The 144,179-nt window shown below is 37.2% G+C and overlaps 6 protein-coding genes and 1 long non-coding RNA gene across 9 annotated transcripts; 2 read left to right on the top strand and 5 right to left on the bottom strand.

Moving 5' to 3' along the window:
* Positions 1 to 5,406: 5,406 nt before the first annotated feature.
* On the bottom strand, positions 5,407 to 21,518 carry pix (ATP-binding cassette sub-family E member 1 pix). 2 transcript variants are annotated; one of them, XM_071587891.1, is made up of 12 exons: positions 21,395 to 21,518; positions 20,737 to 20,981; positions 20,443 to 20,658; positions 20,110 to 20,317; positions 19,206 to 19,392; positions 17,952 to 18,073; positions 12,916 to 13,048; positions 12,369 to 12,520; positions 10,106 to 10,221; positions 7,997 to 8,193; positions 6,249 to 6,483; positions 5,407 to 5,897 (listed from the first exon to the last, which is right to left on the bottom strand). In XM_071587891.1, exons 2-12 carry the CDS (start codon positions 20,950 to 20,952, stop codon positions 5,850 to 5,852), a joined length of 1,830 nt encoding a protein of 609 aa, XP_071443992.1. In that variant the 5' UTR covers positions 20,953 to 20,981; positions 21,395 to 21,518; the 3' UTR covers positions 5,407 to 5,849. The 2 variants fall into 2 exon arrangements, with proteins under 2 accessions (XP_071443992.1, XP_071443993.1); XM_071587892.1 differs by lacking the exon at positions 21,395 to 21,518 and adding an exon at positions 21,108 to 21,213.
* A 419-nt stretch (positions 21,519 to 21,937) lies between these two features.
* Positions 21,938 to 22,569, top strand: LOC139690498 (large ribosomal subunit protein eL34-like). The gene is made up of 2 exons (XM_071587956.1): positions 21,938 to 22,264; positions 22,495 to 22,569. The coding sequence occupies exons 1-2, from the start codon at positions 21,938 to 21,940 to the stop codon at positions 22,567 to 22,569; spliced, it is 402 nt and encodes a 133-aa protein (XP_071444057.1).
* Positions 22,570 to 27,814: 5,245 nt separating this feature from the next.
* Positions 27,815 to 36,297, bottom strand: LOC139690180 (uncharacterized). Its single transcript, XR_011701460.1, has 4 exons — positions 35,951 to 36,297; positions 33,868 to 34,048; positions 30,216 to 30,311; positions 27,815 to 29,222 (listed from the first exon to the last, which is right to left on the bottom strand). It is a non-coding gene; the product is annotated as an uncharacterized lncRNA (long non-coding RNA).
* A 33-nt stretch (positions 36,298 to 36,330) lies between these two features.
* On the top strand, positions 36,331 to 36,986 carry LOC139690179 (large ribosomal subunit protein eL34-like). The gene is made up of 2 exons (XM_071587454.1): positions 36,331 to 36,444; positions 36,560 to 36,986. Exon 2 carries the CDS (start codon positions 36,568 to 36,570, stop codon positions 36,916 to 36,918), a length of 351 nt encoding a protein of 116 aa, XP_071443555.1. The 5' UTR covers positions 36,331 to 36,444; positions 36,560 to 36,567; the 3' UTR covers positions 36,919 to 36,986.
* A 540-nt stretch (positions 36,987 to 37,526) lies between these two features.
* Positions 37,527 to 63,684, bottom strand: beag (IC cytokine homolog beag). Its single transcript, XM_071588352.1, has 14 exons — positions 63,667 to 63,684; positions 63,440 to 63,527; positions 63,300 to 63,345; positions 62,950 to 63,201; positions 60,642 to 60,809; positions 58,541 to 58,655; positions 56,821 to 56,957; positions 55,799 to 56,004; positions 51,425 to 51,552; positions 49,063 to 49,142; positions 48,673 to 48,804; positions 45,345 to 45,585; positions 38,453 to 38,742; positions 37,527 to 37,626 (listed from the first exon to the last, which is right to left on the bottom strand). Exons 2-14 carry the CDS (start codon positions 63,447 to 63,449, stop codon positions 37,596 to 37,598), a joined length of 1,836 nt encoding a protein of 611 aa, XP_071444453.1. The 5' UTR covers positions 63,450 to 63,527; positions 63,667 to 63,684; the 3' UTR covers positions 37,527 to 37,595.
* Positions 63,685 to 65,463: 1,779 nt separating this feature from the next.
* Positions 65,464 to 109,437, bottom strand: Msh6 (DNA mismatch repair protein Msh6). The gene is made up of 22 exons (XM_071587442.1): positions 109,236 to 109,437; positions 109,018 to 109,140; positions 106,813 to 106,922; positions 102,309 to 102,497; positions 101,920 to 102,102; positions 101,431 to 101,565; positions 98,872 to 99,007; positions 95,504 to 95,646; positions 94,699 to 94,836; positions 93,215 to 93,449; positions 90,103 to 90,302; positions 88,910 to 89,172; positions 88,511 to 88,668; positions 86,361 to 86,464; positions 83,547 to 83,702; positions 81,711 to 81,845; positions 78,433 to 78,524; positions 77,810 to 77,942; positions 72,642 to 72,857; positions 69,997 to 70,174; positions 68,827 to 68,978; positions 65,464 to 66,323 (listed from the first exon to the last, which is right to left on the bottom strand). The coding sequence occupies exons 1-22, from the start codon at positions 109,390 to 109,392 to the stop codon at positions 66,030 to 66,032; spliced, it is 3,630 nt and encodes a 1,209-aa protein (XP_071443543.1). The 5' UTR covers positions 109,393 to 109,437; the 3' UTR covers positions 65,464 to 66,029.
* A 6,424-nt stretch (positions 109,438 to 115,861) lies between these two features.
* Positions 115,862 to 131,142, bottom strand: EMC7 (ER membrane protein complex subunit 7). Of its 2 annotated transcripts, XM_071587461.1 has the most exons (6): positions 131,095 to 131,142; positions 130,801 to 130,945; positions 130,091 to 130,244; positions 129,483 to 129,587; positions 121,765 to 121,839; positions 115,862 to 118,548 (listed from the first exon to the last, which is right to left on the bottom strand). In XM_071587461.1, coding segments are annotated over exons 1-6 (636 nt in total). In that variant the 5' UTR covers positions 131,096 to 131,142; the 3' UTR covers positions 115,862 to 118,392. The 2 variants fall into 2 exon arrangements, with proteins under 2 accessions (XP_071443562.1, XP_071443561.1); XM_071587460.1 differs by lacking the exon at positions 131,095 to 131,142 and having other exon boundaries at positions 130,801 to 131,088.
* Between the last annotated feature and the right edge of the window lie 13,037 nt (positions 131,143 to 144,179).

Genomic DNA, 144,179 nt, shown 5'->3' with positions numbered 1-144,179 from the left:
TGGATATTTACAGCGTTCATTTACGGACATGATTTGTTCAAACTGATGCGCAATTGATTTTGATGCTGGGGAAACAAATATTACATATATGAATACATATATTTTTATATATATACACGCATGTATGTGTATGTACATCCTCTTACGTATATACGTATATCCATGTGAATGAATATGTGTAGGAATTGAGATAGACACTGTCGAATTATATAGATGATGACTCGAGTTTGTAACAAATGATTCTCACGGTCAAAGGATTTGGAAATTCTGCTTTAACCTAACTTTCTAGATATTACAGAGAAGATGCCCCTGTGTTTATCAGCCTTGCCACCCAACTTCACTTCGGGATTCACTTTCCATGGTGGAAATCTTCCGATTTTTGTACCACAATTTTTAATCTTAGTAGGGGACAGAGTTTTTTTAATGCCCAATGAAACGCTTCAATGAACGATGCATCTCGCGCAAATGTTAACGTTGGAAACTACATGATGAATTGAAGAAATCGGAGTCATTACAATTTGATCATGAAATAACAATATGCAATATGAACTTTAGTGGTATGCAACTAAATATTGTTATGATTATACTCGCTAAACATGTAAACAAAGTGTGTCATATCATCGACAAAAATCGTGTCAGCACGCTCATCCACTGCCGGGAGGCGTAAGTGTTTCTTAGGCCCCTCTGGTACTCCTTCAGTCTGCATCTTAGAGACCTCCCAGTTTGGCCGATGTAACAATTCCCATTAGTACATTGTATCCGGTACTCCTAATGGCCGTGTGGTAACTTGTCCTTAGCCTTGGGAAGCAGTCCCGGATTTCCTTTACAGAGCTGAATCTCGTTAGGACTTCGTGCCGGCCAAGGGTCTTGACATATTTTCTGTTGTGCCCCTGCTACGTACAGAACTGTGGCGTACGTCGTCGCTTTTCTATCTTCCTCAATACTTTTTGGCGCCATTAACCCACTTTACTTCTTGGAGATCTAATCGAGGGCATTCCATCCAGAATATCCGTTATTCTCAATGGAGTGAACCGAACACGGCTATGGCATCACGATTAGCAAAATAAAAATAATCCCAAGAGAAAACCGTTACTTTCCTATAATAATACGGGAACTCTTAGTAATTACAAAGAACTCGCAAAACTTAAATAGGGAAGAAGGTATACCCTCTCCAACCAATGGAGGGGATTATTCTATCACATCCTCAGACCGAACAATGGTCCTGAAAAGGACCTTATAGACAACCAGCCGTCCAATCAACACACACATGGCCCTATCAAACGTCTCTCTCGGCCAAATCTCAACTGAATCACTTTGAACTGAATATCCTCTGGAACGAGAATGAAACTGTCATCATCTGAAGACAACCAAGACAGGGAAACACTGAAAGCCTTCAATCAACTCGTCATGGGGAAAAATGTTTCAAAGGGATTCATGATGTAGCTAGAGAAGGAATAAGTAGATCATCTATACATCTAGCCCAGAGTAGAGCATTCACTGGGTGACCAGAAAGGAATGGTGGAGGTTTGTGTATGAAGGGGTGAATCTACTTCTTATTGAACAGCCTATGAACTACAGGTGATGTTCATTGTGGAAGGAGTTGTAGGTTAAAATACAGGTTTATAATGAGGGAGATTCAGAAGAATGTCAGTGGGTGAATATGTGGTTTGGGAATAGGGATATATAGTGGAGAACTGAGGGATTGAGGGGAAAAGAGGACGCAGTGGCCATCATCATTTTATCCTGAGGAAGAGATATTGAGGGGAGATGGCTGAGAAAATTGTCTTTAACATGGGATGGTAGAGTGGATCAGCAGGCGGAGGGAGTGGTTGATAAAGGCCGAGATTCTCTGTTGGCAAGTTACAGGAAGAAACATTTGGTCAACCTGGTATGTCAGCTTTATTTATTGGGGGCAGGATGAAAAAGTTGGTAGTATCTGGGTGAAGTGGGGTAAGAATGGGATTATCTTTGAGAAAGGAGATAATTTCTACCTGGAACTCTTTCTGTTTAGTCATTTGGTTGCCCAGCCCTGGTGGCATTGGGGTTATGTCCTCGCCTACCAACCCCGAGGTTGTGGGTTCGATTCCCACCCAGGTGGATTTTCCTCCATCATGGCTTGGTTGTATGTAATAGTCTTCAAAGCAATGTCTGTAATGCAAGTGTTTGGTGGAAGAAGGGACTATAAGTCTCAACCTCACCCAATTAAGTCAATAAATAAATAAATTTGGTACGGGCTTGTGAGAGGTGATGTTGGAAAGTAGTGCATTTGCTTTTTTGTTATAACTCAGCATATTAAGAATGACAAGCATGGAGCCCTAATCAGCTTTTGCCATGAATAGATCAGGTTGTTTTTTCAAGAATGTGTTCCCTAGTGTAGATAGGTCAGATTTGGGTTTTAAAAAGTTAATGAAAGAGGGATCTAAGACAGTGGAGAGAAGATTAAAACATATTTCAACTGGGTGAAGGAGAGAAGTCATAGATAAGGCTAAAATTTGGAATTATGGACTATTTTCCATCTTATACATTACTAGAAATTTAACATGGCGAGGATGGTCACAAGGCTAACTCTCAGGGAAGAAAAATAGGAGAGACCTTTGATAAGAGGAACATTTGTTGAGGGTTAAATAATATGGATGAAAGGTTCAAAACAACAATGTTCACTGGGTATTGTGAAACTTCTTGCCACATGGAAGGCATGGGATTAGTGTTGGGGAATGTATTATGGAAAAACCTGAAAGGATGGCACAGGTGAAGTGGGAACATTGAAAAGGGATGCAAAGTCAGGTTTTTAGAGGGGCAGCAGTGGAGGAGGTAGGGGGATGGTGACTGAGCATACTGGCAATGGAAGGCCATGGTGGAGAACATGCATACATGGGGCATCAACAAGTTGTAGAGAAAATTATGAACTTATGTGTGAGGAAAGGGAAACAGGTATTATAGAATAAAAATAGGAACATATGAAAAAAAGGGATACCAAAAGCTGCAAGTCTGCTGATAGGAACAGTAAATAGGAAAGGGCAAAGAAAACAATGGACTCCTTTTGAGATGATTAGAAAGATAATAATAGAGAAGGAAAAGGAAGAATGCCAAACACAAGATTTAGGTAGAAGGAGGTAGAAAGAGTTGAATAATTATCTAAACCGAGATACTAATAAGGTGAAGAAGAAAAGCATGGATTAGGAAGTTTAAAAAAGAAGGGTGAAATTGGTGCTCTGTAGTTAGGTGAATGCAATGTCAGGAAGTAAGACGAGAAGATCTCTGTAAACAATCCAAGACAAGTTAGGAAAATTGTTGATTGAGCCAGGGAAGGTTTAAAGGAGATGGAAGGAATACTCGTACACAGAGGAAAAATATGGTTAAGACATAAGGCTTGTTGGCTTAGACATAGAATGAGAATGTGATGTATATGAAGGTAGCTTAGAAGTAGGCTTAATTGATGAATAAATAGAGCATTGAAGGGAATTGGAACTATTTAATTGTTAAGGAAATCATGGGGAGGAGATTTTTTATGGACTAATTCGTGGCATTTATGAGGGAGGAATTTGGTTGGAAAATTTCATTACATCAGTGTTAGTTCCTATTCCAAAAAAGGGTTAGGCAGCTATGTGAGGATTACAGAACTAAAATTGTCATTTTTCATGCAGATAGTGGGGATCATCAAGACAATTGAGAGTTGGGCAAATGATTTCTTGGGTGATGATTTTAGGGTTCAGAAAGGGGAGAGGCACACGTGATACCATAGAGGTCACTAATATAGAGAAACATAGAATACAATTATGTATTTGTCTCCTTCATAGACATCAAAAAGGCACTTGATAAGAGTGAATTGAGCAAAAATTAATGAATGCACTGCAGAAAATAGGAGTAGATTGGAGACTTAGGCACAACAAGTAAACATCTCCAACTGCTCATAAGCAAGGGGTGAGTGGACAGTTGGGATAGGCAGTCTTATGAAGAGGGGTGAGATTGGTTGTGTCCATTATAGCCCATTCTTTTCCACATATATTTGGAGGAAATGGTTAAAGAGGCATGGAAAGAATGGGATTTGAATGTGAAGTACAAAGACCTGGAATAAGAATCATTGCAAGCAAAATAAATGAGGTCTCTGAGAAAGAAAAAAGGTGACTAATATTAAATAGAAGTTCATAAACTAAAGAAGATGAAAGTTTGCCTATCTCAGAAATGTTTTGGACTTAAATGCTCAATGTAGTAAGGACACAAGAAGAAATGTATTATGCTAAGTAGCTGCTACGAGGAGGGAGTTGATGATGGGGATGCTGAGTAAGGATGTTATGAAGAGATAAGTAAAAACTTTGACATGGAGCCTGGTTTTGAATAGGATCAAGACATCAAAGCATGACAATCGGCGTGGATGGGAGGCTTTCAAAATGTGGATGTTGAGAAAGGCTGAAACGATGAAATTGCCACAAAAAATGAAATGGAAAACAGACGAGTGCTAAGCTGCTATTTGCTAAAACAGACATGGCGGAAGAGGAAATGGGATCGTTTTGAGAAATCTGACATAGGCAGGAAAGATGAATGCAGAGTATTTTGTTTATGAATGGGATTTATGAGACTGTGATAGGGGAGAGGCTAACGAGGAAGGGGTAGAAATAGGGTAGGCTTATTGGGCAGAAAGAAGGGAGAAAGGAGCATGCAGAAATGAAAGTTTTCATGAAATGTCCGATGTCAGGTGGTGTTTTGTCAATAGAAGCAAAGACATCTCATTGCATGGTTTGTGTCCATCCGAAAACTACCTTAAATGGTAAATTACCAATTATAATATAAATATACACACCCACTCATTTTAAGTATTGATAATAGATATTAAGAGAGACAAAATATACACGGGGACTCATCTTAGTAGGCAGTAGATAGTAAGAGAGAAGAGGATAGCCTTAGACATGTATGCACTGGAGCAACATATTACAAAGTCAATGCAGTTTTAAAATGAGATATTGGAATATTGGCCAGCATTTAGCCGATGCTCTTTCTTTTCCCTGCTCTCCCCCCATTGAACACTCAGACCAAAGCTTTTTCTTCCCCACAGTTGCATTGGTCAAGGGCACGTCATGACACTCAGCTCCAACCCACAATGCCACTCCCTTTTAAAGCCGGTTCTACAAGGCTTTGCAAAATAAAAGGTTAACACTTGAAAAATACTGGAATCCATTTTCAGTATAAAGAAACTACTGAAAAATCTTATGAATACAAAGCTATAAATTATGTTTCATCATCATACCCTGCCAGTATGCACAAGAATAGTAAAACTTGAACAGTGAAAGAACAACATTTGTAAATTAAACCCTCAAAACATTTTTTAATAATTTAAGTGGGCATGAGATGGTATATAATGCAACCAGTGAAAGGGAGCACCACTAGCTTATAAAAATGAAATAAGGTAAATAAATCAGCACTCTTCCTTTATTTGAGAATGCAATGCAACATTTTTTAGAAATGCATTACACAATTACAAGACTGCACAGCACCTCACTCAAAAATTTCATGTTGACATCCAAATATTGACCAAGAAGAAATAAAAGAGTACAAAAATTTTAAGGAACCTCCCTTAAAAGTAAGAAAATAAACAAATAATTGTATCCAAAATTAATTGGTTCATTTTATTTCAAGCTTTCCTTCTCCTCAGTTGGCATTTAATTCCATCCGGCAACAAGTTAGAATGCACCATCACTAAGAACGCACAGTAAAGTGGAAGCTAAACAACATTTCAGTCACATCTGATGGAAATGTTAACAAAAATTAAGAGTGTACTGTCAAGAGAGAATGGTGGATTACTCTTGATGGTGCAAATATGTGCATGACCCTTGAATTTGTTTTCAGCTCACTCTTTAATCTTCCAAGAAGAAATACTGGCCAGCTCTCTTCTGCTCCACATCCTATCCAAAGATAAATAAATATTAAAATCAGGAAAAATATATTTAAATGGAATTCAAAAAAATTCAATGATCTTCACTCTTATTTCCAAAGAAAAATCACATTTCACTAGTTTAATGAGAAGGTACAAAAAATACATTTTTAAGGAGAGTACCTCGAGAAATCATTACCAACAAAAATTAGACTACTTTAGAAGTTTTTTGATTATTGCATTGGAATGTGTAACAGAAAAACACTTGGGGGAAAATTAAACATTTTGCCAATAAATTTTTTTTTCTATTTCTAAAAAAATTGGGGACCTCTATCTTAGGATTACCCACTACAAATGCTATCAAGAAGATATTATTTATTACCTTTACTGAGTTTGACTTGTTGATCCTAGGTCTGAAGTTTTTGGGATCCCTTCGGAAGGTGATTCCCAATAGCTGCAGGAAACGATTCATGCCAGCAAGCAATGTCTGAGGCGTGTGGGCTTCTGTGTCAACAGAAGGGGAACCCTCAAACACTATCACTCTGTCAGCCAAATATGTAGCCATAATGAAGTCGTGCTCCACAACAAATCCGGTCTTCTTTGCATGAAGTATGAATCTATAAAATGAAAATAAATAAGATACATTGCCACAATTTACACATTCAAATTTTAGCAAAAGTTTAAGTTAGTGAAATGATCAATGGTTAAGGTCCCTAGGAAACATCTGATGACAAGTCCAAGAGCTTATTGGGATCAAAGGGATGCATGGTTCATCTGAGGCATCCAGAGACAATACATGGACTGCATTCACGTAATCTACATGGGTCATTCAATAAGTCATTAGGAAAAATAGAAAAATTATTTTGGATAGTTTTTTTTTAATTCTTCAACAGTCTCCTTTTAGCTAAAAAACTATTCACAATATTTATCTAACTTTTTAAGCAATACAAAAAGTAGGATTTTGGAAGGTCCACAAAATATGCATCTATGTAGGTCATGACCTCCTCATTCAACAGGACTCGCTATCCACTTTTGCATTACAAATCTTCCCTCTTCTCAAAATGGGACCCTTTCAATGGCATCTTAAATTTTGTGGGCAACCATTAGTTGCTAGCAGCCATATCTCCTGAGTGAGGAGGTTATTGAAAGACCAAAGTCCCACGTGTCGCCAAAAACAACTGAATCAGATGTAATGAATGAGCTAAAGCATTGCCATGATGCAACTGCAAGTTTTTTGCTATCCTAAGGCCTGGTCTTTTGCTCCGAACTGCATCACAGAGTTGGCAGAGAACTTGTTGATAATACTCTTTTGACAATAGTTGTCTTTCCGATGCAAATTTGTGATGCGCAACTCCAATGATATCAAATAACACAGCATCACCTTGATATTGCTTTGCATCCGTCGTGCTATTTTTGGCCTTGGGGACTTAGGATGCCACCATTGCAACACACAAGCTTTTGATTCCTAATGTACCCATACACCCATGACTCAACTCGGGTTGTTACGGTGCACAGAAACATGGAATTGGAGTTGGTAGTGTCCAGCAGGTCCTAAGCCACCTCTACATGGAGTTCTTTCTGTTTCGCCAACAGCAGCTAGGGAACAAATTTTGCAGGCACTCTGTGCATGTTCATATTTTAATGCAAAATTAGACATGCAGAATCTTTACTTGTCCCAGCTGCCTTGGCAATCTCTCGTACAGTCAAACAACAATCTCCTATCACTAGATTTTCCACCCTCTCAACAACAGCTGCGATCTAAGAGGCTTGCAGCCCCCCATTGACCACTTTCCACCAATGGGTGGCCATTGGTTGAATCATTCCTTCATTTGTGTTACCCCCATGGCATCATCTCCAAACACCAGCTGAATCTTATGAATTCTATTGCTTTGAGAATCACCATGATTTTGACAAAGTTTTGAAGCAGTATCTTTGCTCGACTCGCTCAGTCTTTTTAAGAGATAAATGGAAAAGTGATGAACATGTACATGTATGACTAGATGTCTTCACTTGGGGCAGCCAGCTCACTCGAAGGCGGTGAAAAAAAAATCAAGCACGCAAATACCAAGGAAATCTTCCAAGTATTCTCATAAAGAACACAACTAGGACAAATAATGTAAAAATAATTACCTCTTAATGACCTTCGCCGCAACCAGACGCTGTTCAGAGTCTAGGTAAGCTGAAGGCTCATCAACCAAATACACATCTGCAGGTTTCCCAAGGCAAAGGGCCATTGCTACTCTCTGAAGTTCTCCTCCAGACAAATTCTGCACCTCCTGGTCCATTATTTCATCAATGCGGAGTGGTTTCATAACATCTGTGACAAACTGAAACCACAATAATAACTTATTATTATTTAGATACAGAATCACGAATTTTTGACATTTATTGATTTTGTAGAAATAATTACAATTGATTGAAGAATTCAAACTTGGGCCTTTTTGACAACTCCTTCATTACACACTTACTATTGGTCAGTATTATAACTTATTGCCTAAATGTCTCGGACATTTATCAGATTAGCTGACTCTTAAAATTAAGAAAACAATAGAACCATTAACTAACTGTTGAATATTAAATCTTGGGATATCATTGCTGAAAGGCTAAAAAAGCAGGGCACAATTTGACAGCCTTTTGTTCATATCTCATACCACCAAATATCATGTTTAATTATGACATTTTTCTAACCATTTGAAAAGATAAAGAACTGGCAGAGTGAGCATAAGCATCTAACCTTTCTCATTTAAAAACCAAAATCATCCTCCAAGTAATTAAAATGCAGAAATTTCAAAGTGTAAAATTCATTCGCCTTGACTGGGATCACAAGTCACCATTTACTTGATTTGTATAAGCTGGGTAAAATATGTTTTTTAATAGTGGGGTGATCCTCTATAAACAAACATACTCGTACTTTACCCAGCTTAAATACATGAACAAATCATCTGGAAATATTTTTGAGATAATGCTTTCATGATTTACATGGAAAACTGATGAACAGTGTCATGTTGGATTCTCCAAAATGCATTTTGATTACATGTAAATGATTGCTCTTGATTAGTTCATGCTATGATATCCAGATTGAAAAATAAAAGATGCATTGAGTCACCACCAAATTCGTGCCTTGCCTGATGACAGCAGACCAGAAACAACATCGAGTTCAAGTCTGTCGGGAACTGTTTGAATGATCTGAAGAGTATGAAACCATCTTGTCCTGGATAATAACAGGTATTGGATTTAACAGATATGTCATGTGTTTATGGATATGACATCGAAACATAAGTGCAATATTCACAATGCATCGGTGAAACATTCCCCTGCCCCAAAAAAGCTCCACACAAGTTGGCTCGAATGTCAAGGGGGAGTGTTGACTGTTTTTTGCAATGCAAACGGGGTTGTGCATCATGAATACCTACCAAAGCCAGACAAGTCAACACGGAGTACTACCTGGAGGTTATGAAATGCCTAAGAGAGAGAATCACATGAAAACAACCCAAACTTTGGAGGAATGGCGAGTGGTTTCTTCACCACGACTCATTAGCCTCTCAGAACTTTTTTCTTTAGTTTTTAGCTAAAATCAAAACCACAGTGCTTCCTCACTCATACTACTCATCAGACCTGGCCCCATGGCACTTTATCTTGTTCCCCAAACTAAAAAGATTTGCCAACATTCCAGAGATCTAGAACAATTCGATGGATAACATTATGAGCATTCTGGAAGAAGCGTTACAAGACTGTTTCATAAAGAAAGTGGAAATACCGTTGGAATAACTGTGTAATCCCGGGGATGAGACTACTTGGAAGAGGAACCTGACCTTTTGAGACTACATGTAGGTGATTGTACTTGCAGCACAGAGACTATCAAAACAGTGTCCACCCATCCTAAAACAAATTGACATCATATTTACCTGGAGTGGCCTTGTCTTACCTGATTGACTATGCACTGGAATATTTGAGGTTTTACACTATTAGCTACTCCCTCTGTTTGGAATAAACACCCTCCCGACTTTCACTTTTGCTTAGAATGATTGATTAACTGCTGCACTACAATTCAAACTATTAATATTTTATGCAACTTGACCTGAGGCCCCAGCAGTTTTTTAGGTGGGACTCAAGGCAATAAGATTCACTGATAATCCACAAAAAATCTAGGTCCTCGGCTTATCATAAAATTAATATATTTGAAGAGCTGTCAATTTTTCATTGGCAGCAAGAAGAACAAGAAAAGAGTCATTAAATTACCTGAGGATGAACATAAGCATCACGAATCTTTTCATGCAACAGCTGACGGACAATTCCTTGAGATTTTGGGCTGATTTTCTGTGGTTTATAACTTATGTTCAATTGGGGTATCTCTCCTGAAAGAAAATTGGTAAAAAAATTAGCCATAAAAACAACAAAAAATAATACTGAGTGGGTTACCACCAGCACAATGCAAACAGGGTGCACATAATGAGGATATATTTATTTCATTACACACGGGGGAGGATAAGGTTCTTTCTGAGCAGACGATTTGTTAAATATGGACTTTAGTCAGTCAACCAGGGCATGTAAATTTCTGAAGGTTACAAACATTCCTCCAATGATATTCAACTCATTTGCTGACCAATTAAATGGCCTTGAGTCCTTTTAATTAGTCAGCAATTCAGACCAATTCAGGCCTTCACCCTGGACTGAAGGCCTTCAGTCCAGGGTGCTCAGTCCTCAGTACATTGTCAAAACATACCTTCAAATTGGTTGTATTATTAATATTTCATGAGTTCCATCCATTCATTGGAAATTGGTGATAAATTATGTGTAAAATGTTGAATCAAAGTACATAGAGGAATGAGATTTTTTGTACCACCACGAGAGAGACAAACAGTGACTTTGGCAGAGAGACCAGTGCAAGAGCAGCTAAATCCCTTTATTTGCGCAACTAAACTAGCACTTCCAGGGAGAATATAATTTCATTTTATGTTTTCTTATTACCCCAATCTCTCTTCTTTTATTATAGTTGTCCCAATCCATCAATCACAGGACTTAACAGTATAAATTATTTTGTATAAGTGTTTTTGACACAATTCTCCATGCCCACATTAGACATAACTTTCATGGAAAACTCTTCTACATTAACCAGTCAAATAAAGGTATTCATAAAATTAGGAGGCCTATACAATGTGTGTCCCAAAGTATTCGACCTGCTTTGATAACTCCGCACTGGCATTACTCTTCATCATCTAGCTCGTGGCAACCTTTGAAGTAATCCCCATTTGGCTGAGCAGCACAATACCATTGGTACTCCTGCATCCTAAAGGAGATCTTGGAGTCAAGTTTTCAGAATGGCAGCATTCAGTGCACACTCCAAAATAATTTAACTATCTCCATGTCATTAAACCGCTGACCTTTGAGTGCAATTTTCAATCTCGGGAATAAGCAAAAATTGCAGTGGGCCAAGTAGGGACTGTGTGGTGGCTGGCGAAGTTGTATCATCCTGTGCTTTACCAAAAAACCATGGGAAAAGGTTAGATGAATTTACTGGTGCATTATTGGGGTTGAAGACGCCAGTTGCTGCTCACCCACGAGTCATTGCCAGCTTACATACAAAGATGCTTTTGAAAATATTAAAATTAACGGTACATCCTGATATGAACAAACCCTTACCCTCAATATGCCTGAAAATTATCTGAGATCCACAAGAATATAGTAAACCATTAATAATTGAACCTGCCATCGTCGAAGACACAGATAAATCATTGATTGAATATTTCCCATTTCTCAGAATTTAAATATTTCCAAGAAAAATATTTCAATATAATTTTTCGAAGATCCAAAATTCCAAAAAAGAAGAAGCATTGTTAAGTCCAAGTATACCTATGTCCATATGTGCTTACATATATATACGGTGACAATTTTTATAAATAAATTGCCCATAATTTTTTTCATAAAATCCCTGCACTTAGAGATGATGAATACTTAAGTGGCAAAGAAATGGCGATGAAAAACGTTCATGTTATCCTTGCAGAGGAGAGAGCCATGCCTGCCAGGAGGGTCGTTTTCCCCCATCTGAGATCAAATAATCCACTCCACAAACAATTACCAGAGGAGAAGAGCAACAACTCACCAAGCCATTCCCCGGCAGTTACAGTGCTGCCACCTTGCCCACTCCTCCGGCCAAAGCCCAAAGAGATTGTAGGTTCCCTGAAAGCCTCCACCCCTCCCTCACTAGTGATTGCATGACATGCATCCGCTCGAAGTCTACAATTGTAACATTAGTCACAGCTCATGCAGAATGACCACTGCAATTACCATTGTATAAATGCTCTGTGAAGAATAATTCATGAATATATTCCTACCTTGACTTGTTATAAAGAGCATTTTGTAGATTTTTTGTGGACCACATTTTACTGGGCTTCTTTACGTTTTTAGATATTGTTGACCACTCAAGTCAGCTCACATCTGCTACCCTCAACTAATGGCAAACCCTCGTAAAATGCAAACATGCTGTGATCATTCAGATACATACCGGATCCATCATCTGGTTCCAGACGACCAGCTAGCATTCGAATGAAAGTTGTTTTCCCGGTGCCATTCTCCCCGAGAAGAACCAAAATCTCAGAGTCTGTGAATTGTCCAGGATGCACTCCAAGTTTGAATGAGCCCATTGTCTTCGTCATCCTTAAATGAGAGTACCATTTATTATTATTACCAAAAGGAAGATTTTCACATAAAAATCATTGCAAAACAAATATTTTGCAAATATCACAGCAAATATAAAAAATATGCACATCAAACATGAATTTGGAAATCTTAAGTGGGTCCATTAATGTGCGAATTTCACATGTTGTTAGGCTTAATAGAAGGTGAAGCTGTAGCCTAACAGATACAACCAACATTTGGGTTCATTAACTGAGTTTTTTTCATTTAAGAGGGTGCAAATATTAGCACAATAAAAACTCATTAACATAGAATAAATTTGACAAAAAGAGAAAGTTTAAAATAACATTAACAATAATACTAAGTCAGGTCAACAGCCAATAACACAAATGTAATAAAAAGGCAAGTAGTCTTACTTTGGGTACTCATAGTGGTGCATTCTCTTCACCTCTTCCTCAGTGGCTGATTCAGCTACCTTAAAAACCAATGATTCCTCACGAAAACGAAGATTTTCAGTTGGTACGAAGCCATCCAAGAAAATGTTGATGCCTAAAGAAAATTAGAATTTATCATACTCAAGTAGTAGTAGTTTTTAGGGGAGGCGACCGACAGCTGAGGTCATTTGCGCCATAGGGGATGGGCAGGAAAGGATGAAGGGTGGAGAGAAACCCGGCGTCGGCATTAGCCTACTCTTTACGAAAGGCGCCAAGGGGTCCGCAGTTTAACGTCCCATCCGACGGACGGCGTACTCACCCAAAGTGCCCTCCACAAAGCACCTCAAGTAGGGATCGAGATACCTCTGAAAAATATTCAACACCGCCGGGATTTGAACCCGCGCCCTCTGGGTGTTATCATACTCAATAACGATGAACAATGCACAATGTAAAATATTTCATTTGCTCAAAATGATTTTTGTGAGTCTAACTTTGATTCCAAAACTGGAAGAAAGATGCATAGCAAATGCGTGCATTATGCAATCACTGTTTCATTGGAAACAAACCAATGGATTTGGCTCATTTCCAACCAAAATTTGGGTACCTAAAGTAACTTTGGGTGAAATACTAAATTCTCCATTTACTAAACATCTTTATCAAGTGAAGTGAATCTGAATAAACTTCAATGGATAAATTTAGCAACACAGACTACTTTTTAAGCCCATTTTCTTCCTTGCCACCGATCAAATAGCTCAAGATGATTTGACTGTTTTTATAGCAGAGACAAAGACAGCACTACAGAAACAAGTACTTCATGCAAACAATTGGTAGCATATACTATCAGTAGCCCAGTTCACAGCCACTTAAAAAATATCATGAGCTTTTCAGAACAGATTTCTCATGGACTTGAAAATTTTCACCCAGACTTTCAGTTAATAACCAAATAATGAACTATATAATAGACATGCCACTGGGAATAAAGTTGTTACCATTACCATGGATTACTTGCCATGGTAGTATTTATAAGGGGAGGTGGCTTACAGCAGAGGTCATTTGCACCGTATGGGATGGATGGGTAATCTGGTAGAGGTAGGATATTTCAGGGAGTGAAGGAAGGGTGGAGAGAAACCTATTATCTGCATTAGCTTACTGTTAACAAAAGGAGCCAAGCTCCAGGGTCCACAGCTTAACTTTCTATCCAACAGACCATGTACTCACTTTAAGTGCTCTCCACATAGCAACCCAAGCTGGGATTGGGTTGCTATGTGGAGAGTGCTTTAACAGAAAAATACAGCACCACCAGGATTTGAACCTGGGCCTTCGAGTGGGAAGCCATATACATTAGCTACCGCACCATCAAGATCACCCAAAAGTATTAAAAATATCTGAAAGTAGGTTCCTAATCATAATAGAGTTGTTTATGTCAGCTGCAACCAAATATCAACCTTAATGACTGCAAGTATTCAATTTGAATCAATGATGATGATCAAAACACTAATTTAAAATGATTTGAAATGCACATAGGACCTGTGTTGCAATCCCCTCACCCCCTGATAAATCCTTATCTTACGTCAATCTAAATTGGTCCATAGTACTTCTCTTGGTCTTCCTCATGAGACTTTGCCTTCAATATTCTTATTGATAGAGCTGGCATAATTAAATCATTCTGGTACCCGCGGTTCATCAATTTCAAACACTTAAATCATCATTCTACTCCAAAAAACATTATTCAAATGGAAAAAGCTGAAAGAATGGCTAATGCAACTGCTACTACAACATCACCACTAAATGTTTAAACATACTCAGCAGAGGTCCAACCTGAATTGTTAATAACTATTAAAACCAAGTTCCAGGGTTGGCAATATCATCATTGAATCACGTTTAGGCAAAAAATGCACCATACTAAATGAAATGATAATTGAAAGTTTTCAATTTTTGTTTAGTTTGCTATTAAGTGGAGCCTTGTACAATGAGCATAATTCATTGCTTATATTTAAATATGTGTGTGTGTGTGTGTGTGTGTATATATATATATATATATATATATATATATATATATATATATATATTCTATGTATATAGAATATACATAAATATATACACAGAATATATTATATATATATATATATATATATATATATATAAATATGCATGCATGCATGTACATTGTTTAGGGTTGTGCATCATATGTAGTGTGGTTTCTCGGAAACCCCCACTATTGGTTAACTCTCCCAAGGAGTACCCCCCAGCATTCCAGACAATGTATGTGGATGTAGTGCAGGTTTCTTGGAAACCAAGACAAGACAATGTCCGCTACCCAATTCCCTTGTTGCTACAATGTAGCTACTTTGAAATCCCTCCCGCCTATAGGTGTGATGCCTTATAAAGCGAGACGCTCCTGGAGCAGGACCCCATTCCTTACCCATGCCTCACCCGATACCCTGCCTCTGAGTCCGTAGGTTGAGCCTACGACCACACCAGAGATGCCCAGCCCTTCCCTGCACCTATCCTGATGACCCAACTTCCTTACCCATTCCTCACCAGATACCCTGCCTCTGTGTCCATCGGTCGAGCAAACGACCACACCAGAGATGCCCAGCCTTGCCCCGCTAGCTCATCCCTACTCCCCGGTGCCTGAACCCCATAGCTTGATAAGGGTTAAATAAAAGACTCATTAACCGAATACTACTGTCTCATTCTGTGCTACTCTCCCACCAATGATTTCGCAGCTGCCAACCACACGACACATGTTTATCTTTTCTTCTAGGGCGAAATGTTGCAACTGGGATTGCAAACTCTATTTGGGAAACAAAAAAAATGTAAATAGATTATTATTTATGATACAAAGCTTATTCTTTTTTACTAGAAAGATAACTATAAACATTTGACTCCGCCCATGACCCCCACATCACATTTGCCCTGCTGCTTGGGACTTGGTACTTCTTGAAAGCTAGTCGAGTTTCTGATTGGTAAAAAACAAGCACGGGTTTAATATTCAAATTGTGGCTTTTGTTTGTGCAAAATATCAGCACGAGACTGCCTTTCATTTGGTTCCCTTCCGCATGTTCTCCCAGAAGAAACCTATCTCTTCTATTGCAGCAGCTAAGTCTCAGAATCTATGACCTTCTTGAAGTTACCAATGAAGTTTTCTCCTTCCATTGACTCACAGCTTGCTGCTTCACCATGCTGTGGATGCCGTTTCTTCTCTTAAAGTTAAAATCCTGGCATCTTCTTAACGAGGTCGGTCAATTTGATTTTCCCCTTCTCACAAATTATATTCTCGTTAGGGCACCATTGCAATGGCTTTTTGTTTATCCATATGAGAAGCAACCTTACAACATCACTGAGAATACATAACCATTATGCAGATACTCTCGTCACCATCTTTGCAGCATACATATTCTCCTTAATCTTGTCCTCGTTCCCGAACAAAATACAAATTGTTGTTGTAGACCGATTGAATGTGCATGCTAGATCAGCCACACTTGTGCCTTAAACCCGCTTTTCAATAATTTTACTTTTCATTTCTACTGTTATCGTTATTTTCTTATAACTGCCTTATAGCAAATTTTTCTTCAAGGCAATTTTTAAAAATATGCAAAAAATTTTATTGAACTTTGCATAAGAAAACCATAAATAATATGTCTGAATGTTTGTGTGATAACTAGTGGAACTAACGTCGACGTGGAACAAGTGGTAAACACAAACCGAAGTAGCAGGCGAACAATAATTCCAGAAATTCCACTCTCCTTGTCACTTCTTTTGCAAAAAGAAAGTCACTCGTTACAGGCCAATTATAGTCAAAATATTTGTGCGCATTGTGTGAATTATTTTGCTATGTGATGGGCTCATTAAGCACGGTTCCACTGTATTTTGATAAAAAAAATCACGTTTTCCCTGCAGCAAAATATCAACATTTGCGATTAAAAATAAAATTGATTCTTCAGCATATGGAATAAGTAAATGAGTTCCACAGCTGCATTATACCATTTTACAGAGCAAACCATTTCACTGCATGAAACCAAAATTAAAGGTTCTTCCGGGCCTTGGCTTTTGAAAGTTCTTTAATTGTGTAATTATATTTTTAACATGTTGATCCACTTGGTAATAAAAATAGCAAAGAATGACCCTTGAGGATGAAATCCTGGATTTCATCTTTCCAGTTTAAAAAATCTTTAACATTTGTATATTGAATAATTGGGAAAAATCCAAAATCTAACATCCTTACTGTCCGAATCATCATTTTCACAAACATTATATTAACTTGTGAGAAACTGAATATTCCAAACTAAACAGAGACATCACAGTATTGAGAGCTTCATAATGAATAAGATTTAACTATCTGAAACTATTTTCAAATGGCATCATTATTATAAATGCTTTTTAAAAGACCACATTTACTCTAAGGATCATTGCATTGCTTCACTTTTACACCACAACGAAACAGTTACTCCAGCCCCAAAAATAAGACTACAAAACCTTTTCAATGATGCCTCAAACATGAAGGAACATTTCAATGCACGGTAATCACAACAAAAGAAAAAGCACGGATTTTCAGACTGCCTGATGGGATATTGCTGATACTCATAAGGTGCCGTCTCTTCTGCATACAATCGAGCATCTAACTCATTCAGGTGGGAGTTAGTAGGTGGCATCAGATTGGTAGTCATAGTGCTAGTAATATTACTCATGTTAAGTATACGTTAATAATAAGTTCTGAATCATTAAAATCTTTGCAGTTGACAATGACCCATATGTACCAATTTGGAATAGGGCAATAGAGACATCACATTACGGGCTGGAAATGAAACACCCACGGATGCTAGCACAATGGCAGACAGATTCAAAATTCTTAAAAAATAACCTTACATTAAATAATAAAAATTCAAATAACTACTCCATTGTTGCTCAGCATATGCTTTTTAACAACAAATGCATTTAACAACAATGTTATTCAAAATGTAATCAGCATTTCAATTCCCTTAACAAAAAAATTAATAATAGCAAATAAACATTACCTTCTCTCACAGAGAAAGGCATCGTTACAACACCATAAGCACCTGGAACGCCATACAAGCAGCAAATAAAGTCTGAGAGATAATCCAGCACAGAAAGATCATGTTCCACAACGATAATGAACCTAGAGAGAAAGCAAAAGAAATTATAACAAATAGTACACTCAACAGCATATGCTATTGAAGAATAATTGATTTCACAATTACCAGTTACAAGAATAATTCTCATTAAATACGCAACAACAACTTCCAAGTAAATGCCTCTGGTTTTGCATATCTGTAGTAGCAGTAGTATTTAGGAGAGGCGACCGACAGCTGAGGTAATTTGCGCCATAGGGGATGGACAGGAAAGGATGAAGGGTGGAGAGAAACCCGGCGTCGGCATTAGCCTACACTTAACGAAAGGCACCAAGGGGCCCACAGCTTAACGTCCCATCCAACAGATGGCATACTCACTCAAAGTGCCCTCCACAATTCACCTCAAGTAGGGATCGAGATACCTACTGAAAAATATTCAACACCGCCGGGATTTGAACCCGGGCCCTCTGAGTGGGAAGCCAGTACAATAGCCACCGCACCATCTCGATCCCCTAAGCATATCTGGTCTTGCATCCATGCCAAAACACCTTGTCATACGTGCATGCATTTTGACAAGTTCTCCCCTTCAAACTACCAATAAACTTGAATTTTAATTAAATTATCAAGAGAGAAATTTGACAAAGAAAACATTCCAAAACCACTATTTGAATTTAACATGCAAAATGTCCCACATAACACTTTGATAGCACAAGTATTTAGCTATAATGAAGTGAATAATTTTTAAGCGTAAATCGAATATTTGATCAAAAGTGTTCCTTCACAGAACTTAAGAATCTACTACAACTATAATTATGGCCACATTGAATATAATTTAGCAAGGGTCAGCACTGACAGCTGATAACAAATGATAGTTTTCTCATTTACATTTGCAGGAAACCCTACATGTTATGCACAATACACAATGCCTCCACTATGTTCAGGTGCCCCGTTTAGCATTTATAACATCAAGAGTAAAAATATCTGGGTGCCAAACGTATCACTTGATCATATTTCTTGATTGACAAACACTGATGGATTTTCACTACTAGAAAACATCAGCAGAAGTGAAAATTTCCAAAAATAAAGGATTATTCGATGAAATTGCATTATCTACTCGAGACTATTCTCTAAGAGATTTTAATTCTATGAAGTTCACAGGAAAGTAACAAATATACTGACTTATCGGGGTGTATTAGTGAACGAATGGTAACAGCAGCTTTAAGTCTCTGCTTGACGTCCAAATATGAAGATGGTTCATCAAACATGAAAATGTCACCCCGCTGAATGCACACCATGGCACAAGCAAAGCGCTGAAGTTCACCTCCAGACAATGCATCGACAGCTCGATCGCGAATTTGTAGCAAATCTGAAAAATAGAACACCCAATGACAATTAGGCTACATGAATTGCATGTAATATTTCAAGTTCAAATATAAACATAAATGATTAGTGGCAGTACAATGAAACAGGAAATATTTTAGGTAGTAGATAGTTAGGACAATAGAAAATTACTATGAGTATTTATGCTGAGGAGTATCAATGTGCTCACTTTTAGAGGTTTAACCTTCTAAATTACCAACTAATGGAGAATGCAATGCTAAAGAACATAGATGCTAATTAATTAAATCTTGGATCTTATCTAGCATAAGACTAGCCGTTCCTCTTTGCCCAATTATACGTATTTACTGTACAATATCAGTGTACTGCTCAGAGAGCTTATTGGTGCACTGCATCCTATTAGGTCAGCATTCTATGACTGAAGAGCAAACAACTTCAGGAAGCGGATCCCCTCCACTCAATGGTTAACATAAATTGTATTTATGAAAGTGAGTGACTACAGGGAGCATAAATCCAATTGAACAGTCACATATTGTTCAACAAAAAATACAAGAAACCTTGGCACAGACTCAACATAAAATCACTGCTGCATCAAAATACTTTAAAGGAATAACTGGTATTATCTACTTTGAAGAAAAATAAGATTACTCGTTGCAACACACATAATTTTAAATTCGTGACTGTCCACAACTGCATTCATATAATTAAACAATGTGTTCAAAGTTCAATATTTGGCTCAACTTACCCAGTGACTTGCAAATCTCATCTTGATTGCCTCTCTCATCCTTTTTGTCGAGAAGTTGTTGAACAGATCCTTTCACTGCTTTTGGGATTTGATCCACATACTGAGGTTTAATGAGGGCCTTTAGATCGTCTTCTAAAATTTTTGTAAAGTAATTCTGCAGTTCTGAACCTCGAAAGTGAGAAAGAATTTCTGTCCAATCAGGAGGATCCTGCAATGGGAAAAATTTAAATTAAAGATACTAACGTCCTTGTGAACTGATGTGACGGCAAACGTGCTATATATGTTAGAAAGTTGCATGGAAAACAAGAAAATTATAAAACCAAATATTCATACACTATATCTTCCAAGGTTTGGTTTCTGCTTTCCAGCAAGAATTTTCAAGGCAGTGGATTTCCCTATTCCGTTAGTCCCAACCAATCCTAAAACTTCTCCCGGACGCGGAATGGGTAACCGATGAAGTTTGAAAGAGTTCTGTGAATATCGATGGGTAGTATCCCTTTCCAGGTTGCTAGGTAAGTTGATAATGGCAATTGCTTCAAACGGACATTTCTGTAAGAACATATAAAATTAATGTCAGCCGAAGCAGCTTCATAATAATACTACCATTCGTGTAGCTCAATTACCTACCTTAACACATATACCACAGCCAATGCAGAGTTCTTCAGATATAGTTGCTATCTTGTCATTGAGTGTGACTTCAATGCAGAGTTTTCCCATACGTACGACTGGGCATGACTTCTTGCATTCTTGCCGGCATCTCTTGGGTTTACATTTATCCGCAGAAACAATTGCAATTCGAGTCAATTTATCTGTTTCTTCAGTAGCTTTACTGTTTCGTGGCATGTTTGATGGCGGAATTTCACTCACCACACCTGTAGAGAACAAATAATTAGTGATAAAAAAGTGTAACTCAACGGCTCCAGTTCCCATACGGTTACAGAAATCAGACAAATTCAACTGATTTCATTGCAAAAAAATCCATCTCAACAGATACAAACGTCACTGATCACCTTCGCTTCGTAATTAACAATACAATGCAATATTTGTGCAATGAGGCAAACATGATATATTTTCACGGTAACCATCGCCCATGAAAGAAATTGTCTATATTTATTACGCAGTGTTTAAGAAAACACGAGCAATCTGTTACGAAACTTATGAATAAGGGAAGATTTCGGAGAGCTCGTTCACCATGACCACAACAACAAATTTCTTACTTTATTTGAAAGTTATTTTCTCTAGAGTTTAATAACCAATGTTTTGAAATAAATTCACTTAAGCTTACCTATGCCCTATATTCTCGTGGCCCACGGCCACACGTTTCAAGCGAAAGGATCAATTGGTGATTATGAAAAATTTACGGAAACGAGTTAATTCGCATGGAATCAAAACAAATTATTCGAGATTTTAAATAAATAATAAAGAGAATAATATAAAATGGAATATATTCTGTCCTGAAAAAAGTTAATTTGACCATAAAAAAACACACAGTAACTAAATATTGTCTATCATGATAACTGAAATTCTCATGAGTCCTTGGAAGTATTAAACAGTAGAATCTTACGAGAAACAGTTGATTCTACAAATGCGCAGGCAAATTCTTCTTCTTGCAACTGTTTCGGGGGTAGTTTACTACGTGTTTTCGCACGTGGTGGCTTTGGGTATTGTGCATTGTTTTTAGTAGTGCTGCACAGTTGAAAAGGTAAGGATCTCCGAAAACAAAATTTATATCAATGAATAACTATTCTTACGCGAGTAAGACAATGGAATAGGTAATGGTTTAAGAAAACTAAGACGTTCATCTCTCCATTTTGAACTAGAATTGACAATGGCACAGCGACTTGTGTGCCGTAGACGGCTTTCCTACAACACCAAAAGCAACCGCAGGCGAATAGTACGAACACCCGGTGGTCGGCTGGTATATCAATACCTCAAGAAGCCCAAAACTATCCCAAGATGTGGCCATTGCAAAGATAAGTTGAGGGGTATTCAGCCAGCTCGATCCATGGAGCGTTCCCGAATGAGCCGGAGGAAGAAGACGGTGAGAAGATCATACGGTGGAGTCCTCTGCCACAAATGTGTTAAGGAGAGGATTGTTCGTGCATTTTTGATTGAAGAACAGAAGATTGTGGTGAAAGTTCTGAAAGCCCAGAAAGTAAAGGGGAAGGTAGAAAAATAATCGCATATATTGTAAAAACTGAATGCAACCCATCCTCAATTCAAGTAAAATAAAAATATGAAATCAATTAATTTGAACATGTTCAATTTCACCTGGTGTCAATCAATGAGTGCCCCTTATTACGCCGTTGCGTCGATATTAAATCATGACTTCTGATAGATACTATTTCTTCATTGATTCACACTTGTTTCTTGTGCAACATGTAGGTGGTTATTTGCACAATAACAAAGGATTGGCGTTGGGACACGAGTGGTCAAACAGTGGAATTTGAGTATTTTTGAAGACTTAAATATTCTCTTGTTATCAAGAAATGTTGGAATTAACAGTAATCTAGAATCAGTATCTAGCCACCTTGATGCCCGGTTCTCCGAAAAGAAGAGGGTGCCTGTTGCTAACTTGAAAATGAAGTATAATTTCATTGCCGTAACATCCAACGATGACTCCAATGCCTCATACAATTTTAATTATTTTCTCTGCGAGTGATGGGAGTGAATCTTGGCAAAAATAGTTTAGTCCAAATTGGAAAGCTTTGTAGGCTAGGCTTTGAATCCACCAAGGTACGTAAAATTTTCCCCTTAATGCCAATCTGAACTTACACCCGCGGAGGCTACGCTAGTGATACTTATTTTTAAAACAGTAAATGTATTTGAAATACTTTGCAACCAATCATAAAGGCAGAATTACGCATTTTGGCTGTTATGATATCAAGGATTGGATTGTTTATGGATGTGACTGACAGAATCTAAGCAAGTAATGTGTACAACGATTAATTTTGATTTCCATCGGGAATTACTCAAAAGAAACCCAGTAGAAAGTACTTTCTGGAATTTAGAAACTCTAATACACTATCAGAAATACATCAAGAAAAGTCACTGCTGTTCCCTAACATACTTAAATTGCAACATTATATTTCTGGCGATATCAACAAATTATAATCACGATTATAATTTGTTGATGTTGGTAGAATCGCATTTCTTTCGACTGACATTTTTTTTATATACAACAATTTGGTTAGATACACCCAAATTTAACTAGACTGAAGTTTCTTGTGTTTCGCTTTGACTTGAAGTTTCACCGATGAATATCTTGGTAAGAGTGCTTGTTTGCGTTTTTCGTGATGTATCATTTCGATGTGCTGCCACTCTGGTAACCACCTGCAGTGCGTGGCTGATCTCTAGCCTGGGTTCTGCAGGAGTCCAGACCAGCGAGAGTTAACCGTTTATTGAACTGGGTGCTGGCAGAGGAGAGGATCATCAATGTCGTCATACGTTGCTAATGTTTTTTCGCTCAGAGTTTGCTTGCCCTTCTGTTTTCTCATCCCTCCCACTCTAGAAATTATACTATCAGTGAATCAATCATAAAATATATCAGTAAAAAAATAAATCATTTTATCAAGACAAATATGAAAATGATGCTAGGCAAAACTCGAATAGATACATAGTTTTACTTAAATGAACTCAAGTAATGACGCACACGATAGAAAACTTCGCTTCAAAATAGTTTTGTCACCTCACAAATGTATGTCAACATAAGATGAATCACCGGTAAATCGCAACCACATTTGCGCAGAAGGAAACTCGCCTACATCTACTTAATCCCCCTCTTAAAGTACTACTTGATTAAACTTTGTAGCAGTTGTAACGTTCTCATCAATACGTATGCCCTTAGGCTAAAAATGTAATGTAAGTCACAAGCTACACACTGTATCAAATGACCTCTTCCTGGTTGGATCGATTTTGAGACAGCCTCCAGGTTACCACAGACCTCGGTTTAGATACCTTCTTTTGCCGCTGTTATCACAATGAATTAGTTATGCTCTGAAGAGTGTGAGTGAAAATGAGGATGCAAATGAACAAGAAGGAATACTGCTTCGAACATGCTCTCGTGTACTTAAGTCTTATATTTGTTATCAACTTGGTGTATCACTTTCATCAAAGTCTACATTTAATATCAGGACTGCCCACAGGAGAGTTAAACATTTGGGCACATTCTTTAGAGTTTGAAACCAAACATGAGATCCGCAAGGACTGGGCTCATCCTTTTTAAGGATCCACTTATCTGTTAGGGCAGTGCCTTGTTCACATCAAAGCTCTATAAAAACGAAATGGTAAATCCTTGACATATGTATACATATTTCAATGCCTTGTTGAACAACAAACCCAACCTCTAAAATTGTCAACGACGGGTTCATTTTACATTGACCTTGAGGCATTCAAATGCATCTATTATGTTTTAGCTGGACTTAAGCAATTACTTGAACCAATCATTACAATCACAATGTGAAGCATATCAACCGTGGATATAAAAAAAGAGAATGCAAAGTGTAGGTTTATTATCATTTATTATAAAATGAAACAGGTACTTCAGAATGCTATGAATAACAGGTGATCTTGATAAATTTATTCCAAGCCTGGTAAATGAGTATCAGTAATTTCATTTGCCCTCTAAGCCTATCATATGCCTCCCAGGCTTCATGCATACCACTAGTATCAGCTATATTTTCTCCCCTCTACAGAGTCCTTCACAAAGCGGTACTAGTCTATCCAGAATGGAATTTTAGAACAAATGGCCATTGGCCAAAAGAAAATTTACATGTTACTCAGTGAAAGGTTATTGGCAAATCTCTTTTTAGGGTGTGAGCCAAGAGTATTTTGGGGTGAACAAAACTGTATTTACAGATCTTAAAATTTTACCCCTTCATATCCAAAAATTTGATGAATTAACCATTCTAGGAAAAATTTATTTTTAGTGCATCATAACGGAGTAGTAAATCGAAGTATCATGACTAACAATATTTTTTTAGAGCAGTTTATGAGAGCAATGGGATTACAGATTTCGGTATGTCTTCCAGACATTAATTACATAATACTTTTCTTGCCTAAGCCATATCCAAAGCCTCCTCCTATCCTTTAAGTACTAACTTCAAAGCTAATTTTATTGGAAATTTCATGCTTAACTATGAGTGACCTACCCAGAATAGGCTGGGGAAGTTAAATCAATCATTATGTAAGCCATAGCACACATGGATCCTGCAATTGGGCATATGCTGTTCAAATACCTAAAGAATACTTCCAAAGAATACTTGTTCCTTTCAAAGCCCCAAAATTTCAGAGTTTAAGAGGATGCCTCGATAGCGTAATTGGCTAAAGCACTCGGCCGGACATTGAGGGATCTGGGTTCGAATCCCAGTCAAGGTGAATGATTTTTACCCTATGAAATTGTTGCATTGACCTGAAGAATAGTTTGGAAGAGTCATCCATCATCCTTACTGCTCAACATCATTAAAAAAAAGGCATTTTTATGGGGTGGTTTAATAACTGTCCCTAGAGATCATAGTTTAAATGAAATCTTTAGTGAAATGAAATAATTTTCTTTGTAATTCCACACACTTTATTTAAAAAACACGACCCAGGTTTCGATGTTGAACGTCATCATCAGGTGGTCCTCATGATGACATTCAGCGTCGAAACCTGGGTCGTCTTTTTAAATGGAGTGTGTGGAATTGTAAAGTAAATTATTTCATTTCAATATGTTATGCAAATTCCATAAAGTTACGCCTGTGACAACAAAAATCCTCAGGTATCAAAAATTCATCTTCCATTATTTCCTGGATGAAATTACAACAAATTCAATGGACTAATTGTAAGTAAAATTTAATACAATATAAGAAATAAGTCTTTGAAATTTAATGCTCAAAGGAAGAATTAAAAATACTTTTCACAGGAATGAATTTATTACTGTTGACTAGACTCACTACTCAGTAGCATCACCTGGACAGTCTACTGGTTTTGCCACAGTGTAGTGGAACTAGTAGACAATAATAGATTCTTTCCTGTGGAAATGGAGTCTTGACTCTTTCTTCGTGCATTATAACTGGATTTCCACAAAGTATTGGCCTCGACTATCTCTCAAACATTGACATTTAATGTGAAACATTAAGTACCACAGGATAGAGAATTTATACCAACTAAGACATGTTAAGGAATCTATTAGAAGATTTAGAAAATGTATATTATCAAAACTTAAGTCACAAGAACAGTATTAGATAGTATTTTTTGTAGTAAATATCATTGATTAGCATACCAAACCCTTCAGCAAACATAATATGATGGTGCACAAGGAAAATTCAATTGTAAGCCTACCTAAATTGTAGTCCTACATTAATACAAATTTTGGAGGGTGAAGGGATGTTCATGGGAAGGATGTTGAAAGTGACTTTTGATCGAGGGATGGGGTGAAGGTCAGATGGCAAATATGGGGAAGATGTGTGACTGGTGGCGCGGACTTTGAGGAGTAATATGAGAGATTTTAGCTGAACTGAAGATGGAGACATCAGGTCTTATTGAACTGAGAAGAAGATTTCATTATGAATGTTTCCATTCCTATATTTTTGCCATTTTGTTAGAATTCTTGGCATCTTGTGTTAAACAGCAAGGCTAAAAACAGACTAACATTCCTACACACCGATTAATCTATCATTCAGTCCAAAATTAACATTTAAAATTAGCAGGGCTAGGTGATATACATGAGGCTGGTCTTTATAGGATGGGGGAAACTACCCCTTCCCATCACAATTGGTCACTACATCATTAAAATATTATTTTGGTTTCTAATCCCCAAGGAAAATTGCAAAATTTAAATCTAAATTTTTTTCCTTAAATAAATATCACCATACTTCACTGGTGGTATCTTAGAAACTAGCTATGTTAAAACGTATCGACAGATATTGACCCACATATTTGCTTTCATCTTTTGAAGTTTGAAATGCATAAAAATGTGTCACCTCTGTGCATAGATGGCCCAACAGCATTTCAATAACCATTTTAATAATAGCCCCATCTAGTTTCGCAAAAGGCATTGATGGGATCATTAATTGTTAGAGGGTGGTGGTATCCAAACGAGCTGTTCATGCTTTGCACCTCACAATGGGGTTAAAAATGGTTCAATGCATAATTCATAGTTTTGATGTCACAAACAGCTTTTCATCAATTCATGACAACAATTATATAAACATAATAATGGTATATTTTCAAAGGTATAACAGTTTACAAAATTGGATGCCGTTATTGTGGAGGATGTAAGCTATTCCTGCACAAATAAAAAGATACGGCTCAATATTTAGGCCATCAGTTTCCAAGTGAATTTATTATCTAACACCAGTTAAAGTGAAATGGTAAAAGATGCTGTCTATTTAATGAATTTGCATTTTAAATGATAAATCCTTCCCATGGACAATAACTTGGACTTGGTAGGAGGGTTAGTGCATTTCAGAGACTCTTAGAGGTGGAAGAATGTTGGGTAAAAATGAGGTGGCCTAAAAATATGACTGTGGATTTACAGTAATGCAGGCTTAGAGTAGGTACTTGCCACATGGTGTGGCTTAGAATAATGGCGCTTGATAGGTAGTGAATCCACCTACAGAGACAGTAGACTTTTATTAATATAAATTTTTTTGTTGCCACTGGCATAAGTTTATGGGATTTACATATCATATTGAAAATAAATCAAATACTTTTTGATATCACACACTTTATTTAAAACACGACCCAGGTTTAGACATTGATCACCATCATCAATCGTGGTCCTCACAGTTCATTTTTTTCATTTTAAAGCATTTTATTTGTCATTCATGAGTACAGTGAAATAAGTATAAACTCTGAATTGAAAAACAATAACATAACAGAAACCCCATTTTGGGAAAATATTCCGCTTCGAGGTGGAGCAATAACAACAGGATAGAAAGAATGGAAGCGGTGGCAGAAAACCTTGTAACTCTTTGATGGTTCCCGGCTCAACTTTATGGGAGTTCATGTTCATTAAATGAAGAACACAATGTATTTTTCCACTGTTCTTTATAATGGTACTACTAGTTTCAACGCATATGATGGAGGGAAACCCACAAAAACCTCCGCCAGGTCACCGGAAGAAGATTATAACAGATTACAAGCATTGAGGTAGTATAGTTTTCTCTTGTAAGGCACTGGTTTTTACATAAGCCACTGGAACACTTGATCCCTCTGTTCTATGACTTTTTTCTTTGGCGGGAAGAGCAATAGGGATCTGATCCAAGCTGCTTGGTATGGCAAGCCTGCAGCAGATGATGTGGGGGGAGGGGGGCCTCAGGGTGGTGCATGGTGACCCGAGGATTCCGACTGGTGTTTCCTCTGTGGTTGTCTCCGAAGAAGGCTGCTTGATGCTTAGGAGCCAACTTGGTGTATATACCTTCTGAGCAGAGAGCGAGGGTGGAGGGGTAAAAAGGTTACAATGTAGATGGGAGGAAAAGAGAATTACAGCTTTCGGTGTCAATCGTTGACTTGGAAGAGTGGAAGGTCTAGGAGTGGGAGGGATACAAAATTTCGTTGGCAGGTTCATCCTTGTAATGGACACATTTCAAAATTTCCAACTGCTCCAATGCATCGAGTCTTTGACCTTTATTTTCAAAATGAAGAATTTAAGTCACAAGGTCACTTTTACGGTCATGTTCTATGAGGTTCTTCCCTAAGAGGGATGTTATGTTCTTGTTCTTTACACATGTTTTGTGCTCTTTTATCCTTTCTTTAAATTTCCATCCTGTTTGACCAATTACCTTAGTGGAACACTCCAAGCACTTTAATTCATATATTCCACTCCTCTCATCTTTGGGAACTTTCTCTACAGTGTAGGAGATCAGATTCTTAAGGCATGAATCATTGTAAAAGGCAAATTTAATTCCTCATTCATGAAGAAAGAAGTGCAGACAGCAAAAGAAAAAATGGTTCACGGCACCTGCAATATAGCAAAACGTCAAGCTGCTCCCTTCACTCAGCCAAAGGCAGTATCTACTTAATTCATATCTCTATGGTTATTATAATTATGGGTGCATGGAAGAATCTCTCAACCATTCTTGCTGTAACCTATACATTGCTGGAGATTTCATTTCAGCAACCCAAGACACCTGGAAAAATAAAAAAGACAGTTTGAATATCATGCAATTAACAAATTAAATTTTTTTTAGTGAGAATACATAGTAAATTGTTATTTATTCTAACTTAATCTTAAACATATAGCTTTCTACTTGGAAAACAGCTGTTGACATAACCCATGTATAAGTCGACTACATGGGACAGTTGAAATTTTCAAAATTGAGGAGTTTAATATTTGTGCGTGAAGTTTCTGCAGCGTTGATTCCTACATTATTTTGGATTTTTGGTGCAGTGGACAGTTTGGCTAGCAATTCAGACAGTAACCTTCCACCATAGCAATCACTCTCTTTGTTTGTTAGCAAATCTTTTAAATTGCAGCCAACGATCACTGCATTGTTGGAATATATAATATGGAATATGTTGGCTGGTGAAATCACGGTAAACGTGGGCATTGTTGGAAAATAAATGTATCTTGCTAGTGACTACAGGGTCAATGTTGTTAATGTAAATTAGGAATAAAAAAGGCCTGAAAACACTTCCCAGGGAACACCCAAAGTGACTTCAACTGCATTTGAGCTAACTCCATCTATGATTACTCTTTGTACCCAACCATTAAAAAGTCTTTAATCCAACCTCGGATATTCTAATCTATGCCATATACTCATTTGTGAGTAGTTTACTATGAGGTACTTTGTCAAAGGCTTTCTTAAAATCTAAAAAAAGCACATCCACTGGAACATTATTCTCTCCCAAAGTAAGAATATCATGAACAAAAAGTACAAGTTGCCTCTCCCAGGATCTACCCTAATAAGGGACATAGAAAGTATGTAGAACTGAAGAACGAGTCATTGAAATAAGCAGAATGTGGCCAGAGAATTTCTTGCACAATATAGAGTCAGTGCCCATAAATAAACCTACTCTAAGCCAGTATTCTGCTATAAACATAAGTTATTTTGTTTGGAAATTTTACGGACCTATTCACATAATGATATCAATAACATTTAACTTAACACATTGAAACATACCTGAGTGACATTTTCAAGTGCAGTCTTGAGTCGACCAATTCCTTCTTTTGCTGAAAGATGCTAGGAACCAAGGACTTTTCTCAAATCATTTGAAACCTGTGAGTGAAAACAAGTTTGGTGGGAAAAAGTGTTTAATGGATTTTCAACTACTGCTGGCCACAATAATTTACATAAACTACTTACTAAGCACAATAATATTTTCTATAAAAGCCCTTTTCAAGCTTTTACTAACATAGGTTCAAGCCAAAATGAACCAATTGCGACAATTTATTTGGAATTTATACTGTATAAATGATAACTTTTGATGAAAACACCAGCTAAATTGAATAAATCAACATGGCAGCTAAAACCTAAGTGTTTTTTTGCAAACTTCTTCAAAAAATTCAGAGCTGAGAAATAAGTTTCCTGAAACCAACGGTTTTTATGGCACGTATGAAACAAAAAAAATCAGGAATTTTATTCTATTTGTAGGTTGAAAGAGTTGTTAGCTGTCCTATCACTTCTGGCAGTTGCCATCATAAAAAGGCTATAAAAAAATATATATGACAAATTAAATATTGGTACACAAACAAACCTTAAAACCAACCAGAGACTGTTCATCGTAAATTTATACAGTAGCCTACATTAAAATTCTTAATGCAACCTTGCCATTTCATCTCAGAAAGATGTATGAAAATATTCATGAATAAATCCAAATATTTGCTGTGAGATACAGAAAAAATTATCATTCTATCTCCTTAATACATATGATATCTATGGGAAAACTAAAGTATGAGGGAACAGAATAATTAACAGGAAGTCTACAAAAGTTTCTGCGTAAAATTTGACAGCCCATGTAAAATTAATTAATTAGTACATTTTATTCATCCCTCAATTAAAATGTTCAATGGACGACTCAGTGATAGCTAAGGATAAAATTCACAAAATCAAGTTTATGACAGTGGCACCCAAAAATTAACTGCTCCAGGTAGTACTTGGTTTCATTAAATAATTAAATTTTGCAATTTCTCACTTAAACGTTATTCCTCTACTAACGATTTCGACACACAGGCTACATCATCAGGTAGTTTCCATGATGATGCTGCCTATGTGGAAAAACTGGTAATAGTGGAAGAGAGTTAATTGTGAAAAAATACGAAGTGGACTTATTCAATGATAATGAATTGTCACAAACTAGAGCCTGAAATCATTGAATTCAGTATTTGGGGTTATTAAAGAGGGCAATTTTTTCTTTTCCCTTGATTGAGTTAGGTAATTCATTCCTGGCTGCAGTGATGCCTTGGCCTTTAGAACAAAGAAGTTATTCATAATGACAGATTGGATTTTGTTTCTCACCATCTAAAATAATATAAAAAAAACAACCTGTAATAATTTAGGATTTACTGAAAGAGTTCCTCTACATTGATCACAAGGATGAAACTCGGGAAATGTCTGCACCACAAGAACAACCACCCTTGCAACATTTCTCATCACTTAGAAGCAACTCCTTAAAAGGCTTCCATTAAAAGGTTTATTATTTTACACGACCATGGTTTAAATGCTGGTGACGAATGAATTTTTTCTTCTTAAATAGCTCAGCTCGAGGAGGGAAGGAAAGTAGGAGGAGTAAGGAAGAGGGGACAAGGTGGACACTCATACAGTTACCTATTAGTTTTTGTTTGTCTGCAATGGTTTTTCCTTCATTAAGGGATGGTAAATGGCCACCACTACCTTGGTGGAGAGAGGTTTTGGTGTCCTTCCAGATATTCAGGAGGGGGAATCTGCAGACGTATAGTATTCTGAAAATGACCTCAAATCTGTCCGACTGAAGGGATTGCCAAATTTCCAACTCCTCCAAAGCATTCAACTTGCATTCTTTCCTTTCCGTATGAAAGATGTCAGGTGTGAAGTTACAGCTAAGATTCTTTTCCAAGAGTTGACAAATAGAGATCTGCTTTCTTTCTTTGCAAAGCTTGATTGGTATTATTTAGTCCTTATTTCAAATGTTCTGTGTGGATGGCATTGTAGTCTATGCAGTTGAGCTTATTAATCCTGCTCCGTTGGATCATGCCAATTTTGATTTTGGGTGGACCCATTGTTTTTTAAATTGTGTCTGTTGTAAAACTCTGCCTTGATTTTGCTTTTGGAGAGTATTTGTTGCATCTGAGTGAAATGTGGCCAAGAAACAGAATTACCCACCATCGGTGCTTGTCTAGTTCAGTTATACGATATAAAGCTTTCTGGGCTATCTGTTTTTTTCTGTTGTACATGCCGCCAATCATTTTTTCCTCATACCTATTATTGACTTCAATTTGTTTTATAATTTGGAGTTCCCCTTGCTTGTTGTGTGGTGATATGGGGATATTGCATACCCTGTGTAACATAGTATGAAAGGCCTTTCGTTCTTTTTAAACGCAATGCTAGGATTTGGAGGGGATAATTTGATCGGAGTAACACTTTTTCCTGTACATCAAGCGGTCAAACTTTGATTCATTATTTTCACAGTCAAATCCAGAAAATTTAAGGCACCGTCTGTTTCCAACTCACTTGTGAATTGCACACATTCATTAAAAGAAATAAATAAAGTCAAAAATTGCCCAATTATCTTGCAACTTGCTGACAGATTGAGTACCCTCTGGTTAAATTTTATGGTATGGGGGGTAGTTTGATCACAGCCTTTTTGTCTCTGGTTAAAGCCTCAATTTTTTTACAAATGGCAGTCCTTTTTCTAAAAATGTGATTTCACTTGCTCTATGATGAACACGATCATCAAAGACGACCATTTCACCCAATGTAAGGAACTGGTTAACTTCGTGATTAACAGAAACAGGTAATGAGAGATGGAATCCCACTTGGCATACTATTCCTGTAGTTCTCTCTTGATCCAAGCTAGTCTAGTGGTTGCGCTGGCGAACTTTGCTACCGAAGACTTGGAACTGCAGGTGACATTGATGTACTTCAAGGTGATTCCACAAGAGAGGCAATGGCTGTTGAAAACTATGTTCCAAGAAGCAATCTGATGTTTGATGGCCAACTTCTGGTAGATACTAGCCTTCATTGCGGCACTGGCACACTTGATAGACATACTCAAACTCTGAAGGATCTCAGGTTTTCCCGGCGTATGGTATTCAAGAAGTTCTCTCGGGTTTCCCACCGGGTCAGGTTGCAGTACACTGACGTTTCGAAGGCTGACTCTGCCATCGTCTTCAGGGTGAAGTGAAGAGACTTCACCCTGAAGACGATGGCAGAGTCAGCCTTCGAAACGTCAGTGTACTGCAACCTGACCCGATGGGAAACCCGAGAGAACTTCTTGAATACTCAAACTCTTTTTTTTATCATCATTAGGTTGTCCTGCACTGGATTCAATATCCTGTTCTTGAAAAAGAAAGAATAAGTCAATCAATAGATTACACCCATTACCTATACTATTTTCTGGAGCCTGTTGGAAACCAACATTATTAATTAATGCAGTTTTCAATGCTACATGGAACTGCTGTGGATTAGGGTTGTGATAAGGCCCACACTTTTGCCCAACAACATTGAAAAAAAATTTCGATAGGGTCTTGAATAAGGTTTCTTGTGCCAGGATTTCAAAATTGCTGGGCTTTAAATTCAGCCCATCCACCAATTCAATGATGGCTAACTTCCCATCCAGCAAAGGCTGGTGGATTACCTTTCTCTTTCCCAGCAACTCCCATGGCTAGATTTTGGTAAGGGCTGATTTACATTGAGTCATAGAAGTACTGCCATTTCTGACTGCGAACTTCCAATTCTCTTGTGCTGGCTTCCCATCATCCCATTCAAGCAATCGGCAGTATAATCCACGTCCATTAGGAATTGGCAAGCCCAACCATCTGCAATAACAAAAGGTGGCTAAATTTATGCAGGAAAAATAAATATAATTTTACAAAGTAATTATCTTCATATGAGGGGGGATCCAAAAACAACCGGAGTGAAAGCATGCGGCCATTTCTAGGCATAGAAGAGAATTTTCCTGCGGGGTGGTTTTAGTGGTGACCTTCCCAAATCAGTTGCCCCAGCAGCATCTGCATAAGAAGTTAAAATTTAATCATAGTACTGTGGTTCTCATTTGCTGCCTGTGAATTTATTATGGCAGATTTACAAAGAGTGCGTTTAAAATTATGCTTTCCACTTGAAAAATCGGCAATGGAAGCTTATCAAATGCTTCAACAGGCCGTCAAGAAGGATGTCATGAGTCGTACTCAAGTTTTTGAGTGGTTCGGATTCTTTGAACATGGTGAGATGAGTGCCGAACATCTTGCTCGTTCTGGGCATCTTTCATCATCTCAAAACAAAGAAAACATTGAAAAATCTGCCAAAAAATCAGCTAGGATTGTCATTTCACAATAACAAAATTTCAGAACACACAGGAGTGAGTTGGAGCAGGTGCCAATGGATTTTGACTGAAGATTTGTAAATGAGAATTAAGTTTGCTCCATGCCTGCTCGCACAGGATCAAAACACCATTTGTCTGAATTTTAGCCTGGACTTAAAAAAATTAGACCGAAGGTGACCCAAATTTTTTGACCAAGGTCATTCATTACAGATGATGAGAGTTGGTGCTGTGGATATGACCGCGATACCAAGCAAGATTCTAGGCGGTGGAAGACCCTCAACTCCCACCGACTAAAAAAGCAAGACAAGTCGAATGTTAAAATGATGATCATTGTCTTTTTTGATATTTGTGGAATTGTGCACTGGGAATTGGTGTCCCCTCGTCAAACTATTAACCAACACTTTTATTTGGGAGCCTTAAGATGTTTGCGGGAGGATGTGTGGAGGAAACTCCCAGAATTCTGGCTACCAGGCGACTAGCTCCTCCGTCATGACAATGCCTCGGCACGCACGGTCTTGTCTGTAAAACGCTATTTGAATTCTCAAGGGTGGATTCCCAACCATCCATATTCACCAGACCTAGCCCTGTGTGACATTTTTCTATCCCAGAGAATGAAAAAATCTAAAAGGGAAGTGTTTCGGTGATGTGGAGACTGTAAAAACAGCTTTGCCGTTGGCACTGAACGATATCAAAGTTGAAGAGCTTCAGACGTGCTTCAAACAATGGGAAAGAAGACTGGACAAATACATCGACTGTAATGGAGAGTACTTTGAAGGCGACTGAAATAATTTTTTTAAACACTTACTAAATTAACTTTTCTGAGGAAAAGTTCTGTTAGTTTTGGATTCCCCCTCGTATCTCACCTCTTACAACTACTACATGTACACCTAATGAGTTAATACTCGTGCAGCTAAGTTAACACATAGGGGACAAATGAAACTATGCAAATGAAATATGACAAAAGGTTACAACCATAACATACACTAAATAATTCATTCCAATAGTAAATAAGTAAACAAATAGTCAATTTTAGGATCAAATTAGAACCATGAAAGGGTAAAATGTAGCAGTTTACATTGATTAATAGGGATGAGTTTACAAATGAACCTCTAATGCCAGTATTAATTATTTCGGTTTATCCCCGCAGAAATTGAACTGTTTCACACTTGATTATTTATAATTGAAGAACAGCAAGCATGAGAGAATGTGTATACATACATGAAAGTAATATAAATAAAATTATGTCATGAACCACTATTAAGGCTTTACAATAACACTGATATCTGTGTCAACCAGACATTCAGACAGGAAAACAAATATTCAACGTCGTTACAGGAATTCACTCGCAGAACTATTCAAATAAGTATGACGACTTAAGGAAATAAACAAATTCTGTTACCTATCAACAAATAACTAAGAGCGTTAAGATGTGACACAAAGCCCATTATAGTGGAAATAATTCGGCAACAATTTCGGAACAAACTGAAAGTACATCCATTGTTCACTAATCGACAGCCTAATTTGTATCACATGATATGTACACGTGAAATAACTTTTCATCGTTATAGCTACAAGTGATCACTTGTAGCGCAACTTCCTTACTAGCCAACTTCCCTCGAAAACTTAAAATGTGTGCCTCCCCTTGATTTGCAGATGAAAATACAGGCCCCACAACTTAATTCTTGAATTTTCACTAAGAAGAGAGGACATCATTTTTTACTTCTTTCAAATATGCTATTGTCTGCTGGAACTCATAAGGAAAACAATAGAATATTCGATTGCGCAGGCACTCTTCATCTTTCAATTGTTTGGGCAGCAAGTTGTTGCAATAATTGGCACGTGGTAGCAGTGGAATTATTATTTGTTTCTAGCATTTCTGCTCCGTTAGAGAAGGTAAGGAACTCCGAAAACAAAATTTATTTCAATGAATTACTATTTTGATGCCTGTAAGAGACAAATAGGCAATGGTTCTAGAAAACTTAATGGTCCCCTCTCCATCTTGAACTAGAATTGACAATGGCACAGCGACTTGTGTGCCGTAGACGGCTTTCCTACAACACCAAAAGCAACCGCAGGCGAATAGTACGAACACCCGGTGGTCGGTTGGTATATCAATACCTTAAGAAGCCCAAAACTATCCCAAGATGTGGCCATTGCAAAGATAAGTTAAGGGGTATTCAGCCAGCTCGATCCATGGAGCGTTCCCGTATGAGCCGGAGGAAGAAGACTGTGAGAAGATCATACGGTGGAGTGCTCTGCCACAAATGTGTGAAGGAGAGGATTGTTCGTGCATTTTTGATCGAAGAACAAAAAATCGTGGTGAAAGTTCTGAAAGCCCAGAAAGTAAAGGCGAAAGCAGACAAATAATCGTATATATTGTAAAGAAATGAATGCTACCTATCTTTTACTAAAGTAAAATAAAAATTTGAAATCAGTCACATTTGTAATTAATTTTGATCCTCCCTCTCTCTCTACCACATCCTCGAGTTGAAGGCTGAACTAGATTAAATGTCTTACGTAAATTAGAAGGATGCGTCTCCAGCGACGATGTTGTAAATAGCCCCATCGCTTCACGGTAGGAGACACCAGTTCAGTCAAATTAGAAATTGAGTGCGAAATGGATATATTTAAGATTGAATTTTTCCTCCAAATGAAAAGGGATCAGCTGATAATGTTTGTCAGCCCGCTTTAGGAGAGGGGGTTTTGGGCAAGGGTTGTCTGATGTGTCATTTCCTTCTTTCACCCACTCAAGTGGCGGTTAGCAGGGTAAATATCTAAATAAACTTAATTTCATCCAATGTTAGTTAATGTTCCCTTGTCCAGCGGCAGTGTCCATGATTATTATTTATGCCTTAGGATAGATATATCCTGTGTTGGATTCTGTAACCCTTGTTATCTTACACCTTGCAATCCTATGTTTCCAACACAAAGGATTTGTGAAGTGACACTATGGTGATCAAGAAGTAAAAATTGAATTATTTTTACAGACTTTATTTTAAAAGTTCCCTAATTTACAAAAAAATATTGAATTATACAGTAATGAATCAGTATCTTGGCACCTTGAAGTCCGGTTCTCTGAAAAGAATAGTATGCACATGTTACTCACGAAACTTGAAAATGATAGATTCAAGAGTAATTTCATTGACAGAGCATTCAACAACCATCCCCTGCGCCCAAAATTTCGGATTATTTTTTACAGCAAGTGGTTTGATTTTTGCAACAAAAATATTTTAGTCCCAATTAGAAACTTTAATAAGAAAGGCTTTGTATCCATCAAGGCTTGCAAAATATTTCCCTTGATGGCAATCTGAACAAAGTTAATACATTAGTAACACAATGATTCCAACTGCGGAGGCTATGCCAATATAACTCAATTATTTTAAGAAAAATATGTGAAAACAGGCTTTAAAATAGTTCTTGCAATAAAGACATGCAAACAATTGTAACAGTAAAATGAAATTTTTTGATTCCTCTGATTGCAGAGATTGGATTGCCTATGGATGACACAAAACCTATGGAAGTAATGTATACATCGATTGATTTTAATTGTCATTGGGAATAAAGCAAAAGGGATACAGTAGAATGGAAAGAAGTCGGGAATTAAAAAAAAATCAAATCGCACAGTTAGAAATACAACAGGAAAAGTCGCTGCTGTTCTCCAGCATATTTAAATGTCACCATTGAAATAATTTATAATTATAATTTGTTGATGCTGGCAAAACATTGAAAATCTTTCGGCTGACATTGATGTAGAACACTATTTGGATAGCTGCACCTGATTTTAATTAGACATTAGTGAAGGGAGCTGCAGCCATGTCCTCTGCAGACAGAATCAATATTCTTTCATCTTGATGATATATGCAAATAATTTCTGAGAGAAAGGACAATGAACTATTCCTACCCATCCATCTTGTGAGCTCCTCCCAGGGCGCCTAATAGTGGGGTGCCAGGAGCCAGGCCAGAACTCCCTCCTTTCCGCTTCTGGATAATATTCTGAATCTTCTGCCACTCTCTGTCAAGTTCAGCTTTTTCATTCTTTTCCCTATGGTATTTTCGGGTACGACGGCCATCGGCCATTTTCACTCCATACTGGAAGGCTGCCTTAGGCAGGGCCTCTTTACTGTTCATGTACTCACTGTATTCCTCTTGAGTGTCAAAGTCCCATCTTCCTATGGGACCTTTCTTGTTCCCCTGTAAAATGGACATGGATGACAAATGATTCAAGTGATCCACAGATGTTAGCATTACCAATAATAGCCCTTCATTTTCAAGTTGCACTTTTGAAATGCATAAAAGAATCTGTGGTAGTATGTATCATGTCATGAATCTCTTGCCATCGTATCTTTAAATTATATTCATGCAGGATACCACTGATTAGATAATTCAAATGCATCTTGAAATACACTAAAATCTCATTGCATGTCTTTCAAGACATTAATATCAGTTATTGCATCGAGTTGCTGTTAAACTGAGGGGGAAAACCATTTCACAAAATACTTGGGCTTTATATTCGGATGTTTCTTTCCAGCCCAAGTTAATAGAATTGAAAGGTTGTGTATGCACATGTTTCTCAGGTGCCTCGACTATTTTGGCCAGAGGGAATAACCAAAAGATTACCATCATTGTAGAGATAAGATTGGGCATAAAAAAGACACCCACTTGACCAGTAGTGTCAGTGCCCTGACAATTGAACTAAATGTAACATTTGGTCACTGCAACATCGGAGAGTTAGTATTGTTTCATGTAACCATCCCTTTCAATTTCAGTCCCAAAAAAAGAAGCCTCATTGTATGCCCTAGAAATGCAGGGTGCTTCAAAGAGGACTTTACAACTTTGTACATTTGTATAAATATATCACGAAGACTCGAGGTGTTTCACAGAATCTTTTTGTAGCAAAATGGAATCAGTTTTGATTCACATCGTTATTTAATATCAAATACAACGGATGGAAATGCTGTGTGTTTTGGGCTGAAGATTAAAGTATGTGACACCTGTGAAACAAAATTTTGTACTGAGAATGGCTCAGACCCTCCAAGTAGGCCTATAATTTACTGCTTTGTTGAAACTGAGTAATCATTAGTAAGCTACAAGAAATTATCTGGGAATCCTTGTGTATCTAACGATGTTATAGAACAAGTGAAGCAAAGCTCTGTTAACAGTCCTATAATATTGATGTGGGGTGCTTTTGTTGAGATCAGTGGTCCACGTCCAACTGTTTGGCAAGTGTTGATGATGTTAGGATCCCAAACTGTACAGTGTAACAATGGGGCAAGAACTAAAAGATTAAGATGGGGTTGCTACTGAGGAATTACACCCAGAAATGCTACATCTGTAAGGTGAAGATTTCACTGGAAAGATAATCTTCAGTGATGGTCGACTTTCCACTTAAAGACAAGGTGAATACACCTTAAACTGCTGGATTTGGGGAAGTGAAAATCTACAACAATCCTTGGAAATGTTTACAACAGCCCCAATAGTTCATATCATTTGCGCTATAAGCAAGAGCAAAATTTAAAGATCTTTCTTCTATCAAGAGAAAACTATCAATAGAATAGTTTTGTGTGTGTGTGAATATCAACAAGGAGATACCTACAGAATTACATCATCTACTCAAACTGATCTTTGGATGTGGTCCTCACCCATGTGACTGAAGATCCCTCTACTTGATGCTGCCACGCACAATTTTGCCTCAAACCCCCCCCCCCCCCCTTCTTCCTCTCAGTCAACTTCGCGTGGGTGACACGCTCAAACCTCCCTCCACATACTACCTTGATCAAAAAGTTCCCGGAATAACCACCGTGTGGCGCTCCCATCGTTCCGATTTGAGTTCTGTTTTTTTTGTTAAATTGGTACATATGTTGTTCATATTCCCTTTAAATCTTAGTGTCATAACTTGACATTTGCAAAAGTTACGTAGCCAAGAGTACATCTATCTCTGTGTGTGTTGGCGATTTTTTACAATTTCAGAAATGGATTTAAATTTGCAACAACGAACTTGTATTAAATTTTGCGTAAAAAACGGATTTAGTGGCGCACGGACGTTGGAAATGTTGGAAAAGTGTTTCGGCAACGATTCTCTAAAAAAAACGGTCGTTTACCAGTGGCACGAGCGGTTCAGAAGTGGTCGTGAGTCAATCGAAGATGATGAACGCAGTGGCAGACCATCGACATCGAAAGTCGGTGAAAAAATTGATAAAGTAAAAGAAATGTTGGTCAATAACCGCAAATTAACCATCAGAGAAATAGCGGAGGACTTGAACATTGCCTATGGATCCGCCCAAGACATTGTGGTTAATGATTTGGGTTTCCGTCGTGTAGCAGCAAAGTTGGTGCCAAAAGACCTCAATTTCATGCAAAAAAGAGACCGTGTTGACGTCGCAAAAGACGTGATTTGCGAGGCTGAATCCGATCCCACATTCATCAAAAGGATCATTACTGGGGACGAGACGTGGGTTTATGAGTACGACACGCAATCCAGACATCAGGCAAGTGAATGGCGTTCACCAAATGAGCCGAGACCAAAAAAACCACGTCGTTTTCAGTCAAAAAAGAAGGCAATGCTGACGGTTTTCATGGATTACAACGGTGTAGTGCATCATGAATTTTTGCCAGAAGGCCAGACAGTAAACAAAGAGTATTATTTGGGCGTTATGAGACGTTTGCGTGAAGCAATTCGCCGAAAGAGACCAGAAATGTGGGCAGAAAACTCGTGGATTTTGCACCATGATAACGCACCGTCGCACAGTGCTATCATTATTCGTAATTTTTTGACGAAAAATGCAACAAATACCATCCAACAGCCACCGAATTCACCTGATTTGGCTCCCTGTGACTTCTTTCTGTTCAATCGAGTTAAAAAACCATTACGGGGAACGCGTTTTAGCAGCCGAGAGGAAGTAATGGAAAAATCGCAGGAAGCACTGATGGACATACCGAAAACCGAATATAAAAAATGTTTCGAGGATTGGATCAAGCGCTGGCATAAGTGTGTTGCAGTCGATGGGGATTACTTTGAAGGGGACAATATAGATTTAGATGAATAAACTTGTATTTTTAATTTTCTGAATAAATTCCGGGAAATTTTTGATCAAGGTAGTATAGTCAGTCAGGTGCAGGAAAAAGTCTTTGAAAACCATCGAAACAAACAGTTCTTTGTTCCTGGGCAAGTAATTCAAGTTAGCTTTGAACCTCAATGAGGCAATATTTTTAATTTGACGTGCTATTATATTCTAATGGCAGCAGGAATGCTTCACAGAGGTATTATTACTTATTTAGTGCTACAGCATCATGTTTTTAATAATCTCCTAGAAAATTACCACGGTTTCTGCTTACCTAAATTGAAAGTGCATCAAGAAATTAATATTAAAATATGCTTTGTTATCAAACTTCATGTCCATCTTTGCTTTCACTTCCAATCCCATTGCAATTCCTGAATGTGAAAGTATAACTTATGTGACTTAATTACATTACCATGAGAAAGTATCCCATCCATGCATGAATTCAATTAGTCTATTTGATTTATCCAAGTGCATGCAACAGAGATGGAAGTGATATCATTTCTACTGGCAGTTAAGCACTATAACGCATGGACAAAAGTTGATACATGAGGTCTGTGCAAGAAATAGGCAAACTGGTGCAATCTGGTGGCCATGGCGTACACTATATAGCCCCACCCACTAGCCAAGCGCTAGTTGCCTGAGACCCAATGAATCCTCTGTGCTTGTCGGATCACTGAGCTGTGTGCCAGTTATGTTAGTTTCTGTTGTCTTGGTTTTCACGGTTTGTCAAAAATGAAAATTGGCAAAATCATGGAGCAACAAATCAACACCAAGTTTTTTGTAAAGAGCGGTAAAAGTTATCAAGAAATTACTGAAATGTTGACAGCTGTTTACGGTGATAATGCTCAGAATAAAACATCCGTTTTCAAGTGGATTAAGCATTTTAAAGATGGCTGACAAGATGCCACGGAGCGGGATGACTTTCAACCACCTGTGTTGACCACAACATTGATTGTGTGCGGTCCCCTGTCCTTGCCAATCGTAGAAAAACTGTCCGAATGATAGCTGATGAACTGAATTAAGGAAAATCAACACTGCACAATATTTTAACCGAATATGATGGATGGATCCTTTGCCATGACAGTTTACCTTCACATACAGCATTGACTGTTAGCCAGTTTCTGGCAAAAAAAATTCAATCACCTTGATCCTTGATCATCCTCCTAATTATCCAGATCTCATCCCCTGGTACTTTTTCCTATTCCCAAAATGCAAAAATGTGATGAGGGGACATATCACTGGGAAGATGTGGAAGACACAATAAAGCAAGAAGTGACGAGAAAACTAAAAAGCCTAACTGCCGGGGAGGACTTCCAAGGGTGCTTTAAACAGGGGACAAAATCGATGTAGACTAAATTTTCCAAAATAAAGTTTTTGTAGCCTCAGTTTGAATATTAATTTGACAGACCTTGTATGATAAATAGTTCATGTATTTTATTTCCTGGAATCTATGTGCAAACTTTAACAGTGCTTAGCCTCATCCTGATTTCATAATTATAATTTTCCATAAACACACTTAATTTAGTAAATCTAATCTGTAAATGTCATAAACTGTGACTTGTAAGCCAACTGGAAATTTTCAGCATACAATACTGATAAATGAATAATACAAGGTTTGTATAAAAAGTATCGGTAACAATTTTTTCCTGATGTGTGCATGAAGTGCTGAATTCAAACTGTCGATTAAGTGTGCGTATGATTACAAATGGTATTGGCATTATTAAGATGACAGTGCACACCATTGTCACTGAAATATTGGCGATGCGAAAGATCTGTGCTGAATTCATCCCAAAGGTCTTGTCAGACAACCAAGAGCAAAGTTGAGTGTTTGATTGCAAAGACTTTCTGCAACAAAATTGCAACGATTCCCCAACCCCCTTACACTCCCAAATTGGCACCAGCAGACTATTTTTACTATTCCCAAAAGTGAAATCCTCCCTCAAAGGACACCACCATTGGACCCTAATTGCCCTAAAAGAAGCTTGTACGTATACCTTCAGAGGATCTTCCGGGATCCGCCTACCAGGGAGCCTTCGAGTGGCGGAAAAGTCACTGGCAAAAGTATGTCGACGCTCAAGTGATGTACTTATAAGAATTTTGTGGCATTGTAGCATTATCTGAAATAAACTATTTTTCAAAACTTTTCCCGATACTTATTACAGAAACCATGAATGCAAATTAGATTCTGAGGGTTTGATTTGAGGTATTTGGTGCATTCCATGAAAATTGCTCGTTATCATGTTTACAGCATTGAGGCTCAAGCTGGATAAATGAAATGGATACACATGAACGAAGATGACTAGCTAGCGGTTAGTGCAATCTGTGAGATTAACAACCGAAATTTCAAGATAAAGGCAAAATTAACTAAACAGCAATATTATTTTGGATAGTGAACATTGAAAGAGAAACATGACACATGATAATGTAAAGGCACCCATGGGTAACAATTAACTTCAAGGGAAACAGGTGAGTTCGTTTGTCGTCTGATAAAATTTTAGCACATCATTGAATTAAAAGAACAAAAGTAAACTTCATCAAATCAAAAAAAAATAGAACTATTACTTATTAACTTCAAAGGGCACTACTAGACATGGAAATAGAATATTTTAGTAAAAATATTTCATTATTGGCACTAATGACTGTTTAAGAACATTTCTGCCATGCTTTCGTACATATCACAATGCTATGAGAGTTCAATTCATATGAAACAAATAATATCATCGAGGAGTGAAACAGATGAGCTTTGGCCGCCATCATTATGAAGGGTGTAGCGGTTGTTAGGCAGCACTTCATATATCTGCATTCGGGAGAAGCAACACTACCACAAATCAACCGTGAATACTGTATGTAAGGTCGACTGCCATTCTATGACGCATGCAATGGTAGTGGCTGGTAAGCTGGTGCTTCTAAATGCGGGCTTAAGAACATTCTGCACTTTGAACTAAAATATAGGTGATAGGCATTTCTTTCTACCAGAATGATGCCATTACATAATCAATTATTCCAAGAGCTGTCGAATAACTCAAAGAGAAATGCTTAACAACAAAGGAATGTATAATACATTACTAAAATAAGTAGAAGATGATAATAATAATACATTACTATTCTTAAAATTCAATATTTGTTAACAATTTTGTTGGCATTCAGTTTTGTTCCTACCATTGTTAATTAATCAAACTATCAATTGTACTAAAAAATTGTACTAAAAAATTATATGAAATGCAAGTCTGTGCAAATTTCTATACAGACAGGAAAATAAAGCTATAGCATATTATCCAAAAGATGAGTTTCATAGAAATAATAGCAATTTGGACAGAGAGATTGGAGGCAAAAATGGAGAGTAAAGGAAAGGGCCAACATAAAAATTAATATAACTACTGTTTATGTCTATGAAGGACATATTAAAAAGAATGGCTTCATGCACATACCAAATTTAGCAATGACCTTAGCATTAAGGACAGCCTTATTATGAGCTTATGTGACGAATTTATCAAATGGACTGAAATCTTTTATGTTGAGCATTGACCTCATCGGCAAAATAGAATGTCTGGAAACAAAATCGATGGGCCGTCCATACACTAATATTGAAAAGTTGCTTCAAAGCAAATTTTGCATAGCTTGCAGCCTCTTCGAATCCAACCTTTTGGTCCCCATTTCCATATATTTTCCAGACATAAGTTAAGTCCCAAAGGTGAAAATGTTTTACGTCTATTGCTTGAGGTGGAAAATACAAACCAAGTCCATTTTCGTGTAGTCCACTTCATCATCTGAGTCGTCAATCGCATCTTGCATTTCCTCCAATCCAGGGTAGCACTCTGCATATCCCTGTGGCTCTGCAGCTAGCCTTGACAGCAGCTGCTGCGCCTTTGTCTGCTGAGGTTGCCCACCTGCACCAGCTTGCCCCAAGCTGCCAGCAGGCACCGATGCACCCATGGCATTGCCCATGCGCTGTGCCGTCTTTATCAAGGCTCCAATGCTGCCAAAAGCAAATTCACATGAGATAAAATAAAATTTTTATGCAAGCAAGGAGAGCACTTAATTGTACCTTTCAGTAAATTTGACCCAAATCCCATGATATTTGAGAGTGCAGTCGAATGGCTCGGAGGCCTCGGATCATTAAGTCGTGGACTTGACTTTTTTTGGTCCATCTTGCTCACCATGGAAGGTTTAGAGTATATTAAATTAGCAGAAGCAACTTAGAAATACTTATTCAGATAATTAGCTGAAATATAGAAGGAAAGATAGAAGAAAGCCTAATGGGAAACCAATCCAGATTCAGAAAAACTTATTCCAGTTTTCATGATAAATACAAATATTCCATTTCTAATTCTAAACTTACATTCAATGCCTGTTTCCATTAAAACCCATATACCTCTAAGCCCAAGGACAGCAATAAAAAGTAGGTCAAGGAATCTGTTGAGAGAAGTAGTCATGAACTCATGGATTAATGTCCTATGAAGAAATCTAGTTACAACCCTGGAATTTCAAACATTACTAAGATCTATAAGACTGTTTAAGGCATTGCTCAGAAATACTAAAAAATGAAAATACAATAATCCAATTTAAATTTCTTAGAGTCAATAAACATTTAGAAATTTAGGATGTAGTGAGCTGGGAAATCAGCACAGCTTGGTCAAACAAAGAAACCATGACTCCAGGGGATGATTGTGGAAATTGGATAAATAGTCCTGTCATGTTAGCTAGTAGTAGTAGTTTAAGGTGAGGTAACCAACAGCTGAGGTCATTTGTGCCATAGGGGATGGATAGGAAAGAATGGTGGAGAGAAACCCGGCGTCTGCATTAGCCTACTCTTTACGAAAGGCGCCAAGGGGTCCGCCGCTTAACGTCCCATCCGACGGACGGCGTACGCACTCAAAGTGCCCTCCACAATGCACCTCAAGTAGGGATTGAGATACCTCTGAAAAATATTCAACACTGCTGGGATTTGAACCCGGGCCCTCTGAGTGGGAAGCCAGTACGATAGCTGCCGCACCATCTCGATCCCCCTCATGTTAGCTAAATTTATCATTGATTAAATTTCCATTGAAATTACAGCAAGCTTTACATTTAAGGATTATACAATGAGTTCTTTAAATGCAAAAACAATCAGCAGCTCCATGCTGAGTTTTTCCTTTCAGTTAGAAAGAGATTCAGGACCATTTCTGCCTACTAAAATTTATAGTGGGATCAAAGACATTTAGGTCAAAGAAATAAAAAGATTTATTAATTTTAAATTAAACCCATAAACATATGATGAATTACTCCTTCCTGAATAGTGTCTTTCTACGTTAACTAGAATAGACAAATAAGATCAATATTTAAGTAAGAAGACAAAGACTATGTTAAAAATTACAAGGCAATTTCCATACGAACAAATATCTCAAAAAAATATTTGAAATACTGATGAGAACTAAGTTAGCATCCTTTTCAAAAGGAAAAAATATTTTTAATGAACCCAATCTGGCTTTACGGAAAAAGGTACCCAATCAACATTAGCACAATTCATTGGGAGTATTCTTTCATCCCCGGATGAGTTCTCTGTTGGTATTTTTAAGGATCTCATACAGTGGTCCATGTCATTCTCTTGAGTAGTCTGGAAACATATGCAGTGTGAGGCAAAGCCAATGATTGGTTCAAGCCCTATTTTATTAATAATACACCATTATTGAAAGTAGCGGGTACCTTGGAAGACTCAAATACTTGTTACACCTTGGAACTAAAAGTCATCAATATCGGGGTTCCACAACGGAGTACATAGGGTCCTTTGCTCTTTATTATGAATCCAAATAATTTACCATTGTCTACTTCAAGTGAATGAAGGGAAGCATAGGAGAATGGAGAGTGTGACTGAAACATTAAAAACGCTGGGCTACGAACCTTTACAAAGTAGAAGAAAAATAAGCAGACTTTGGGGAATGTTCTGCATTCTGAAGGGAGGGAAAGCTGGGGCAGAACTGAGGAAAGAGGCGGGAAATCCAAATTTAATGATTTTATTTATTTGGGAGATATAATCACAAATTCAAGGTAAAATGCCAGGCACAAAGAACAAATTTAGAAAAATTTTCGTTTCTTAATAAAACAATTGTTGATTGTAAGTTAAACTGCAAAACTGTTCGAGCCTGTTCCTAACAGAGGGCATACTTTTAAGAAAAGGTATAAACAATTTATATAATTATTTGATTGATGTGTTGCTTAGAATGGTATGTAACAGCTTACTTTTGATTTTTTTTTTGTTGATTGGGAAACTGATCTTAATGAGATGGGGATTTCCTTTTTTTTTTTGTGTTAGAGATTGGTGTTCGGAATTTTCCTTTAAGTGAATTGTTTCCTCTGACTGATTTTATTTATTATCTTTTGTAATATTCATTGGATTTGAAATGTTATGTTACTTTTCCAAGCCAAGTTTGATTGTAATACTTGGGAGATGTGTACCACCTGACATTGCCTATCTGCACATGTGCATTTTAATAGTAATAATAATAACAATAATGTACAGTGGAACCTCACTTAAATAGCACCTTGCACAACAAGTAATTCACATTATGAGCAAAAAATATTTAAAAAAATGACTTCCTTAACAAGCCACATTTGCGTGAGTGACGAGGAAAGGGGGATTGCTGGAATGACTATGCACCTGCTGCTTCAGTTTGTGTTAATCACTCATTCTGCTAGTATCTTAGCATCACTAGTGATCACACATTTTTCCCCACTTATTTTCAGACATATTGTTTGAGATTTTTTTGTGCAAAGTTTAAATATATATATTGGGCATCGTTTTAAAAATGTCCCCAAAGAAAAAGCCACAAAAAGACAGCCATGGGGGAATGAAAATAACCATAGAAATGAAAAGTAAAATCATGGAAAAGTGGAACTAGGTGTGAGCATGGCTGGTATAGCATGCAGAAGAACAAAATTAAGGAGATCATTAGTCATAAAATTAAAATGTTACTTTCTCGAAGTTATATCATTATTATTCTTTCCTGCTCAGACATTTGGCAGAGACACTAAAAATGCATCTGAATGGCAATGTCTAACTTAGAGGCATGCTATGGATTGTCCTTACACTCTCTCGTCCTCCTCCTCCTTTGCCTTCTTCTTCTCCGCATCTGCCCAGCCACCCTTCCCACTCAGCATGGCCTCCTCTACTTCCTCAGGCTTCTCAAAGTACGGTGCTCGTCTTTTCTCACTTTTATCCCTACAAGTAGGCAGAGGAAAACATTACAATGGCATGGATTATACTGGAAAGATGCAATACTACTGATGCAGATTTCTGTAATTACTTCCTTGTCACAGCCAAGCATTACCAGTTGCCTTCCCAGAGCTATATTCCAAAAAGGTTTCATTATTGAAACGCTTCGATGTAAACGATAGTGTATTTTCAATCAATCTTGTTAAGCACTCTTGATACTTGTATAATATCTTATCAAATAAAATTTTGTCAATTCTAATTTACCTGTCTTTGTCACCTCCTCTTTTGGGAATTCCTGGGATATAATCTCCAATGTCACCATAGATGCTTTCATCAGCTTTTGCCTGGAATGAAAATCACACATTATAAGCAAAACGATAGGTAAAATCAAAACCATATGAGCTCATAAGCAGCTTATAGGTAGCACCTTTTATTTCCAGATATTACAGCTGAAAATGAGGGTGCCCATCTTAATGAAAGTTCAATCTCCTCCCTCCCTTCTATCCTTCCTTCCTCCCCACCTAGTGCCCGGGGTCAATGAGTCGACCTCTCCCTGCCTGCTGGGCCCTTAGCCCACAGCACATCATGAGATCGGGGGCGGAGTGTTTCGCTTGCTTGCCATTCAAGGCCATCTGGCACTACCTGCCTCTCTTTAACACCCTGTTAAGGATATGCCACGCATGTTTATGTTTTGCAGCACCTACATCAATGATTGTTTATGAATGATACAAAGTAAAATATAGGACAAGTAAGAGAGCAAACAATCAACTGTTTCAGTGTTCCACAGACTTCAGAAACTCTTCCACCCTATAATAGCATTTATCTATCAGAAAATGATTGAGATATTTCGTAAATGTATTCCTAGAAGGAGCAGCTTTTATGCCTGGTGGCAGACAGTTGAAAATTTTGATGGTCACATGAAAGGGACTCTTATTATACAAAGCAAAAGAGTGGCAGAATAATTGTACATCAACACATGGTCGAGTATAATGCCCATGTACTTGAGCATTGGTGATTTGCTGTTTCATACTATCCTTAAATACATACATAAGTAATCAATAAACAGACAAAGTGAAGTTAGAAGTTTCAATTCTTTAAAATAAGGTTTCCAAGTTTACCAAGGTGGTATTTTTGTTATATACCTAATGCATCTTTTTTGCATAATAAATAATATTCAATAATACTCTAGCATAGCTCATATGTAACTAAAAGTTGCCATAGTAAACCATTTTTAGTATATTTAAATCTACAATGTTTGCAAGATTTCGTAGAATAAATCCACTTTTTGCCTAAGTGGAACATTGGCCATTGGCATGGATACCCCTTTTAAGGACTCATCAATAGACAAACCTAAAAACTTGGGTGCTGAGTACATATCCTTTCTATGGGATGGCCTTTTAAGCATAGGTCTGACTGAGGCACTTCCTTTTCTTTATTTATTTAAAAATTCACTATGCAATAATTTATGTGTAGTTCAGTATTGCTCATAGGTGGAAGAAGCAACCGGCTTTTATGAAAATTGAGATGCTAAGGTAATAAAAGATGCTGAAGAAATAGGAAATCACATTGCAGTAGAAAGGTACAATGTGCTTACCGTTTGCATATGGATGAAGAGCTTCATTGCACTTTTTGATACCTTAAACTGAGTTAGTCCGTGATGATGCTAATAAAGACAGAGGAGTGTTTAGGGGGAACTCTCATGAAAGAAAGCATGAGGCAGTCCAAGGGTGATATGTGAATAAATGATCATGTGGAGTAGTAATTCAAGGCAGTGACATACAAGATACGGCATGAAAAACTTACCATGCAGTGTTTGATTATGACAGTTTAGTAGGCACACTATTTACGATAAAATTGTGTAACACGTACTCATAATTATGCTACTGAACCATTTATACCTAGCTGACTAAATGTGATTCACAATTATCTCAGATTTATAATGCAGATGAACTGGATTGCAACTGAAATGTTGAACAGACATGTGTAGGACTTGGTAAGTGAATTCAAGGTTTACCAATGAAAAATTAGTACAGAAAGGATGTTTATAGTTCTGTGTGCTACTGCTGATCATAGCCACAAGTTGAAAAGTGTGGCCACAACTATTGCTGAATTAAAAATATTTAAAAAAAAGTCTATCTCAGTTTCAAAGTATTTAATTATCTTAAATAATTTAATTCTATTAACATTACTTGTACAGATGCTAGGAAGAGAATAGCATGAATAATACGCAAATTGGATAATTTGCACATGGACAATTGGGAGCTTACTCTGCCTATGAAACTTGCTTGGTGCTTCAAGAGTGCTTAAATTGAGGTGCAATTAAATTCATAAATCAGCCATAGACAACCAAATCATCACGCCAAGACACAATCACACATGGACAGCCAATGTTGCAGCTACGTCCACCATAATTGCCCCCTCACCTCCTAGATTCTGGAACAAACTATTCTTGTATAGAGAAGTTCCCCAGTACAGTTAAAACTCGCATTTGTACTATCCGAATTTACGTTTTACCACAATTTACTAATTTCCATCATGTCCCATAAAATTTCCACTTTTTGCAACGTAATCGGAACCCCACATTTACAAGAAAGTGTGCATGCATTGCAAAAGCACCTCCACTCACCTTCAAACCCTCATCGCCCTTCGCACCAGATCCCAAAGCACCAGACTTGGCTTCCTTCTTCCTGCCCTTTCTTGAGTGACGAGTGCCCTGTCTCAAGTATGACAGGATCTGCGCCAGCTTGTTGATGACTATCAAACAAAATTCAAAGAGAAGGTAAGATTTCTCAGAGAAGTGATTCTTAAATTTCTCTTTGACACATACAAACACATTCACCATTCATTTCTGTCAGTTATTTCCCGATTTTGTGCTCATCATATTAAGGCTTAAAGCTGGACTTCACCGCTCAGAAAAGTCATCCTCCGCAATCCCAAAGCACATTCGGCCCTTGATTAAAAATGTCTTCACGAAGAAAACAAATAATTCACTTTTCAAACATACTCTATGAAGAAGCTGGCACTTCACTTTTTGATTGAGCATTCAATAATATAATACAAATCAATATGACAGCTTTGGATGCAATATTATTTATTATAAATATTTAGAAACTCTACATATTACATAAATATATCACATAAGCTTAGGTTTACCATGCACACATGAGCACCATTTTTGAGCAATTTATTTATTTTAGAATTACGTTGCAATTAGGTGATTTTCCTGGTGGCAACGGTCAAGTTTGGTCAAAGATAACTCTTACAACAAAAATTACATACATACACGCACTAGAAAAACAGATAAGAGACAAAATATTCTTACATACAATGACACTTCCACATCACATACAAACAACATTTTAATAACTACAATGAAGTTTATTACCCAGTGGCTGCTTTACATTTATACTTAAAACTTCTAAAATAGGATGGAAAGGGCTCAAACAAACCTCCAGGCAGCTGGCTCCAATCAATAATAGTTCTATTTAAAAAAAGACTATTTTTTTAAATTTGTTTTTTGCGTCCTTATTTTTATTTTGAAACTATGGTCGTTTATTCCCTTAAAGTTAGGCTTTTCTATGCCATAAATCTTCCCACGCTTCGTCCTTTTTAACAATTCTATACATCGCGCCTAACCTACTCCTTTTTCTTCTATTTTTCAAACTCTCCCATTTCAGTATATCTAACATTTCTGTGACAGTATGTGTTCTTTTGTACCATCCGAGTACATATCTGGCTGCCTTTCTTTGAACTTTTTTTATCTTTTTAATATGTCCCACCTCATATGGATCCCACACTATGGAGGAGTATTCTAGGATAGGGATAACCAGTACCTTATATGCTTTTTCTTTTGTGGCTACGCTACTTCCTTTTAAAGTTCTCATTACCCAATGCAATACTTTAAATGCCTTCCGTGTCAAATTATCTCCTGGGACTCCACACCCAAGATCCCTAGCTAAATAAATGCCTAAATATTTGCATTGACTGGTACATGGGATTCTTTCTCCTAAGAGGGTGTAAATTTCCTTTTCTGCATTCTTTTTATTTGAAAAATTTATATGCTTACTTTTACTCATATTAATGCCCATATTATTATTTGTAACCCAGTCACCAAGGCGATTGATGTCATTTTGTAGTATTACGTGGTCATTTACATGCTCTATCCGTCTGTATATAATGCAGTCATCAGCAAAGAGTCTTATTTGGGAAAGTAAATTGTTTGTTTGATCGTTTACGTAAATTAGGAAGAGTAATGGCCCTAGAACACTGCCTTGTGGAACTCCTGCTAAAACGCTCACCTCATTTGAAAATGTATCCCCTAATGTTACTTTTTGAGTTCTGCCTCTAAGAAAATTTTTCCTCCATTGTCTAATGAGATAATGGTACCTCTAAAATACTTGAAGAGCAGGCATTTTTGATTCGAGAACACTTTTGTAAGCATTCCTGATCGTTAAAATCAAATGTTCACAGAAAACTGTTACATCAAATAATAAGATCAAAAATTTCAGTTGAATGACAAAATATTTGTAACAGTCCAGTCCATTTAAAACTACTGTTTAGTAGCATTTTAAATAATTTCAACGTAAGTATTCAACCTGGAGGTAGGCCTGATAAGTGAGGGTCATTCCTATACAGCATGAGGGAAATTCACAAATAGGAGTAGGGGGGGCAGTGCTTTTCCCTGTGCCGGTTATGGTTTCCCAGGAAGATCTGGTACCTTAATGATCACACAGCTTGTGTGGAGCTGAGGGTGCTCAGAGGCATACCCGAGAATCAAACCTCTGGACAGTAGCTCAGTGCTCCATCCATTGGACTACCACTCTTGAAATTAATAAGTAGCAGAAGAATTTAAATGCGGTTTAAAAATCAAACAAATACACTTTCCCATTGGAGAAAATGCTAGATTTATAAAATGAGTTCTTAAAAATATCTACTATACTCATACTCATGCAATCACCCACTGAGGCAAAACTAGAATTCAACTACTGTACCCTTTAAACTTTTTACTTTAGTACCCAGATGCTTTTCTAAGCAAGCATCATTAAACAGTATCATAACCTATAAATCTTAAGACCTTGGGAGAAAAATCACAGAGGCAGTGAGAAAACATTTCTTTAAAAAGATATCAGGGTGCATGAATAACCAAGCATATCGCAGTGTTACAAAACAAATCCTGACTTCAACACTCTGAATGTTTACTGGCCATTTGAGGACACAGCAAAAAGCAACTTTAGAACAATCCATCATAAAGGAATAAACACATGACCATTTTTAGAGAAAATTAATGCAAATTTTACAACTAGACAATGAGTCAATCTGCCATTGAAAGAGAGCAATTTTATTTTTATGAGATAATTTTTGCTTGCCAGTTCATGCAAGCTTTAATAATATTTCCTCATGTGAAGTGCTGAAATATCAGTGTTTTCTATAAAGTGCTCCCATAAAAAGCTCCCTGTTTCCAAAGCATAAATTCTTATAAGATAAATTAAAAGAATTCAATGGGCTGTATTTTTGAAAATAACAGAAGTCATGGAGGGTTTTCCCCAATGCTGCAGTCCCCAAAGTCAGTTAGCCTTGAGAGTATGAAACAAGAATGGTGGGGAAGGTGGAATCAAGTACATCACAAGTGCAAAAATATTTCCTTGCCTGGGACTTGAACCATAGATCTTCAACTTGATGGGATGCTCTTAACCACTTGAGCTATCAAGGAAACATAATTTAAACTGAAATCTGGAGGGGTTTATGAAACCAACTGCCCCGATTCTTTGGCCAGGTGTTCGTGTTAGGAAGGCATTTTGCCCACCAAAGGAGAGATTGATGAGGACACAAGAGGAAAGGATAGTAGGTAAAACAATCATACAATGTCATAAAAGATAGGAACAGTGTTTCATGACATGCATAGCCAGAAGAAGGGAACAAGCCACAATGGCCAAATACACATCAAACATGAAAGCCTGCCAAATGGCAAACACATATTTATCAACATGGACATAGATATAAAGAAAAGGGATATGAACACAGGAATGGTGAGGAAGGTGGAATCGAGCAGATCACAAGGGCCAAAAAAAGTTTTGACCAGGATTTGAACCACGGATCTTCAGCTTGCTAGGCCGATACTCATAACCACTTGACTTATCGAGGAATGCAAATTACACTGAAATCTCCAGGGGGGTTCATGCAACCTAGTGTCCTGATTCTTACATATATTAATGAATGCTTGTGATACAAATAAATGAATGTTTGCTTCAGGCAGTATAAATGGCTATGCATCAGCATATATGCACTCCTTCCCACATTATGATGCATGGAACTGAAATTTGGGCGTAGGGGTATGAGGTGCTTGAGTGTTTCTGGTAATAATACGAGGGGAAAGTCTGGAAGAAGTGTGATTGGGTATTGAACGAATGTGGGTCGAACGTACTGACAATAGCCAAGCATGAAAGAAGTGTGCTATGCTGATTTGGTCATGCTGAGAGAGAATGGTTATGAGATGAATCACAAAAAGATATGATATGAGAGATAAATCTATGAGCCTGAGAGAGGAAGGAGTCGATGGAGGAAGTGAATAAGTGAATCTGGTTGAAGACACTCTTGAAACACAAGGAATATTATAGATTTGGAAAGAGAAAAGTATAAATGAAACTAGGAAGGAATATGAATAGAGAAAGAAGTACGCAAGAATAAAGAGAGAATGCAAGGGGGAATAAGTGTCCCTTCCTAACCTAGTTCCAGGCTTTAACTGACAATGACTAACACAAAAGGAAACAGAATTAAGGGCATGTATGCAGTAGCAACAAGGTTTCACATTAGTCATACTTACATATATGAAGCAATAATGACTATAATTCAGGTGGTTTTTATGTGCCAATATGGTTTCAGCTACACTTTTGATAAATGCATCCATGTACTAATGTCACCACATGCAATCAATCAAATCCAAGTTTTTGCGAGCCCTCGGCTCATCTTTGCTTTTCACTGAAATCCAAATGAGAGAACCCACCTATGTCATTAGTTGTGAGTGTGGCAGCAGATTCGAGGGACGGGACATCTGCTCTGCTTCGAATCAGAGTGGTCGGGATGTCACTCTCGTTGGTCCCTCCGCCAATCCCCCCCAACCCTTCCTCTTCTAATTCAATGACATATGCAGTGCGACCGGGTGAAAACAGCTCATTGCGTTCTATGGGGCCACGATTCTTGAATGCAGCCCTTTCGCGTCACATGACACAGAATGAAACACAAGGAATAACATTGAAATATTGTCATATTCCTTATACACCACCACGCCATCAAAACATCTTCTTGCTACTAAGCATAGTTTCATAGAGGAGGGCGATAGATAATATAATTACAATGGAGGACTGTAAAAAAAATGTTTGATTCAGAAAAACTTATGTAATAAAAAATTTGTGGGTGAACATCTGTGTATGCTTTCTATTATCTGTTGATATCTTAAACTGTCTATTTCAATATTTACGTACATTATATTTCACCATTTGTTTCAAAAGCAGGCGGTGGTATCTTTCATTTTGATGCACACATAATAAAAAAAAACAACAATTAGTTTGCTAAATGCCTTCTGACTTGCACATGAATATATACAATATTACTAAAAATATCAACACAATACCGAGGTCTTTTGTTATGTAAGAAATATGGTTAATATTACAGTATTACATTATTATAATATTACAGCATGGTAAATTACAGATTCAGGTGTGGTGTGGTGGAACTGTTCCATAATAACAGAGACAAAGACTATTACAATTTTCCCCTAAATAAAGATTTATTCCAGACTAGTTTCAATGCACTACATCGTTCACAAGTGCAAAATGATGTAGTAATTCAAACTAGTCGGAAATAAATCTTTATTAAGGGGAAAATTGTAATAGTCTTTACCTCTGTTCTTACAGTATTGTGTTTAAGTAGATTAAATTAAAGGTTAATCAATTAATTATAGATTACTAAAAACCAAAAAAAATGTAACCAAGTTGTGACAAAAGAAATAAAAACCACAGCAGACACCTGTAAATGCTCCGTCCCAAGCTTGTTTTGAACTGCATCTCCTCCTCCTCTGCATCCCGCCTTTCCCTCTTGTTGCGCATCAAGCTCTCCATTTCATCCTCTTCCTCTTGCTCCTTCACCTGGATCTCACTGCGAACCTATCAAGCACAAGTTCCCACAATCAGCAACAGGAACAAACATTTACGCACTTAAGCAATGGCTTCATGTCTGACTCCCACACTCATGGGTGAGCTTCAAGGATATCTTACACTACTTCAGGAGGACAGATGGTCTATCAAGTATGAGCCCTGGTTCCTTGCTCTCCGACTACTGACGCTACCAACACTTCAACAATGCCAATTAGATTAGAGCAGACTATATGTACATATGTGAGTGTACGTCAGTTGGGTGTGATGATGATGTGAATTAAAAACAAGTACAGAGACAGCTACGCCAAAAAATTTCATTCCGCACCCATGACATAGCTGTCATAGATGCGGAATGAAATTTTTGAACATGATATCAGTATAATATTAGCTACAAAATCAATTCAAATACTGAATGCAAAAGTTTTTAAAATGTAAAAATCTTTCACCTTCAACATGGACCCATAATTGTAATGCACACGTGTATTGCACAATGTATTTGCATGCATGTAAGTTATAAAGGTTTTTGAATGAATACATGACTTTGTGGGTGTAGATTGACATGAATTTGTGGGTTTTACATGCAGTTTTACTCTCTTTTACAGGCAGTGACCTAACACCTCCCACCACATGCCCTTGCGCCGGCTTGCTGGGTAGATGAATGTAGATCAACCAGCGCACTCATCCCTATTGTTGATTTCATGGCCATATATTATCATTCAACAAACTTATGAAAACATAATTTTAAAAGTATTTTTCATCCTACACTCAATGTTACAACTTTTTACTGGTCGTTCAAAAATTTTAATTCATGGTTTCACTGCAATTGGGATTCTTATTATATAGAAGAGACAGCTTCAAGCCATGACATATGTGATGGTTTTCTTGAGATGCCCACTATTCCTTTCCGACACTAGTAGTTAAATGATTTAACATAGGGCAGCAGTAAAGTTGACGGATCTGCATCAGAATTGAGGTCATCATGACCGCAAAAGTACTTTTGCAGAAATGAAAACCACATTCACCCGAGTGATCCACAAGGAGTTTAAATGCAAATGTTCAATTAAGGATTTTTTTATGAGCTTTTTTACGAAAGCATGCATATACTTTCAGGCTTCAGCATACATTAAAAATAATTATCATTAATCACATTAAAATTGTCAATACACCTGAGCACACAAAAGACATTAAGAAATCAAGTCTAAATATTTTACTTTGCAAGATTGAAAAGTACATCCCTTATAAGTATGACAATAGGGCCAAGATTGTTTTAGTTATAGTTTCTTTTGTGGGGTTGAGATTGAGACTAAACAGTCCTTTCTTCCACCTAACCGACAAACACAAGATTGTAGATTAAATGGAGAAGACAGGATGTCACTAAGAAAGCAAAGAATATTCAATCAAATATCAATTTTTTCAGAGGCAATCATTAAAATTGACAGAAAAGTTTGAAGAATAAAATAAACGAGAACGTATGAAAAAGATTGTGCCATAAGTCCTGCACGCATTAAATAATCACATACATTGAGAATATTCATGATAAATCAAGCGGAGTGACTCCACTCCAAGTCTCCACAAAAGGGAGATGCACTTGCCTTTTGGAGGAGAGCGTAGTCGAGACCTTTCACCAAGTGAGTGTGCTCCATGTCACCACCCAAGAACTTTGACTCCTGGATCATCTGCCTCCTCCGCTCTGCAGCATCCATGCCACTGTAGCAAGAGGAAAATGTCACACCTTGGATCTTTGTCATGTCTAAATTTATCCAACCACATCAATTCTAACAGCAGGCAGCGTGAAAGATGTCAACCAAAGTTAGAATGTGTTAGTAATCTCACTTCAGGTTCTCCAAAGGTTGAGGGCATGTGACTCTTAAAATAAAATCTAATATTGACAGTTGTACAAAAGCATGATTTCAACATGGTTGAGTATGGGTTGAAATGTTCAACCCATAATCTTATGGTTGATGGTAAGCAACTGCTCGACATACTAGCCTCTTCAATTCAAAATATACATTACACAGGTTTGTTTTTGCAGCGGGACATTACTGTTAACCCAAGATGAAGTAGGAAAATTACCTATGGATGCATGTGCATGGAGATTCCGTCATGCAATGAGGTATGGACACGTGTGGCGGCAGGCAAGAGAAGGTTGCAGTTACAAAAATATGAAGAAGGTTATGGGGACAGAATCAATCACCCATGATGAAGCCATACAATCAGTAGGGGAGGGGAGAGAAAGTTTTCGCAGATTGCTATACTAAACTAATTAGAAACCAAGATTCGGCTCCTGGTCATTTTAACTTTTTGCTAGAGACAATACATCAGTTTCCACTAGTTCAGACCAACCAAGATGTTTTGCCACTCCCACAACCTGGGAGTAAGTCGTTTCATTTTGCTCATCTGGATAACCCTATATTAAAAAAATATTGTTTTTCTGAGGATGTGAAAACTTGTCTATTTTATTTTCTAGCAGGAAAGCCTTATACTTTAATTGCTCAATCTCCGGAATGATCCCTTCATACTATTGATTCAGATTTTGAACTCATCATATTTCTATAATAGAAACCTCACTGCCGCCTTCACAATACTCTCTTTAAGTATTATTACCTTAGAAAATTCATCAGCTGGAAGTCAAACTCACTGTGGAAGCTTTTCAACAGGGGAAGAGTCGTGAGTATTATGGGACTACAATGGGAACAGTATTGTGACAGCAACTTCACCATCACTTATCACAGTAGCAATCATTAGAGTACATGATTTGATCATAGCCCTCTTTGTTCAAATGGCAGTGTATGTGCAATCATTTCTCAAATTTGCCATTTGATTCCAAGCTTTACAATTCTTAGGAATTTAACTTTCATAACCGTCCCAGATAGATGCATTGCTCATCATCTAAGATCTTGTTCAAATATGTTAAAAGAGAAGCTGACACCGAGCCTATAATAAGAGTCCATTACAAAGAGATCTCTTTCAAATTATGTGTAAAAAAACTTAGGACAGAAAATCTAAATTTTTCTCCTTGACTTAGATTTACAGGGTTCGTCCGGAAAATAAGTGTACTGACTCCTGGGCTGGGCGCGCCGCTCCAGGCGCACCCAGCACCGCTCTGACGGGCTGCGATTGGAGGGGGGTATGTTGGCAAGCGATGCTGAAAAAGGCAGTCGGCTCTGAGCTGTGGTGTAGTGAGGAGCTCTGTTAACGCGAACCTCCACGCTCGACCCATGTCACGGAACGCGATGCCGAAGTTTTTGGAGCAGCGTTATTCCATCAAATTTGCGGTAAAGCTTGGGAAATCGTCTACCGAAACTGTCGGTATGATTAACCAGGCTTACGGGGAGTCAGCCATGTCCAGAAACATGATCTTTTGGTGGCACAAGATGTTCGTGGAGGGCAGAGAAGACGTCGACGACGAGTCTTCGAGAGGTTCCCGATGATGCCTTCGCGGGAGCGTTTCAGGAATGGGAACGCCGCTGGAACAAGTGTATCGACTCACAAGGGTCCTATTTTGAGGAATATTAGCTTAAGATATGTAAAAGTGTAATACATTTTTTTTCCAGAGCTCAGTACACTTATTTTCCGGACGAACCCTGTATCTAAATACTGGCTGTGTGCCACAAATTTAATATTTTTTTAGGCACAATATTTTCTGCATTCATAACCTCAGTCAAAGTAGTATAATGCTTTAAAAATACTAACGATTTGACATCAGGAGCCACAGCTCTATATCCTCCTGCAGCAGAAAGTGGATCTTCACTCTGGTAGTCAGGGTTGGCTCCCTCTCGCCTCTCCCGTGCTCGGTCTCGGTACTTCTTCGCCAGCTCAGCCATTTTATCCTCTTCCTGCTTTTTGAGCTTAGCATAGAAGCTGCAAATATAACAAAGAATTATTCTTCACCGCATCATATGAACATCAAAGTTTTTTCTCAATGCCATAATGAGGTTTTCAAGGAGGAATGGTAAGTTAAATATTAAAATAAAGAGGGCAAAACCTGGAGTAGGTGGAACAGTTAGCGTACCTTTTTAGGGTCTGGAAACAAAATAATCACAGTAGTAGAGACACAAGGAAAAGAATTGCACAAGGTTAAGAAGCTTTCACAAGAAGGGGGGAATTTATGAGAGGGATGTTGAGAAGAATTTTTACAAAAGATAAGTGAAAACTTTGACTCGGAGGATGGTTTCATTTGCAGTACATGCAAAAAAAAATTCATTATTGTAAATTAATTCAGAACTTAGCGTCAAAAAAAGAAAGAATAAGCATTTACTCATTTAAAGTTAAACCTGGAAAGATCTATTGTGACTCCACATTTAAGGTAATATAGGACACTCTAAAAATTTAAAGCTGTGGTTTAAAAAATTATAATGGTTATATTCTTATGTTCCATAGATGGGCTGCAAAGATTTTTGTCCGTCTCATCCCAATTACCCAACCCCTTCCCTCAAGTCACCCAGTAGAAATTTTCATACATCTTCTCCTTTCCAGAATGTCCAATTTTTCTTTCCCCAAGTCCCTTAATCCCAAACCCAACCTGTCTGACTGAATTTTCTAAAAAAATTAATCACTAATCCAAATATGGCCATTATTACCACTGACAAAAGCCAACCTGGACTGCAAAAGGGAGGTAAAAACAACTTTCCGATACCTCTTTATACAGGCAAGTACCTCAGGATCGTAATCTCACTCTTCAAGAGTCAATTTCCACCATTTAATGGGCCCAATGAAGGCCTATCCCCCAAAGACAACTCCCTTCTTTCCCCTTCCCACCCATGCACCTCTCATTTCTAAATCCTCCCAAAGATCCATTAGCCTTAAAACCCCAGTCATTGGATTTTATCCTCTTGCAAATCCACGAGAAAAATAATTTACATCCATCCATTTACGATACTTAACATTTCCTCGAAAGATGCCAATCAACCTCCATCTCACCGGATTCCGATATAACCATGGCCATCATTGATGTCACATCCCTCTGCACCTCAATTCCCCAGTAAAGAGGTCTCTCCTCCCTCCAATACTACCTCTCCCAATGCCCTAAGCCACACATCCCCAGCACTGTTCCTCCACAGCCCCTCTGCTTTCATACTTATCCATAATCCTTTTTCTATGACAATAAATGGATTTATGGATATGCTGCTCTGCAAATGAAAGCTGTATTTCATGTCAATTTGTATTACCGCAATACTGAATTTTATGATCTTTCTGCAGGAAAATTCAACTACCCATGGAAAGAATTCCAGTGAAAAAGAGACATACATCAAATTAAGTGTATTGACGTGAAAAATATATTAGTTCATTCCTAATTGTGTGTCAGTTATAGCAACATAGTGTGTGGCAAGAAACTTGTTTGAATTTCACCGCAAATTCTCAAATTTCACAGTTATGAATGGTATTCTGCTTAAACAACTAAACAAAAAAGTATAACCATTATTGAAATAGAAAGAAAGACTCGTACTTTTCCACAGATTTTATTAAACGTGCCGTTTAATAAAATCTGTGGAAAAGTACGAGTCTTTCTTTCTATTTCAATAATGGATATCAATTACTTCCACGAAGTGAAGCCTGAAACAATAGAAAAAAGTATAAGTTTATACAGGTAGCAGATGTCATGATTAGAGGGCAAATGCCACCTTGAAGATAATAACAAAATACACAAACATGACATAGCAATAACAATTCTAAAGGGCACGAGTAAACTTTTCATTATTGCATGTTAGCTGTAAACTTTTATTGACCCTAATATGTAAGGTTAAAGAAATTGGTAGGAAGAACCCAACATCCAGTTCCCATAGTGGCACATATAATTTGGAAAATATCAACATGAAAGAATAGCATTGAAAGTTGATGATATTGATAACCAAAGCCATTAATTCGTCGTTGACACATTATAAAGCACCCTTTTGCATTGTCATTAACGGTTAAAATACGAGTGCAAATAATATTTTCCAGTGAGTTCTCAATCAATAGAACATCCATTGACGCGCTAAGTATGTTTAAATATTTAGGGGACCTCTTTTTTTTCCGCCTTCTTTCCGCTCGATCTTCAGGATCTCCTCCTTCATCGTCTCCATCCCCGAATACATTGGTTCCTTCAGATGGGCTTATTTGAGCTTTCGAGAACGGAGGTTGCATAGACGTCGAAGAGGACGTATGTTGTGAGGCTCCTGATGATGCAGTAGATGAATGTAGGGTTGACGAATGTACCGAAGCACGGGGCGTCATCAGAAGACGGCGAAAGTCTTCATTGGTCAGACGTTGGGACCTATTCCAACCAGAAAGATAAACATGATTTTTAAGCGGGGACAGAAAACACGAATCCTGTCTTTCGACGCAGCAAAAAAAATTAAAATGTAGACATACCTGTCACCAACATCATCTCTCCCCTCCCCAGATGTATTATATTCGTCTATAAAAGATTGAAATTTAGATTATTGACAAATGAGAATTTTTTGCACTTTTTCCGAATGTGTAAATCAACACTCGTTTCAAAGTTAACTTACTTTCGGGCATGTTGGCATATATCTATTGGCAGCAAAAGGAGAGTTTTGAGAATTCACATCCCTTTCTGTCAACAATTGGCGAAAAAAGCTTACAAATAAGAAGAACAGGAAGAATTATTTTCCAGAAAATTGTTATACCATTAGAATTGAAATGTCATTTTGATTAACGATTTGTTTATATAATTACTGAATACACTTAGCGAAATTACGGTGGTCACCGTAATCACCTTAGAAAACAATCCATTCACAATCTTTCAATGCGTATATCGCAATCAAAGGTCGACACTTCAATATATTGCGATACGTCGAGACGAATTTCGACTATTGAATATTGGCTCAACCGAGTGATGACTTTAAATTGGACTCTTGTTCTTTGTTAGAAATTATCTTCTATGTAAACTACTCGCACTAATATTTCTTACAAAGAACATGATTTCCCTGGAGAATTTTTAGTCTACATGTTGATTTTAAAAAAGTGAATAGATACTTCCATATGCTGTCTGAACCCGAATACGTGTTACCTTAAAATGCTCGACCATACAAGTAGGACAAGAGATGATTATAAGTTTCTGAAGCCTCTTTACCTTGGCCTCACTATAAATGAATTACTTAATTGGAAAAAGTAATTAGCTAGACATCAGCCCAAATCGCTCGAGCATTTGGAGCCTAGGCTAGAATTGAGGCAAGGTCGAAATAGAGGATCTGAAGTCCTTATTACAGATTAAATCCGGCCAACTGCCATTCATTAGTATATTTTGGATAGGGAAATCTAATGGCCTGTGCAGCCTCTAAGCATTACAAAAATGAAAATTATCAATGGACTTACTTTCAGAGCATGGTCAACTATATCAGTTGCCACCATCATGCCCATGGTCTTGAAACTCCAATACTGACTGATACATATGTCAATTCACTCGCTCCCGCAAATTCAGCTTTCACACCCATACCTGGTATCTATAATCATAATACCAGATATTTAATCCTCAACTGTTAAGTGTACCAAGTAAAAAACTCATCCTCCAGGTATGGATTGAGTAGTCCTCTGATATTATTCCTAACCCTCACACAATAGTAAATCAGTGATTCTTAAAACTATCACCATCAATGGGTATTTCCTGAGTATGCGTCATAAGTACAATTTAAATGCGTAAAAATGATAATATGCAGTATGTATTTTGTTTATTAATAACCACAATTGGGATGATTAGAGTATATATCCTCAAACTCTATTACTTGGAATTAGGACCAGCAATTATTTACCCAAATTTTAATGCCGGGTAAGATTTATTCAGCAACATTCTCAGATAATATTTTCCATTACCTCAGATACTTTTCTTAGCTTTGTTAATGTAACAAATGAAAAGAACAATATCGAAGACCTAAGAAATGGTGGTGAAAAAGTTTAAATTTACATCTCACAAAGTTAACTAAAATAGAATGGATATGACACCTCATAAGTTCTTCTATTCACCCTTATTGTGTGGTTACCAAATATTTCCCAAGTTGTAAAACCACTCAATGTACTGGTTGTCAATTTCATTCATCTACAATAAAATGCAGTCCTTTGTGTAAATCTACTTATTGTTTACATCGTACATGATTGTCTGTCAAAATACTTGACCAGTACATTTTAATGTCTTTGGGGTATATCCTTGTACTTTTTTGAGCTCATCAACCTATTTATGCCCAGTTCCACCAGAGCGCTCCTTCAGAAAAAATAGATTTTTTGGTCTAGTATTCATGGCGGTTTCTTTCTTAGAATGATGTAAAAAAGGGGGATGCATTGGTACAAACAATACTTATATCTGAATGCATAGCTGAGAGTAGATCAGTATAATCATGTTTTGCTGAATAAGGGAATGCAGTTGACCATATAATATGTTGTCTCCGGTGAAACTTTATGGAATTTGCATAGCATATAGAAATGAAATTATTGACTTGGTAATTCAACACACTTCATTTAAATTAAGTGTGTGGAATAAAAAAGTTAAAAATTTCATTTCAATGAGGTGGACCATACTTAACTTCAGCTTTCCCTGACATACTATTACTGCTTGACCTCGCTGTGAACATATCACCACAAAATGATAATAGGCCTTCAATATTTAAAAAATGTATTTTTTTATTCAATTTCTCATTTACATAAAACTGCAAAGGATATATTGTAACACAGCTTCAAGGTTGAGTGACATAACATCACTACAAAATCTATCAAAAAATAAACACTTTAAACAATCATCTGTGATGAGCTAGGGTGAATTAATACTGCGCAGAAGCTACATTAACGTCTTCCTACAATTTGCATATTGTAAAATAGCAATTGGTAGAAATAAAATGATTTTTCCTGAAAAAATGATGTACTTGATGCTTTGATGAATTAATGAACAAAAATTGTGAAAAAGAAATACAAAACAAAATCCAGGAATCATAAATGAATGAAGCATTCAACAATGAAGAGGAGCAAGTTGAAACCAATTTGTATCCACTAGACAGCATCATCATTGCAGTGGAGACTGTACAAATTGATTCACAAAAATGTATGCAGAGATTCAGGTTTTTACTATTCTTTTCTGAGGGGAGGAAATATGTTTCAAGAACACTCCAATATTTTCAACATCTTATTCTTCAAATTGGAGTCTTCAATGGACAATGCACAAAGGGCCCTAACTAATTTTTTTGCATTAGCCTTTATTTCCATTTCCTTGGCAGCCTTCAACGCAGAAGTTATAACAGACTTGGGGATACCAGCAAGACGAGCCACGTGGAAGCCATAGGACTTGGGGCAGGCACCGGGAGCAAACTTGTAAAGGAATGTCACTCGCTCCTGCCCTTCGCCCTCTTCATCATTGTCCTCATCAACATCATCAGTTTCCACCATGCATGCCTGAGAAAATAAGACAAATTTTTAAGGGATGCACCTTTAATATCTTAAACAAGATTACCTCATCGAAGCCAACAAAATTTCATCAAGGGGATAAAAAAATTGATTAACACAATGTAATCAAATACATCACCCTTGCAATCGTCCCATTTCGTTGTAGACTATATTAATATTAAAAAAGTTTCCAGTTTGTAATAAAGTTCTGTCCCAAATTATTTATGAACATATAGTGGATGAAAGTCAGCCGTGACGAATTGTCATAAAGCTATCACCACCAAAACAGATGTCTATTTTGACAACCTTCGAAAATACTATTTTTTGGATAGGTTAAATAAAGTTGGAGAAATACAAGGAAGAGTGTGTCAAGCTACAAGGGGATTATAATGAAAAATAAAAAAATCTACCAAAATAATTCATTTTTCTATTTTTCCTAAGTTCTTATTGAACAATCCACTTAACAGGGGATGATGCCATGGGTATGACCAGGGAACAAAAGCATAGTCATCTCAATCGAAGCATTCACAGCCAAAAAAGGCACGACAGATTAATCAAGGTGATGCAGTCAATCTTCTTTGATAACTGTAGAGGGATTGCGCATCTTCAATATGCATCAAAAGAGCAATACATTCACAACAGGGCAACATAATGGAGTCCTCCATAACCTCTTTGATTCAGTTTGGTGCTCAAGACTGGACCTATGGAAGTTGCAAAATTGCCAGTGGCATACGATCAATGCTGAAGTTCATTCGTCACACCTCATATCTAGGCTTCCTTGGCAGAAAAATGACATTCAGGTAGTCTGCGAAGCTCTGTACTCTCTCAACAAGGCTCTTTCTGACTTCTCGTTGTTTCCGGCAGATACAGACACCCCCGAAAGACTCCTGATTTGAGAATAGAGGTGTAATAATGCAGAGCTTGATGGGAGGAGCGCAGGCCATTCCAAAAGATGCCTTCCAGGGGTATGACCAAGCTTCCGAGCTATTTATAAATACTCTCCACACACAAGTTTTCAATAGTCTTTCCTTTATATATTTACTAAAGGTGCCCATCATCAACTCCCACCTCTTTGTAAAAGCTTCTTTACCTAATGTGGGAGTGCTGGAAATTATTTTAGCGCAGGCGGTGCTAGGAAATACTAATAAAGCACATATAAAGCATTTGGATGAACAGCAGATTTATTCTGAGTGCTGTGGATAACAGACCAAGGTCAACACGGAAAGATATATATGCCATTGGCGCAACGTGCACAAGAGGGATGAACGCTCGGTGGGGGTTGAGGTGTGACTGGTCCCGCGTGGGTCAAAATGCCTCCTCGTGGATTGTGCCTAGGGTGACACCTCACGGCACACTCCTGAATCGCACAAACAAATGAACCGCCACACCTAACACGATTCTTCTTTTAATAACCTAACTACATTGCTAACCTTTTTCTAAAACACCTCCTAAATATGTAGTACTGTTCTACCTGTTGTCTTTCCTAGTTTATGTCACCCAATTTCAGTTACCCTTCTACGTATTTATGACTCCAAAATTTACCTGGATAGAAAGAATTGTGGGCAAGAAATTTTTACTCTAAAAGACATGAATGTTGTCAAACATACATGTACAGTCCTATACATGCATGTTTGACAACCTGAGACCAATACAATCATTATTATTATAGTAGGTTGGCTATTTGAATTTTCACATCTGCTTCATGACTTTTAACTAATCCATGAATGCTTGAAATTAAAAACTAACATTTCCACTCGCCAAGGGAAGAATATGTGCAGAACATTAAACCTATATGCGAATTAAACTTTTTTAAAAACCTCATTAATATCTCTATTTATACTATTGCAAAATTTTCATTCATGATGACTTTCAGGAAATTGATAGTTTAATTTTTATCATTGATAGTCAATGTATTATTCTTAACAGATGTCAATGGTTTCTCCAGTGCATTAGACATACTCATCTATTTTATTATTTTACCGTGAAACCTAAAAAAAACATTTTCCATAAGTTTTATTGGGCCATTTCACTTTTCTCACTCCATTAAAACTCCTTTGAACACCTCTCTATTTTGAAGTGGCCACTTAAACAGAAAAATTGCATAAATAATTTTCGGCTGGAATGGAAATCAAATTCACTTAATGTTGGTTGCAATGTGACTGCATTATAATTACCGCATAGTGCAGTCTCCCTGAGAGAAGAGGTTTAGCAACAGTCATGGAACATTCATTTCTTTGGTATTTCAACAGAAACTTCATATAATGGAATTTGAACTTAAACCCTCTTAATTATGAATAAAATGGAGTAATTACTTAGTATTTTGGTATCTTTTAAAAGGCCAAAAAACCAAATGTTCAGGAGATTGTTTGTCCCACTAATTGAACTCTTAATTTATCTTATTCCAACATAAATCATGTTCCAGCCAACTCAAAATATTTATGAATTTTCACTATCCCCTCAATAATCTTGATTAAAATTTAACTCAACCATGTATCATGTGCTTATGAATTACCATATGTCCCAGGGCAACACCAGTTGACTTCCCAAACTCAGTCACAAGACTGTGGTAGTGTGTTGAGAACAATGTACGGCATCCCATTGATGTTAGTTCTTTCACTACTGCTGCAGCAATAGCAGTACCATCATATGTAGCGGTTCCTCGACCTGTAGGAATACATGAAAAGCATTTAAAATTTATATTCTTCTTACAAAGAAATATAACATTGATATGATTTATCTTCAAACCTTTAATGCAATATGACCGGGATAAATTTATGGAAAGAAAAGAATGCTTCAACAAAACAAAATTGTCTTCTGGTAGTCAACCAACAGTCAAGACCTTATCACTCCACACATACATCCACAGTAACAAACTAATCGAAATCAGTTTGATATGAGATGATAGAGCTCGCCTAGATATGTATAACACCACGTGTATTCAAGTTCTAAGGTCAACTGATTTTTTCTCGCAAATACCGGTGAGTCGCAAACTTCTGGCTACTCCTTGATATAACCTCCCAGAAGACATGTACAGATTTTTCATAACATTGACATCATCATCCCATAGCCCCTGCGAACACCTGTCTTAGTTCCTATTCCCCACTGCTAAATTGCTGATGATGATGATATGGCTGAGGCTTCTTGGGCTGAAATTTGACCACCTTTGGATTGTCAAACCCCCAAATGCACATTTTTCACACTCAATTGATGATTAACTGTGATGGTGTTAAACGGATGATCACACACTGTTATTGTACACCATGATGCCACTTTAAGCAGTGAAAACAGTTCTCACTAAATAGCAGCAGCTATACAAACCACATACAGGAACTGTAGATTGCAGCCAGCCATCTACATCTCATCTATTCATGAAGACTACCCCGATATTTTATGCTCAGCAAGCTTTCTCCCTGCTCCCAGTCTCAAGCAACGAATTGGGTGACCTTAGGACTTGAAGGAACCTTGCACTAACCCCAACAGCATGAGTAACATTTACACATAAGGGAAGGGGATCAGTTTCTTTCCCTGTACCACCTATGGCTCCCCAAAATAAAGGTAATTAATTGAAACTACATTATAATTACATGAAACCACAGTATAATATTTTGCATGATTAGTTGAGAGTTTATCATAATGTATATGTATTATATTTTGATTTGCTCATAATACAAGCTTGCATTACCCAGCTCATCCACAAGGACTAGTGAATGTGCAGTAGCATGGCGAAGTATGGAGGCAGTCTCGCTCATCTCCACGCAGAAGGTGGATTCCCCTTCGCCTATTCGATCGTTCGCCCCCAACCGAGTGAATATCCGGTCAGCAGGAGTTAACTGGCAAGAGGTAGCAGGCACGTGGCAACCCTGTTCAGTCAAAAAAACAATACTTCTACATAAGTGCGTTCACATACATCGGATGACATTAAAAAATAAAAATGCAATCCATTGATTGTTAAATGAACCAAGCAAAGGAAATTGAATACACACACAAGATATGATCATTAAAAACATGCCTTACATTCTCTTTTTGTTTTGGGCTGCAGTTTGTTTTTTGGTAACATGAATTAACTTTAAAGTTTGATTTAATAGTTGATGGTAAAGCACACTAGCCTTAGTGAGGTTTTCTACAGCTTAAGAAATTAACCTAGCAGTGTGAGGAGTTTGGGAGAGCAGTTCTTTTACATGAACCTCATAAAATTCCCTTGGAAGGTGCTGCCAGAAAAATCACAGCTTGCAAAAAACTGAGGGTCTCCATAGGCATCACCCATGATTTGAACCCAGGGCCTCCAATTAGGAGTGTCCGTTCCTGGAGAAAAGAACCATCTTGGTTCACATTGTGCATTCCCTCTTCGATAGGTAGTGCACAGCGCGAAGCAAGAAGATGGTGACAGAGGGAATTTACCTATATAAAACCTAAATTACACTCAAAATGTTTTACTGCCACAAATATGTTGGTAGAAGTCAAGAAGGAGCCAAATCTGGTGAATGGGGAATTTTCACAAACAATTTATACCCATAATCTCTCAGTTTTTTCAATGCATAGTTCTGGTGAAAGATGATTTTCTTCTTTTCGAATTCAGGCCTCTTTTCTCATATAATTTTCATTTAGTTTGCTCTATAAGATTTGCTTAATGCTCAATAGTTATTGCTTTACCATTTGCAATGGAATTATTGAAAAGAATCTCTTTAGCATGCCAGAAAATATAGACCATTACTTTTCAGCGGATTAAATTGACTTTGCCTTTTTTGGTGCGGGTCCACTGGCTTGCATCCACAACTTTCACTGTCATTTTGTCTCTGACATGAAGTGGTGAATTCATGTCTCTACAGCAACAAATTGGGGCCAAAATCAGCCCTTTTTCTTTCAAAAGAGGTGGAAACATTGACAAGAAATTCATTTTAGCACTAGTCAGTGGTAAAAAATTTAGCAACCATCTTGCACAAAGGTTTCTCATATTTAATCTTGATGTAAAATGCACCATAATCTTTCTTCTGACATGTCTATGACGTGACCTATTTTATAAACTGTTAATCGCTAACTATTCTACATCATATCATGTACTTAATGTTTACATCATGTGTGGTTGGGATGCCCTTCACATGGGTCATCTCCAATAGAAGTTTGGCAACATATAAATTCTGCACTCTTAATGGTTGAAAATGAAGGAGCAGACACCTTAAACCTTCACTTACTATGAATGAATTTCCAAGGGCAACAATTTGTCCAAAGAAAATAATTTTATGATGGCATGATACTCCAGATCTCCCACTTCATTGAAACACATCTACTTTAGAAAGCCATGTAAACAACAATGCCTAGTTGCTCAAATAGAAAAGACTTACATTATTGAGAGATGTATATCAACGCAACAAGGCCAAAATTTCATTGATACTAATGCATACTAACTCTGTGCAAGGCCAAGCAATTTTCAACTTCCCCAAAGGCAGTAATTATTGTGATGATGTTTTGGTTCTTACGCTCAAAAACTGAAAATATCAGAATGTTGTTCATATGATTTTCTGTACTTGGTGCTTCTTCTCCTTGGCATATTGCAAGAAATATTTTCAATTCATTCAAAATCTATTGATACAGAATTTGCTTCTGTCCTTTTTAGCAACTTGTTAACAGCAGGAGGATTATGAAAATTTTCCATCTAAACATGATCAAATGATGGTTGTAATAGTGCTTCTGCTATTGTCTGGCTAAGGTCAGCAGACATAATTTATGAATGAAATGCACAATGAAAAACACTATTTTTTAAAATGGCTGTTTTTCCAACCACAATTGCAATTTTTGCTGAACACCCAAAGTGATATTTCCTAATTGAAATGTCCACCGATTTCATCAAAATCTGGGAGGTCAAGGTTCAACCAGGGTCCCAAAGGTTGTAGGAATACCAACACATTATTAAAATATTACACATGTCACAAGACAATACCAAGCTGAAATTGTAGAAATGAATCAAGGAATTTAGAATATACTTGACCAAACTACAAAGGGAAAAGCTCAAAAGATTAAGACCTAATTCCAGGAGTTCAAAAGCAGTCAGATATACAATGCAATTTGGATTTTGAAATATTTTTGAATAAAATGTTTATTTTAAATATTGGTTGCCTTTCAAGGAACCATAGTAATCATCTGGAAGGTTGGCTTGATATGTAAGGGTAGACTTCACTTCGTATAGTCATACACAGCATGTGAAATGCACTCAGCAGGGTAACAAAGGGAACCAGTTCCTTTCCTTGAGCCAAAGCATGAAAAATGTTCACAGAAAAAAAAATCATTTTTCTCGTGATGAGAGTTAAAACAAGACTTATTGATTTTACTAACCATTTGTGCCATGATGGTAATCAAGCCGGCAAGACGCATCAGAGTTGATTTTCCTCCCATGTTTGGACCTGTGACCAGAATTAGGGTCTTATTGTCCACGTCTGCATCACAGGAACGGTCATCATCAGTGGGTGACCCAATGTGAATGTCATTGGGGATGAACCCACCATGGAGCAATATGCATGGATGCCTCCCTTCTTGAATGCTGATGAAAGGCTGGGAAATGCAATGATAAAAACATCATCATCACCTCAACACACGTCAACATCTCTATGAAGTTCATTAATCTGGGTGTTATTGACAAAAAAACAAGGAACAAAATAAGACGTTCATAAAAAACAAGAAATTTATGTTCCCTATAATTCATTTGCGACAGAAAGACACGGGAAAATGTCTCATTACACCCTTATTGTAATTTCTCTTCAGTTCTATTACACAAGTTACACAGATAAAGAGAAAATGCACAAACAAGTTTACACTTGTTCAGTGATTTCAAACTCATTGCAATTCATAATTAAGCTCCACAATCATATTTTTGAGGGATCATTGGAATTTGGCTCAGCGTGATTTTTTTGTAGCTTAATGGCAATAACCAGCAGGCTAGCTATGTATGTCCCAGGAAGCCATCATTATTTTATTTAAAAGTTTTAACTAGCCCAATAACATACTCAATAAAATCACTGACCCTAGGAGATGAGGGTACATAGAATTTATGTAATTATTCCAAGGGCAGATTTAGAAAAACAACATTTAGGCAATAGCTTGAACCTGAGAATGCGAATTGAATTATTTCTCCAGAGAAAAATGTAAGGGCAAGGCTTACGAATTGTGCTACTCATCTGTTTTGCAGCAGGCATTCATTTACTTGGCTCATCAAAACACCCAATGAAATGTGTGTTCCACGTGAAGCTACACGACACACGCATCTATAAATACATGTAATAAAACTAAAAGAAGTCCTCAGTATCTGACCCACATTAAAACTAATATCTCGCATAAAAAACAACTGTTCAAATCACAGCAATCATTAGGTTGCTGAAAGGGGTTTCACTGTTGATATGGAGGGAGAGTGCTTCCTTTGGATAAGCAGAGGGCATGTCTCATCTTGATTACTATGAATTTCCACAAAAACAAATGAACACTGAAAGATTTATTAATTTCTTTTGTGAGGATTGAGCAGTTGCCAGATTAACCACCAAAGTGTCTCCTCCTTTGCCAGGCTCTTCAGGCTCACATCTTTTTTGTTAAATTATTCTTTCTTCAGGCAATAAATGAAAATTTCATTGCATTAATTGCCAGATATTTTGTCTTAGGCAGATATCGGCGAATTTCCTTTTTTTTCATTTGTTAACCTTTGAGTCATTAGTCTGCAATTCAATATGAACATGAGTTTCTGCACCACACTGGTCCGTTGGCGGAAGAAATAATGTTTATCAAGGGAGGCAACCAATAGCCAAGAGCATTTGTAACATTAGGGATACATGGGAAACTTGTTAGAGGGAGGATATTCAGGGGCTGGGCGAAGGGTGGAGAGAAACCTAGCATCAGCATCAGCCTACTCTAAACAAATGATGCCAAGGGGTTCACAAATTTAATGCCACAGCTGACACTCAGTGCACTCCATTGGATATGCTCACCATGTAGCACCTGAAGTAGGAATCAAGATACCTGTGAAAAATTCTAACCACAGCACTAACTCACTGATGCCCTGTACCAACATTTAGTAAAGTCCAACCAAGCCCTTAGTAAAGTTCGATGATGATCACTGTTGGTTTGGGTTCCTTTCCTGCCCAGAGGAATCAATTATTGGATACTCTAATGACTTTTAACCTGATCCCTTCCATAAGCAAACCTATGAGGGCTACCATTTCCTTTTCCTCAATCATTGACAACATTTTCTCCAAAATTGTACCTAATGATAGTCTAAACTTGGATAGACATTTCTCTCATCAAAAAGCTCAGTTTCAAATGTTTCTCTTCAATGCTGACTTCAGCACATTGCATAGTGAGTTCTAGTACAAGCAGCTTTACTTATTTTCAGCTCAATCATAGTTTCAACGATTACTCTAAGAGCAATCCTGGAATTGCATATTTATAAATGACATTTCTGATACTAAATTCAACAACTTCCATAACTTTTTTTTGCATTGCTTCAATGTTTGTTTTCCTTTGATGCCTGTAAAAACTCCAGTCCTCCAAAAAGCAAACTGTAAATGAGTAACTCAAGAAATAAGGGCTTCTGCTAATCTAAAACAGGTCTTCAATCATCTGAAATCAAATGGCTCTGTGACACTGAGATCATATTCCATCCAAAAGAAACACAATAAATTGGTGAGGCACGCTAAAAGAAACAATTACAAGCATGCCATAAATTGCTCCAAAAATTTTAGTAAATCTGTTTGGAACCTCATTCAAAATATTGCACAGCCCTCAAAATTTCAGTTGCTGCAAATACAGGTAGATGCTGTTTCTCATAATAATGCTATTGTTATGAACCAATATGATATTGCCAAACCACTGAATGAAAATTTCTCAATTCTATAACCAGACTGCTTAATAGTAAATGTCACCAACTGAGACCTAATGCACAATTACAGGGCATGCCTCACCATGCTCAAACAATCTTTCTTTACCCTGCAGATTACAGAAGAAGTTGACAGCACTATTAAAAAAATAAGTAATAATTACTCAGCTAGATATGACGATAGCTCTTTGCTAAAAGGCATGGATAATTTTTCAATCATCCATGTTATTATGCATTTAGTCAATGAATCTCTATCTTTAGGCACCTTCCCAAATAGATTAAAAGCAGCTTAAGTACTCCCAGTATTCAAAGGAGATGACCCATAAAACATGAGTAACTAAAGACTTATTTCCATTCTATCTTTTTCATCCCCAAACACTTGAACAGGTAATGTACAATAGATTGTCACAATTCTTAATTGGTAATTTGAGGCATAACTCAATGGAATTAATTCATTTCATAATGTAAAATTAAAACTTTGTAATCCCACAGAATTTCATTTAGACATGACCCAGGTTTCGACATTCAGCATCATTACCAGGTGACAATCATCCTGAAGTTGAACATCGAAACCTTGGTCATGTCTAAACAAACATCTAAGGAATTAAAAAGTTATAATTTTTCATTGTGCTCCTTATGTGTTCTTCATTGATCTTTTCTTACGTGTTTTACAGCAACAAAATTCTTGGGGATGTCATGAGATTCTATACTGGGAAACTCACATTGATAAAATTAGCTCCTAAGTTGTTAGAGGTTATGACCTCCTGAAGAAAATTGTGACCCTGGTTGACGATTGTACAGCTTTCTCAGTTTATTATGCATTCATTCACAGTCAACTGAAAATAGAATTGCCATAGGGGGGGCATTCATATCATCCATGCACCTCTTCAGGCTGCAACAATGGGCAGTAAGAAACTTTAAAGTAAAGTTCAAAGGGTATCCAGTCATATATTCACTTTAAAAATTTAAACTATTCCCTATATAAATAAATTCCAAGGAATTATCATAGTGCAGCGAAACAAAGCCATACTCAATTTGATAACCAATGCTGATGAGGCATTGGTTATCAAATGGGCATGAGAGGCTGTAATGACTTCAGGATAACTGCCCATAATTCAGCCATGCTTGCTAAGGACCTTGGTTGTGCAGGCGTGAAATTCCTGAAAACATTATCTAGAAAACTAAGGGAAATAGAAATTTTTTTGTCATTTAGATCTTAACTTCATCAGTTCCTGCACGAAGATCAATGCTATACAGCTGATGAATTCATCTACGTATCTCTCTAGATAAAGAATTTTCTTCTTATATACTCCATTACAGCCCCTGTAAACTGTTTTTTTATTTTTGACTGTTCATTTGTATTTAAATCTAACTGAGATGAATTGTGATTGCCTGCAATGAATATTCGCAGTTAATGTGAAATGTTCCATACATATCCCTAACATATATTTTAAGAACCAATAAATATTATCACTATGATGAACACTTAATGATCATCCATTTGAAATGACTCTCTGTGGCATTTTCTAGAGTTAATATGTCCACATCATGATAAAAAAAAACCATAAACACAGTAATCAACCTGAAGGTCGGCTTGGTAGGTGATGGTAGAGTTCACCCACTACTAAGCCCAATGGCATGTGAAATTCACACATCAGTGTAGGGGGGCGAGTTCCTTTCCCTGTACAGCTTATGGTTTCCCAGGAAGATCTGGTACCCAGAAAATCACATAGCTTGGGTGGAGCTTGCCTGGGAATCAAACCCGGGACCCTCCAGTCAGTAGTCCAACGCTCTACCTCTGGACTACCATGAGCCACCCACAGGATGATATCTAACTAATTTTTATGTTATTTAAAAATTACATAATACAATCAATGGACAGTCAGAAGATTAACTTCAAGGTGAACTCATGGATTTTAAAATTCCATGGTGCACCTAATTTTTTTTCAATTATGTTTCCTTCACGCTCCCTTGATTCCAATAAAAAAACTCCAAGTGATCATGTACATGCACTCCAAACATACCCCTAATCTATTATGTTGCAACCATTTTTCAAACGTCCATTTTGCAGAGATCATAAATATCGATACAGTAGTAGCCATTTGCTTAAAGAGTATATTCAGTTCACATTCACCTCGCAGATGGCAACAAACAGGAGGGGAAGTGAATTAAAGGGAGTGTGTGATTTTCAGGGTACATTACACCTCATCCAGTGTGACTGATTTTGGTTAGGGCAAGCCCAATTTTAGAACTCTGTGCATTGCATAGACACAAGTCAAGAAGTATGCTCATTCATTGGTAGAGGAGAGAAAACTAACCTTTCTGCCCTCTAATTCCCCTCTGCATTGCTTGTGGGCTACTGAGCGTTGACCAGCTCATTTCAAACACTCTACCTACGTACGCAGTTGAGGTTGAAATAGAAATTAGACACTGTGTGATGTTACGACAAAATGAGACTGGTATGCACATGTCAAATACCTGGGTCAGCCAGTCATTAAAGAAATATCAAGTGGCTCCTTTTCTAATCATCTATGATAAATTCCATCAATTGATGCATAAAATAGTGATATTTACTGTGCAAGCATTTGTTCTGCTAGAAATATGAAGGTTAACAGTAGCTCTAACACCAAACTCTCCACTATACCTTTTGCTTGTTGGATGGCTTGAAGAATTTAGGAACACATGTCTCTCCTTCCTGACTGCGAGTGTGCTCGGCCAGAGACATCAGCACATCTAACGCTGCAATGCACTCCACAGCAGCAGCCCATTTGAAGTTGCTATTGGAACGAGGGAGCAAAGCATGTCAACATAGCACTACTTTCATCACTCCTCACAAAAAATTCATTTTTACACCTACATGTATGTTCATGCCTGCCACCAAGACCAATCACACATTTAAATTCATTAAAATGAGTTTAATTCTATTTTTTTTGGTGAATGCCTAATCCAGGTCATTATGATGAGAGTTGACAAAATACAGCATGATACGAACATTTCAATTTTTCATTAAAATTTTGAATCATCCTTTGGGATTTAGCATGATTGAAATTCATTTAAATAATTACAAAATTATCTTTGAAGTTAATACCTGGTAATTTGACATGAATTCCACTTGGAATAAACTTGGTTAAAAAGAATAGAAAAATGTTAATCAATTCTGAAAGATCTATGCAATAAAACTACATTTGCACTTGCAATCCATAATGCATGAATTATTGAAATGGACTAAACATTCTTCATATGTATCAATACAAAGAATATACTTACTGGTTACTAAATTGTTCAAATATTTTACGGCTAAGATCGCGAAGTGCAGCAGCTTTTTTATCTTCGGCAGCCATCATTTTGTCTAGAAGCTCCTATCAATGGAGGTATAAAAGTACCAAGTAAGTTATACAGACCATAAAGTACCATATAAGTTATACCAGACATAAAAGCACCACATAAGTTATACCAGACATAAAAGTATCATATAAGTTATACATAAAATCTCTTCCTTCTTTTTCAGAAGCTTCATTACAACTACAATATACAGGGTGCGGCAACATAACTTCCTTTTCTGCATGCATTTTGCATTTGAAAAAAGGAAGTTATGTTACCGCATTAACCTTTTGGAGAATGTTGTAGTTGAGGAAGTAACCTTGTTTCCACAGTCAAGAGCAATTGTTAGCCAATTTACTCACTTGATTAAAGAACTGACATTCATTAACATTCATCAAGTTTGGTCCAAAACTGCAGGGTGGTATATACGAAGGCCAATAGACCATTCTATTCTTAAATTCATGGATCCTACTTATGGCATACCCTTTAAATTAGTTTTTCAGTGAAGTGAAAATTATGTAATCCAACAAATTATAAATGCTTTTATTAATACTGCTTTACTGCTACGCCCAAAATACCCAAAATGGTGAATCAAATTTACCTTTACCAAATTTCCAGAAACCTTAAGATGAACATTTAGTTTCATGATTGTCAGTAAAAAGTGTTTGTTGGGGTGTTAGTTAACAATATGGCACTCCATTAAATAGTTTAAATGAATATTTCTGCTGATTTTCACGTAGTTTGGAAATTTGGTGAATTGATAGACAACCAACCCTCTGAATGAGCTATCAGAAGTGGATTTTACCTTCCTTTTTTCCCATAAATGTTTAATTTATGCATCATAATTATTGATAATTTAATAATTTTTTTCATAAAAATATCCTAAATACCATTTATTGATGCACCCGAGGGTTGTGTGGGTTGTGAATTTGTTAAACTTTCTGAGGCTAGAAGGTTTGTGTTGCAAGAAAATAATTTAAAATACTGATACATAACCAAGATTAAAAATGCATTTTGTACCCAGTGGCATATTTTGACCCTAGAAAATATGAATTCCAACCATGAAGGTAATGTGATTGACACCAAATTTTAAGGTTTAATCACATTTTAGCATTTCCTAATTTTGATGAAATGTTGCACACTTAACTGAAAACACAACAAACACAATATTAGCACCCATGGAAGACAATTTTCACCTTGCGGTGTTTGGAAATTTGAAATAAAAAAAGAATGAATTCAATCCATCCCTGTATTAAACATCCCGCTAGAAGAAGTGGATTTTTCCCTTTGTTTTCATTTTAGTACGGATACATCATTCTTAGCTCAGACATAGGAATAAAGATATTTTGTGGAATTAATACTTTATGCTGGTGATACATCCACATTAAGCATGGGAGAGAATTTTACAGATACCTATGCTCATCATACTCTAACAAACATGTCAAACTGGTGTAGGTCAAACAACTTACTTTGAATGAAAATGAAAATTTTTTCTACTATTTTGTAATAAAATTGATCCACCTATTTTAAGTCCTCTTGTTAGAGCAGATTCACATAAATCTATTCACCAGTCTGGTTCCACAAAATTTTTGGGATTATCTCTGAATGAAAATCTTGACAGGTATTCATTCTCATGTTGATGAAATAATAAATAAAATGGTCACTGGGACATACATGATCAGGAAACTTGCCCCAACTACCTCACTTGAGACTTTGAAACTGTTATAGATGCTAACATTTATTACTACTTAACCTATGGAGTTGTATTCTGGGAGACCTCTAGTGCAGCAATGAAGGCATTTTACATGCAAAAAAAGTCTGTAAAAGCAATGGTGAATGCTCCCATGAGGACCCCAGGAAGGTCACTATTCAAGGAACTGAACTTAAATGACCCTGCCATGCATATACATCCTTCATTGCTCTTTACTTGTAAGAAAGAATCGATGTTTGTTTTTACCAAATTTCACCATGCACGATCAATTGACATGTGGAACACAGAATGTGCACCAAAAAAATCAACCACTCACTATATCAAAGAAAGGCCTCACTTATTCATAATAAACTGCCGATGAACATAACAAATAAGTCCTCTGTGACTGCCTTTAAAATTGAAGTTAAGAAGTTATTACTCCTCAAGTGTTTATACAGCATTGATGAATTCTTAATTGACAAACTGTAATTAGAATGATGTTTTTTGTGTGATGTTGTGTTCTGTGTAGCAATGTCTTTCTGGATTATTACTATTTTCTTTCTTTTCCTTACTCTGCTGACCATGTTCTATGTCATGTACTTGATCAACAGAATAAAGGTATTATTATTATGTTTCCCTTAACACATTAAAAAAAAGTAAAGTAAAATGCAAACTTAAGTAAAAAGTTACCAGGCAACAGTAGCATATTTACTTAGCGTATTACTGTGAATCTAGCAGTTCAGCAAAAATACCTATTCAGATGGTCGCAGAAAGGAAGACATAACAGGGATAATCACAATAAGAACAAAAGCCTGAAGCCAAAGCTATTGATGACCATTCATAACTCTTTATGATTTTCTATAATGAAATGGAAGAACAATATAAAATCCAATCCTCTTCCCAATTAGCTCAAGAAGTTTTGAATTGAGTGAATTCCAATTTTTTCATGATGTCCTTAACTGAGAGGCCACCCTTTGGACGCAAGAAATGGAATGAAACCCATGCTAAGTTGCTAATGTGGCCAACAAATGTTGTTAGTTATGTATGACCAACATTACGTAAATACGTCCACCCCATGTCAACCAACACTGGCATTCACAGGTGGTCTTGGTAATATTGTACATGCATTGAGTAGACAGTATGTCTTACCACTGAAATTTTGTCTTCAGTCAACAAAATTTGTTGCTATTTAAAACTTTTTATCCTAAGGAGTAGCTTTGAAAAATGAAAAAAATGAGAACTGTGTTTACAAAAATCTTGTTGCTATTGATGAGACATCTCTCATCTGCTCTTATAAAGAGCTGATTAGAGAGGTGGTCTGAAAAATTTCCAACCTAAAAAATTTCAGAAACAATGTCTTTTATCTTTGGTCAGAAACTTTTCAGAACACCCTCATTTATCTCCTTCTCACTTAATGGTATGAAATCAATCAAATTGGGATATTGCATTTATTACTCAAGCCCATAATAAATTTACTGTCATGGCAACTGATAATTTGATGGAATTTCATAAAATGCCCATTTGAACTCTTTACCTTTCCCTCTGAGGTGTAATAACGCTTGAACCCTTTTCTCTGAGACTGGAGAGAATGGTCATCTGCAGCATGTTTGCACGCATGATCGGGCACTTCTATTTGATATCGCTTCCGCTCCGTTCCAAATAGAGTCACCTGAAAAATTAGTTCACTAAATTATCATACAGAATAGATAAGAATCTATGACCAAAGATTATCAGGAAACTTATATTATTCCATAATTCTCTATGAAATTCGCACAAAAGCCTCATAAAAAAATTCAGCACACATTTCCTAATAGCCAAATGGTTACAACCTTTGAAACCACCAAAATCTTGTGAAACTGCACTATTTGAAAAGCAAGTTAAATAGAGTATACAGAATCATATTGCAAACTTTTGGATTTGAGTAAACATGATTTTATAGACATGCATTAACAACTGACTGAAAATAAACTTTACACTTATGTAAATTTGTCAATTTTTTCAAAATATTTGACTGCTAAATTACTGAAAGATGCAATTGAATTTATTATTCCCATTTAGGAATACACAAGCAATTGAAGTTTCACTTAGGGTAAAGCTATAATTATAACCTTGTTTAAGAAGGTTAACTGACAACAGATACAAAACTACAAGCAACTTTTCCTTTCCTATATACATATATTCTAAAGTAGTAGAAAATCTGGACAGAAATCACCCCATAAAATTCTTCAAGATGGGAATTTTTTTCATCATCATTAATTTAAATTTGTAATTGGATAGGAAACTGAAAATACTTTAGAGAAACATTAGGGGGTAGAACATAATGCCATCAGTTTTAACTGACATGCTAAAGTTTAATTAAATGGCATTAAAAGAAGCTTTCACAAAGAGAAGGGAATCAACAAGAGGGATGTTGAGTAAGGATGTTAAGAAAAGGCTTATTAAAACTTTGATAAGGTGTATAGTTATGAATGGTGAGGAAACATGGTCATTGTAGCAGGATGACAGGCATAGATTGGAGGCTTTTTGAAATATGGAGATGTAGACGGTGAAGTTGACATAAAGGAAAACATGAGGAATTGCTGGATGTGGTGTGGGAGGAGAAGAGATTGTTGGGAGAAACCATATGGAGATAAATCAGATGGATGCAAAGCGTACTGGTTGGCAGGGAATGCTGAAGATTGTGATAGAGGGGAGAATGATAGGCGTATGATGAAGGGGCAGGAATAGCATATGGATGTTGGAAAGAATAAAGGGAGGAAGTAAGTATATGGAGATGAAGAGGGGCTAGATAGATGCATGCCCTGACAATTTTGACAGAAGGAGCTATACATCTACAGAATGCTAAAAAAATATCCCTTCAATTGCAATATTGGGATAATATATCTTTAGAAAAGAGAATAAATAAATACTTCATATTGCTCTGAGAGCATTTGTGAATACAATTTTCAAATCTTTTCAACTTTTTTTTTACCTCTTTTTGGAAAAATAAAAAGAATTGATTCTAGGTACATGGCTAATTAATATGGCCTATGAACATGGCTTCAAAATATGCTATTAAGAAACTACCCTTTACATAAACATGAAAACTTTCAACAGAGGATGAAAGATCTGCTTTCATCAGTTTTGTAATGGAAATTTTCATCCTGCATAATCTTCAAAGGATGCTTTCATCTATTCTGTAAAATACACCTAAACTTAATGCAAATTATTTCTTTATGGAAAGACCCTGGATTTTATGTGAGGCATTTACACATTTGAGGTTTTTGTTCATTGGACCACACTGGTGTAAAATCCAGCACTGTTAAAACATTTGTTGATGAAAGATGTGCATCTTAAGAATATGGCACCCACCATGATACACTCAAATTACCTTGCACTTAAAGATGTCACGCTGAGATTTAAGATACTCATCAACCATCTTTTGCACCTCAGCTATTTCCTCAAGGGCTGAATCATATTCTGAGTCCACTCCTTGTATTGGAATAATACGTCCCTCTTGTTTTGCTACATCATGGTTGAAGGCCTCCTATGAATTTATAAATGAGAACAGCATATATTAAATGACTGACATAACAATATTCATTTATGCTGTAAATTAATCTCTCCAATGTACCCATAATTGAAATATGCTATTATGCAGACATACATTGCTTAAGGTGGATAGGGAACGTAAATATGCCCTCTTAAGGTGTCTGTTCTCAGTCATGCTTATGGAAAACCTCTTTGTTTGGAATCTTCCACAGTGCACCTTCCCCGCCCTGTGTATGTTCTGCAATCTGCAGAAAAATTACAGGATGGAGGAATTTTGCCTGTCACATTTACTTTGTTAATGGCTGCGAACTGGCCAAATTCACCAGCCAATTGCCGATCCATACGGTACAATAAGTTGCATCTCCCGGGGATTGTTCAGAGCCACGGGTGGGAGATGGCACTCCATCTGGGGGAGCAATCGGGGAACGAGTTGCTCTCTCTCCAACATGCAGCAATAGTTCCTCCAACACCGCTATCATCGTCCAACAGCCAATCATACGCACTTGCAGCGAGGCCAAGAGGGAAAGGAACATCTGACTGCAGCCATATCACAGCCCTTTCAAGGCTGTGAATGCACTCGGAGGATACCCACGTCCAGGAAGCATTAACACGCCTTCTCTTGACCAGGACAACCTTACTGCCTTCAACCCTGCAGTGCTATGCAGTTTTGCGGAGCCAGCTTGTCACCAACCAAACAAAGCCATCGGGGGATGCAGAAGAGGTAATTGACTATGAATTGTTCGACGAATTGCTCCTGTCGGAGGGATCTGCACCACCAGAAGAGCCAATTCCACTACTTGATCCAGCCTCCGATTCGTAAGATCATTATTTAGAGGAGTAAATCTAGCGAAACCTACCAAGGCACCCCAAAAATTCACGCCAACAAGATTGACACCCGACATAGTCAAATGGATTAATATTTCAGTACAAAAGGATATTATGTCTATGGGTCGGCCATCTTGTGCATTCCTGCTGGTAATGATCCCGAAGTCATCAGGTGGCACCCAAATCATCCAATGGGATCGGGATGTTGCGGTGGGTAACGTACAGGCTTCCCATCGAGAGGGCCTGGGTTCAAATGCTGGAGACAATAAATATTTTTCAGCGGTGTCCTGATCCCTACTTGAGGTGCTTTTTGGAGAGCACTTCGAGTGAGTACCATGTCCGTCGGAAGGGAAGTTAAACTGCAGACCCTTGGGCACCTTTCAGCAAGAGTAGACTAATGCCGATGCCAGATTTCTCTCCACCCTTCCTTTCCCAACCATCCCCGATAGCAAAACTGACCTTAGCCGTTGGTCGCCTCCCATAACTAATACCGAATCATCCAAGATTTGTCACCTTGGACCAAGTATTACCACAAACCATCCTTCTCCCTAAAAAGATGCTGCCAAGGCACTCGAGGGAATACCGGCCCAGTCAATACTTTGTAAGATCAATTTGAAAGATGCTTCTTGGCAAATTCTGGTCAACCCAACCCACCATCATTTCTATGGCATATACATTGATAAGGAATCATTCTGCTGGAACAGGCTGCCCATGGGGCATGCTCTGGCTTCAGCCATCACGAAAAGGTAAGCAAGAGAGGTGGGAGCAGAGATTTACTCCACATTCAAAATCCAAATGATTGCCTATCTAGATGAATGGCTAGTGGTATTTCCCACAGAAAATTCAGTTTACATAATGGAATTATAGACTTCTCGACTAATTAATTAGGCATCACAATAAATTTTAGAAAAAGTACCCTTCAGACCACACAAAAGATTAAATATTTAGGTGTAGAAATAAATACCATTTGTATGAAATTAAAACTCACAAATAACTCTTTAGCATGAATTCAATACATATTAAAACAAGTGAAACAGAGAGATATGTCAAAAGCCATCAGCTTCATCCCATGGCGCATCTCTATCATTAAATTATACGACTTCATAACTTCAGAATTGGCTAAGAGACAAACATGATGGGCATGTGAATTCTGGGACTGGGCCATCAGGCAACACCCACGGAAGGTTGCGATGTATTCCTTGCAAATCGCCGTATATTCCGACACCACGCCTTTCCAGGCAGCCTGGGTTATTCCCTCTTTAGATGTCAAGAGATGTGGCCGTATCTCGAAGAAAAGCCGATATATGAGGCAGAGGCATTGGCAGCTTTCATGGTCGTCACATATGTAATATCTGTACTTCCTGAATTTTTAAAATATAAACCTGCACACGCATTGTGACAATTTATCTGTGATTCATACCTTAAATAAAGGAAAGGATATATTATTTTACATTTCCAATGCAAAGGAGTTGTCCAAAATAACAAAGGAGCATTTACAAACCGTGGCCTGGCGGTAAACCTCCATCACTGAGATTAGGCTGGTATATAGGTGGGAAGGTCATTCGATTTGAAGCTTTAAGTGGTGCAGGTGTGCCACACATCATCATATGATTGCTACAACTTAAAGCCTATCATGCCAAATTAAAACCATCACACAATAATATGTGGTGTGATTTACAAAGAAGCAGACACAGTGAAATTCTTGACACAGGAACCAAAAAGTCACCATTTTGAGAGTGGCACTGCTTGACCTGTCGGGAAGCTATAAAATGACTGTGCACTAAAATAATCAAACATATTTAAAAAAAAGAGTGACAAATAAACTTACATCAAAGAACTTAAGAACTGGTTTCAAGTTCGGGAACATCCCAAGTGGTGATGCTTCTGTTGTGTGCGTGAGCTTCAGAAGTAATTTTGATGCACAGTCCACTTCTGTCAAATGAAAGAAAAAGCAATGAATATTAAAATGGTATAATCTTCCAATGCAAAAAGATGATCCAGAGTCGCCAATTGTCGGTGAGATTTTCTTCTGTAGGGTGGATTGCTCTTTTACAGCATTAACCCATTTCACAGAGTCAAAAGTATTATGCACACACTGTAAAGAAAAATAGTATGCATAGGTAATGATTTTTGATAATTTGTACAAGATATTTTATTGGGTATATGCGCACATATTGAATTTAAAACTCCAATTTTGGTTACAAACTTAAATGGAAAATTAAGAAGGCAGCAAATAAAATAAATGCCTGCTTAAAAATGTGATAATAATACATGGACACATCCTGATTTCTTCAAGACTGATCTCATGTATGATCTCATATTATTCAGCTCGCACATGCCTGGCAGACTGCCAATGCAGCAAGGAGAAACAAAACTTGCATTCAACTTCCCAGCTCTCCATGACTATGAATAAAGGGACTAGCAGTGTGACAGTATCCAATATGTGTCTCTTAATTCAACTCAAACAGAATACCATATTAGTTAAAGTGCAGACAATTGGCATTTCAAATGCCAAAATGATGATGAACGAGTCAACGATTCCTGACTTGTAAGATATTTATTTAAAATGATAAAGAAACACAAACAGAGACAAAATATACACTCCTCATTGTCTTTTGATAGAAGTTTAGTAGCCAATTATTCCATTTAAGACCTTTCATCATCCTTCCCCAACCCAGAATCACTGAGAAATAGATACAATTAATTTAGAATCAGCAGATGAGAAGGAACCCATAGACTCGAGTAAAATCTCATTATTGCGGATTGGGAAAGAGATAGAAAGAGAAGTAGCACCTATGAATAAGAATAGGGCAAGTTATTGTGAAGATGCAACTAAACAAACAAGTGCAACCTGAATCTGGGCTTCCAGCCATACTTGCAAGAATGTTTTTCCTCCAATTAATTTAGGCTCTACTTTGTGAAACCTCATCATGATTAGGAGAAAAACTTAAAGGATTTTACCAAATTTTACTCAAATGATCAGTTTTATTAAGTAATCAACATATTCACTTTTTGATATTCAGAGAAACCCCATCTACAGACAAAGTCATCCATTTCTAACTCCAGCCATCACATTTCACAGAAGAAAACTGTCTACCTGTTTTGGATGGTCAAAAGATTTTAACTTTCTGCTACTTTTAAATACAAAAATATTATACTTATTGCCAAAATATAAAATCTATTAAATGGTTCTAAATGATAATATTCTATAGTAAAATATAAATATTATGTCCTCATGAGGTTACTTTACAACACCATTCGTGGAGGGTGAGAAGAACTATAACAGGTTGAAAAACCTGGCCTATTCCTGCAGACTACCTTTAAAACTGGGCAGTGTCTTCCTAAAAGAAAAGTGCTGAGCTATTCTTATTATTATTAGTTCATTTCTGCAACATGGACAAATTTCCTGAAAGGCTAATTTCCCTCAATCAGCAGAGCCCATACAGGCAAACTAAGGTGCATTCATAGGGATTTACCAGCATCCCTTTGTACCAGAAGTAGTAGTAGTTTTGAGGGGAGGCAACCAACAGCTGAGGTTATTTGTGCCATTAGGGATGGACAGGAAAGGATGAAGGGTGGAGAGAAACCTGGCGTCGGCATTAGCCTACTCTTTACAAAAGGCACCAAGGGGTCCGCAGCTTAACGTCCCATCCGACGGACGGCGCACTCAGTCAAAGTGCCCTCCACAAAGCACCTCAGGTAGGGATCGAGGTACCACTAAAAATATTCAACACTGCAGGGATTTGAACCTGGGCCCTCTGGGTGGGAAGCCAGTAAGATTGCCACCTCACCATCTCGATCAGAAGAATGATTCCATACCTATTAAAACAATACTCAGACCTTACGTGGGAATGGAGCCACTAACCATCATTTGATAATGCCTGTCTCAATTTGAAATATCAAGATCAAGAAATGTCAAAGTTCACTTTCCCTGTGCAATAACTATGACATAAAAGACAATTCAATTACATTAATTACCTTCAAAAATTTCAACCACCTCTGTGAGCACCTTGAATCCACTAAGTGTAGCAAGGAAATCATTAATCCGTCGCTTTGAGTATATTTTATCTTCATAAAAGATGGCTCTACTATCTGGATGTGTTTTACTTTTAGCTTCATTGCCTTGTGAGTGAATTCTGAAACAAAAAAAGGTAGTTTGTTACAACACATTATATTACTAAGATTAAACTCTCACTTATCTCTAAGTGAAGTTTCCCAATTCATGCAGCAAAAAATATCCAATGAACATAGACAATATTCACCACATATTCATCCAAGAAGACCTAGCAAAGAAATAGCCTTTATGTCATCACTAATAGGACACACACACAGCATTTATGCATTAAATCTCTAGATTAATGAATTTCTGCAACTTACGCGCTTAGCATTCGCTCCAAATCAGGAAGACCAGCAAGTTTCTCCTTTGCATCTTTTGCAACTTTCTGGCCAACCGATGACAAGAGCCAATCGATAGCCTTCTGACGGAGGATGATGGAATCTATGTCACAGAGAGGAGCAGACACCCACTGACGCAACAGGCGCTGGCCAAAGGCCGTGCAGCAGTTATTTAGCCGGGACAGAAGTGAAGAATCAGAATCTGACAACAAGTCCAGATTCTCAATTGTTATGCCATCCAGAACCTTTAATAACAAAAGATACAATTATGTAAATTATACAAGAGGAAACTTCAATAAAATAACATTCAAGAACAAAGGAAGTCCTGAAATTTCCCTCCCTCCAATCTATCAGGTGACTGGCATCAAGGAGAGACACTAAAATGTTTGCAGGGGAAATTTTTGTGAAAAGGAACTAAAAAAGAAAATATACTTAAAAATGTGAAGATAAGTGAATTTCCAGTTTTGACTTGATTTTCAATATTTTCACCTTGTCACTCTTTTCAAGGGAATCGCTATTAAAATCATAAGTTTTATAACTAAGGTCAATCAACAGCGGTGATATTATGTTAAGTGATTTAAAAAAATCAATCTCACAGGAAAAACTCAAGCGTAATGTTTCATAGTCCAGAATTTCATATCAGCAGATAGCTATTCAATGATATATTTCAAAATTGATCAAAAAAACTTTAACTACCAATCAATGAGCCAAAACTAATTTTAAATAATATGAACAAATTGAATAAAAATACATAATTTAAACAAATTAGTCATGAAAAAATCTGGAAAAGAATTATGAAAAATAGGCTTGTCATCTCCGTGGAGCAGTGAGAATTTACATAAATTTCAATTTCACGGACTTAAATTTAAGGTTTTGATTACATTAATTTATCTGAAGAGCTGCCTGGACTGCATTCAGGGTACTTAATTCAAGGTTTCACAAGAATACTGAGACCAGGTCTTAATAAAATTGTACCATAAGATTATAAGAAAACTGAATTTTTTATTCTAATTAAAACCTCAAAATACCTTTTATTTCAATGAATAAGGCCACTTTTATTATTTCATCTTAATATGAGATGCCATTCAACAATTGGTATTAAGGTATGGTTAAAAATAAAAACAACAAATATTCAATCACATTAGAGATTAGACTAATCAGACAGGTAGACTAACCATAAAGCGGCCAAACTTGTGCATAGATTCTTCAATGTTGAGCTTTTCTGTTTGGACATCAACTGGTGTGAATATCTGAAAATTTTTCATTGAAAATAACTGTTGATCGATGCAACATCTCTGAAGGTACCAAGTCAGTGCACCAAGGCATTGGATAGCCAATTCACTGTCATTCCTTGGTGTCAAGCCCAATGGATCATCTGGGTTAAGAATTAAAGCAATGCAGAGTAAATAAGATGAGAAATGATCGTCACATCATCTAATGCTCTTAGGATTATGCTCAGACATACTTAAGTAGCATAAACCTCTGAGATCAATTTTGATACAGTAAAGAAGTATAGAACTTAGCAAAATGCTATACTAACTTAGTTCTGCTATCACTTTACAGGGACACACAGTCAATTACTCATAGAATGCTCAAATATGCCTCATATAGTGGCAGCTTAGCCATTCACAGTCACTGTGCATGACTTTAGAGAAAGATAAAGCAATTAGAACCAAATGTATGTGAACTGACCCATTTTCATTTGCATTACATGTGAGAATATCTTTTGTGTTTCAGCTTAAAAACTTCGAGATCTTGCAATAAGAACACTGAATCATGATGAAGATAACTATGAAATCTCCACAAGGGAGAATTGCTGCCTACAGAAGTGCTGAAGCCTCAGAACTCATTTAAACCTGGTCAGCTGAGCCTCGCTACAGCTGCTGTGATTAACAAGGTTCAGTCACCAGAAAACTTCAGGAAATTTTGGTGGGTCAGATAAGTCTCAAATATCTTAAATGATTTTGGAATTATCCATATGATTGAGGGCAAGCTATGGGTTAGGATTTTATTGCAAACATATTTCAATTAATCTGTGCCAAAAATAATCAATATCCCATAATTTTGGGTTGAAGCTGTTTGAGGTAAATGATAATATTTGTGATTAATCAGGATATAACATTTTACTTTTCATCATTTTCAATTTATGTCATTACTAATTTTTTTCCACAAATCATACGATTATTACATGCTGCCCTAAGTTTTCAAGGACAAGCAAACTTATAAAACTTCGTACTTAAGGACAGACACTAAATGTTCTCAGAAAAGAATAACTTGTTTAGATAATTAAAATAATAATTAAGGAACTAATTCTCTTTTGAATATACCAGGGTAGGGTGAATGGTTTGTGGCCAGATAAAGAAATATAACTTTTTCCATTTTTTCCCCTATATTTTTCAGCATAATCTCCATCAACATTGATATATTTTTCTTAAGGGTGCTCTAATGCAGTGATACCAGTTTTATATTCCAATTCATCTAGTTCCTCAAAATACTCATTTACAGCATCGATGACTTCCTCTTTGATCTCAATTTTTTTTACCTCCGAGCTATTTTTTAACATTAGGAAACAGATGATAGTCGCTGGGGGCTAAATCTGTTGAAACTGGTGGATAGGGGAACAATTCGAACCTCAATTAGAAAATTTTAGCCTAAGTGAGGTAGTTTCTTTTTCATCCTTTAAACATTGCAATAACTCTGCATAGTATTGACCTCTGATGGCCTTAACCTTTTCCAGGTTATCAATGAAAATAATTCCTTTCGCATCACAAAAAACAGATGCCATAACCTTATTCACTGATAAACTTATTTTCACCTTCTTTGGGGTTGGCTCACCTGGTCCAATCCATTGTATTGATTGTCGTTTGCTTTCAGGAGTGTAGTGATGAATCCAAATTTCATCCACAGTTATAATTTAATGTATAAATTTGCTGAGATTTCACTTGTAACGCACCAAATTTGTGATTGAAACAGTTTTCCGGGTCAATATTTGATTGCATGTTAGCAAATCAAGCGCCCACAGAGCTTCTCCATGCCCAAATGTTCATGTAAAATATTGCGTACACATTCAGTTGACATCTTAGTAGTCTCAGCTATCTCACTTACTTTTAATTTGCGGTCCTACATCACCATGTTATGAATTTTTTCAATCATTTCGGGAGTTGTGACCTCAACAGGGTGTCCTGAACTAGTTCGTCTTAAGTGATCGTGCAACCTATCTAAAATTCAGAAACCCATTGTTTAACTGTTAAAATGATGGAGAAGAGTCTTTCAGGGAGGAACCCAGTTATTCTTTAATTTGAAGGGATGTTAGGCCTTTTAAAGAGAAGTACTTGACGACTACATGCTTCTCTGATTTTTCCATTTCCATACAAGCAATTGAGGCAACTTGTTCAGTCGGCTCTCAAAAGTATATACAAGCTGGCGAGATATGGTGCTATAGAATACAAGTCAAAAATTAGAACTGCTAATGCCATCTCTAGGTCAGACCTGAAACTTTTCACCCCACCCTCGTAAATCAGCTCACACGACACACATGATTTGTTGGCACCACTTTAGGACAACATTTCTATTGTGCCTGTCAAATCAGAGTACTCAATCTAAAATGAAGTGCTGAATTATTTAATTATTAACCTCAATGTTATTCAGGATATTCAATCCTCTTCTTCCTCAATCCACAAATCCGAGAGAAAATGTGTTAATTAGCATAATTACTGGCCCATAAGACACACCCTGATTTTTCAGGTCAGAATTTCTGAAAAATACTTGGATCAGACAGAAATTATCATATTGTTTTATTATCACATGTAAGATGAAACTAAATGAGCTAGACTGTACACATTTATGATTTATTTACGAATTTTTTTAGAAATTACTTCCAACAAAATATTAAAACTCTGAAGCTTACTACTGACTCAAAACAGTGATATTATCGATATGTGTTAATCAAGGCAAACATTTTACGTGCCAGATGCCGGAAAAAATACTTAATAGTAAGTAATTTTCCAGTGAATTGGCTAGCGCTTATAGGTTGAATTATTACTAGTGTACCCCCATAGGCCCAGAAGATGCAGGCTGATTTTACAGCACATTTTAAAGTAAAAAAAAAAGTTCATCTGATGTGGGGGGAAATATGGTATTTAAAATTTTTATAAAAGGATCGTAATACCAAATGGTAGAGAAACAAATATTTGTCTACAGGGGTTCTTTCTCTATCAGAGGAAGGATTTCACTTTTCACACACATACACATATGAACATTTAACATTTCCAGTTGATTTCTACATACCTTCACTAATCAAGGAGCTGAGGCCAGGAGGCCAGTATCCATGCCCACTTGATTTACTCTCATTCTTTTCAGAGACAAAGTACTTCCCATCCATTAAAACCTTGAGTGTTTTCTGTGCTTCCCAGAATTCAGTTCCCGGATAAAGAGATGACTGTAGGCCAGGTGGCACAGGGCAGGAGGGAGACGCAAGGAGCTGCAGAGTCTTCGGAGAGAGGGCTCCTCGCTCATACAAAACCTTTTGAAGCAAACAATGTCCTTTAATGCTGGCCAAGATATATCAATAAGACACAAGCTATAAAACCACTATTGAGGAAGGCAATGGGAAACCACCTCCATTAACTATCCCATGCTACTATGATGGACATAGATTAGAGTAAGAGTCTTGGCAACCACAGGATTTGGCCCCTTGGTCATACGTCCCACTGAGCAGCAGCAGAAGCAAGGCTTCTGCAGTTGCACTAAGACATTAGGGCAGAGAAATTGGTAAATATAAAACCGGAGAAGAAGAGAGGAAATATAGATATTTTAAGGCTGTGCTAGGCGAGATGGAAGGGTAGCAGTAAAGTAGCAAACATAGTAAATATAGAGTGAGTTATACAACCATTCATAGGGAGTAAGAGGTTGACATGGTCTGTGATCAATTAAAGGAAATAATTGCGAGTGTTCCTAGAAGGAAACATTTGATACTGATGGGGATTTGGATATAATGATGGGTGAAGGATGGGAAAGGGTAGTAGTGAGGTAGGAGGCAATAGTATAGGATCAACGAATGACCATCGGGAGAAAGCAACAGTGTTTTGCAAAAGATAGGGCCTAATGATGATGAGCACTTGGTTCAGACACAATAATAAGCATAGGAATATACATGGAAAATGCCTGGCTATTCAGAATGATATCAGTTAGATTATATTATGAATAAGTACAGATTCAGGGACAGCGTGATCATTTAGCAGTTTCCCAGGAGTGGATGCATATCCCAATCATAATTTAGTTCTATTGAACTACTGGAATGTAGAAGCATAGACTGGAACAGCTATGCTGGAAGGCGTATCTGCAAGCTGTAGGGACAATTATGACAAAAGGGAGATATGAACAACCGAAGGAAAATGAGAACATAACAAAAGAGGTATATCAAAACCCACAAATAAAACTGTGGGATGAGTAAATAGAAAAGCATGGATGATTAGAAACAGACAAGAGAAATGAAATTGAAGAATGTAAACACAACAGCTACATAGAAGAAAGTGTGAAAATAGTTGAATAATAAACTGAAGCAGGGAAACTAACAGGGTTGAAAAATCATAGTGAAAGATTCAAGGTGAGATGGAAGGAAAGCCTGAAAAGACTGCAAATAATAAGGAGCTTCATATTTCCCTTACCTTATCAGCATTGGTGATAGAGGTAAAGAATATATACAAAGTGAGTCATTCCTTGTTCCATATTACATGGGAATGCCCCAAAAGAAAAGCTTCTCTATTGCTTACCTGCACAGGTGGGTAATGGGCAAGAGTCGTGCGAAGTCTGGAGCAGTGACGATCATCTTCAAACTGACCAATGTAAAATAAGCCAATTGTTGTGTCCACAAAACATACTGCATACGTTGTAGAGCCAGTTGCAAATGACTAAAATGGAAATTAATAGAGATCATTAATGTAAAGCACAACCAAATCCATCACCATGCTAATTAGACAGCACAAATTAGTTAATTATTAGTCAATCAGCTAGTGCAAATGAAGATTTATAAAACATTAAATAGCAGGTAAAAATCAATATTAAACACTAAATATTCAAGTCAAAGGGTTGCGGTAGTCCGGGGGGTAGAGCGTTGGACTACTGACCAGAGGGTCCCAGGTTTGATTCCCAGGCAAATCTCTGGGCACCTGAAGCTCCACCCAAGCTGTGTGATTTCTATTCTTCTATTTCTTGTACTACTATAAATAACATGTTAAGATCGCAATAATGTGAACATTGTTAAGACATCAGAGGTCTATTTTTGAACCAGTATAGCTCCTCGTATATATAAATAACTTGCCTGATTTCCTTTAGCCCTATCAATTTAAATTTTGACATGGGATAAATAAATATTACTTTTACTATATGGGGTGATGAATTTGTATTTTCCTGAGATCCATAGTCGTTGACATTTTTCAATTTGAACTCAAAACTCACCTGTTATGAGAGAATTCATCAGGAAAAATCTAAAATTTAAGTCAGAGTATGCACTACCTTTGAAAACTACACTCTCAGTTCACAAGCAAAGCCACCAACCAACCTAAACTCTACAATTACCTTTTCAGTGAGAGCAAGCAAAAAGTGGCTTCCAGCAACTCCACACGCATCTCCATCAGCAACATTAAAAGTCCTTGTTCCTTTTGTTGTTATCTGGCACAGCTCACGTTTGACAACACGGTCGAACTTGGTAGGACGGCTCACTGTAATGTTTAATGGATGATGGACAAAATTTATTATTTCAACATCAAATTTGTTCCAGTTGATCCTATCCATATGCTATTGAAGTGGCTTGCGTGGCATAGAGAGGGTGTAGAAAAATAAAAAAAGATGTTCGTTTTCTGGAACTGAAAGTGTTCCAGGGGACATCCAAATATTTCAAGCCCCAGGCGTGGCTTAGCACATTGAGTGAAGTGACTTTATAGATGAAATGACTGAAAAACAATTTGCAAAGCTAATAAAAATCCAGAAAATGAGTGAAATGGGGACCAATGTCCCTTTTAAAATATGTAGAGTGAATATTACTTTGAATAATGAATTTTGGACTACATTAAATATGCACTAATTTTAAAGTTTAGCATGAATTCCAAAAAATGAGGAACATCAAAGAGGGTTTAGATTTGTATTAACCCCTATAAGATTACCTATAATTTACGAATGGAGTTTGGAAAGTAAATAATGTTTCTGTATAATATTTGTGATTTGCACTCATTTTTTCATATAATTTTAGAATACAAATTCAATCACTCAAGTTACCTGGTAGCAAATTTCACTTAATTTCATTTATAATAAAAATGAAGCAAATTATCTTTTAAACGCATTTCTCTCAAATAAAATAACAATTTTCCTCAAAATTATGCTAATGGAACATTTTTAGGAGTCTATATTTTCATATTTTATTTTAATTAGTTTATAAATTGATATATTTCATTTCAACAACATCATATACCAAAACCATTTTTTAATATCCTTAAAATACTTTGTTACAAGAGATAATGAAAACAATTGACTAGAAAGTTACTATTCAAGAGTCACTTATGGTATTGTTTTCAGGGACTCAGCAGTGTACAAACTGCATTCGATATTCTTTATTACAAAAAATTTTTAGAAGCATCTTAGATTTGCCTTTAGAGGTAAGGAATGGGAAAGGGCAAATTTAAGTTGCTTCAATTTTTCTACCTAACCAATGGTTAGGTGGAAAAATTGAATCTTTTAACAGCTCCAAGCTAGTACACACATATATATATATACTGCATAACTGTTCTCAAAAGAAAGAACCATTTATTACAATAAAACCATGATATCCACAGATGACTCACCATTGCAATAATATCTCCTGTAAAAGTCATTCCCTATGAGAACATAACTGTATTATTCTCTCCCATAATGCATTACAAGGTATGTATAAAAAGTATTGGTAACAATTTTTTCCTGATATGTGGGGGAAGTGCTGAATTCAGACCGTCAGGTAAGTGTGGGCATGATCATAGATCGTATTAGCATTGATAAGATGACAGGGCACACTACTGTATTATCACTGAAAATTTGGCAATGCGAGAGATCTGGGCTAAACTTGTCCTGAAGGTCTCTTGACAGAGGACCAAGAGGAGAGTAGCACGTCTGCTTGTGCAGACCTTCTGCAACCCATTGATGAAGACCCCAAACTTTTTGGACAGTCCTGACTTGGCACCAGTAGACTATTTCCTATTCCTAAAAGTGAAATCCTCCCTCAATGGACACCACTATGGGACCCTAGTGCCATCAAAGATGCTTGCATATGTACCCTCAATAACCTTCTGCAATCCACCTACCAGGGATCCTTAGAGTCATGGAAAAGCCACTGGAAAAATTGTGTTGATGCTCAAGGGATGTACTTCGAAGAATTTTGAGGCATTGTAGCAATATCTGAAATAAATCTATTTTTTCAAAACTTTTCCTGATACTTTTAATACAAACCTTGAACGATATGCCATCTAAATCTAATGTCCAAAAACACTGAAAAACCTTTTACTATTTACAAGTCATTATTGCAAAGATGAATTTGTATGTAATATGAAATAAGGTGTAGATGTATGTAAATATAATAATTATTAATTTTCTTAATTTGAAATAGTACCTTTTTTTCCCAATATAGCATAAAATAGGCTAGTTAAACCTGAGCACTACCAGATATATGCTATTGCAGAACAGCAATAGCATATGATGAATCCTATACCTTCATTTTTGATAAGTACTGTCTTTGGAGAATAAATATTATCATCACAATTTTTATCAATTTCAATTACAATTGCACTGTAGCACCTTTGATGGAAAAATAAACATATTCCCATTAAGGTGGCTGGGCATTTGCTGGGACCTGCTCTTTAACAAAATAGCAGCATCACCATAATAGGCAAATAATGTTTTTACAGTCATTTCAAAAAACTCACCTTTGGGAGATGAATGCAGGTTTCTTGCAGCAGTAGTAGATTTAGGGGAGGAAACAGACAGCTGAGGTCATTTGAACCATTAGGGATGGTTTCTTGATGGTTAAAATAAGGATGAAGGGTAGAGGTAAACCCAGCATTGGCATTAGCCTACTCTAAACGAAAGGTGCCAAGAGGTCCACAGTTTAACAGCCCATCTGACATACGGCATACTCGCTCAAAGCACTCTTGACAAAGCACCTTGAGTAGGGATGGGGGTACCTCTGAGAAAGATCTGCCATCTCCAGGATTCGATCACGGGCCCTCTGGGTGGGAAGCCAGTACGTAAGCCACCACACCATCCTGATCCCCCTCAGGTTTCTCTCTGCCCTTCTTCCATTACCATCCATCCCTAATGGTGCAAATGACCTTGGATATTGGTCGTCTCCCTTAACGCTATTACTAACACGAAATGTAGGATAGACTCACAACTTTTGAAACATTCAACTTAAGCAAACTTCATGCTATGAACCAAATTTCAGCAACTCCAATTGGGCTCTATGCAGCAAAACAACTTCACTGGTATTTTAATGCAATGCATTTATACATTCGATTAGTAGAAACATCAGTGTATTAAAAACTTTCTCGCAAAACTGAGAAGTTTGGGATGTAATCTATAGCTACTTGATGTATGGTGATGCTTAATTGTATTTTTAATTATTCCCCAGGGTAATGTTTAAATTTTATATGACAATTTCATATGGTACACACCACTGTGTGGTTCTATATTAAGTGCAGCCATTATTTTAATGGTTGATTCCAATTATGACAACAGAATGTACACCTGATCTAAGTACAATAATCATTGGTGTTCCCAAAGGCATCATAACCAGTCTTACACTTTTATACAATTCAAAAATACATGGTTATATGATAATTAAAAAAAAATACTTTGCATCTAACATATAATCTGCAAAACATAACATTCTATCTCGGGGGTATCAATAGAAAATTTGAACCTACTTGTCTTGCAGCGCTCCTCCATAAGGTTAGGAGTTTCAGTCTGCTCCACACGAGCCACCTGGTAGCCCTTTTCAACTAGTAGGGGTGCAAATCGGGAGTAGGCAATCTCTGGGAACCCTGAATGAGCAAAATCACCCTGTGAAGAAAACAAATGAGGAATCAACATTAAATACAGGAATAACATTTCCTAAAAACACCAGGGTTAAAAATTCTCCACTCAGAAACCTTTCAGTATATGAGAAATTGAGATCAAGGCTTCACCTTCCACATACTAAAATGTAACCACCTTTAACATTAGTCTTCGGAAAAAATACCATCGAGTAACCAGCCAGTAACAGGGTGCTTGTGTTATAGCCTTTGCCAGAAATGGCTGAATTCTGAAATTTTTCTGATAACAGATCAACTCATTCTTGAGCCTTGCAAACTATTCCTTTTCTCATTCCACCCTGATTTTCCTCCCAAGTTCTCATTAGCTCCCTCCTTCGTTCTCTTGATAAAGACCACAGTAACACCTCTGATGTGTGTGAAATCAATATTAGAGCCCTAAAATCCTCACACACTGATGCTTTTCCCATTATTTGGATGGTTGTCGATTCTGTTCTAACTAGGCCTTCTTTCATTTCAATTCAGGCCTATTTAATCTCACAGGCAAGCATTTTTGGTCCCAAGCTACTCTAGTTGAAATAATATTCTTTTTCTACATTAAAACTCACTGTCCCATAATTCTCATCAAATAGTTCCTCTGCATATTCTTTCCTTCTTGTCATAACCACTCTTTCCTTCCAAAGAAACTGCGGGAGATGCCGCAACAGTAACTTTTAACGGAGTCATCCGCTAATGTGCATTTCAATGCAACAATTTCAGAGTGTAAAAATCATTCGCCTTGACTGGGATCCCAGTCAAGGCGAATGATTTTTACACTCTGAAATTGTTGCATTGAAATGTACATTAGCGGATGACTCCGTTAAAAGTTACTGTTGCGGCATCTCCCGCAGTTTCTTTGGAATTTGTCAAAGTGAAAACACCATAAGTGTTTAAAGTTGGCTTTAACCTCGTGGACTGTGGCGCCTCGCGCACGACTACGAATGCCTGTGACATTGTGTGTACGGTATTTCGTCACAACATCTTGTTCCTTTAAAAAAGCCCCAAAATTTCAGAGTTTAAGAGGACGCCTCGGTAGCTTAAGTGGCTAAAGCACTTGACCGGATATTGAGGGATCTGGGTTCGTATCCCAATCAAGGCGAATGATTTTTACACTCTGAAATTGTTGCATTGAAATGCACTCTTTCCTTGTTCAAAATATACCTGTTGCTTCCTTCCATTAGTGTAAATGGGATTTCCTTTCTTACATCCTGACAGTTCCTTCACCATGTGCCCATCTTGCCAAGCCTCTGTTAACTTGCAATATATTTGCACTGCTCTGCTCCACCATGTTTCATGTTCCAATATAGTTCCATCAGTTCATTGCTTAGCTCCTTTTACTTTCTTCTTCCTGTTTCTGTGCTCCTACCTAGAACTTCTTTGTTTGTTTCCCTTTCAACACATTTTATTCCATCCTTATACTCAGCAGGATCTCAAATCTTTTTATCTACACCAATCATTTTAGCTCAACGTTCAAGCTTCCACATCAGACATAAGAATGAATGTATTCGCCTTCGTAAGAATTACTTCATGTTCTTTCATCCATCACCCTAATTATTACTTCTAAATCAATTTTTTTCCAACTCTTTTGTTATTTACTGTTCCTTTCCATATTTTCCTTATTCCTTGTCTGAGATAATCACCTCTTCCTTTAACTTTACACATCCAATTATCATCAATTAGGATTTTATCAATTTCCTCCAAATATTGCCTCATTTTCTTACCAAGTCTTTGGGATTCCGTTTTCTCAAACTCCAGTCTATTAAATTGAGCATTACACTTCATGAATATGCATCTCCTTCCATGATACTGTGTTAGTTATTCATGCTATTAAGAAATGTATGAATCTATTTATTTGGAATACCTCTATATTCTTCCAAACAAATTGGAAATCCATTTAAGTGATTTGTAATGCAATTAGCAAGTCTAATACATTTTCTTCAAGTGTTCCCAAACTTTCAGGAGGCTATTGTGAAGGGCAGGTGCCAATTCTTCATTAGTCATTACACCAAATATGGTCATCACTTTATCATCAAAAAGGCAATAAAATGCTTCATTTACATTCTGTCCCACAGAATAAATCTTCAATAACTAATCCAAAGGCAAATTAGCATTAATATTGATTGCTAATGAAATTGAACAGTGTATAAGCATAAAAAAAGGCACAATGGGAAAAGCAACTATATTCCTGACAAGAGAATTAGCTTTCCAAACTTGAAGGCAAATTTTCATAACCTGGCACCCATCATTTCATCAACCTATTATTATTTATCTTACCTAACTAACCTCAGTGGACATGAAATAACCACCCTGACTTCAACGTGAAACTAAAAATGTATATCTACAAAGGAAAAGCCTGCATATGAGATTATTTAAATATTACCCTCACGATTTAACTTCCCAAAAATGAATACTCACCTTCATAAAAGAGATGTTCAACTCATTGACACCAATCACTGCATCCATGTGGTACAGCTCGTAAAACTTTCCAACTTTGAAGAACAGCACACAATCAAAGTGGTGGGCCTTTATTTCCCACCACTGCCTCATAGCCTGGGATGCCATGGATTACACAACATGAAAGAGAAAAATTGTTAATCCTGGTGGTTATTCAATGATAAATTATGCAAGTGGAATTCTACGTCAAACAAAGTGATGCTACCGTATAAAGACATAGACTCATGTTATTAGCAATGGCTCAGTACAGCAGTTCATGTATAAAGATACATAAATTTTGAAAGTATAGTGGGACATTTAAAAAAAATTTTGTTTTATGTGTTCAAAAGTGTTTATCGTGTTCGTATGTGTTTCAAAAAGCAGTTACATACTTAAAAACTAAAATCTTGTGCATCGTAACATGTTAATGCCAACATGAAAATGAATGAAAACTTAAGTAAATGGGCTTACCGGTGTAAGATTTTTCTTGAAGTCTTCCGGTACATGTAGAGTTCGTGGATTATAATCTGGATCATCTGGACGCCGCCTTTGGGCATCCATAATAAAATGAGACTGAAGAAATCTATATGTTAAATGTGCCCATGTTTTCCCATCTTCAGTACTTTCTGATGGCGGTGTTTTATCATTCGGTGTCTGAAAATAATTTGAAGTTTGTGTTAGGCAGAGGGTAATAATGTTAGATAAATTTTACATTTTCTTAAATGCACTGTCAAAAACATCAATTTAAATTTAGACATTACAATGGAGAATTACATCAGAATATTAAACTAAAAGAATTACACGATTAAGCACACAACCCACTTTCTGGGTTTAATACATTTTTACTAATTAATACACACCTGTTTTGCTGCAAATAAAGCCAATTTAGATTTAGCCTCAGTGCTAGCAGGTGTTGCAGGAGATGAAGGCTTAGTTGATGGTGGAGTAGTGACTATGATAGATCTGGTGGTGGGAGTGTAACCATTCAGTTTACCCATGCCATTCCTAGGTCTTTTATTTGCCTTCTGCCTAGAATTACCTTTCTTCTTCTGCGTGTACAAAAACAATGATAAATAATATTTATATACCACCTTGAGTGGTTTTACAGCATACAATTTCAAGAATAATATACCAATGTGACTAATTTATACATTTAATTTGACCTTCCTCTTTCTTGAAAAACCTTCTAACCTTTGATTTGTTTACATTGATTATCATCCCATACCTAGAGCCAAAATTTTCCCAAGAGCTCAGCACTACTTGGCTGACTGTCAAACTTGACCTGCAAACCTGATTTTATGAATTCCCCTCCAACTTTCATTCCTACCTCCAGTTTATTCCATGCATCTTTAACCATTTCCTTCACATATATGTTGAAATGCGCAAGTGATAATGGACATCCCTGCCTTACACCTCTTCCTAACACTGCCCATCTGGACCCTCTATCCACCACTCGCACTGGATCAGTCTGAGATCATGTTGATGACGAATCTCCTATCTCTCCGGTCTACTCCTATTTTCTGCAATACATTCATTAATTCTACTCGATTCACTCTATTAAATATGTTCTCAAAATCTATGAAACAGACAAATAAACCCTGATTGTATTCTATGTCCCCCTCTATCTGTGAGCACATTATTGCTATGGCGTTATATGTGCCTTTCCCATTCCTGAACCCAAACTGATCATCCCATAAGTATTTATTTGCCCTGTTCTCCATCCTCTTATTGATGGTCTCGAGAACCACTTCAGCTGTGAGCAAAATCAAATGCATTGCTCTACTGTCCTCCTCCCCTCACATACGGCTTCCTTTCCTATTTATGGCATAGTAGCTAACACTTTGTTGACTGCATCTTCTCATTTCTTTCCTCATAAATGCTACCAATTATTCCATAAAAACTCTTCCTATGACATTTTACTAAACCCTTTAGTAGTTCCATGGTGATGTTATCTAACCCAAATCCTTAATTGATTTCCAATTTCCATAATACCCTTTTTATCTTGCAGTCAAATATGCTGGGACAAAAGCTATTTCCATCTACATCATAATTTCTCTCCATGTCTAAACTTGCTGACCTAATAATTTTACTATATAGTCTTTTGATATTATTTTCATCTCTCTTGAATGTTCCTTGGTTTATTAATAATATTCCTGTCATAAATTTCACACAGTGCACAGATTTTCTCTTCTTACTTCCTTATAATTCTTTAAACTTTCCTGTACAACACATCCAATTCTTCCTTACTTTGTAAACACTCGATAACCTCACACACTATCTTCCACAGCACTTCCTTCACCCTTTTAGTTTCTTAAGTCAGCATATAATTTTGTCTTGGCACTTTATTCCGCTTTGTGCTTCGACAGTTTATTGCAGAATGGAAGTGGTACGTGAGCTGAGTCATTGTTGTGGTGCAACATTCAACTCTTTGTTTTCCTACAGCTCAGGCCCCTTTCTGCCAACTTCCAGGATTCATTGCTTACCATCTCTGGCTATATGGAATAAATTCATAATGGATAAATATCCACAGATCTCTCAGAGAGTCAAATGATAATCTTCCTGAATCATAGCACAAACGGCATCAATGCTATTTTTTTTATTAGTTTGGAAGGTCATTTAAGGCTGGGATCTTCTTCAGTCAATGTTCTCCATTCTACAAAATGGTTGAACATTTCATAAATTTGTGTTGTACACATTAATACTCTTCCAGATTGCTTGCCAAAACATTTTAAATGTCTCCACTGAACATTTGAAGTATTGAGCAAATTTTAACAAAAATTGTTCTTCGAGAGCTTTTCTTTTCTCTATTTAAAGTCTGATGAGAGGTTGGCAGACATGCTTAGTCTAATTTTTGTAGTTCAAAATCTAACAACTACAGCGTGATGCATCAAAAGGTATTGCAGAAAGTTGTCATAAGATTTACACTAACATCACTAGATAGAATGTCCTCTGCACACTTATTGGTGCCATCTTACAAAAATTTGGTCTTTTTTGAACACACCTCATATCTGTTTAATTTGAATTTAGAAATTCTAGCGTGTATTCATTCTTATGTCAGTAAGGTAAACAGCTTGCAAAGCCATAAAAATTAAGACTGACTGATTGTCTTCATATCTACATAGCTGATAGAAATCAGCAAAATATGAGATTTTTCTAACAGTAGAAAGGTGTCATTTTACTGTGAAAGATGTTATTACCATGACAGTTTTTAATAGGTGAATGAAGCTTGGGCCAATGATCTCAACGCTGCATGTTTCAAGGTGTGCAAGGGTAGTGATCAGCCATCATTTACATACAAAGATATCACACTGCTATTGCTCTTGGATCCTTTTTCTAGATAACATCCTCTTACTTACATTTATTTCTCCTCATCCCTTCTTTCTTTTCTCAACATAAAGATCCCTCTCTCCGACCCTGGGCCTCCAAGGAGGGCCCAGCATCTACTCAGCAATTCGGTAACGAAGGACACACTATGATTCACTATCAGCCAAGAACATACGAGCAACCATCTTGAAACAATGTTGATTTTGTCATTTAAAATTACTGTTGCCAGCCCATTTATTATTTAATTACTTAAAAATTGTATTAGAGTTGACAAAGAAAATAACCAACAGATTCACAATGTTTACAAATAAATTAGATATGAATTCACGTAAGGCATTACGTGGTCTGCTCAATTATACGTGAACTAAGGTCATAAAAACTTTAATTTGCAAAATTTAGTCTACATCTATTTTTTCCCCTCCAAAGTACTCTCCATTTGGTTGCTATGCACTTATTCCATCTTCTTCTTTTCCACTGTTTAAAGCACCGATGGAAGTCCTCGGCAGTTAAGCTTTTGGTTTTCTTGTCGATTCTTGCTTTATTGTGCCCACATCTTCCCAATGACATCCCCATATCACATTCTGCATTTAGGGAATAGGAAAAAGTCACGGGGTGAGATCTGGTGAATAAGGAGGATGACCAAGGATGGCGATTGAATTTTTTGCCAGAAACTGGCAAACAACCAATGCAGAATGTGCAGGTCCATTGTTATGGTGAAGGATCCATCCATCATGTTCGGTTAAAATAGTGTGTGGGCACTTTTGATTTTCCTAAATTCAGTTCATCAGCTATCATTCAGTTTTTCGACGATCGGCAAGGACAAGGGACCGCACACGATCAATGTTTTGGTGAACACAGGTGGTTGAAGGTTGTCCCGGCCTTGAATCATCCGTGGCGTCTTGTCGGCCATCTTTAAAATGCTTAATCCACTTGAAAACGGATGTTTTCTTCAGTGCATCATCACTGTTAACAGCTGTCAACATTTCAGTAATTTTTTGATAACTTCTACTGCACTTCACAAAAAAAAATTGACGTTGATTTGTTGCTCCGTGATTTTGTCAATTTACATGTTCGACAAATAGTAAAAAGATGGACAACAGAAACTAACACAACTGGCACCATACGCACAGCTTGACGATCCGCCAAGGACAGATGGCTCATTGGGTCTCAGGCAACTAGCGCTGCTACTGGGCAGGGCTATAGTCCGCCCCATGGCCGCCAGATTGGACCAGTTCGCACATTTATAGCTCAGACCACGTATGTTACCAGCTGCTTATTACACATCTAGTTTTTTAGTTTGTTTCCTTCACGTTCAACACCAATAAGAAATCAAAGGACCCGTTCATCAAGTATAAAAATACAGGAGTTTCTCAAGGGCACCAAGGTATGAATCAGTCAGTACCTTTGGGATTTAAGGATCAATGATTAAAGAATTCAATATAACGCAAAAAAACATGGTATTTCTACTATATTCAACTACCTACTCTGAGGCCATATTTAATTATAAGAAGGATAAAATTTATTAACATAATAAATATGAAAAATTTTGAGGATAACCTTAAACCAACAAGTGAATTCAGACAGCCAAAATGAGAGATGAATATCCATTTTTATCCCAAGTGACATTAATTACCTTCCACTTAAAACTAAATATGACCTATTACTGCAACTACACATTGTATGCTCCACCCATCAAGGATACTCTCAAGGCAGTTTAGTCGTAGACTGTAGGTCAACCAAAGGTAGGAAAAATATGGCTTCAATGACCTTGGAAAAGATGACAAGACCCAATCTGAGAATATGATACATCTTCAACCCTGTCCGTTGTTAATACACTTAGATCTCTTAACTATCAAGACTTAGACTTAACTATCTCACTATAAAAAGGATTCAATACATAAGGGAATAATTTTTTACCTTATGGACAATTTTTTAATGTCAGGTAAATTTAACTAACAAATTTAACATTCCCCTAAAAATTTAGGTAAAATATAAAGCATATGTTATTCTAGAATTTAATTCTATAATGAATATGTTTACCCGCTTAGGTGCTGACGTTTCCTCTTCAGAGTGTTCATCACTTAAAGGGGATTCATGCTCAGAACACTCTTCTGAAACATCTGATTCAGAAGCCTCGGCTTCTGCTTTTCCTAAAAAATGATTCGGAAAAAGAAAAGATAAAGTTAGAAAATTATTTTTAGTCACAGTGAATTGAATCTATCAATGTGAGGAACCAGTGCATGCTCTGGATTTTATTTCCCACCATTTCACCTACTGCAGACCTCAAAGTTTTTCCCTGGGTATTTTCATGGCTTTTCCCAATCCAGGTTCCCTCTTATGTTTTCACAGATTGCTGGTCATCCTGTTCATAGGACTATTCTGGTCATATATGCTAACATAATTTCAGCATTATTTATTTGGGCATTGAGCATGAGCTTTATAAACTCAAAGTGAACAAATGTGATTTGGCTATTACTTATCATAATCATGGAATAAAAATGTTACAAATCACACCATCACTCTTACACATAATGAATTGTTACAAATATTGTGACTCATTATTTTTCTCATCCTTACAGGCAAATATACTAATGTCCTCAATTATATGATTCTGAAGAGGTTAGAAAGACAACAAAGATTCACTTAACTTCCACTCCAAAATCACCATGATGTCAAATAAAAGTATCCTAAAATGCTAGCAAATTGACAAATCCAGGAATGTGGAGGGAGAGATATGGAAGTCGGAGTGAATGGAGTGGTTGCACTCATCATTGATGTGAGTTTGCTCTCTGCTCATTCACACTTGACACAAATATTTATTTATTATACCCTTAAGGCTCTCTACCACATTAACCACTTTAATGGTGACATTTGGCTCATACAATGCAATATTTGACCAGCACTTCTCTAATTGTTGGCAACAGCCAAAATATCATAAAAATCAAGTTGCTGGAATTGCTTTTATATGGTTAAAATTGATTTATTTGGTATGCAAGTCTTTCTGATACCCTACCAAAGAAATAGATCAAGTGTGAGGAAATAGCAAAGAAAAAGCAAAAATATCGTACTTCATGGGTGGAAATTTTTGGCAGCCAAAATGATGCCAAATGGCATTAACTACTCCTCATTTGGAGCAGGGTGAAACAAAGATTCAGGGGAGTACAAAATGCGGATTCCACAGTGAGTAACAGTGATGTGTCCTAAGCTCCTTAGTTATGGAGTTATAACAACGCAAGTTGAATGAATCACTATTGCATTAACAAAGAAGGCACCTCATGGAATCCATACATAAGTATAGCAAAGAAATATATTTTTTGGATCCATTCTGTAAATGCACATCTTCAATAGAATGTCATCCTTTATTAGTTGTGCTCAAAATCTTTCCAGACTTCCTGAAACCAAAGAGAACCTGAATTTCATCACAAGTTATTTGGACGAAAATAATTTCCCAGCCATTTCTTTTTAAATTGGAGGGATATGAAATGAATGCTTTCTAACCAAACTGATCGAACATTGAATTTCTTTTTCAGTTATGCCAGTGGTATTGGTGTGGCATCAGTGGTCCATGCGGACAAGATCGTTTTGAGTGATGGGGAATTTCACTCCTCAACAAATGAGTTAAGGCATGAAAATGAGAGATTAAAGTGCCTAAAACTGAAAACTTGTCTGCCTCTCAGGGTTAACAATCAATCAATTTCCTAATATACTATCCAAAGCAACCTGGTAGCATCCCAGGAAAACCTCCACCTCCCAAACTCACTCACTTAGCAGACAATCAAGTGGGTAGTCACATTTATCAGTCAAATCGGTGGGGCACAGTGATTCACATTGCATATCAGCACAGTAAAATGAAATACCAATGAATTAGGTTTTGTTCGCTCAGTCACACAAATAATTTCACTAAAAAATAGACAGGTATGGTTCGCGAAACATGCAAAAATTACCACTGTGAAGACACTAATAATATGGGCATTAAAGATCATTCTTACACAGACACCATAGTGATCTTTATCACATTACCTGTATCATCAATATAATACCATAGCCACACAGTTTACGTGGTCACATTAACTGTATAGCTATGGTTTGGAATTTCCCAAATGTACATTCCCAATGACTACGAATGCTATTTATAGCAACATACGAGGGGTATCAACATTATCTGGGCAATACTTTCGAAGGACCCACCAGTAGAGTCCCGTGCAATGATATGCCGCTCTATCACACTTCGTAACAAATACGAACCTGGTTTGTAATCATCATCTGAATCGTCACTATCGATCATTAAAATTCGCCTCCTCTTCTTCAAAGGCGAGGCGAGGTCTTCTTCAGTGTGATCCGATAGTAGAGAATCGTCAATAAAAGCATCTGCAACAGACCAAAAACGTCCCACTCAAGCCAGTTAAATTGTAACAGATACAATATAATTTCAAAGAGCAACAACTACATGGCTGTACAAATACCTTCTTTCTCAGCTGGAGGAGGCTTTTCAATGTTGGATGGTGTTCCCTTCAATTTTCCATTACATTTCACGGCAGATTTTGGAGTGACTGGAGACTCAGTAGTTTTTACGGCAGGGGGACTTTTGGTAAAGTAATTAAATATAGTGTTCTTCGACATGTTTTACGAAATTTTAAAGTTAATGCTTTTCCCACATTAGTTATAGATGTTCACACATGCGCGGACATTTGGCGGGAGAAAGCTTCGAATTTCGTAAAGCAATTGAAACAGTTCTTTAATGAAGCGGGAATTACGAATTCGTATAAATACGGAGGTAGTGCCACTATAAGAAACACCAACATACACCTAAGACAGCTCTTACATAGTCGAATCAAAAAATAATAATACTTTTTCAATAATGACTCATATTTTTAATCTCTTAATTGGAAAATTACCAGTCTAAAAGAGTTGGTGAACACACATTAACTTTATCATCAGGAAATTGCTACAGAGCCCTTGACTCCAAACTTTAGGGTGTTGCCTATATTGACACACAAAAAATAACCTACTTTGTCAAAATTAACCTACGCTTTATTGATACGATCATTTTTAGGGGAAATGATGTTTCCTCACCAAAGCTTTCACAACAAGCTCTTAAATTCATCCACAGAGTGAAACTACAGACCCATGGTAAACCTTAATTTCAACCCTTAGGGATACTCCTATTGTCCTGCATATAAATTTTCAATAGCGTCTTATTTTTAAGGATATACATTTCCTTAAACCATAAATACAGTTATCAACCTAGTGGTCGGTTTGGTGATGATGGTAGAGATTACTTAGTACTAAGCCCAACAGCATGTGAAATGCATACATCAGGGTAAGGGAGCCAGTTCCTTTCCCTGTGCCGCCTATGGTTTCCAAGGGAGTTCTTGTCCCCAAAAAATTACTCAAATCAGGTTAAGATGAGGGTGCCCATAAGCATGTGGAAATGAAACTTGCTCCCTCCAGTCAGCAGTCGAGCACTCCTCCCATCTCCCACAACACAACATCCTCATGGTTAATATAACGATCAGGATTTTATTGTTGGCTTCTTAGCATCCCTTACTTTTCACACTAGTCAAACCATTGATATTCCATTTTGTCATACTTTTTCTCTTTCTTATCTTCATGAATTTGATATCACATTTCATGAGCACTGCATTATGATCTGAATCTGCATCCACTCCCTGGAAACCGAGAATTTTTGGTGTTGTTCCTAAATATTTTTAGCCATAATTTAATCTAAAAAGTATTTACTGACATTTTACAGGTGTGCATATATATTTTTTCTGATGTTTAAACTAGATTTTAGTTGTTGTTTAGCCATTTCTCCTGCAAGACTCCTGTTTAATTTCCATGGTTATTTAGGTGTAAATCCTAAATCATATTCCTCTGCCCCACTCCCTTTGCCACCATCTCTTCTTTTGCTGACCACCACAACCCAATCTTCCATTGCTATTAAGTGTGTTTTCTTACAAGTGCATTGTCAATCACTTCATCTATTTGATCACATGCACTACCTGCTTCCTTCCTATGAGTGACACCTTATAAACATGAATACCAAACATGTATGGTTGTGTCATTATCTCCATGGTGTCTTGCTGCATTCATAAATAGTATTTCAACATGACACCATCACATTGAATGGACTGCTCACTGGGACCAAATGCATGCGTAGCTGTCTCACTGAGGACCAGATGCTGCACAATTACCTTCTGTCTGGCTCCTACCCTTTGACCTATCTGGCAAGAATGGCTCTACCAGAAGAAGTTATCATTGCCCCCACAAGCTCTAGGACCCAATAGAACACCCAAGGCCCTCAATCCAATCAAGGATATAGTCCAAGGAGACTACCCTTTGACCTAGAATTCTGCTGCATTGACAATTATCTCATGTGTACTGTAAACATCATCCTTTATATACATCAGTTATTTTTTGCCTAATATTAAATTATTATGGTGATAAGTTTCAGCTCTGCCTGACTCCCTTATATATTTTGACTGACTTGTATTCATCACCTTTAAATCTTAGGGTTTGGTATTTATTTGAGTTGGTAGATCTCCTTTCTGCATTTGCAGTCGAATTTTGTGTCTTTTTCAGTTTTTTTGCATTTTTGATTGGTTTCCATTATCAAATACTTTTTACTGCATGTAGCATTATAGTGATAAGTTATGGATGACAAATATGAAGAATGTTTCTATGGGTCTGAGGCCCAGCACGATTTTTCTTGTGCCAGGTCAAAATCCAAATTTGGTCATTTGATTTGGATTTATTTGAAGTGTCATTATGTCATAGAGGTAATTATAGGTAGCCTTTTAGGTTTATGTGATAGCTAGCTTAAAGTTCTACACTTTTTACACATCTTTGAGGATCTTTTTTAGGAATAGCTGTCATCCTGTAATGCTCTTTTCAAACTCATGTGAAGTATGACCATTTTAGTTTTATGTGAAGAAATACATTTCTTCTTTATGTCTCTCGAGTGATTTGGTCCGTCTCCCCAACATTATTGGCTTTAATACTTTTAGGTCTTGGTCGACTCATTTTTCAAAAGGAAGTCTTATTTCATGCTATTCTACTGTCCCACTTCCTTATATTGCCTACATCAAATGAATTCTCTCCCTTCTGACAAATTCCAAAGAAACTGCGGGAGATGCCGCAACAGTAACTTTTAACGGAGTCATCCGCTAATGTGCATTTCAATGCAACAATTTCAGAGCGTAAAAATCATTTACGCTCTGAAATTGTTGCATTGAAATGCACATTAGCGGATGACTCCGTTAAAAGTTACTGTTGCGGCATCTCCCACAGTTTCTTTGGAATTTGTCAAAGTGAAAACACCATAAGTGTTTAAAGTTGGCTTTAACCTCGTGGACAGTGGCGCCTCGCGCACGACTGCGAATGCATGTGACATTGTATGTACGGTATTTCGTCATAACATCTTGTTCCTTTAAAAGCCCCAAAATTTCAGAGTTTAAGAGGACGCCTTGGTAGCTTAAGTGGCTAAAGCACTCGACCGGATATTGAGGGATCTGGGTTCGAGTCCCAGTCAAGGCGAATAATAATAATACATTTATTTGTCCGGAGATTTGTTGCATATTCATACATACACAAATATAGGACACGTCAAATATAATTTTCACAATTTCACAATAGAAGAGATTCAATATATAAATATATATATATATATACATACCAATACACTAGTATAATTACATATCAATTGTTTAAGCCAGAATTGATGCATTGCGACAATTCAAGGTATTCATTTACAGAATAGAACATATTATTTTTTAAAAGGTTAAACAGCTTTTTCTTGAAAACAGGTACTTTTGTTTCATATTTGATTTCATGGGGAAGTTTATTGAATAACCTTAAGCCCATTGCTTTGGGCCCATGGGCAGTATTGTATGTCCTGACAAATGGTTGGTGCAGGTCATTGCAGGTCCTTGTGTAGTGACTATGGTAATTGTGGTTGGACTTGTAATGGGAAATATTACCCTTTGCATGTAAGATGACATTAAATATATATATGCAAGGTACTGGTAATAAACCAAGTCTTTTGAAGAGAGGTTTACATGGTGCATCGCAAGGAGCATTGCTCATAATGCGTATAATCCTCTTTTGGATTTTGAAGATTATGCCCGCATGGGGAGAGGAACCCCAGAAGAGGATACTGAAAGTAACACGAGAATAAAATTCACCATAGTAAATGGATAGAAGGACCTCTAAATTTACAGAATACCTAATATTTCTAATAAGGAAGCATAGGGAGCTTAACTTGCTGCGTAATTTGAAAATATGTTCCTCCCAAGACATGTTTTTCTGCAGGATTACTCCCAGGAATTGGGTACTGGAATTTTGGGGAATGCTCACACCTTCTACATCTACTGAGATTGCAGATGAAACTTTCTTTTTATTAGTAAAATAAATCAGGCTGGACTTATTTAAATTGGGTTTTAGAAAGTTATGAAGACACCATGCATTGAAAATCTGAGCTACTTCGGCTGCTCTTTCTGTCAAGCTGTCTACTGAGGAGGCTGATACAATGATATTTGTATCATCAGTATACAGTATTGGGTCTATCCCCTTAATGAGCTTAAGATTGTCTGGGAGATCATTGATATAGATTAAAAATAAAATAGGACCAAGTACAGAACCCTGGGGAACACCCAGTGTTACTTCTCTACCAGGGGAAACAAATTTGGAGCCATTTCTTGAGAGCTCAACATACTGATGCCGTTCACTTAGATAAGATTCAATCCATTTGTAGGGCGTGCCTCTTATACCATAGCATTTCAGTTTATATAGGAGTAACTGATGATTGACGAAGTCAAAAGCTTTACTGAAATTGAAAAATAATCCTAAAGTTTCAGTTCTATTATCCAATCCTGAAAGTATTTGATTCACCATGTGATGTGAATGATTTTTACGCTCTGAAATTGTTGCATTGAGATTCTCTCCCTTCTTTTTCAAACTTAAAAAAGAAACTCCTTCAAACAAACTTCAAATTCAACCAGCTCCTTACTTCCCTCTATTTCTCAGCTACTACTATGGCTATAATTTTCGATATGTCCTGTTTTACATTTTGGTTTAAAACTGTGAAATTACAGTTGTTTTTATCTTCTTGTTGTTTCATTTCCTCTGCCTTCAGTTTGTTTTCATCCCATGTTACTTTATTCAAATTTCTCTTTAATATCATCATTAGTTTTTATTTCATGATGCCTAGTTAATGGTCACTAAACATTAGGTCTGGGGTAATTTTTCACTGTTTAGCTTGGTTGCAATTCTTTGTCTTGAATATATATGGTATTAACCCCTATTATCTGGAATAATCCATGTTTACTCTCTATGTTTATAGTTTCTTTCCCATGGGTGCTACCCATGGGAAAGAAACTTGATTGATGGCATGTGTTTTCCTTACTTCAGGTTTACTTTTTGGGTATTTTAACCTATAAATACTTGCTATAAAAATGACCATTCTGGTATTTTGAGCTGAAAAAATTTATGGTGTAAGTAACAAATTTTGACCAACTGGCAATGGGTTTTCTTCTCATAGTTGGGAGAGCACAGGATGTGAGATGGGCAGTCCAAGGTGGAGGGGAGAGGACATTGGTCAGGAAAGTAGGTGTCTGAGTTGCAAAAGTGATTTTGGATTTCTGCCTACCTTTTTATTCAATATTATTGTACCCCTTGCTGGCTCTTGTTCCATCTGCTGTACTTTTATATAACTTTATGATTATTACTCCAGTAATCCCCGCTATCCTGCCATCACACTTAAACTAAATTAGTCTTCTTCTGTGCCTTGCTGTTGGTTTTCCATTGCAAGGCTTACATGAGATGATGGCTGTGGAGGCCTTGCATCTCTCGCTGCCCGGCACAACACATGGCCAATTGGGCTGAACCTTGCAGTTACCAGAACTTATTTTCTCCATTCTGTCCATCAAGAAAATCTTGGGAATGATAATCAAGGTGGATTCCCGCTGCCTTCCTCAATAGTGTTTTGAACATGACACCATCACTCAATGGTCCCCCACTGGGGTCAGATGCATCACTGAGGAACAGACAATGCATGGACTAGCTTTTGTCTGGGTCCCAACCTTTGACCTATCTGGCATGGGTGACCCAATCAGGAGCGATTATCATTGCTCCTGACAGCACAGATCTGGGGGTCATCGGAACCCACAAGCCTTTCCCATCATGTGAAGGTAGTAGTAGTCCATGGGAAGGATTACAAGAGAATGGGTTCATTATTGAAATAGTGTATTTTGGTCATGGGCTAGGGGACTTTTTGACAAAGGGTCATACATTTGGCACATTGCTTCAGAAATGCTTTTTTGTCTAGCATGGTTGGGCCTTTATTGGCTCTCATAATGATAATGCTGATTAAGAGGATAATTTCTTGAGGACAAGTGACTCTAGGTAGGTCAGGTTTTTGGGTGCATTTAGGTATTGTAAGGAAGATTGGTTGGACAGTTGGTTGCATCCTGCAATCCAAATGAACTTGATACTGCTAGGAAAAAAAGGAGTTAGTTGCCTTACACACCCCAAAATTGGCACACATTAGTTTGAAGGGCAAATACAAAAAATTCTGAGCAGCACTAAGAAAGTGATATTGAATTAAAATGTCTTTCCTACCCTCACAAGCTACCAGATTCTTTCTTCTGGCCCACGCCCCAACCCTCGTCCCCCTGAAGGTTGGGATTTTTTTTCATCAGCCATATTGAATGAAGTGAGGATAATTTCTCCTCTATATGAGTCAAAAATTGAAAGGCACTCCAAAACAGTGACCTATAAAGAGCATTGATATTGGTGAAAATGCCTGTGAAACCCCAGCTGGTGGAACTGGCCACATGGGAGTAGTATCAACTGACCGAAATTCAAGTGGCCACGTGCTTCTGAAGGAGGTAACTCTGAAAGGGTTACCTCCTTAGAAAAACTTCCGATGGTTCCAAAACAATATGGCTGCTAAGCGTCCATTTGCCTCCATTTGCTTTGGAGGTAAATAGAGTCAAGGTTTCACAGCAGCGGAAAAGTATGCTTTGTTATTTATTGTTCCTTCCAGCATAATATATTATACATGAGCTATGATGAGTACAAAACAAATAAAAACTTATGAAAATTCACTTTATTTTGCATACAAGTTTTACACTGATCAACAAGAAAACATCAAAATTCCATCCACAGCAAAACTGTACAAATTAATGATATTACTCACTGCATTATGTACAATAACATTTTCAGACTCAATTAAAATTTGTATTTCCATTATTTACATTATCTACAACAAAAGATTCACAATGGAATTTTAAACAAGGTATGTCACAAGCGAACTTAAATTAGTTACTTAATATATTTCCTTGCCGGGCATTTAAAAAAATGCCTTTGTATAATAGTCATCAAGATCTCTCAAACATCCCTTTTGTCAACTAATGCACCTTAGTGACTGATCCAAATTGTGGTATCCATTAGCAGAGAGATTCAACCACGCAGGCAAATAAGCTGAAGAAAGGGTGAAACTTCAAAATTTTAGGGATGAGTGCAGGTGTCGAGATATGTAAACGCAACTATGCATATTAAAAAAGATTACGAGTAAATATAATTCATAATGGATTTCATGTGAGGCACATCACTGTGTTTAACCTTCATCAAAGCAATTGGAACAAAGTATGCGTGAATAAAATGTAAGTCTCAACTAAGTTTAATTACTTCATCATGATTAATTACCTTTTTACTTGAAAATTTCAAGATTTCTAAATATAGATCTACTTTCCCACAAAAAAAATAAAAATGAATACTAATTGTTATCTAATGTCTTGGTCCTCAGAAAGGAATTCATGGAAGCTTGAATTTTTGCTTTCCACAGGCAAATTATCCACCAAATTGTTTTGATGTCAATGCAATTGGAATATTCGTTTATCATTAAAACTGGATTTTCTGAAACTTCCAACACCAAGTTTCTTGCATTTCGAAAACCAAATGCAGCATTTACGTTCAGCAAAAGAGTGAATATAACTAAAGCATGGTAACCTGCAATTTAATTTCCTCTACACCTGGTATAGAAAAAAATTCAACACTCAAAATAGATCAAAGTCATCATACAACAAAAAACCATGGTACCTAGTTAACAATGAGGACATGTGAAAATACATATGGTGTACATACCTTAACCATTGGAAAATATTGTAAAATATGTTAGAATAATAAAGCAAGTCCACCTGTAATTGCTCATTACAGTATTGGCTAAAGCTCATGAAATACGGGATACTCTTGCTATGTCCACAAAATGAAACAGAAAGTCCCATCACGACTGTGGATACCAGGATATTTTAAAAATAAATCAACGGACAAATTTTGTTTGAACATAATACCACTCATTAGTTCAGATAAAAAAATGTCATTTATTTCGATCAGAGTCTATTTGACATTTCTTTAATGAAGTTTTCATCTCCGTGACTTATGCAATGCAACAACAGTCACAGCATGACCATGTCTTATTTATTAAATTCACCAATGCCAAATTGGCATCCAACAAATGTAATGCCACCAATTGATGGAACCTCACCTGAAATACTGAATTAAACCCAACAATTATGTCTATTGCTCACTGTCATAATCTCGACTAAACTAAGAGAAAACCAATTATGGAACCAAAAAAGTAACTCGAAATGTGTGTTAATATCCATTATTTCAACAATAAACTTTCAGAAAGTAAAAAAAATTAATTTCATACCTTACGACTCTCTAGTTTCAAAAATCTTTTTTGTGGACACTTTAAAATGGTTTCATTTGCCATATCATCACAGACAATTCATGAGGAGGGGCCAGCAAGTACGTAAAACAGGATATTTTTGCGGGAAAAAGGAAGTAAGAACACAGACAAATAAAAATAGCAAAACAAATTAACTCACATTGCATTTATTTCCTCTTTAACAGTCAATGCTTCAAATTGAACATTAGAATTTGGGCATTGCATCCTCTTCACTGACCATATTTATGCCAATTGAGACTGAAGTATATTTATAAGTGTCAGCACCATAGTCCACGTTAAACTGAGGCCAAGCTGCTCAAAAAAAGGATAACCTTAGAGGAAAAGAAGTAAGCAGGGGGTGGAGGAGGAGCGCCGTGGTGGTGAATAATGAGCATGAGTGCGTTCTCGGGGGGATGTAGATGCCGCTTTGACATCAAAATATTTCATACTCACAGCAAAGGCATACAATTAATTCAGTGGTCGGGGTGGGGCTCATGAATATAGCAGGTAGAATATTTTTCTTTTTTTTTTACTTAACTGCTAGAAATGTTGAATATGAGGTGTTTCTGGCCAGGAGGACTGGCTTTTACCATCGTTCCTCAAAAAATGCACATTGCATGAGTTAAGGGTTGAATTTTTAAAGTCCCTCACATCGCAATAACATACATATGAAGTTTGACTCTCAATCAAACATTCCTCTCAAAATTCTTATCTTATAATAATTCACACAAACAAATGTTCCCACAATACCATTCAAAGTTGGCTCAGCACTGCTCAGCCACATAAAATCCATACTCTTCTTTGTGAACAAAAATCAACAAGAACATCTCATCTCTCTTTCCAAGTGTGTTGTCTGCCCTTAGTCAGAATATATATATATGATAATCCTCTCACTGCCGTTTCTTGCCGGCTTTCATGGCCCGGGCACCACTTCCTCCCCCACCACCCCCACCCCTTTGCTTCTCCCCTCCCGCAAAGAATGATGTCAACACCTCCGACATCTCCGGCATATCATACTTGGTCAGATTATTGATCTGCTCCATTTCCTGAAAAAATGTAAATAAAATTTATCATCAGGGTTAATGCCAGAAATAGCTACGTACAGAGGAGGCAAAAAATACAAAGTAGCACCTGGGAAAAAGGCACAGGGATATCTGGACATATGAGAACAATAATTTGATTTCAAAATTTTTCATCCCTTAACGCTACTCTACACATTGCCTACGCTGCTGAAGGGATTGGTGAATTAATCTGTTTTCTTTAATTAGGGGTTGCCCCAAGATAATATTCTTTGGCATGTTGCACAGGAGGAAGCGTAAACATTTCTTTTATAATACAATTCCAATTCTGTTGTTGAAAATGACACTGTAAATATAATAATACTCGTACACAAAATTGTGCATCCATATGACAGCCTAACTAAAGCTGAGAATATGAATCTTGAGAACCAGTTATTGTGCTAAGTAGATGCTACGAGGGTCATCCGGAAAGTAGTACCCGTTCGTGCCGCATGAAGTGCTGACGACGCGAGTAGCCGCTGGACGAGGTCAGATAGCTTCAGTGGCTTGTCTGCCTTCTCTGAGCCAAGTTGCGTGACGCTAGCATTGCCTGTGTTGTTTCTGTGATTGTTTACAATGTTTAAAAAAATTGAGAACGCCGCCAGTTGTGAAGTGAGGGCAGTGATTAAATTCCTCAATGCAAGAAACGTTCGCCCATGTGATATTCATCGCCAATTAAAGGAGGTGTATGGAGACAATGTAATGGACGAGTCGTCTGTTCGGCGGTGGTGTCGCAACTTCAACATGGGGAGGGGGAACACACACGACGATGAGCGTTCGGGGAGACCGTCTGTCATTACAGACCAACTGGTGAGCTCAGTTGACGAATTCGTGAGGAACGATCGGCGCGTCACAATTGATGACATCTGTGAGCATTTTCCCAATGTTTCTCGAACAATTGTTCATGAAATTGTTAAACACCATCTGCATTATGCAAAAATTTGTGCAAGATGGGTCCCTCGCGTATCTCAATGAGCTGGCGGCGAAGGACTATGCAGCAGGAATACAGAAACTTGTCACACGTTATGACAAATGCCTTAATTTGCTTGGAGATTATGTTGAGAAGTAGTTTAAAGTATCCTCTTTCAAATAAAATTTTTTATGTTTGTTAATATTTACTTTTGTGTCTTTATTTCACGAACGGGTACTACTTTCCGGATGACCCTCGTATGTTTTCATGAGTGCTCCCCTAATGAAATTTTGTAAATTCATTTTCTCATCGGTCAACACTTGGCAAGTGGGGATGCTCTGGGCGGCGACCTTTGCCTTCATTATAGTATCTTGTGTTCCATATGCTACAAAAGAAAGACTCCCATTGTTTTTATACGAAATAATTAAAAAATTCTAAATCCTCCTCTTCTGGTATTGGAAGGATGAGATACCCAAGTTACAAGCAAGTTTTCTTTCCTCAGCAACCTTTGGTTCTCCTCACACCGTACTATCTGATTCAGTCAGAAGGAAAATGAAAATATGTCCACTCATAACCTGTCTTCTAAATTTATTGAAACTGTGCATTTGTTAAGTAATTGCATATTTATCAAAAATTCATTACAAATTCTCCGTACCCTTGCTCACCATGCCGCCATGAAGTAGAAAAGTCTAGGGGAATGATTTTTACACTATAAAATTATTGCATTTAAATGCATATTAGTGGATGACTCCGTTAAATGTTAGTTGCCGCATCTCCCGCAGTTTCTTGGAATTTAGATAAAGGCAGTCGAAACACTGGGTTCAGATTCTAAAAAACTGTGGGAGATGCTGCGACAGGAACTATTGACGGAATCATCAGCTAAATGTGCATTGCAATGCAACAATTTCAGAATGTAAAAATCATTTGCATTGACCAGGATTTGAACCCAGATCCCTCGATGTCCAGCTGAGTGCTAGTAGTAGTTTTTAGGGGAGGCGACCGACAGCTAAGGTCATTTGCGCCATAGGGGATGGACAGGAAAGGATGAAGGGTGGACAGAAACCCGGCGTCGGCATTAGCCTACTCTTTACGGAAGGCGCCAAGGGGTCCGCAGTTTAACGTCCCATCCGACGGACGGCGTACTCACTCAAAGTGCCCTCCACAAAGCACCTCAAGTAGGGATCGAGATACCTCTGAAAAATATTCAACACCGCCGGGATTTGAACCCGCGCCCTCAGGGTGAGAAGCCAGTACGTTAGCCGCCGCACCATCTCGATCCCCTCCAGCTGAGTGCTTTAGCCAGTTAAGCCATCAGGGCATCCTCTTAAACTCTGAAATTTTGGGGGCTTTAAAGGAACAAGATGTTGTGACGAAATACTGTACATACACTGTCACAGTTGCGATGTGTGTGCTGTGATTCAATTTTTGTGTTCAATGGGATCATCAACTGCCCACATTCATTGGGAGTTGTGCCCAGTTTATGGGCCTACAGTAATGATAGAAGGAAAGGCTGGACAATGGTGTCAACACTTCAGCAATGGCCACACAAATGTGCGTGGATGAATGGATGAACTGTAACAAATGAGAAATCTATGCACGCCTTGTGAAAGCGTTTGTAAAGGGTGCATGTGAAGATCACAAAAGTGGTGTCGATCACCTCACCATTTCACCTAGAAGTATATCTGCTGAATTTTTCTTCACACCTAGAGAGGTAAATTCACTCTTAATTTTGTCAACTCCCACATACAACATGCTGTAATGACATATGACTCCCCAACAGAGGAGTTCGAGGTGTGGTCCACCTCCAATAACACCGGGATGCAATGGTGCATTCCCATCCCTAAGAGCTTTTCATTCGGAACATTATTACATATATTTTGATGAGCAGGGAACCATCTCACGATTCCTTGGCAGAAGTTTCCCTGGAACAGCAGCAAACAAAATCTTGTTGGGTTTTGATGACATACCATCAAAACTTTACAGCTTCAAGACTCTCCTTGAGACTTGTGTTTTGATATGCACCGCCATCTGTGCTGGCAAAAGCTTTGGAGCACAAGGTGCAATAACCTGCTACTACACACAGTAGCACAGATCCATGTGTCGAGAGCACCCAGTTTAATCTAACTGGGAGATTGTTTTCTTCCAGTAAATCATTAATTTAGGGTTTTATGTAAAAACTGTCCCTTCTCACTTTCCCCCAATTTTGGGACGCCTCTAGAATGCAAGAACCTGCTTTGCGATCATCCAATGATTGCTCACCAAATGAGAAGAGGCTAAATGGGTAGAATACTAACCTTTCGTGTCTCTGGATCATTCATCATCTTTGGCAGCACCATTATGAGGAGCAGAGGGAGGACCATCATCAACACCTGCAATTGCACATTAAGTATGCAATTAATATTCACTCAGAACAGAGTACTTTGAAAACAAGACAGCAATGGGGCAACAATTTTGCCCCCCAAATTGGTAAAATTTTCCTTCTTCTTGCATCAACCATGGAGTCTTGGCACGATTTTTCCTGAATGCAATTGCATTAACAGCTTAATGGCTTCCAATAGTGTCAAGACTCCTGACATGGCAATTCTTAGACAAGGCAAATGGCATTTCATTTCCATGTAGCTGTTAGCAGAAACCTTTATATCTCACATATTATAAGAGAGAGAGACCTGATTCAAAAATAATTATCACAAGTCTTCTTTTGTCCATGGATTACATCTATGATACATACATAATATAACATAGAACAAATATCGTCAAATGTTGAACAACAGTGAAGCATATAAAAACCAACATTAAATGAGTTAACACAAATAGAAAATTCATTTTACATCAAAGAAAACGGACACATACAATTAGAAAAAATCAACACTTACCAAGTATTCATGGATTGAATAAAATAACGATAACTTAAAAAATTGCTTTTAAAGAGATACAAATCTTCAAATCCTTTGAATTAATCTCTTGACTTGTTATACATATAGCACTAACCCCCATGGGATTAGGTCCAATTGCTGCACCATGAGTTCACACAAAAGATCCAAGAAAATTATTTTGGTGCCTAGTCTCATACGAGGTGTGGCAACTAAAATACTGGACTGGTGCTGCTCCCTGCAATCAATGAGCACGTTGTGGCAGATTTGACAATGTCTGTGCCTTTTGGTGCTTCCCTCACCCTGAGCTTGATGGACATGATTGCCCGTCGCTCAGTCTTGCTGCAGAATTCACCCATTCAAGTCCTTGTGTTAGCGTCTCGTCGAAAAAATGCAGTGTTCAGATGGAGCAATGAGTTAACCTAAAGTTTCTTGTGAAACTGGGGAAATCTACTACAGAATCTGCATAAACATCTGCAATCTATGTAAAAGGAAGTGTACAGAAGTGAATTTTTATTGCGCACAAGTTACTGAGTGGTTTAAAAAAAGGGATGTGAAATGACTGAAGATGATCCTTGCCCTGGATGACCCTCAACATCAAAAATGGACGACAACATCCACAAGATTGGTAAATTGGTCCACAAAAATTGCCATCTGAGTGCCTGACCTCTTGCCAAAATCTCAGGACTTAAACAAAAAAAAGATCAATCAGATTTTCCATGCCTCATAGTAGTATTTAAAGGAGGCAACCGACAGCTAAGGTCATTAGCACCATTAGGAATGGACATGAAGTGTGGAGAGAAACCCGGCATTGGTACAAGCCTACTCCTAACAAAAGGTGCCAACAGCTTAACGTGCCATCCAACGGACGGCGTACTCACTCAAAGAGCCCTCCACAAAGCACCTCAGGTAGGGATCAAGATACCACTGAAAAATATTCGACGCCAATGGAATTCGAACCAGGGCCCTATGGGTGGGAAACCAGTATGATAGCCACAGCACCATCTTGATCCCCTCATGACTCATTCAACATGGACATAGTTAGCACAAAAATGATGCCAAAACATCTCACTCCAGAGCAAAAGGAATCGAGAATGAAAAATTGCTCTGACCAGCATTGATAATGATCCACAACTGTTAGACAGGGTGATTACTTATGACGAATCATGGTTTGTTACCCATGATCCTGTAACAAAGCACTAATCGATGGATAGGAAGAGTCCAAACCCACCTAGGCAAAAAAAGCAGAAATGAGCAAATCAAAATTCAAAGCCATGATGATTTTTCCTGTTGACAAGCGTGGAATTGCCTACGTCCACTGGGTTCCCGAAGGCCAGACAGTCAATCAACATTATTACATTGAGGTTCTGACTGCCCTTTGTCGATGAGTGAGGAGATGAAGACCCGATTTGTGGAAGAGTAATTCCTAACTACTTCACCAACACAATGCCATACCAGCCCATTCCGCATTCTCTGTGAAGGCATTCGTTGCAAAATATGCCATCATCGCATTTGACCACACACCATACTTGCCCAACATGGTCCCCCATGGACATTTACATTTCCTACAGTCAAATCAGAGCTTAAGGGGACAAGATTTGACAGTATGGATGTGAAGAAAGCAAAAGGGGCATAGGTTCTCAACAAGCTGACTTACAGCACTGTTTTGAACATTGAGAGATTTGTACGGAGCATTGTAGGATCAGTTAGGACAGTATATTGACGGCAATAAACTTTCTAATCTAATTGGGGATCTATAAATTGTTCTGTTGCACCTGTCCGGTTATTTAATTGCCACACCTCGTGTACGCATGAACACACGAGATTTACACATTAAAAAACTAATTGTTTTTTTACATTAAGTAGGCACACAAGAGAAGTCATAGGAAGCTTCTTTAATTAAGCCTTTTAAACAGAGTAGACAAGGTGCATCAAAATGCTCATTGATGATCAGACGTACCTTGAATTTTAAGAAAGCTCTGAATATGAAACGTGAGCCTGCTGCTGTGTGCTATAGCCATGGCTATTTGATTGCAACATTATTGCATGCCGTGGAATAGTGTCAGACACAATGCCATGCTTTCAGTAATTATTTGCAAAAACATTAAGGGATTCATGCCAGTAGAGCAGATCCATCGCAATGACAAATAGTTTCAGAGACATGATGGCTTTACTAATACACAGCTTCCTATATCTGTATGCCCTTCAAGGTACCTGGTCCAATAATTAACTGACTTCAACCATATTTAACGTTTATCTGCTGGAATACTATGACGACTGCCATAAAATATCAATTATAGTTTACTTTGATATCAGCTCATTCATTGGAGAGCCTTTTTTCATCACTATACATCATTCATACATGCGACTGACCACAATTATGATTTGAATGACATGATGCACTTGTGAGGAGGAGAACATACACAATACGAGATTATTATTGGTATTCTATCAGCTAGGGTAGGTTTTGGATGGACACACCCTAAATAATTGTACAAAAAATTCATTTACTTGCCTCTGCTTTAGGGGTTAGGTGGTAGAAGAGTCTCCATAGTCTCTATCTTGCTCCAAAATAAAGACACCTATCTATCTATCTAACAAAGAGTACAACCTGAAAGTGGGCACTACAATGAGCCGATCTTCAATTCTGCATACTTCCTTCCTCCTTTCATTCTATCCAACATCCCTATCCTATTCCTGCCCCTTTCCTCACCTGCCCAACATTCTCCCCTCTATCACAGTCTTCAACATCCCATCACCAATCAAAACACCCCGAATCCACCTTTCCTGTCTTGTTTTGATTTCTCCAAACAATCCCCTTTCCTCCCCCACCATTACTAGAGCCTCCTCAACTGTTATCCTTCCTGTCCACTTCACCTGATCCATCCTTCTCCACACCCACATTTCAAAAGCCTCCAACTTAAACCCATCATCCTACTTCAATGACCATTTTTTTCCACACCGTACATAACTACACTCCATGGAAAGTTTTAACAAACCTTTTCTTGACATCCTTACTCAATGCTCCCATCATCAATTCCTTCTGTTAGTTATACTAGTCCAATTAATGCACTTCTTACTAGATTAAAATGTAATGCCATTTTTCTAAAGTGAATTAAATGTTACATACTCCAAGGAGAAACATATTAATATGGATACATTACAATGATTAAGTGAAATAATCCCCAGTACACCATCTATGGTTCAAATGAAATTTCAGTAAAAGAATGGTAATGTCTTACTTATCTGGAAGAAAGAAAAATATTTAATTAAGGGTCATTCTAGGTCAACTCAACTGAAGTCCTCACCAGCCATTTCTAATTCTCTTAAATTTTTCCTGGTATTGATTTTCACTTTAGTTAGCACTAATCCAACAGTTCTCACAGAAAGACAGCACACTTTATCTGAGTCTACCACTTCAGCAACTTCAGAGAAAGCATGGGATGATGACAGGAGCCCTGGTGCATCATCATCTGCAGGCTAAAGACAGGTTGACTGGAGTCCTTCATTCTTCACTATTGAATACAACAACTCTTCTCAGGCCATTGATAGCTCTTCAGTCCTTCATCCTTCTTTATTTGTTGTCCCTTGGCCATCATTGTCACCCCTTGCACTCTTATTTTTCCTTCCATTATATTCTTTGCCAATTCGTGGGCAATCAAGGTGTTCCCAATTCAACTGGTTCCCCTTTTCCTTAAGTTACCTTGCATTTGGTCTTTCCCTCTTCTATTCTTCTGTACTACACTTTCATTTATTACTTTATCTTCTCATTTATTCTTCAGGATTCACTTCTAGCACCAAGTTTCAAAGGCTTCCATTCTTCACTTGTCTATTTTTCCCGTGGTCCACACCTCTGAGCCACAATCCAAACTAATATTTTCACCTTCTTCGTAGTCTTATCTTCTTAGAGCATAGGAGTTGCCCCTCCCTTATAAACTCCCATATAAGTACTTGATGCCCACTGAGCTTCTTCCATCCAATGGAACGGTTGTTATGACAAAGGTCAATGCTTCCACTCATTCCAATTAGTCTTCTGACAGCACAACATATGTTTTCAATTTTTTCTCCTTCAAATTTTTATTTATTTTTTTGTTGCATTCACACAATACTAAGGATTTCAAGGATTGCAGTTCTCAACACTGCTAACTCATTTGCGAGATGAAGTAATCTTATTTTTTCTCCACACATCCTAATTCCTTCGATGGATACTTAGTGCTTACATTATTACTTCTTCTAAGTACATATTAAATAATGCTGGTGAAAGATAGCATCCATACCTTACCCTTTTTTTATTTCAGCATCTATTTTTCTTGAATGTCACTTGTATTAAGGCAACAACATTCTCATATATCAGCCATATTTTTCACCTGCCACTGTAGATGCCAATTTTTTCCGGCAGCTTGAACATCTTATTCCATTCGACATCATCAAAGATCTTCTTTAAGTCCACGCATGCTACAGCGTGCGGTGGCTGCTTATCATCTCTGATTTCCTGAGGCAAAACAAACAGTCTCTCACTCACCCAGTTCTTCCTGAATCCAAATTGATTTTCCAAAAGGCTGTCTCTGATTTTTGGTTCCATCTGGTTACTGTTTATTCTTGCTATCATTTTGGATGCATGAGAAACCAGGCTCAACAATTGATGTTCCTCACATTTTGGGACTGGGATTGTTTCTTTGATATATTAATTGGCAATCATACTTTCCTTGAAGTCATCCTCCACTTTCATAACAATCTTTGTTTATTCCAAACAGGACTCAGGAATTCCCCTTTCAAACAGGACTTTATCTTTTGAATGCCTTAATGATTTCTCTTTCAATTTTTTCAGATCCCATCACCTTGTTTTTCTTCTATTCTTCAAGTGATCTGTCGAATTCACATCTAGGGATGCCTCAATCCCAGTCAGTCATTTTCATCCCATTATCCTCACCTTTAGTTACACCATCTTTCATGAGTTATCATACCCTCAATATCAATCTTTGACATACTCCCTACGTGTGTGCATCACCTATCTGTATATTCCCATTTGCATCTCTGATGCTGTACCATTTCACCTCCCTTCCTTCGAATTGACTCTTAACAAGGTCTTTGGTGGGTGCTATCCTTCTCCGCGTCATTGACAACTAGTAGATCTTAATGACGTGGTGGTTTCTTGTTGCCTTACGCATTGCAGTACTTAGCCGATTTTGTTAATTCGGCTCCCAAATGCAGGAATGGCAGTGATTCCAGAAGGAACTTCATCAGTGCCTTTTGGTGAAACTGCTACCTCTCACCAGTGGCGCAGCATGGTTTGGATGTAGGTGTCATTTTTGCGTTGTCTCCCTTTGGAAAATACATAAAAGTTTTTTCAATCGCTGAATGTTTTTGGCACCACCAGCAGTTGAACCAGGGAACATCATCTTCATCGTTAAATTCCAAAGAAACTGCGGGAGATGCCGCAACAGTAACTTCTAACAGAGTCATCTGCTAATGTGCATTTCAATGCAACAATTTCAACTCAGGACTCACTTCCCATAAGCTTTCTCTGCCCCCTATAAGTCAAATCACAGTAATAATTCTGAAGGTTGGTTTGATAGGTGAGGGTAGAACTCAACTCGCATTAACACCAACGGTGCATGAAATTCGCATATAAACTGGGGAATATGTGGGACTAGTTCCTTATTTCCTGCACCAACCATGGTTTCCCAGGAAGACCTCCCACCCGAAAAATCACTGTGTTGGGGTGAAGGGCTGAGGGTGCCCAGAGGCATCACCTAAAATAAAATCCATGCCCTCCAGTCATTAGCCTACTCAGAAGACTTCCACGGCCCCAAAATCAGTGAAGGGATGTAATACTAGAGAAATGAATGCATTTATAATATGTACGTGACTTTGCATTGAGAATTTCGTAGATATATACCTAGTTGTGCTATTATACAATAATATCTGACACTGCGAACACAGATACTCAATAAAACAAGTGTATAAACAATAGAGTATGTAATATATGCCTCAAAAAATGAGTAGTTGACAACAACAACACAAGTGACAACAGCAAAATAACAAAACTGTTGATGTCACACCACTTTAAATGTAGCGCTATGCCATACAGCCACAGCCAAAATTTTAAAAACACAGTCCACGATGGGAGACACATCAGGTTTATTTTCTTGTATAGAGAAATGTTCGTGTGTACCACATTTAAATACTGAGTCTCCCATGAGGTGTTTTTAGTGAGTAGGAATAGAAACAGTGGAATTTTATACAAAAATGTGATCTAAGGGGTAATTAATAGTCAAATTCTCAGCAAATATGCTATCATTGCATTAAAAAATTATTCCAATAGAAATTTATAAATATACACATTAACTGCATAGTTTTCCATGGCCCTGATCTTGACAAATATCTACAATCAAAGGTGCCTTAAGGATAAATTTCTCTAAAAATTAGTTAAAAAACCATTATTAAAAAATTATAACTTTTATACATGAGAACGATTTTGACAGCATTTTTGGATTTTAAGGTAGGTTACCCTAAAAAATGCATTTTTTATTGGTTAAGCGATCAAATTTTGATTTGTACAGGGGTGCAAAGATGTCCATTTTAGATAAATTGACGTTGGGGGAAATTTTCCCTCGCATTAATGAATAAAAATAAATAAATAATAAATACAAACAATAAAGCCATGAATTACCAATATTTACATTGTGACTAAAATATTTTGAATTTTTGCTGAGGTTAACCCTTTAGTCACTGTAGATGTACCTTTTCAATTACTCTGTGATGCGCTATCATCCTTTGAAAAGTTATTAAAATTATAATCGTCAAAGTAAATAAATAAAAATTTACCATTATATAAACTGCGAATCTAGATTATTACATCAATTTTTTCATCATTTAGATTATTTTATTATTTAAGGAATAATAAAAGTTATGGAGACATGATACCCTTCCTTTTTGTCACATGTGAGGAAAAGGTTTCCAGAGAGTATGCCACAGTGAAAGTATTAAAACCAGTCACAGGAAAACATTATATTAAGACATTACTTTGTTATTACCTTGTATGAGGACTTCCAAAATTTGTCTGATTTGATGTGGAATGACTCATATAATACAAATCAAGACAAAAAGGTTTACTTGAAAATGAGTCAAAAGATTTTTACCATTGGATTGAAGAGGAAATCTGTAACACGCCACTGCTCCCGCACTTGAAAGTACCTATGTTTCATAACAGGCCGCATTTTCATCGGATAAGGTACCTGTACCACCTAAAATAGAAATGCGTGGATTGTTCAAAATTATTAGTCAAGTGCGATTTCAGGAAAACTACCAACTAGTAAACAAAATGCGAAAAATATTAAGGCGTTTACGTTTCATCAATTTTAACAGCATGGAGAAGTGGACCATCATAGATTCGAATTGGACAAAGTTAAACTAATTCCACTGGACTTTCACAAAATGAAGCGCAACAAGCTATATGATTTGATACGGACCCCAGACTATAAACTTTGCCTGGTTCCATTTATGATTCTCGATTTAAATTGAATCAATTCAAATTACAGAAAGGAGGAAACTGAATATAACGTAATGTACACATTCACGAGTTCCAAGATATGGTGCGTGCATAGAATCAGCAAAAAAGGCACGTCGTGAACTCTTTTCTATGTGTTTTCAATCGAACGATACAAGGTGTAAAGGGCTTAAAGAAACGTCCATATTTGTTCACTTAATCTAATAAATAAATCTTACTCATCCTTTTGACAAATAGTACCTGAGATGTTTGAACATAATTGACTCGACGCGCTCTGAACTTTCCCCTTGAATTTATTTCAACACGAACTGGTTCATATGCAAAATCAGGGTTGGAAACTTCAACAACATAGGATCCAGAAGGAACTCCAGTAATCACAAAACTTCCATCTTCCCTGAAATATAAGAAGTAGATAACATAAACTTAAAACAATTACGTATCGGTTAAACTTATAACCGATTATTTTAAGGGCAATAAAATATATAATGCATAGCTTTTTCTACATTAGAATTCCGGAAAACTTCCAACAAACAATTGAGATAATACGTATATGTACATTCAGGAAAATCACTTTGCAATCACTTGCAGCAGACAATTCATTATTCGATCATTCATTCAGCTCTGATACGCATACCTATGTTACGTTCAGGCAGAATTAAATCATTAAATTACATCCATTGTAAAGAGGACTTAATTTAAATCATTTATAATAAAAAGTTCACATCCAAATGAAATAGTAAAATAACAAATGACTGCTTAGGGCGATTGGACAATTTGGTAAAAACTAGCACTATCACGATGGGCACAATCACGTAATTGCTGCCATGAGATGACAGAACATCAGATGCCTATTGTGTAGGAAGGGGCACATTGCGAAAAAGTGAACACTGAACACCACTATATAAAATCATTATCAGGGGCTTAGTATAACATCAGAGAATATTATTTACTTTAAATATCCTAAGTAATCTCCACCATTCACTAATATTCGAGTCAATGATTGCCAGTTGTTTGATAAATAAGAATCTGGAAGAGTCACTTTCCCTTCGATGATATAAAGTTCCCGAGTGGCCTCATCTTCCATTTCAGAAAACACTACGTCAACAACATTGAAAAAGAAAATAAGTAACACTTTAGTGATGAAATTGATACTTGAACGGGTTGTCTTCGCCATAATTAATTCGGTGTATTCTTCGTAAGATCATCCGTTAACTGTTTTATAATTTAATAAATAAGCAACCAACTTTAGTTCTCCATACAGTCGGCAGAACCTCACATATTGGCGTTGCTACTTCAACGAGACCTTTGAGAACAAAATAAGCACGAAATTCGAAGAGCAAATTCTATGAACGAAAAATAAATTGATAATATTATAGACCTCAGTACAAATATGCTCGAAAGCGTGTGGGAATCTTTGTCAGTGTCCTACATCAGCTCCGTTGACTCATAATATTAGATCATCGTAAATGGAGGAGAGTTTGGAATCTTCAGCCCCTAGGAATATGTAGATTTAAATCATAAGCATTTTTGTTAGTATATATTTTGTGCTATCTATTCAGTCTAATATCATTATAAATACTTTTCTCTAAGTATCTTTCGGTTCGTTTTATTAGTAGAATAATTGACATCAGATATTTCAATATTTCAATTCGTCCCTTGAAGTAAATGATTGGAAGCAGAAAAGGGAAATTCCTCAACTCGTGAGTGTAGACCACAATTAGTGATGTAAAATCCCCGGTGCCAAAGCAAGAGTGGGCGAAATTAGGGGCATATATGCCAACAATGTATTTTGTATTTAAAGTTTCTCATAAATTTGCTGAATATTTTTCATAAGGGAAGTGTCTATGTATACAAATAGTTTATATACTCTTAATGTAGATGGATTAATGTATGTACTAAGGTATTATTATGTGCACACAGCGAAGTTAATAAATTCAATTATCAAGTTCAGGCACCCGGGTTGCTGTTACTCTGAGGATTTCGTTTTCTCTCACGTGCTTACTACCTTGTAATGGGATGCCCTTGAGCTTCCACATAAACTGTCGATGTGAGGACAGCCGTTGTCCTCATCACGCAGACACAGGAAGCGCCATCCCCAAATCAATGTTGTAACTCAGCAGTTCTCAGTAATTCCTGTGAGGTCAGAGGCACATCTTGCGCATGACACGAATTGAAGTTTTCAAAAGTTATGAAAGCAAGCATGGTAAATGTGTAATGGCTCTCCTTGTTTTAGCACTTGGCTGATTGCTTGAAGGTGCTATACTTAGAAATATGTGGATTAGCTGGAAGGGTTGAGGTAGTAGAGGAGAGAATGGCTCAAGTTGATGGGGTTTTCTTTGAGATAGGCGAATACTTACGGCAGTTTGTGGATATTGAAGAGGAGTGAATGTGAAGTGAACATTTTGTCACTGTATAAAATGACATCAGTCATGATATTTACAATTTCAAAATGTTCAAGCAAGTCCAACTTAAGGCCTTATGACTTTAATGACAAATCCCTGATTGTTTGCACAGATTTTCCCATCTTACTTCCTGAAAGACTTTAACGTCACTGCTTACCAATTTCTCCCCTCCTTTGTTAACTTTCCATATCCTTGCACTCCTGTGTTCCGCCAAACTTCATTCGCTCTGTTTGTTTCCTGTCTCAGTTCCTCCTCCTCTCTCACTTCAATTCTTTATACTTCCTTCTTACTTATATTTTCCCATTCTCAACATTGTTCTAACATTCCAATTCCCTGACCTAGCTAGTTAGGCACTCTATGTTGCTGCTTGTGCTTTGCAAGGATATTGTGAGATGATGATTGAGGAAGCCTTGCCCCTCCCACTACCCCGCACAACACACGGTCTAGTGGGTCTTGTCCCATATTTTCCACATTTCATTCGAATCATTTTTTCCTTCATATTTACTTAGGGTAATTGATTGAGGTGGTTACCTGTTGGCTTCCTCAACTGTGTTTTTAACGTGACATCATCACTTAATGGCTGCCCAACTGAGGTCAGATACCTTTGCGGCCACCTAAATGGGGAACAGATGCTGCACAGACTACCTTTAATCTTGCTCCTAACCTTCGACTGGGTGACCCTACCAGAAGCAAACATCATTGCTCCCGCCAGCACAGCTCTAGGGGTTGTCAGAATACACAAGTTCTAACATCATATCAAGGTTGTAGTCTGTGGGGAGTGACGTAGCAGATATGCATTTTGTATACAATCGATGGACTTGTGCGGTTTGGGTGTTGGGTGAGGGCAAGTGAGTATAATTGTTACATTGGGAAGGAATGCTAAAGATATGAAATTTTTGTTAGTTGAAATATGAGACTTGAAATTTAATTCATTCTAAGAGATCAGGAGAATTGAATTTGTCAGTTGTGACTGTAATGATAAGTAATCTGCTGGCTTAGATTAGTTTTTATGGACCCTTGGGCAACTCACTACTCTACTCCTAAGCCCTAACTAACATCTCAGGCAGTATTTATTCTATCATATCAGCCAAACCTTCGGATTCCATGTGTCTATAGAACTGTGTGCACAAGGCTGTGCAAATTGGAGTCTCTTCGAACGGTATAATAATAATAATAATGATACATTTTATTTGTCCAGCGATCAAGTAGCTACAAATGTTACACTTGATATAAGACACGTCAGGGGAAAGCGACAAAATACATTTGTGGATACAAGACATATCAGGCATTATCAAGAAATTCAGCAATTGAATAAAACATTTTTAATTTTAAGAACCTAAGTAGATTGACTTTAAATGCAGCCACACTTTTATGGGCCTTAATCTCAGCTGAGAGTTTATTATAAAGTTGAAGGCCCTTAAAATTTGGGCCAGCACCTGCATTTTTTGTACGCACATATAAAATGTGCAGCTGCTCATTCTGCCAAGTAGAATATTTGTGGATATCACAATTTTTCACATACTCAGATTTCTTTTTGTATGTAGTACTACATGAAAAATATAAATGCATGGCACTGGCAATACATCCAATTTTTTGAAAAGGGGACGGCAAGGGGCATTGTGTTTTGCAAAACTCATTAGCCGAATGGCTCTTTTTTGGACCCTGAAAATAGCCAAGGCCTTAGATGATGAACCCCAGTAAAGGATACTATAGGCTATGTGAGAATAAAATTCACCATAGTATAGTGCACAGAGAACAGCCACTGAAATTGTGGATCTAATGGACCTTATTAAAAAGCAGGCCGAGCTTAACTTATTGGTTAAAGTACTTATGTGTTCATCCCAAGAAATTTGAGAATTGATGTGGAAACCCAAAAATTTGGTAATTTGTACCTGTGGGATCACCTTCCCATCAACTTCAATAGAAAGTACTTTGCTTGCTTTATTTTTATTTGCAAAATATATTAGGTGAGACTTCTTTATATTCAAATCTAGGAAATTATTATGACACCAAGAGAGTAAGGTGTGGCTAACCTGTTTACACTTAACTATAAATTCATCAAAAGTAGGCGATACAAGAAGTATGTTGGTGTCATCAGCATATAACAGGGGGGTAGCACCACTTATATGTTGAAAACTATCAACAAGATCATTTATATAAGAAATAAACTAGACAGGCCCAAGAACAGAGCCTTGAGGAACACCTCGATTAAGGACCTTACTTGGGGATACAAAAGATGTACCATTTTTAGTAACAACCACATGTTGTATTCTATTAAATAGGTAGGATTTAATCCAAGCATTAGGTATGCCACGAATACCCATCCTTTGGAGTTTCTTGAGAAGTAATTGGTGGTTAACACAATCGAAAGCTTTCGAGAAATCGAAAAACATTGCAGCAACTTCCATTTTTTTATCTAGAGCATTTAAAGTCTGGGTTATTAACTGATAGTTGGCAGAAGATGCAGATTTATGCTCCCTAAAACCATGCTGAGACGGTGAAAGGAGATTGGAGACCTCTTGGTAAGAAATTAACCTAACATAGAAAGCCTTTTAAATATTTTGCTGAATTGGTTCAGCAGAGAAATTGGACGGTAGGAGTTAATGTCATGTCTATCGCCCTTGTTTTTATAAAGTGGAATGACTTTTGACACCTTCAGAGGAGATGGAAACACTCCTGATCGGAAAGATTCATTCAAGAGAAAATGAAGAGGCTGCATGATGAAGTCGATAGATTGCTTAATAATGTAACTTGGAATTCCATCGAAACCAGAGCTTCGTTTTGTACCTAGATTCTTCACTATATTATTTAGTTCAGTTTTTTCGAGGGGATAGAGAAATAGGGACTTTGAGTGGGTAGCAGCAATGGCTTCTAAAATGGGAGAGTTGCTCTGCTTAGCAATAGAGGGTTGAAAGTGATCAGCAAAGTTACAGGCAAGTTTGGAAAAGTCTGATATAATAATTCCTGATGAATCATTAATCTGGATTTGAGACTGCTTCCTGGGTTTGTTTATGGAGGTATTAATAATTTTCCATATTTCTCTAGATTTATTATCAGAGTTAATGATCCTACAGTCATTATAACAACGTTTAGCTGACTGTAGCATTTGACAGTAATGATTTTTCCTTTTTGCATATTCAGTCTTAAGTTCGCAATTAGTTTTACTAGAAATGACCAAATGGTATATAGATGCACCAAATGTCCACCTTGAGTAAACTACTATGGATGCAAGCAATAACTATGTACCGAACATATGCAGTGGTAGCATAATATCCCTCACAACTGCTGTGCGACACTGTGGTATATTGAAATTTTTAATTTGTGCAATGAGCTTACCAATTCTCTTGATAATGAGATTGTAGAAGAGAAGAAAAGATTTCCAAACTTTAATTAATAAATTTGTTTTTATGAATAATATTATAAAAGCTTTTCATTCTCAACCCTACCATAAAAATTTACCATTAATTCACTTATAACATAAAGAAATATTATGAATGAAACAATATATCATGCCATGCACACCTTGAGTAAAGGTTGTAAATCGCTGTTGTTATCACTGGTACTGTACAAAAAATATGCTGAGGAAATGCTGCGAGTAGAATTGGAAGGACTGGAGCTGGGGATAAAAGTGGGTGGAGAGGTGATTAAGTCATGTGTACCAATGATCAAGGATTTGAGAATCACTCAACCAAGAGATTGCACATGTTAATGAGTGCGTTACAATGAACAATGAGGGAGGTTTAGGATGAGGATTAACCACAAGAAAACAAAAGTAATGAGATTCTCAAGGAGTTCAAATGGTGTGTTGAATGTTAAAGTAGGCGATAATAAACTAAGGTAGCTGGAGTATTTCACACATTTGGTCAATGTAATAGAGCAGAATGGGTACAGCAGTGGGGACATTAGGAGAATAATTGCATTTCTGAAAGAAGCATTCACAAGAAGAAGAGAATTGATGACAGTTACACGTAGTAAATATGGGAAGATAAAATTAATAAATACTTGAATAAGGAGAGCAATGCTGTATGAATCTGAAGCCTGGTCTTTGACATAAGAGGAGCCCCAAAATACAGACTCAGTTGACACTGGTGCAAAAGCTAGTAATTGAGCAACTGGTGCAAGAGAATGTCATGAATGATACCCAGTCATAGAGCCACTTGCGGCTTAATTTTTAGAAACAGTGCTTTCCACACTCAGTCATGCTTGGAATTAACAGAATTCTACAGTTCTTCTTAACAGTGGTATATTTTAATCATTGTTGACCTTTGGAATGTGCAAACCTCCTGGCTGAATAAAGATCAATGTGTAGTGAAGAGAATGAGTTGCTACCCTTGGCTGCAGGTGTTATTTGCAATAATACAAATGCTGGAATTTCAAGGTTGTATTTAATGCATTTAAGATCATTTTCCTCCCAATCACTGCATTATATTTAAACTCGAGCATGGATTGAGACCCATCCTAATATGTGGGCAGATCCTAATTATTATCATCAGTGTTTCAATCTGGAGATTGGTTAATTGAAGTCCTATCCACTCTTCCCCCTCTAATGTTCACTCCCTTTTGTACTGATAGCTCTTCCATTCACTTGTTCTCACGTTACTTTGACCTTGGCTGTATATTTGTCCCTTGGACCTCCTTAGGATGCCTTTCCTTCCAGGTTCCTAAAAAAATCCATTGAGTGTCATAATATGCCCAATCCACCTGGTCCTACTTTTCTTTGTAATGCACCATACTTCCTTCTCCTCTTCTATTTACCACATTGTTTATTGCTTTAAGAGCTCTTAGTTTTGAAGTATTTTCTTATTTTTAATGTACTTTTCCAATCTTCCATCTATGTGATCCTTTGAGAGCCACATTCCAAACAAATGCTCTAAGATAATACTTCCTTGATCAAAAAATGATTTTCTTTGAGTGTGGTTGCTGCCTCTTCATGGTAAATGCCTTCGTAGCATGAGCAAATAGCTACTTCATATCCATTGGGATCCTTCCATCCCATATTATGCTACTTAAGGCAGGTTTAAGAGTCCCCATTACCAATTTTTCCTATCTTAAGAACTCTGTGGTTTCTTTCTTCCTCTTACTATGAATTGGATATGGATATACATCATTGGCACAGGAAACATGTGCCACCAGGAAATATTCCTTTGTGTAACCTTATCAGTTTGATATGTCTATGATGAAATTTATCTTTCAAAAAAAAGTTCAGCTTGTTTATACAGCAATGCAATAATATACCCAGTTTAATTAATCAAGGTTTTTATTAGATAAATTGGATGTTGTTTTTAACAGAATCAATTTTATCTACTCTACCTGTAAAACAACTGTTCCCACTTTATGCAAGTACATCCCTGAGAGATCAATAGATGTGTGAAAGAATATTTATTGTACATTTATTGAGATAGAGAATGCATACGATAGGACTTCAGACTGAAAGAGAAAAATATGGAGTGATTGAGCTGGTATTGTGTTGTACAAAAACAATTTAGGAAAATATTAAGATTCATTGAGACCTTGAGTGACTGGTTATAAATAAAGCTCAGTCTGAAACAAGGATGAATAATATTCCCCTTTCTCTTCAATAGGTATGGGGATAATGTGTGAGAGATGAATGCAATGGTAAGGTAGGTGTAAGGATTGGAGATGTAAATGTTTCCATTTTTCTGTTCAACTACAGCCAGAGGGGCTCTCCAGATATACATGGAATCTGGGATAACTTTATTAAGACCCCTGAGAGAATGAAATTGAATATACATATAATAATAATAATACAGTTTATTTGTCCAGTGATCAAGTAGCTACAACTGTTACACTTAATATAAGACACGTCAGGGGAAAGTAACAAAATACAATCAATGGATACAAGACACATATCAGGTATAATCAAGAAATTCAACAATTGAATGAAACATTTTTAATTTTAAGAACCCAAGTAGATTGGCCACACTTAACTTGGGCCTTACTCTCAGCAACTCTCCAAAATACGGCTCTGTCTCGGCGATAACTTCCTCGTTTGAGCTCAATTTTTTTGCCGCTAGCCATTTCTTCATGTTAGAGAATAATAAAAAGTCGCAGGGAGCCAGATCGGGTGAATACGGGGGGTGCGGCAGCAATTCATAACGTAGTTCATGTCGTTTGGCGACGACAAATCCGGATGAATGTGTTGTCCACTGTGAGCAATCGCAGCACCCATCGGGCCGACAATTTTTTCATTGCCAACTTATCATATAAAATATTAATTGCCGTGCCGGTCGACACTCCCATGGCCTCTGCTACTTCGCACACTTTCGTTCGTCGATCAGCGAGAATCATGGCATGCACTTTTTGAATGATTTCCTCGGTAACCACGTCTGCCGGGTGTCCTGGTCGCTCCTCATCAAAAACAGATGTTCGCCCACGTTTAAATTCGTTGAACCAATGTCTAACTGTGGTCATAGATGGCTAAGTGTCCCCATAAACAGCATCCAACTTTGCTTTTATCTCCTCGCATTTCTTCCCATCCAAAAAACAAAAAGCAAATTACTGAACCATACTGCTCTTTTTCCATCTTAGCGAAAATCACGAAACACGTCTTACTCGAATGGCTGCCAAATCCAAATTAACAATTAAATCAGTCTGAAACTTGTTTCACCGTCGTTTGATAGATGGTAGCACACGATGATAACATAAACTTCCCTCAGGAACCCCCTTTGTTGTCAAACACGGGTACTTATTGAACCCCCCTTGCATTATGGTTAGGTTAACAGCTTTAACCCCTCAAGCCAGTATAGGTATTCAAATGCTTGCCTCCCCCTCGCGGTATTTAAGTTTTCAAAAATATCTCCCTGTTGCAGGATTGCTGAAAATGATTTATATCTTATGAAATACTTATTCTAAAATAAAAAAAAATGAACTTATGTTAAATTGCTTATTATATTTAGTAAAAATTTCACTTGCGCTGTGTTCTGTATTTTCACTTCTTTATTTGCCTTTAAGTTTCAAACCTCTGTTCTAAAAGTTCAGTTATGTCTGATAAAATTTGAAACAATCCTCAAAACATAGACCTGCCATGCAGTCGGGGCACCAGTACACTGTATCCCTCCTTTTGCCCCTTATAGAACACAACTGACATCTTCTTTGATGCCTGGATTTCTTCGCGGGGGGCCGTATTAATCATCAAAATGCCTCTTGACCAAAACTCTTCACTTGAACCTGCGGTATCACATCCAATGCTCACTTCTCTTTGTCCATCCAAATGATCAACTAAATTCTCCCTATTATCTTCACTGAAAAGAAACTTATCCCTCTAGGAATCCATTATGGGGGTAATTTACAAGGCTTTTTTACTTCTCTTATTCTCATGAAAGAAATCTGACAACTGAGACTATAGACAGTAGTGAGGCCTTTTGCCCTTGCCACTTTTATGACAAAACAAAAAGAAAGAATGATACACAAGTGGTTCCAGAGAAAATACATAGGGAGATCATATCGAGCAATAAAGACAACAGAACCTGAGGACAAAGCATAGATGCAAAGAAATTTGCCTGCCTTTTCATGTAGTCAAAACAGAAAGATTAGGAAGACTAATTATCTAAGAGGTCAGAACAACCATAGATATTAGAAAAATTTGATGGCGCCACAGAAAAAAATTCAAAACTGAGAGAGCGGAGCAGGGTAATCTGTGGATAAGGCTTGCCGACTTGCGACATATCACGTACCAAGAACCGCTCTGAAGGGTTAATAGTAATGTAATTAATTCAGACATATTCCTTGGAGCTGATCTGGATTCACATCATAATTTGGCATAATGAAGGGTAATGTCACATTCAAAAAGATAAAACAGGGATGATAGTTTGGGAAATGGAATGTAGATACATCAGCTGGGATGAAAAATAATGAGTTTCAGAATGCTGTTGGATGGAACTTAGAATACAATCAGGATGTATTTGTCTGTTTCATAGAGTTTGAGAAGGCATTTAAAAGAGTGAATTGGGTTGAATTAATGAATGAATTACAGTAAATAGGAATAGATTGAGCGATAGGCAACTTATTGGCAACCTATACATGTTTCTGGCAACTATAAGAGGCACATCCTACAAATTGATTGAGTCATATAAAAGTGAATGGCATCAGCATGTGGAGCTCTCAAGAAATGGCTCCAAATTTGTTTCTCCTGCTAGAAAGGTAACACTGGGTGTTCCCCAGGGTTCTGTATTTTGCTTTATTTTATTTTAATTTCTTGTAATGACCTACCAGATAAGCTTAAGTCCATTAAGGTAATAGACCCATTACTGTGCTGACAATACAATTATTATTTTGTCAGCCTCCTCTGTGGACAGTTTTTCACGAAGAGCAGCTGAAGTAGCTCAGATTTTTGATGAATGGTGTCTTCTTAACTTCCTAAAACACAATTGAAACAAGTCCAGCCTGATTTATTTCACCAATAATAAACAAAGTTTCCACTGAAATCTCAGTAGATGCAGCAGGTGTGAGCATTCCCCAAAATTTCACTACCCAATTCCTGGGAGTTATCCTCTTGTCTTGGGAGGAACTTATTTTCATATTATAAAGAAAGTTAAGTTCCCTATGCTTCCTCATTAGAAATATTAGATATTCTGTGAATTTAGAGGTCCTTCTATTCACTTACTATGGTGAATTTTATTACTTTTATTATCCACTTCTGGGGTTCCTCTCCCCATGAGGGCATAACCTTCCAGATCCAAAAGAGGATGCTCACTCCTGCTTCCACTCTTTCCCTTACCTCCCCTGCCCATTTCCTCCACAACCCCACCCATACATATATATATTGTACATGGTAGGTAAAAATGGTCATTCTTCTCTCACTACCCTGGCCAGCCTGGCCTGACCTTCCCCTCTATCCATTCACTATCCACACCTGTGCAATCTGAGACAGGTCCCTCCAACCTACTCTCCTATTTCCTTCAAGATGTTCATTAATTTTGCCAAGTTACTCTGTCGAACGCCTTATCGAAATCCAGGTGGTACACAAACATATCCTGGTTGTACTGTTATAAGACTATCTACTAGTGACCTCATTATTACCAAGGCATCACGCACACTCATTCTCTTTCTCATTCCACACTGATTTTCTCCCAAGTGCTCATTTACTTTCCCTTCATTCTTTTGACAATGACCTAAGTAACAACTCTACCTTGAGTGAAATCAATATTATAACCCTAAAACCCTCACATACTGCTGCTTTTCCCATTTTTTGGATGGTTGTTAATTCTGTTCTAACTAGGCCTTCTTTCATTTCATTTAATACCTATTCAAACTCCAAGTATTTTTGGTCCCAAGCTATTCTCGCTGAAATAATATTCTTTTTCTACATTAAAACTCACTGTCCTATAATTCTCATCATATAGTTCCTCTGCATATTCTTTCCTTCTTGTCATAACCACTCTTTCCTTGTTCAAAATATACCTGTTGCTTCCTTCCATTAGCGTAAATGGGATTTCCTTTCTTACATCCTGACAGTTCCTTCACCATGTGCCCATCTTGCCAAGCCTCTGTTAACTTGCAATATATTTGCACTGCTCTGCTCCACCATATTTTTTATGTTCCAATATAGTTCCATCAGTTCATTGCTTAGCTCCTTTTACTTTCTTCTTCCTATTTCTGTGCTCCTACCAAGAACTTCTTTGTTTGTTTTCCTCTCTACACATTTTATTCCTTCTCCACAGCAAGATCTCAAATCTTCCTATCCAAACCAATCGTTTTAGCTCAATGCTCAAGCTTCCACGTCACATATAAAAATGAATGTATTCACCTTCATAAGAATGACTTTATGCTCTTTCATCCATCATCCTAATTATTGCTTCTAAATCAATTTTTCCAACTCTTCTGCTATTTGCTGTTCCTTTCCATATTTTCCTTATTCCTTGTCTGAGATAATCACCTCTTTCTTAAACTTTGCACATCCAATTATCATCAATCAGGATTGTATCAATTTCCTCAAAATATTGCCTCATGTTCTCACCAAAAAAGTCTTCTGGATTCCATTTTCTCAAACTCCTTCTATCCTTCATTCTCTTAAATTGAGCATTACACTTCATCGATACCAAATTATGCTGCAAATATGCATCTTCTGCCATGATGCTGTGTCAGTTATTTACACTTTTCAGAAATGTCTCTCACTATATAACTGGTATCTCCCTGTATATTTTTACATTTTGGTCCACCAATTTTTTGGTTTAATGTTCAAGTTTCAAATTTGACACTAATCTTTTCTTAATATCCTTAATCAAAGGTCCTGTCATCAACTCATTCCACCTTGTGAACTCTCTTTTGCAGTTCTACCTCTTATGTTGCAGTTACTTTGACCATCTACATCCAAAACACTTCAAGGATGAGTAAACTTTCCACCTGCAGAACTTTTCCCAAGTTACATCAATATTTAACTTAGTCTTCTTCTTTCTCGAAACCTAATAGTCTTTGATTTTTTAAAAGTTGATTCTCATCCAATATCTATTATACTCATTTTCTAATGTGCTCATCAATGATTGTGACCATTTGGTTCATTTGCTAGTTAATGCCTGTCTCATTCTTCTCCCTAAAACTGCCCAAACCATCTCTCCATTTGAGAAATGCACCTAAGCAGCCCTAAATGTACTTGTTGCAGATAAATTGCCCATCATTCCATTCCACTCCTATCTTCTGTAACACATTATTAATTCTACCCAGTCAACTCAATTGAATATCTCTCCAAATATTCTAAACAAAATCCTCTCATATGAAAAAATCTTTTAGCTGAATTTCTCCTGGATAAATACTTCAAATTATTCCAGAAGAATGCTTCCCACTATGTTTTCCTAAACTCTTTTACAATTCCACAGGAATGCTATCCACTCCCACTGCATTAATTGATTTCAATTCTCTTAACACCTTTCCAAACTCTTCATCAAGTATATTTGGACCAGCCAGGAATATCTACACTACAATAGTTGACATCCCTTCCACACTAAATGCTTCATCCTCAATTCACTTTCGATCAGAGGGCCTAGAATTTGTAGCAAAACATCAACTTCAAATAGGCACCTACTTGTATATAATTCACTCTCCATGTTACTTAGAAATGGATAGCCAAAACACATCTTTATAAAAAATTCTCCCACCTTCCACCAACTGCAGCCATACCCCAAAATTACAGCACCCAAAGCAGCCAATCTACATGACCACCTACTTTCCCAGAACACATAAATTAAAATTAATATGCAGTGATAAACATTATGAATTCACATCTCCCCCATTCCCCCAATGTCCCTCAGGGTCATCCAAATAGGCCCATTAGCCTGATAAAATATCTTAAAATCCACCAACCAATTGTCCTGAGACCCTCTTCTCATCCCTTTCTGTTGGCCATTGCTCTGCATTTGCCTCTGCAATAACACATGCCCCTTATCCATTCTGCTCCCTCCCTCACATCACCTGTTCACTCCACTCCCACAGCAACTGTCTCTCTGAAAATGTCGCCTGCATCCGCATTTGAAAATGAAGTATTTCCCCTCCAGCTGCATTGAAGAATGCACAACTTCACTCTCCCTACAGATATATATATATATATATATATATATATATATATATATATATATATATATATATATATATATATATATATATATAATAACCACTTTTCAACAAAACTGCATCCAACTCCACCCTAACTATTTCTACTTCCCATGACATACTTTCGACCACCCTGCTCTCTTTCCTGGAATTCCTTCCCAATTCCACTGCCAACTTGGAGGTAAGAACTCATGAGTCTGCATCTATCTGGGACCTCCAGCCCTACCAATCACCAGGACTCAACAAAGTACACTAAATCCAGGGATAAGGGAGAGAAAGGAAGGCTTTTGGGGATGATCCATAGGGATGGGGGTCGATGGGAAGGAGAAGGGTATGCCCACTAGGGGGAAAGGTCCAGGCCGAGG

Source organism: Hetaerina americana, unplaced genomic scaffold (genome assembly GCF_022747635.1).
Source record: "Hetaerina americana unplaced genomic scaffold, ioHetAmer1.1.p SCAF_3, whole genome shotgun sequence".
In the NCBI taxonomy this organism is placed as follows: Eukaryota; Metazoa; Arthropoda; class Insecta; order Odonata; family Calopterygidae; genus Hetaerina; species Hetaerina americana.
Note: the sequence above shows the minus strand (reverse complement) of the source record. Positions and strands in the feature narration are given on the sequence as shown.

Coding starts and splice junctions, on each gene's coding strand:
- pix (XM_071587891.1), bottom strand. CDS start 20,952: ATGCCACGAAACAGTAAAGCTACTGAAGAAACAGATAAATTGACTCGA. Junction 20,659..20,736: donor GCTGTGGTATATGTGTTAAG/GTAGGTAATTGA, acceptor ATGTTCTTACAG/AAATGTCCGTTTGAAGCAAT. Junction 13,049..17,951: donor GCCTTTCTCTGTGAGAGAAG/GTAATGTTTATT, acceptor AATTTTCTTTAG/GCATCAACATTTTCTTGGAT.
- LOC139690498 (XM_071587956.1), top strand. CDS start 21,938: ATGGCACAGCGACTTGTGTGCCGTAGACGGCTTTCCTACAACACCAAA. Junction 22,265..22,494: donor AAGTTCTGAAAGCCCAGAAA/GTAAAGGGGAAG, acceptor TGCAACATGTAG/GTGGTTATTTGCACAATAAC.
- LOC139690179 (XM_071587454.1), top strand. CDS start 36,568: ATGGCACAGCGACTTGTGTGCCGTAGACGGCTTTCCTACAACACCAAA.
- beag (XM_071588352.1), bottom strand. Junction 60,810..62,949: donor AGAAGGCGGAAAAAAAAGAG/GTCCCCTAAATA, acceptor TTATATTTGCAG/CTTCTATGCTAAGCTCAAAA. Junction 37,627..38,452: donor GGAGCTCACAAGATGGATGG/GTAGGAATAGTT, acceptor TATTCTTTTCAG/AGAACCGGACTTCAAGGTGC.
- Msh6 (XM_071587442.1), bottom strand. CDS start 109,392: ATGTCGAAGAACACTATATTTAATTACTTTACCAAAAGTCCCCCTGCC. Junction 72,858..77,809: donor AGCCATCCAACAAGCAAAAG/GTATAGTGGAGA, acceptor TGCATTTCCCAG/CCTTTCATCAGCATTCAAGA. Junction 66,324..68,826: donor GTGTTGCCCTGGGACATATG/GTAATTCATAAG, acceptor TTATTTTCTCAG/GCATGCATGGTGGAAACTGA.
- EMC7 (XM_071587460.1), bottom strand. CDS start 131,024: ATGGCGAAGACAACCCGTTCAAGTATCAATTTCATCACTAAAGTGTTA. Junction 129,588..130,090: donor ATTATGTTCAAACATCTCAG/GTACTATTTGTC, acceptor TTTCTATTTTAG/GTGGTACAGGTACCTTATCC. Junction 118,549..121,764: donor ATGATCCAGAGACACGAAAG/GTTAGTATTCTA, acceptor ACATTTTTTCAG/GAAATGGAGCAGATCAATAA.